General features: G+C 40.8%; 1 protein-coding gene across 3 annotated transcripts; it reads right to left on the bottom strand.

The window, feature by feature from the left end:
* Positions 1 to 28534: 28534 nt before the first annotated feature.
* Positions 28535 to 114294, bottom strand: msrab (methionine sulfoxide reductase Ab). Of its 3 annotated transcripts, XR_009655666.1 has the most exons (8): positions 114103 to 114294; positions 86802 to 86870; positions 81970 to 82089; positions 81329 to 81433; positions 51068 to 51174; positions 34863 to 35077; positions 32231 to 32260; positions 28535 to 30290 (listed from the first exon to the last, which is right to left on the bottom strand). XR_009655666.1 is itself a non-coding variant. In XM_060934755.1 (7 exons), exons 1-6 carry the CDS (start codon positions 114254 to 114256, stop codon positions 34904 to 34906), a joined length of 729 nt encoding a protein of 242 aa, XP_060790738.1. In that variant the 5' UTR covers positions 114257 to 114293; the 3' UTR covers positions 31076 to 32260; positions 34863 to 34903. The 3 variants fall into 3 exon arrangements, 2 of the variants coding, with proteins under 2 accessions (XP_060790738.1, XP_060790737.1); XM_060934755.1 differs by lacking the exon at positions 28535 to 30290 and having other exon boundaries at positions 31076 to 32260; positions 114103 to 114293; XM_060934754.1 differs by lacking the exons at positions 28535 to 30290; positions 32231 to 32260 and adding an exon at positions 32288 to 34173 and having other exon boundaries at positions 114103 to 114293.
* Between the last annotated feature and the right edge of the window lie 29885 nt (positions 114295 to 144179).

Genomic DNA, 144179 nt, shown 5'->3' with positions numbered 1-144179 from the left:
TTCTCTTACTTGCTCAGCTGATCCATGGCCTGTATTATTGTTACTTATGGTATATTACTAGTATATTATGACAGACATTATTGTTGAACATCATCTTCAGCCTGTACCATATGGTTGTGCTGGAAGTCTGCTTCGTGACTCTTCTAAATGTGTCTTGCGCTTGTAACTTAGATTAGATACAGACGAAGATTAGAGACCGAGATGCAGGTGAGCATGTGAATATGTTCGAGGCTGCTCGTATACATTTATATATATGTGCTGTGTGTGTTCATTTGGAGGAAACCGAATTCAATGTCTCTCCCATGCAGCTGCTCCCAAACACCCACTCTCTTCCTGCTGGAGTGTCTGTGCTGGTGTTTGTGTGTATGAATGTGTGTATGCATGCACATGGATATATGTGCCTTAATGCCTTAAACAAAATACCTAACATTATAGTACATGGTAATTTTTGGATCAAGTGACCACACAAGCCTTTCGTGAAAAAGAGGAAAGCTATAAATTAAAAGGGAATTTTATATTATATATATTTTATATTATATATATATTATATTATTTTTATTCCACAGCTTTGTTCAGTATTCAATTCTGATTGGTCAGTTACAGCATTCTAGTCTTTCTGTATTTCTGTATAAAAGATCTTTGATAACGAACACATCATTAGAGGAAGCAATAAAATTATTTTTTCATTAATATTTTGTGTCAAATGATTGAGTTCTTTAGTAAGTAGCTGCATAATAAGCAGGATGAATTTCATAATCGTGACTGGCTCGGTATATATTATCTCTTATATACACTATATACTGTATTATTCTATCCACATTCACAATCGCGCGCTCTGATTGGATACTACTAGGATATCAGCTTATATACCGTGAGTAGAGAAAAACAAAATGGCGGAGCATGTTGCTGAACCAACCGAGGATGAAATAAAAACTCTACTCGAAAACAAAACCCAAAAAAACCCAACCAAAAAACAAAAAAGCAGTAAAATATGGAATGAAAGTATTTGATGGTAAGAACACATCATTGTTTTATTTTTCAAGAATTATTATTATTATCGCATTTTTCACAAATTGCTCCTGTCATTTCGCCGGTTTGTTTACATTCTAAGCAGAAATGATTTTGTCGGATGTTTTGTATAAAGTTTTTATTTATCGAATTTGCAAAAAAAATAAAAATGCTCCTTTTCTCAAAATCCAGTGAATGTGGATAGAATAAAACAGTTATTCCACTCAATCTCATCGTACATGGATATAGACAACGAGGCGCGTATCAGCTCATGTACGATTCGATTTCATGAAATAACTGTTAAATAGTATATTAAGGAGATTTTATAGAATTTAGTTCATACACAGTCGCATCCAAAAATCAGTTTCCAAGCATGACAGTATTCCCTTTTTATTAAAAAACTCATACCATTTTGTTCAATTATATATTTTTTAAATTGATTAAACAATTATTCAGCTATAAAAAACATTATATTATTCAAAAAGTAAGTCATTTAAATAATCATTCTTCCACATTTTTAACCTCATGCCTATCTATCTACCACATGTAGTGTATGTACAATTCCCATGAACAAGAATTTTATCATTTCCCTGCACTGAGAAAGAACACAAAACAAAGGGCAAATCCTGAACTCCATCAACAAACCAATATGCCAAAAGCTTTTTTTTTTCCCAGATTCATGAATTCTTCAGTGATGCATATTTGTAAAGTAAGCCTGAATTACTTGTTGGCAACAATGATATGTCTTTTTCTGAATTTTTTTTGTCTGTTTCTTTTTTTTTTTAGAATTTTGTATAATTTATAGCTTTATTATTGTTATTTTTCAAGAATGTTTTTAAAATTATGTACAACCCCGATTCCAAAAAAGTTGGGACAAAGTACAAATTGTAAATAAAAACGGAATGCAATAATTTACAAATCTCAAAAACTGATATTGTATTCACAATAGAACATAGACAACATATCAAATGTCGAAAGTGAGACATTTTGAAATTTCATGCCAAATATTGGCTCATTTGAAATTTCATGACAGCAACACATCTCAAAAAAGTTGGGACAGGGGCAATAAGAGACTGGAAAAGTTAAAGGTACAAAAAAGGAACAGCTGGAGGACCAAATTGCAACTCATTAGGTCAATTGGCAATAGGTCATTAACATGACTGGGTATAAAAAGAGCATCTTGGAGTGGCAGCGGCTCTCAGAAGTAAAGATGGGAAGAGGATCACCAATCCCCCTAATTCTGCGCCGACAAATAGTGGAGCAATATCAGAAAGGAGTTTGACGGTGTAAAATTGCAAAGAGTTTGAACACATCATCATCTACAGTGCATAATATCATCAAAAGATTCAGAGAATCTGGAAGAATCTCTGTGCGTAAGGGTCAAGGCCGGAAAACCATACTGGGTGCCCGTGATCTCCGGGCCCTTAGACGGCACTGCATCACATACAGGCATGCTTCTGTATTGGAAATCACAAAATGGGCTCAGGAATATTTCCAGAGAACATTATCTGTGAACACAATTCACCGTGCCATCCGCCGTTGCCAGCTAAAACTCTATAGTTCAAAGAAGAAGTCGTATCTAAACATGATCCAGAAGCGCAGACGTCTTCTCTGGGCCAAGGCTCATTTAAAATGGACTGTGGCAAAGTGGAAAACTGTTCTGTGGTCAGACGAATCAAAATTTGAAGTTCTTTATGGAAATCAGGGACGCCGTGTCATTCGGACTAAAGAGGAGAAGGACGACCCAAGTTGTTATCAGCGCTCAGTTCAGAAGCCTGCATCTCTGATGGTATGTGGTTGCATTAGTGCGTGTGGCATGGGCAGCTTACACATCTGGAAAGACACCATCAATGCTGAAAGGTATATCCAGGTTCTAGAGCAACATATGCTCCCATCCAGATGACGTCTCTTTCAGGGAAGACCTTGCATTTTCCAACATGACAATGCCAAACCACATACTGCATCAATTACAGCATCATGGCTGCGTAGAAGAAGGGTCCGGGTACTGAACTGGCCAGCCTGCAGTCCAGATCTTTCACCCATAGAAAACATTTGGCGCATCATAAAATGGAAGATACGACAAAAAAGACCCAAGACAGTTGAGCAACTAGAATCCTACATTAGACAAGAATGGGTTAACATTCCTCTCCCTAAACTTGAGCAACTTGTCTCCTCAGTCCCCAGACGTTTACAGACTGTTGTAAAGAGAAAAGGGGATGTCTCACAGTGGGAAACATGGCCTTGTCCCAACTTTTTTGAGATGTGTTGTTGTCATGAAATTTAAAATCACCTAATTTTTCTCTTTAAATGATACATTTTCTCAGTTTAAACATTTGATATGTCATCTATGTTCTATTCTGAATAAAATATGGAATTTTGAAACTTCCACATCATTGCATTCCGTTTTTATTTACAATTTGTACTTTGTCCCAACTTTTTTGGAATCGGGGTTGTACATGTGTGTGTGTGTGTGTGTGTGTGTGTGTGTATCTCACGGGATCTTTTATAGTATTTTGTCAAGTGCTTTAGAGTGTTACATATAAATGCGCTTTATAAAGGAAATAAAATGTAATAAAATAAATGTGTGATTCTTGCTGTCAGAAATGAGAGTTTTCCCAGAGAAAAGTATTTATTGTGGAGAAAATAATAGCAACAATTTTTCTTTTTACTGTATTTCTACAACACAGTTCATCAGTTCAACTCCATAAGAGGAGCGTTGGTCATGTGGAGCTTAGAAACTGAAATGTCACCGAATATGAATTTTGCTTGTCTGAGTTTTACACACACCCCATAAAATTCTATTCTTTTTCGATAATATATTTATTTAACAAATGTTGTCTTTCAAAAAATACTAAGGAAAAGTGGCTTTAAAACATCATATTAGAAATAATAGGTTATGGTTGAGATTATTAAAAAAAAAAAAAATCCTAACTACAAATCTCAAAAATACAGATTTTATGTAAATTAGGTCAAAGGTGAAGTTTCCTGGATTCCCATGTGAAAGTAGAAGCTTGCAGAACGGCTGAACTCGGCGTTCAGGCAGTTGTTTGCTGAAAGATGGAGAAACAAAGGAAGATATGAACTGAACTGTATGTTCAGCTAAAGTTATCACATTGTACTGAAATAGCTAAATTCCGATGAACAATGACAAGCAAGCTACGTTTAGAGCAACCTAACGAGCTCTAACTTCACCTAAGGAGTTACACTGAACACATACTATACAACATTTACAGTACTCATCAAAAGTTTGTACACCCCTACTCTACTCATTTATAGGCTTTTCTGTATTTTGTATTTTCTACACTGTAGAACAAAACTGAAGACATCAATACTATGAAATAAGATTTGGAACATATATGGAATTATGTGATTAACAAAAAAAAGTGTTGGAAAAACAAAATATGCTTCATATTTTAGATTCTTTAAAGTATCTACCATCATTATCTTAACCAGCTTCACGAGGGAGTCATCTGGAATACTTTTCAATTAACAGCTGTGTCTCATCAAAAGTTAATTAGTGGACGAGATTCTTACCTTCTTTATGAGATCAAATAGTAAACAGTAAATTATAAAAATACAGCAAATAGCCGTATTCAACACCACAACTGTAGTAATCCATACAGTATTATATCAAGAACTGAACAAATAAGTAACGAGAAACGACATCCATCATTACTTTAAGACATGAAGAAGTGTCTTTTTTAATGAATAAAAATGAAAAAAAAAAACACTGAATTAGAAGACGTGTCTAAACTTTTGTCTGGTACTGTGCGTCACTAATAAAAACTAGCTATTGTAATCTCTTTGAAAGCATCTACTTTCCCCTTGGAATACTGGTTGCTTCACTTTTGACCGAATCAAATCTATATTTTTGAGATTTGAATTTTTTCAGATTTGTATTTCAGGTTTAGGTTTTGTTTTTTTAATCTCAAAACTACAAGCTGTAATTACGAACGATGGGTTTTAAAAGTAAATCCTATCCCCAGCACGTTCAACACAACTAGAGTTCAAGAAAAACCATGAGCAGAATGAACACACACTGTATTTATCAATAAACCACAGAAAATTAATTCTATTTAAATGTGACATGGATATAATTACAATTTGTGAAACTCAATTCATATTCAGCTTCCAAGCTCCTTATTGTAAGAATTTCTCTCATGTCTGTCTCTTCCGAGGATTTTGTTTCTGTTCGAGTGTAATGGTTGTAAGTTTTAATTTGCAATAAAAAAAAGAAATGTTTAAAATATTTATTGAAAATAATTTAACAGCTGAATTATAAGCTTTTGTTATAAGTACTTTTGGGTTTACAAGTTTTCTGATCTATGTAGGGAAAGGTGTCGAAGTTATACATTATGTTGTGGGAGACAGAAATTAAGTTAAAAAATGGTGAAACATTCCTTTTATCGTGACAATACTCTATTAAAAGTGTATAGGAGTGAAATATATGGTGTGACACTATACACTACAAAAACACACCAAAGAATAGGAAATTTAGATTTATTTTCAAATAAGAATTAGTCAACAAATTAATTTTAAAAAATCAATTTTTAAACAAATATTTACAAGCATGTTCTAATTCATGAACTAAAAATAGTTCTTGGTGGTGGACTCAGAGTTTGGGCTGAAGATACTGTACAGTGTGTGTTAATCTGAGTGGGTGTGAGCGTTTCACCAAAAGGCCACCTAACGCTAGTGTTGATTTTTTTGTAGAGGTGTAGTCTGTGCACCCTGTACCCAAACCGACCTGTCCCACATACACGCATCCCACATATACACAGATACACGCTAATACACACACACACACACACACACACACCCCACGCAATGCAGTTCGCCCACGCACCTCTGCAGCCTGCACCATGCAGCCCGCTGCAAAGTCTGTGTGTTTTTTGTGAGATTTGCGACTCAATCTTGTGTAACCACACATCAAAACAACATCTTGTTGTGCTGATATCTGGTTGTATTGTTCTCTCGGCACCAGAGTGTTCCACTTTGATATCTCTTAACAAAAAAAAGAGGGCAAAGGTGCAGCGAGTAAACCATACCGAGGCATCAGTGAAGACTCACCAACAATCCTCACACTCAGAATGTTCTGATTGAAAACACACTTTCTGTATTTACTGTTTTAACTCATCCTGTGTCTAAAACTCCCTTATAAAGGATTCAATCACGACAAAACACACCATCGAATGGCTTATTGCTTTTATAAAACAGCAACAAAAACAAAATGATAAAATCCAGGGTTCAATTAAATCATTTACTTTATTATTAATAACTTTCACAATAAACAATTCTTTCTCCAAGAAAAGTAGTCTGTTGACAGTAAGCTTTGGTTGCTAAGCAACATAATGTACAAAAATTAGAGCATTCTATGGAGAGAACAATGTTTTAAATGTTGGGCTCTGGGCAAGACTGCCAGTGTCAAGTCCATTACAACTCTGTGGCAGCGGGGGCGTAGTCAAGCGTTGGTCTGTGAATGGAGGGTGGAGTCAGGGAAGGTAAGTGGCAGAATCACTGCACCTGACGTGAATTAACCTGTGTTTGTGTGTCTCCCCCAGTGACCGCGCCCGATAAAAGGAGAGAGAGAGCAGAGAAAGGGAGCTCTCCCCAACCTGGACACTTGTGTGCGTGTGTGTGTGGGCGAGCGAAGTAAGCAGCTGAAAAGCGCAAATAAAAGTTTTTTGTAAGAACTCAGTTTTGGCCTGCCATGCTTCTGTGCTCCACCCACCTTCAACTATTTCTACAGTGGTGCCGAAACCCGGGACAGAGTACAGAAGAGAACAGTCTCATGGAGCCCTCCCCCTTCAAGGACCTGGTCCATGCCCTCGCCACGGCCCAACAGAGCCAGCACCAGGCGCTGGTCGCCCTCTGGAAGGAGCAGGAACAACGGTTCAAAGCCCTGGTGCTGGTGCAACAGGAAGATCGCCAGGCGTTCCGGCACCTACTCGCGTCGGTGGGGTCCACCATCACCACCGCCGCGGACCCTCCCCACCTCACCCTAACGAAGATGGGTCCGCAGGACGACCCCGAAGCCTTCCTCGCTCTTTTTGAGCAGGCAGCAGAGGCGTGGGGTTGGCTGGTGGAACAGCGCGCGGCGTGCCTCCTCCCCCTGCTAACAGGCGAGGCGCAGCTGGCCACGCTACAGCTCCCCACCGACAGCCGGCTGGTCTACGCCGACCTCCGCAGGGCCGTCCTCCAACTTGTGGGGCACACCCCAGATCAGCAATGGCAGCACTTCCGCACGCTGTGCCTGGAGGAGGTCGGCCGGCCATTCTCGTTTGGCCAGCAACTCCGGGACGCCTGCCGGTGGTGGCTGAGGGCTGACAACCGCAACGCCGAGGGAATCATCGATCTGGTGGAGCTGGAACATTTCATCGCCCGACTTCCAGAAGGAACAGTGGAGTGGGTCCAGTGCCATTGCCCGGCATCGCTGGATCAGGCCATCATGCTGGCGGAGGACCATATGGCGGCTGTTCTGACGGCAGGACAGCGTGTCTCCTCTTCTCCCCTCTTTTCTCTCTCTCTCTCCCCTTCTGTTCCTCGTTCTCGCCCCATTCCCCCACCGTGGAGGTGGGGGCCGGCTCCACCCCAGCCGGCCTGCCGCACCCGCGATGCCCTACCATTTCCTACTTCCTTGTCTGTGTCTTCCCCCCCTCAGATGAGTGAGCTCCGAAACACCGGTGCAGAGGGAGAGCCTGGGCCGGTATGCTGGCGCTGCGGGGAGCCGGGGCACCTCCAGCATCAGTGCTCGGTGATGGAGGTGTGCGCGGTGGTCCGGATCCTTGACGTGCCAGGGAACACCCTCGATCGGGCCGGCGCGTATTGCATACCGGTGAGTATCCAAGGGGATATGTATCAGGCTTTGTTGGACTCCAGCTGTAATCAGACCTCAATCCACCAAAGCCTGGTACAAGATGAGGCATTGGGGAGAGCACAATTGGTGAAGGTGTTCTGTGTGCACAGGGATGTTCACAACTACCCTTTAGTGTCGGTCCACATTCTATTTTGAGGGGAGAAATTTAGAGTAAAGGCGGCGGTTAATCCTCGCCTTACCCACTCGATAATTTTGGGGACTGATTGGCCGGGATTTATGGAATTAATGGCACATTTAGTGAAGAGTGGGGCCTGCCATAATTTAGCGGGGGGAGGGCCCAGTGTGGCATTGGCGGGAGCAGCTGTCACAGAGCTGTCTACGTCATCACTGCATCAGAGTGAGGAGCAGCAGGCTCCTCCTCTCTCTCTCAGGGAATCCCTCGCAGATTTCCCGTTGGAGCAGTTGCGAGACGAAACTCTGTGGCATGCGTTTGACCAAGTGAGAGTAATCAATGGTCAAACGCTCCAGCCAAACGCCACCCCATCCTTCCCCTATTTCTCCATTATTAAGGATAGGCTATACCGAGTGACGCAGGACACTCAGACTAAGGAACCGATAACACAGCTTTTAATCCCAAAGAGCCGCCGGGAATTTATATTCCCGGCGGCTCACTTTAATCCCATGGCTGGACACTTGGGGCAGGATAAGACACTAGCCCGAATAATGGCCCGGTTCTATTGGCCAGGGATTCGCGGCGATGTCCGTAGGTGGTGTACGGCATGCCGCGAATGCCAGTTAGTAAATCCCGCGGCCATTCCAAAAGCGCCTTTGCGCCCTCTGCCATTAATCAAGACCCCATTTGAAAGAATTGGGATGGATCTCGTCGGGCCATTAGATCGGTCAACACGAGGATATTGCTTTATTCTAGTTCTGGTGGACTATGCAATGCAATATCCGGAAGCAGTGCCTCTTTGCAATATCTCAGCACATAGTATTGCAGAAGCACTCTTCTGCGTCATCTCCCGAGTCAGAATCCCCAAAGAGATTCTGACTGATCAAGGCACTACGTTTATGTCACGCACACTGCGCGAACTGTACGGGTTACTGGGAATTAAGCTGATCCGCACCAGCGTTTATCACCCACAAATGGATGGCTTAGTTGAACAGTTCAATCACACCCTCAAGAACATAATTCAGAAATTTGTAAGCGGAGACACACGCAACTGGGATAAATGGCTCGAGGCCCTGTTATTCGCAGTGCGAGAGGTCCCAGGAACCTCCACGGGGTTCTCCCCATTCTAATTATTATACAGGCATAAGCTGCGTGGCATTCTAGATGTGCTGTGTGAAAATTGGGAGGAGGGACCTTCAACAAGTAAAAATGAAATTCAATATGTTATCGACCTGCGCGCCAAACTCCACACACTCACGCACCTGACCCAGGAGAATTTGCGGCAGGCCCAAGAACGTCAAGTCCGTCTGTATGACAGGGCCACACGCCTTAGGGAATTCACACCGGGAGATAAAGTACCCGTGTTGTTGCCCACATCGAGCTCCAAATTGATCGCCAGGTGGCAGGGAACCTTTAAGGTCACACGGCGAGTCGGGGACGTTGACTATGAGGTTAGGCGAACGGACAGGGATGGGGCGGTACAGATTTACCACCTCAATCTGTTAAAACTTTGGAATGAGGAGGTCCCCGTGGCGTTGGTGTCGGTGGTTTTAGAGAAGGCGGAGCTGGGGCTGGAGGTTCAAAAAGGAAAATTGACATCGCCCACCACTCTGGTCCCCTGTGGAGACCACCTCTCCCCGACCCAACTCACAGAGGTCGCCCAGTTCCAGACAGAATATGCTGACGTGTTCTTGCCCCTGCCCGGCCGCACCCACCTCATAGAACACCACATTGAGACGCCCCCGGGGGTAGTAGTGTGCAGCCGCCCTTACAGACTGACCGAACACAAAAAAGGTGGTTCGGGAAGAACTCGAGGCCATGCTCGAAATGGGCATCATTGAGGAGTCCCACAGTGACTGGAGCAGGCCGGTGGTCTTGGTTCCCAAGGCCAATGGGTCAGTCCAGTTCTGTGTGGACTACAGAAAAGTCAATGCGGTGTTTAAATTCGATGCGTACCCAATGCCTCGTACTGATGAGTTGCTCGATCGACTAGGCACGGATCATTTTTATTCGACACTGGATTTGACAAAGGGATATTGGCAGATCCCCTTGACTCCGCTATCCCAAGAGAAAACGGCCTTTTCCACACCGTTTGGCTTACACCAGTTCGTCACACTTCCTTTTGGGCTGTTTGGGGCGCCCGCTACGTTCCAGTGGCTAATGGATAGGGTCCTCCGCCCCCACGCCACCTACACGGCCGCATACTTGGATAACATCATTATTTATAGTAATGACTGGCCGCGGCACTTAGAACACCTAAGGGCCGTCCTTAGGTCACTGAGGGGAGCGGGTCTCACAGCCAACCCGAAGAAGTGTGCGATTGGGCGGGTGGAAGTATGGTATCTGGGCTTCCACTTGGGCAATGGGCAGGTGTGTCCCCAAATCAGTAAGACAGCAGTGATTGCAGCCTGCCCAAGGCCCAAGACCAAAAAGGGGGTGAGACAGTTCCTGGGGCTGGCTGGCTACTATCGTAGGTTTATACCTAATTATTCGGACGTCACCAGCCCGCTGACTGATCTCACTATAAAGGGGGCACCAGATCCGGTCCAGTGGATGGAGCAATGCCAGCGGGCTTTCTCTGAGGTAAAGGCTGCACTGTGTGGGGGGCCACTGTTACACTCCCCTGACTTTTCTCTCACCTTTGTTTTGTAGATGGACGCATCAGACAGAGGGCTGGGGGCTGTTCTGTCCCAGGAGGGGGAGGGGGAGGATCGTCCAGTGCTGTACATCAGCCGGAAGCTGTCGGTGCGCGATGGCAGGTATAGCACAATAGAAAAGGAATGCCTCGCCATCAAGTGAGTGGTCCTCGCCCTCTGCTACTACCTGCTGGGGCGCCCTTTCACCCTCTGTTCAGACCATGCGCCCCTGCAGTGGCTCCACCGCATGAAGGATGCCAACGCGCGGCTCACCCGTTGGTGTCTGGCACTCTAGCCATTTAAGTTCGAGGTGGTCCACAGGCCAGGGGTACAGATGGTTGTGGCAGATTTCCTCTACCGTCAAGGGGGGGGTCAGCTGCAGGATGGACAGCTCCCTGGCCTGAGTCAGGCAGTGGGGGTATGTGGCAGCGGGGGCGTGGTCAAGCGTCAGTCTGTGAATGGAGGGTGGAGTCAGGGAAGGGAAGTGGCAGAATCACTGCACCTGACATGAATTAACCTGTGTTTGTGTGTCTCCCCCAATGACCGCGCCCGATAAAAGGAGAGAGAGAGCAGAGAAAGGGAGCTCTCCCCAACCTGGACACTTGTGTGCGTGTGTGTGTGGGCGAGCAAAGTAAGCCGCTGAAAAGAGCAAATAAAAGTTTTTTGTAAGAACTCAGTTCTGGCCTGCCATGCTTCTGTGCTCCACCCACCTTCAACTATTTCTACAAACTCCAAAACCAGAGTTTTAAGGGGGTTAAGTTCAAGTCAAGATCGAGTCGTAATGAAAGCGAGACCGACTCAAGATCAAGTGCAAACAAAAACAAGACCGAGTCAAGATTGAGTTGTAATGAAAGCGAGACCAAGTCAAGATCGAGTCATAATGAAAGAGAGACCAAGTCAAGATCGAGTGCAAACGAAAGCGAGACCGAGTCAAGATCGAGTCGTAATGAAAGCGAGACCAAGTAAAGATCAAGTCGTAATGAAAGCGAGGCCATGTCAAGATCGAGTCGTAATGAAAGCGAGACCAAGTAAAGATCGAGTCGTAATGAAAGCGAGACCAAGTCAAGATTGAGTCGTAATGAAAGTGAGGCCATGTCAAGATCGAGTCATAATGAAAGCGAGACCAAGTAAAGATCGAGTCGTAATGAAAGCGAGGCCATGTCAAGGTCGAGTCGTAATGAAAGCGAGACCGAGTAAAGATCGAGTCGTAATGAAAGCGAGACCAAGTCAAGATTGAGTCATAATGAAAGTGAGGCCATGTCAAGATCGAGTCATAATGAAAGCGAGACCAAGTAAAGATCGAGTCGTAATGAAAGCGAGGCCATGTCAAGATCGAGTCATAACGAAAGCGAGACCAAGTAAAGATCGAGTCGTAATGAAAGCGAGACCAAGGCAAGATTGAGTTGTAATGAAAGCGAGGCCATGTCAAGATCGAGTCATAATGAAAGTGAGACCAAGTAAAGATCGAGTCGTAATGAAAGCGAGACCAAGTAAAGATCAAGTCATAATGAAAGCGAGGCCATGTCAAGATCGAGTCATAATGAAAGTGAGACCAAGTAAAGATCGAGTCGTAATGAAAGCGAGACCAAGTAAAGATCGAGTCGTAATGAAAGCGAGACCAAGTCAAGATTGAGTCGTAATGAAAGCGAGACAGAGTCAAGATCGAGTCGTAATGAAAGCGAGACCAAGTAAAGATCGAGTCGTAATGAAAGCGAGACCGAGTCAAGATCAAGTCGTAATGAAAGTGAGACCGAGTCAAGATCGAGTGCAAACGAAAGCGAGACCGAGTAAAGATTGAGTCGTAATGAAAGTGAGACCAAGTCAAGATCGAGTCGTAATGAAAGCGAGACCGAGTCAAGATCGAGTCATAATGAAAGCGAGACCAAGTAAAGATCGAGTCATAATGAAAGCGAGACCAAGTAAAGATCGAGTCGTAATGAAAGCGAGACCGAGTCAAGATCGAGTCGTAATGAAAGTGAGACCAAGTCAAGATCGAGTGCAAACGAAAGCGAGACCGAGTAAAGATCGAGTCGTAATGAAAGTGAGACCAAGTCAAGATCGAGTCGTAATGAAAGCGAGACCGAGTCAAGATCGAGTTGTAATGAAAGCGAGACCGAGTCAAGATTGAGTCGTAATGAAAGCGAGACCGAGTCAAGATCGAGTCGTAATGAAAGCGAGACCGAGTCAAGATCGAGTCGTAATGAAAGCGAGACCAAGTAAAGATCGAGTCGTAATGAAAGCGAGACCGAGTCAAGATCGAGTCGTAATGAAAGCAAGACCAAGTAAAGATCAAGTCATAATGAAAGCGAGACCGAGTCAAGATCGAGTCGTAATGAAAGCGAGACCAAGTCAAGATCGAGTGCAAACGAAAGCGAGACCGAGTAAAGATTCAGTCGTAATGAAAGCGAGACAGAGTCAAGATCGAGTCGTAATGAAAGCGAGACCGAGTCAAGATCGAGTCGTAATGAAAGCGAGACCGAGTAAAGATCGAGTCATAATGAAAGCGAGACCGAGTAAAGATCGAGTCATAATGAAAGCGAGACCGAGTAAAGATCGAGTCGTAATGAAAGCGAGACCGAGTAAAGATCGAGTCATAATGAAAGTGAGACCGAGTCAAGATCGAGTCGTAATGAAAGCGAGACCAAGTCAAGATCGAGTGCAAACGAAAGCGAGACCGAGTAAAGATTCAGTCGTAATGAAAGCGAGACAGAGTCAAGATCGAGTCGTAATGAAAGCGAGACCGAGTCAAGATCGAGTCGTAATGAAAGCGAGACCGAGTAAAGATCGAGTCGTAATGAAAGCGAGACCGAGTAAAGATCGAGTCATAATGAAAGCGAGACCGAGTAAAGATCGAGTCGTAATGAAAGCGAGACCGAGTAAAGATCGAGTCATAATGAAAGTGAGACCGAGTCAAGATCGAGTCGTAATGAAAGTGAGACTGAGTCAAGATCGAGTCAAAATGAAAGTGAGACCGAGTCAAGATCGAGTCGTAATGAAAGCGAGACCGAGTCAAGATCGAGTCGTAATGAAAGCGAGACCGAGTAAAGATCGAGTCATAATGAAAGCGAGACCGAGTAAAGATCGAGTCATAATGAAAGCGAGACCGAGTAAAGATCGAGTCGTAATGAAAGCGAGACCAAGTCAAGATCGAGTCATAATGAAAGCGAGACCGAGTCAAGATCGAGTCGTAATGAAAGCGAGACCAAGTCAAGATCGAGTGCAAACGAAAGCGAGACCGAGTAAAGATTCAGTCGTAATGAAAGCGAGACAGAGTCAAGATCGAGTCGTAATGAAAGCGAGACCGAGTCAAGATCGAGTCGTAATGAAAGCGAGACCGAGTAAAGATCGAGTCGTAATGAAAGCGAGACCGAGTAAAGATCGAGTCATAATGAAAGCGAGACCGAGTAAAGATCGAGTCGTAATGAAAGCGAGACCGAGTAAAGATCGAGTCATAATGAAAGTGAGACCGAGTCAAGATCGAGTCGTAATGAAAGCGAGACCGAGTCAAGATCGAGTTGTAATGAAAGCGAGACCGAGTCAAGATCGAGTCGTAATGAAAGCGAGACCGAGTCAAGATTGAGTCATAATGAAAGTGAGACCGAGTCAAGATCGAGTCGTAATGAAAGTGAGACCGAGTCAAGATCGAGTCGTAATGAAAGTGAGACCGAGTCAAGATCGAGTCGTAATGAAAGTGAGACTGAGTCAAGATCGAGTCAAAATGAAAGTGAGACCGAGTCAAGATCGAGTCGTAATGAAAGAGAGACCGAGTTAAGATCGAGTCGTAATGAAAGTGAGACCGAGTCAAGATCGAGTCGTAATGAAAGCGAGACCGAGTCAAGATCGAGTCGTAATGAAAGCGAGACCGAGTCAAGATCGAGTCGTAATGAAAGCGAGACCGAGTCAAGATCGAGTCGTAATGAAAGTGAGACCGAGTCAAGATCGAGTCGTAATGAAAGTGAGACTGAGTCAAGATCGAGTCAAAATGAAAGTGAGACCGAGTCAAGATCGAGTCGTAATGAAAGTGAGACCGAGTCAAGATCGAGTCGTAATGAAAGCGAGACCGAGTCAAGATCGAGTCGTAATGAAAGCGAGACCGAGTCAAGATTGAGTCGTAATGAAAGCGAGACCGAGTCAAGATCGAGTCGTAATGAAAGCGAGACCGAGTCAAGATCGAGTCGTAATGAAAGCGAGACCGAGTCAAGATCGAGTGCAAACGAAAGCGAGACCAAGTCAAGATCGAGTCGTAATGAAAGCGAGACCAAGTCAAGATCGAGTCCAAAAAGAGACATAAAACCATCAAAGTCAAGACTTTATTTCAACTGGTTTGGTTTATTTGTGTGTTGTGCCAGTGATTAGACTGTTTTCCAGAAGGAATTACTTCATCAAACTTTGTGCATGCATGCACACACACAAAAAAAAGACACAATGTAAACATGACTTTTACGAACTCTCAGACAGTCCAAGTACAAATGACAAGCCCACATTAATCAAGAAAATGTTTTGAGACTGGACTTGAGTCCTACAGCACTACTCGCTTGTAATCGTTTTATTGGTTTAAAACTTGACACATTCATATTTAATCACAGGTTTGCGTACATTTTGCAGCTGTTTAGAACGTCGCTCAGTCAATCAGATTTTATTCTGTCCACATTCACTGGATATGAGCAATTGTGCGCTCTGATTGGCTACTCTACTACTAGGATATCAGCTCATATCCCGCGAGTGGAGAAAAACAAAATGGCGGAGCGTGTTGCTGAACCAACTGAGGACGAAATAAAAACTCTACTCGAAAACAAAACCCCAAAAATACAAAAAAAAGCAACAAAATATGGAATGAAAGTATTTGATGGTAAGAACGTATCTTTTTTATTTTTCAAGAATTATTATTATTGCATTTTTCACAAATTGCTCCTGTCATTTCACCAGTTTGTTTACATTCTAAATGGAAATTATTTTGTTGGACATTTTGTATAAAGTTTTTATTTATCGAATTTTCAAAAAATAAAAATAAAAATGCTCTATTTTTCTAAATCCAATGAATGTGGATAGAATAAAACAGTTATTCCACTCAATCTCATCATACATGGATTATAGACAACTCGGGGCTACGCGCCATGTCAGCTATCAGCTTATGTACGACTCAATTTGGTGGAATAACTGTTAAACAGAACCTAAAATACCCATTTTATAATATATTTGACACAACAGTTAGTTCTGGTTCACTAATTTGATTTAGTGAGCGAGCCAGCTAGTTGACGTACTATATAGTGAGCATGGTTTCTTCAGGATCTATTTCCACTAGTGAAGCAAAAATAAACAGAACATTTAGCCATACGGTCTTAAAACTGTCACTTACTCGATATTCATTTCCTGTTTTTAGAGCTGTTGTATAAAAGCAATATCACACTCGAGGTCATGCTGCTGCACTGAATATCAGCACGGCTGTGATTAGCTACGGCTATGACTGATTAGCGATGACCGAATCACAGCTGTGCTGATACTCAAGTACGACAGCACTCCCTCTCGGGTGATATTACTTCATTGTACTACAGTGCTGCTGAATTATTAAATGAGAAAGTGTTGATGAACCTTCTCTATCAGCAGCTCGGACAATAGTTCTAGATATAATTCAAATCTCCGGTTTATGTTAATGTGCTTGGTCTAGTAGGTCATTGTTCATGTCGTTACAACTTGTACAGCAGACGCTCAACATAACGTAATATTGCGTTCCACTTGAGGAACTTGCAACTTGTAATTTCGAACCTCCAACCAGGAAAAGACAAAGAAAACGCCCCTCAACTTGAAATTCCTACTCATCAAATTCTCAACTACGAGTTCCTGCCCAGTTTATGGAGTGACGTTGAATCAACATGGCTGCTAAAAGCATCAACAAAAGTAAACAAAGTAGCACTTCTGACCTTGAAGTGAGTTATTAGATTAGATTCAACTGTCACTGTGCAGAGTACACGTACAAAGCCAGTGAAATGAAGAAGAAGCAGCAGCCTTTATTTGTCACATGTTGCTACACAAGCACAGTGAAATTCCTCCTCTGCATTTAACCCATCTGAAGCAGTGAACACACAAGTGAGCAATGAGCACACACACTTCTACCCAGAGCAGTGGGCAGCGATGCTACAGCGCCCAGGGAGCAGGTGGGGGTTCGGCGCCTTGCTCAAGGACACTTCAGCCATGATACGGAGAAGAGAGAGGTGACGCTGTTCATTCACTCAACTCACATTTTTCCTGCCGATCCCTGGAATCAAACCAGCGACCCTTTGGGCCCAAGGGTGCTTCTCTAACCTTCAGGCCATGGCTGCCCCCATGGCCTGAAGGTCATGGGGTCATGCTAAATGCAGTTAGCATCTAACCATAAATGCAAAATACAGTATTATATACAGATAAGTCCAAGTATTTGCTTTAGATCAGTCAACATACACACATTTTTGTTTGTTAAATCTATGATCTTGACTAAACGGGTTGCTGTTTGAGGAGGGAAATATACATCACTCATAACAGCTGGCTAGTTTGTTGCTAACAAAAGATGAACATAGTGGAGTCCGTGATTTTTCCACTTTGTGAATTAACATTACGTAGTGAGTCAAATGCAGCACAAGGTTTTGATCTGGTGACTTTTTTTGTTTTATGGAAGGAGTCTCCAGTGTCAGATATGTACAGTAATGCCCAGTATAACTGTATTTCTTTGCCTTAAAGGAGAACTGAAGCCATTTTTAAACTTGCTTTATTTCTTAATTAACATGTTATTCAATTATGTTTTCAGTTTTAGTAACCTTATATCGTGACTCGTATTGGCAACTAAATGCAATTAAATATTACACTTATCGGCCTATTCGGTTTTTAGCCGTGTTGAATTTAGTTCGTTTGGTCCACGGCAGGCGTCGCTTATCCGCGCGGTCTTCACGAGACTTGTGCGAGACTTCGAAACGTGAAGTGTCAGCCAGGTGTCAGTGCCGCCATTTTGAAAACTGTTTTCCAAACGAAATATTGCACAAAAACTAGTTTAAATGACGATTACTGCCTACTTTTATCAAACTTTCCTGATTGCCATCAAAACAAACAAAACTTCTGGCTTGATTACGTCAGCATTCGAAAGAGGGCGTGCGCGTCTTTTGACAACGTTGGCAGATGTTGGTCACTTTGATTTCCGCTGTACGTTTTACTTCCGTCCTACGATGTCTCGCACAGGTCTCAGCGAATCTTGTTTACAGCCGTTGCTTTGACATATGGACTGATATATTACAGAGCTTATTTCAAGCACTCGTGACTTGCTATAGCAGCGACAAAATAGCGATCAAAATGCATTCCTATATTTAATAAAAGGAGATAAATAGAATTTTGATAATAAAAAATTGCCTGGGCGGCACGGTGGTGTAGTGGTTAGCGCTGTCGCCTCACAGCAAGAAGGTCCGGGTTCGAGCCCCGTGGCCGGCGAGGGCCTTTCTGTGTGGAGTTTGCATGTTCTCCCCGTGTCCGCGTGGGTTTCCTCCGGGTGCTCCGGTTTCCCCCACAGTCCAAAGACATGCAGGTTAGGTTAACTGGTGACTCTAAATTGAGCGTAGGTGTGAATGTGAGTGTGAATGGTTGTCTGTGTCTATGTGTCAGCCCTGTGATGACCTGGCGACTTGTCCAGGGTGTACCCCGCCTTTCGCCCATAGTCAGCTGGGATAGGCTCCAGCTCGCCCGCAACCCTGTAGAACAGGATAAAGCGGCTACAGATAATGAGATGAGATGAGAAATACATCGATGCCAGGATTTTAACCGATGTTGCAAAATCTGTTCCTTTCCAGGACAACGCTCTAGAACGCTCAGGCACAGAAGATTACCCTGTGACTTGAAGTTATGTAACATGGCACTTACATAGTGAGTACACTATGGTGCCACATCACGACTGTGGAATCACTACCTGAGGCTGGCATGCCAATTACATTCTTAAACACGCTCGAACTCGGTTAAACATACACACATACAGACAGGTGCCTCTGTCGGCTTCAACCAAAGTATGCTTGAGCCAAAAAAGCATGCTGTGTCTTTTTTTTACTAAAAAAATTGTTAGCATTTGCAAATTGTTGTGGTATTGGAGGATTACACGACCGTTCAAAAGTTTGGGGTCACCCAGACAATTTTGTGTTTTCCATGAAAAGTCACACTTTTATTTCCCACCATAAGTTGTAAAATGAATAGAAAATATAGTCGAGACATTTTTCTGGCCATTTTGAGCATTTAATCGACCCCACAAATGTGATGCTCCAGAAACTCAATCTGCTCAAAGGAAGGTCAGTTTTATAGCTTCTCTAAAGAGCTCAACTGTTTTCAGCTGTGCTAACATGATTGTACAAGGGTTTTCTAATCATCCATTAGCCTTCTGAGGCAATGAGCAAACACATTGTACCATTAGAACACTGGAGTGAGAGTTGCTGGAAATGGGCCTCTATACACCTATGGAGATATTGCACCAAAAACCAGACATTTGCAGCTAGAATAGTCATTTACCACATTAGCAATGTATAGAGTGGATTTCTGATTAGTTTAAAGTGATCTTCATTGAAAAGAACAGTGCTTTTCTTTCAAAAATAAGGACATTTCAAAGTGACCCCAAACTTTTGAACGGTAGTGTATATCAACTTTGGGTGGTGACTGTTATCCCGTTCACACTCACACTGAAAACGGTAGATCTTCTGCTATTATGCTGTCATGGTGTTGTGTGGGGATGGGAGCAAAACAAAAAGTCGAGATGTTAATCTATCCCATGGTGACGTAGTAACGTTTACGGAAATCTTCTGTCACGGCTCCAGTGGGAATCGTAACCATCAAATTTACATTTTGCGATGGTTGTGACATTGCTGGTGGTGATGAAAACAATGCAACATTGCAACTCATTCTGCCTCAATGTAAAGCAACCGACAGCAAACTCAAAACAAAACAAAAGAAAACATTAGCAGATATAAGCAAAAATGTTGTAAATAGCCTTTGCTTGAACAAAACAAATGATCAGAAACAGTAAGAGAGCTCTCTCAACTGAGATGTGATGCAGCTCGGCTGGCACCATGTTGCTACGGTAACTAGCTAAGGCTTTTCACAACAATGGGCTTGCCGTCTCATGAATTATACGTCGTATCCGGTCTCGCATGGTTTACGGAGGTTCACACTCTGTAGCATTTCTGTTAAATATGGTCAGGTGGGAACAGACAATAAATGTTAATTTTCTGTTACAGAGGACTGAGTAGAAATGAAAATTTATCATCTGTTCCATGTTGTTTTTACCTTATATATAACAGATTTTGTATTTGAAAGGAGCTAGAAACTCGACTTCATGTTGGGCTGCATCCCACATTTTTTTTCTAGAACACCACCCCAAATGGAGTGGTTTTCCCTTACATATCATCTCATCTCATTATCTCTAGCCGCTTTATCCTGTTCTACAGGGTTGCAGGCAAGCTGGAGCCTATCCCAGCTGACTACGGGCGAAAGGCGGGGTACACCCTGGACAAGTCGCCAGGTCATCACAGGGCTGACACATAGACACAGACAACCATTCACACTCACACCTACGCTCAATTTAGAGTCACCAGTTAACCTAACCTGCATGTCTTTGGACTGTGGGGGAAACCGGAGCACCCGGAGGAAACCCACGCGGACACGGGGAGAACATGCAAACTCCGCACAGAAAGGCCCTCGCCGGCCACGGGGCTCGAACCTGGACCTTCTTGCTGTGAGGCGACAGCGCTAACCACTACACCACCGTGCCGCCCTCATATACCGTGAGGAGAGAAAAGCAAAATGGTGGAGTGTGTTGCTGAACCAACCGAGGACAAAATAAAAACTCTACTCAGAAACAAACCCCCCTCCCAAAAAAAAGTGCAACAAAATATGGAATGAAAGTATTTGATGGTAAGAACGTATCTTTTTTATTTTTCAAGAATTATTATTATTGCATTTTTCACAAATTGCTCCTGTCATTTCGCCGGTTTGTTTACATTCTAATCGTAAATGATTTTGTCGGACGTTTTGTATAAAGTTTTTATTTATTGAATTTTCCAAAAAAAATGCTCTGTTTCTCAAAATCCAGTGAATGTGGATAGAATAAAACAGTTATTCCACTCAATCTCGGTGCTATGCGCCTCGTCACCCATCAGCTCATGTACAACTCAATTTCGTGGAATAACCGCTAAATATCAGCTCTTCATAGCCGTGACAATGAAACTTTTTCAGTTTGTTCTTCTGGTAGAAACCCTAAAGGTTCTATGCAGAGTTTCCCTGGTAAGACGGCTCCAAGTAGAACTTCTGTATGAACTGTGCAAAAATAAAGAAATTGAACTTGCAAAATCGAGTACCTTAAATTAATGTTAGTCTTTAGTGCTAAAACTAGTGTTGGAAATGCTGTCATCACACACACACACACACACACACACACACACACACACACACACACACACACACACATTATGCAATCGGCTAATATGTTAATTAAGCTAACATGAAGGCTGATGTTATGATAAAGCCCAGATACTACAGGACGTAAAGTAAAACTGATTACATCGAGTCATTCAACAGTAACACAACAGAAAACCAGCCATTCAGGTCAACACGTTTATAGATCATAATCTAACCGACAGAAATGTAACTTGATATGTTTCTGACATTTGGAACCTGTGATCTAACCAGGGTACGGCTCCTGTGAGCTCCGGTATCTGATTAACTTAACACGGTACTGTCAGTAGGAAACGGACTCGTGCTTTACACCAGGGTGTGTACAGGTCTGTATAAGGTTCAGTAACCTTATCAGGGTGTAGTACACCTTCTGGTAGAAAAGCAAAGTAAGTAAGAGAGAGAGTGTGTGTGTGTGTGTGTGTGTGTGTGTGTGTGATGGCCAGATAAGCCTGCCAATAAACAACTGAAGCTGATTATATACGAAAACTAGATTTACATGTGACAAAAAGTCTGAGTGTGCATATTGTCATGATTCCTCGTGCTGTGCTGGTGGTAAGAGCTCACACACGTGCCCACACACACACACACACACACACACACACACACACACACACACACACACACACAGCTTTCTCTGTGTTGCCCACTGAAGCTACTGTTTTCTGGACAGCACATCTGCGAACTGTGGGCGGTGGGTAGCACCAGTTGGTCTCTCCACCTCCTTTCTTCTCTATCTCTCTTTCTCTCATAAGTGTTTCCTTTTAGGGCCATTTGACCTCCACTTTAATAGAGTCAGCACCACCCCTCCCCTCCTTAATCTTTCTCACACACACTCATTCCTCTGCTTGGGTAAGCTGGAGTGTGTCATCATGTCCGGTTGCACTGCATGCTTGTCTCTCTCTCTCTCTCTCTCTCTCTCTCTCTCTCTCTCTCTCGCACCTGTGATAGAGAGACAGGAAACACAGAAATAACTGCTGACTGTCTTCATCCCATGCCGCATGCGTCAGTGTGTGTGTGCAGCGATGGGAGAGACACTTGCACCTGGACAGTTTGGCTCTGTCACACTCACTGCCTTCACGCTGTGACACCCAGCCACCAATGCCATTAGAGAAAGAGAGGAACGGGGATGGAGAAGGAGAGAGAGAGAGTGAAAAATGATAAAGAGAGCAGTAGGAATAAGGAAGGAGGGCAACAGAGATGGAAAGACACAATGCAATCTCTTTGCACAGGGAAAAAAAACTGGCTTGGCCAAAACACTTACAGAATCAGTGAATATATGATTATTATTTTATCTTTTCATTATTTTGAAAGGCATGAGCTTAAATATTTAATTACACTAGAAACAGTGAAGCCAAGCATCATTCGATCTGAACTAGCTAACAAACATTTTCGGTAACAAAAACACCTCTCTTTTTGACAGGACGATGTCACGTTACAAATCCTAATTTAAACGTGGACCCTGGGAGAACTCTGTGCCTCGGATGAGGACCTGTATCCGAACGTAGGAGTTTTCTGAAGGGTGTGATGTCATGACATTATTTACGACGCAATACAATGCAACAATAGCAAGAGTACCAACAATGCACAAGTGTCAAGTTCTGAATAACATTTGGTTTTTATCAGCATGCAGCAGAAAACAGAACTTTCCGGACTTTCCATTGTACACTAAGGAGATGTAAGAAAGTACCAATACTGAAAATTTCTGGAATGCATTCAATTTTATAGAAAATGTACAAAGACGTGCTACAAAGTTCATCCTTAATCATCCAGCTGATGTTTCTTATAAAGAAAGAGTCTTTCCCTTGAACTTGCTGCCTTTTGAATATCGCAGAGACGAAAACGATGCAATTCTGCTTTTCAAATTTAAAACTGCCATGATGCATATTAACTGTGAGGAGTGTTTCAAACCTGCCACTTCTCACGATAACACTCCGAGTCAAAACTCAAATAACTTCTGTCTCATCAACCACAAGAAACAAAATTACTTTAGATTTTCTTTTTTTATCCTCGAGCTGTAAACTTATGGAACGATCTGCCGTCTTCATGCAAAAGTAGTATAACTTTAAGTTTATCGAATCCTGACTTACTGCAGTTTCTGAAAGACAAACAACAGAATTATCAACCTCCTGAATCCTACTGTTATCATTATACTTTTTTTAAGCACTTGATTACATATTTCAAAGTATTTTTAACAGTTATTCCCCAAAATCGAGTCGTACATGAGCTGATGGGTGACGAGGCGCGTAGCACCGAGTTGTCTGTAATCCATGCACGACGAGATTGAGCGGAATAACTGTTTTATTCTAACCACATTCACTGGGTTTTGAGAAACAAAGCATTTTTATTTTTTGCAAATTTGATAAATAAAAACTTTATACAAAACGTCTGACAAAATCATTTCCACTTAGAATGTAAACAAACCGGAGAAATGACAGGAGCAATTTGTGAAAAATGCGATAATATATAGATTGAGGCGCTGCCTAAAAGCGGAGCTCCCATCTGTTTCTGGGTTGTAGAATGTTCTTATATCATAGCCAGTCTCTTTTGTTTTAGCTTTTGATTTTGGACCCGGAAGTCAATTTTCCTTACAAGTGACGTCACACTTAACAGCTCTCATAGAATCATCTACCAGGTAGTTGTCAAAATAATTTTCTCACTTTGTGATTGGTCGATAGTCTTTCTTTTTCACTTTCCTGTCTTCTAAGCTTTTCTTGTTCTGTTAAAATTCATTTTCTTTTTCCTTTGTTCTTCTCTGCCATCATTTCCAGATGTATAATTCCATATACTTTTAAACTGGAAGTTCTCATCTCATCTCATTATCTGTAGCCGCTTTATCCTGTTCTACAGGGTCGCAGGCGAGCTGGAGCCTATCCCAGCTGACTACGGGTGAAAGGCGGGGTACACCCTGGACAAGTCGCCAGGTCATCACAGGGCTGACACATAGACACAGACAACCATTCACACTCACATTCACACCTACGCTCAATTTAGAGTCACCAGTTAACCTAACCTGCATGTCTTTGGACTGTGGGGGAAACCGGAGCACCCGGAGGAAACCCACGCGGACACGGGGAGAACATGCAAACTCCACACAGAAAGGCCCTCGCCGGCCACTGGGCTTGAACCCAGGACCTTCTTGCTGTGAGGCGACAGCGCTAACCACTACACCACCGTGCCGCCTAAACTGGAAGTTGTTATTATTTATTTCGGCCCGCGCGAGCGGAGCACCATACCTAAGGAAAAATGGTAAACCCATCGAGTCCACTAACCGGCCATTTGCTCCCGGCCGTTCGAAATTTACAAACACTGACAAAGTTGGTTGTTTTTTGCAGACACTTTGCAATGATTTGCTAGCTTTGAATTCCCTGGTCTTAACTTGGACCAACACAGAACGACTATTCTTGATCCTTTTCGTTTGCAAACTTTTCGAAAGCAAAACTGGGCTTCCTGTGGTGGTACACGGACACGGACAAACCACAAAAAATCGACTCGATGGGTTTACCATTTTTTCTTAGGTATGGTGCTCTGCTGGGAGCTCTGCTAATAATACTTCTTGAAAAATAACTTTAAAAAATATATGTTCTGACCATCAAACACTTTTATTCCATATGTTGTTGCTTTTTTATTTTTTGGGGGGTTTTGTTTTCAAGTAGAGTTTTTATTTCGTCCTCAATTGGTTCAGCAACACGCTCCGCCATTTTGTTTTTCCTCTACTTACGGTACAGTATATGAGCTGATATCCTAGTAGTAGAGTAGCCAATCAGAGCGCGCAATTGCTCATATCCAGTGAATGTGGAGAGAATAATATACAATTATTCCACTCAGTCTCGTCATACATGGCTCATAGTTAACTCGATGCTACACTCCTCGTCGGCTATCAGCTCATGTATGACTCGATTTTGTGGAATAACTGTTAAATAGATTTCCACAGGCCTGTTATATTCTTCCACATAACACTCATTGCAGCATTATCTTATTATTAATATTATTTTTCTGTGTTTTTGCATTTTGATATTTATGTTTTTTTAATATATACTGTATATTTTTCCCTTTTTAGCATAAGGGACAATTTTCAGTTAAGTTGCGAGCCCTGTTATTGTCCCTTGCCACCATGTTTATTGTTTTGTATTTAATTCTGTTTTTTTTTTTCATTTATTTTAATTATTGTAATTATTTATCTTTTTGTGGTGAACCGCAATAAACTAAACACTCAATCAATCAGTCAAATGTTCTGCATTACTTCTAGCTTCACCCAAACGTCCCAGTTTGATACACCTGGTACCCGGAACCACACGGATCAAACAAACTCTTAAATGAACTGGAACTGAGCAGATACTGGATCACTGGCTCCAAACAGCAGACGGTATGGCTCTCTAAACTTCGAATAGAGAGGTGACGATGACATTGATGAGGACAACATCATCAACAACAACTAATGGATGCAGCATAATTGCTCGAATATACAGAGCAGCTAAACTACAGAAACATCTTCCAGAAAACAGACTTTTCCTTTTTCAATCACAAGTGGGTGTCTAATCTAGAAACAGTCCACACTTTTCCACCACAAACGATTGGGTCCTTGGCTGGCGTTTTAGTTCCAGCAGTGAAATATTGGTGTGGAATGGAGAACCGAGAAGGTCAGAGGATTGGGGTCATTTGATCACCATGACAACTGGAGATTATTTAGTGGCATTAAAATATGACTTTGACGATGCTGATGTTTTGAACATTGATGTTCAACAAAGAAGTACGTAAAATACTGGCGATTGTATGAAACCAATTAGCAGATGCACTGCTAATACTAAACCTAACCAAGGTTACACTGAACGAATACAAACTTCAAATAAATACATTCACAATCCCTCACTGTCTGACTACTGTACTGTATATCCCTGTGCTGTCCGTAAATGCGAAAGGATTTGACTTCGCTTTTAAAGCTGAAAAGTACAACATCCAGAGATATTATTTACTCATTTATTTTTACACTTTTCACCAAGAAACCGTCATCCAATTATGTAATGGTTCCATTTCCAATCTGGTAAAAATGCAGAGCGCTACGACGTCAGTGGAAAAGAGCAAAATATAAAAGACTAGCGGAAAGTCTTTGAAGTATTTCAAAGTATTCAAAGCGTCAAACTAAAATATACCGCAGACTATAAAAAGATTCGAAGCATCTAAGCTTTAATATCGATGCAAAGTGGAAAAGTTATTTATCTGTGAGAGAGAAACAAAGACAGCAAGAATATTACGAGATGAAACCTGAACTTATAAAGCAGATACACATGCAAGTCAAGCATACACAGGCAAATGAGGAATGCGAGCTATCTGATATCTCAGTGATACAAAAATAACCTCAGAGAGAGAGAGAGAGAGAGAGAGAGAGAGAGAGAGAGCACCTGCAGTGTGGTCCACACCTACACACAGGTGTCAGGAAGAGACAGACACAAAGAAAAGAAAGAAAAGAGAAAAAATAGAGTGAGGGAAATCAGACTGCGGTCGACAAAACAGCTTTTTCTAGATTTGACTCCACCTGTGTGTGTTTGTTTAGCTGTACAGTAACGTAATAGTAATGTCATATACAGTACTTGTGAGACTAATGAAGGTGAAAGTGCATGTTAATAAGGCTGCATACGAGAAATCTGAACACACACACACACAGTGTGTGTGTGCGTGCATGCCTGTGTGTGCATTTGCTCATGTAAGGAGGAACTCTGGGCCTAAAACTGAATGTTTTAGTCAAGATCTCAGGAGCTTTCCACCCTGGACTTTTCTCTATACAAAAAGGCGTGTGTGAGAACGTGTTAAAACATACAAAGCTAATTTCTGCAGACGAGCCTAATTCTTCCTGAGGTGTGAGTGCATACATCTGACGTGTGTGTGAGTGTGTAAAGGTGTGGGTGTATGTATACATGCACATGCTATTTCCCAGAAATCTGTCTGCTCTGGCAGGTGCTATGTGAAACATGTAGTGTGTGCAAGAAGGTGTGTGAGATTATACAGACTCAGAGATGACAGATAAAGTGATGTCATCATCTTCATCACCAGCGTTACTGAAGAGGAAAAAGGAGCTCGAGTTTGAGAGCATGCCGTATCTGACTGGCTGCACGGTGGACAACACGGTGATGATCGTTCCGATTATCCAAACGTCAAAACAAAAAACAGTGGACAATAGCGAGTAGTATTAGCAACAAGCTAGCCAGCTAATGTTCGTGATAACGGCAATGTTAATGATTACCTTCACAAAACAGTGATTATTACAGTCAAATATTATACATTTACAGTAACCAAGTGCTGTATCTGTAGATTAATTGATCAAAAGCTAATACTACTATAAAATATTTTAAATGTTAAGAAGGAAGGATTTACACTGTTCACAGGGTGAGCGGCCATGTTGATCTGACGTCACTCCTCAAATGTGTAGTGAAGAGGACGACATCAAACTGACAAGTTGAAATTATAAGAGGAGCATTTTCAGTGAATATCAGACGCTCGCTGGCCGTGCTGTGAAAATTGTGCATGCAGACACTCAAAGTTTCCAAATCTGTCACTGCTTAACTCTTGAATATTTTCTATCATGAATACTCTCATTAAAAAGCTTATAATTTCTGCTTTCCAAAGAAATGTATCTGGTTAAAATCTGTTCAGTACTTTGGGAGTAACGGCAGGTTGAATTCGGTACAACAGAGTAAAAAGTCTGCTGGTGCTTTTCTTTTTGAGTCACAGGAAAGTGCTCAGGCTCTCTCTCTCTCTCTCTCTCTCTCCTGATCGGTTTCCCACTGGATTACTCATCAATATCAATCAAATCACTTTTATTTATAGGGATGTTCTCTCGCTCTCACTGTTTCTGATGAAGGATTCAGCAAAATTTTCCCTCTGCTAGTTTTGATGTTCTGATTCACGGGAGACTTTGAAGTGAGTTTTCAGAGCTTTACCTACTTATTTATTCAAATCAAACTGATTCCTGTAAGTAAATAAATAACTACTTTAGAATAGTTTTGAAAGCTGTAATCATTTATATTCTTTCATATAAACACTAGTCGGCCCTACTGAGAAACACAAAGGCTGACAGAACACAAAGAGGGGATTTGAAATAATCTTTTATTACTTTATTTTGATAGAGAATGGTAGATGTGAGACATTCAGTGTTTATTTATGCAGATTTTATAATTAACATTGATTTCTCCTTCTTTGTGATGTATAAATGAGAGTTAAGATCAGTTTTATATTGCACAAATAAATCAATTTTGTGAAACTTTGAAGAAGAGAGTGTACCGATTTAACATTGTTGCCTAATTAGCATAATTAATACTAATTAAATGCTAATTTGCATACGTTTTTTTTTACTAATTTTTCAAACTTTGTATTCAGTATACAACCATCTATGTGCTGCCAATTTCCATGTAAGTATCTTGAAAATGAATACTAATGAAATACTAATTTGCATAAGTGGTTTTTACTAATTTTTTTAACTTTGTATTTAGTATACGACCATCTATATTTCCATATAAATATCTTAAAAAATAAAGTTATAAAGAAAAAAACATTTGATCTCGTTGGTTAATGAGGCCCATTTTGGACCATGTGATCCTCATACAGAATATTACGGCAATTTTCTAAAAATTAAGCTGTTTTTTCAATCTTTGATTTGTAACATCTCAAGAACGGATAAACATATTTTAATTCTGTAAAAAGTATGCTGTTCTGCATTCAATTCTGAATTCAATGAGAACAGTTTCAAGCAATTTGGATTGAATTTTCACCTGATCTGCCTATTTATAGTTTGTAGGAAGGGAATTACAAGTTGCAACTTCATCTCAAATGCAGAGTTAGAGCTGGAGTCTGAGCAGCAGAGAATGTTTGAGCTAACTGACTTTACATTTCATTCAAAACGTTTGTACACATTTATTAGAAAGGCTCACGTGAAATGAACATTTAGACTGAAAATGCAAGGCATGAAAAGAAGATAAGCTGTGTAAATAAATTTGGACTGGGTGAAAAAGAAAAGCATACTGCACCCAGCCACTAGAGGGCGTCATATTTAGCCTTTCACTTTCCAAAAAAACAACCCTGTAAATATTCTGCTTTAACCAAGTATCAGACATGATTTTCATATTGTTTTCATATTTAACCCACATATTACTGAAGTTTTATTCATGACAGTGCTTAAATTTCTGCACTACTTTTTTTTCTTCTTTGCTGCAAATACAGTTCTGTGAGAAAGTCTTAGGCACATGTAAAGAAACGCTGTAGACCAAAAATGGCTTAAAAAATGAAATGAAATGTTTCAAAAGTGTTTAAAAAAACAAAACAAAAACAAGCAACAACAACCTATAAACAGTAATCAGTGAGCCATAATAAATTAAAGTCAGTATTTGGTGTGAGACGAAATTCCCTTTGCTTAAAAAATATCCGTCTGAGGTCCAGTGAGGTCAGTTTTATGCGGAAATGATCTGTAGGTTTTCCTGAGCATCTTACAGAACCAGCCACAGTTCTTCTGGACACTTTGACTGTCACACTCACTTCTTCATTTTACACCAAAACCCAGCAGCCTTCATTATGCTTTCTTTTTTCATCTGAAAAGTGTCTCTTATGGAATATGCTGCTCAGATACAAACTTTTTTTTCCCTCTATAACATTTAATTTTGTGCAGGAAAAAAATGAACGTTTGGACTCTAAAATGTTTTTGTACTGACTTGATAATGTAGAAGTCATAAAATATAAATCTATAACAAAGTTTGTATGAAAAAAATTAGGGCGCCTAAGGGTTTTGCACAGTAGTGTGTGTGTGTGTGTGTGTGTGTGTGTGTGTGTGTGTGTGTGTGTGTGTGTAAATATTCGGCCTTGTCCCATTTGGCATTTGCTGAAATGGGTGCACCAATCAGTAATTAAATAACGACATTCAATACATACAAATATGACCTACATGTACGTATACAGTAGGTGCAACTAACAAAATGGCCAATGGGTTAAAATACAAGGATGGCAGGGCGACTCATTATCTACTGTGTGTGTATTATTGAGCAGATAATAATACAGTTTAATCAAAGGCAGCAGTCACTCTGGGGTCTGGAATACAGTGGGAGTGGGGTGTGTGTGTGTGTGTGTGTGAGAGAGAGAGAGAGAGAGAGAGAGAGAGAGAGAGAGAGAGAGAGAGAGAGCGAGATGATTTCCTAAATCATGCAAAGCCTGTAGAGTTGAGAGCTACCGCCATCTAGTGGTCAGAAAAGACACAAAAAGACATACAAGAGAGATCATTTTTTGAACAATATATATCATTTTAAATTTAAAGGAACAGTCCACCATATTTCCATAATGAAATATGCTCTTATCTGAATTGAGACGAGCTGCTCCGTACCTCTCCGAGCTTTGCGCAACCTCCCAGTCAGTCAGACGCGCTGTCACTCCTGTTAGCAATGTAGCTAGGCTCAGCATGGCCAACGGTATTTTTTGGGGCTGTAGTTAGATGCGACCAAACTCTTCCGCGTTTTTCCTGTTTACATAGGTTTATATGAGCAGTGATATGAAACAAGTTCAGTTACACAAATTGAAACGTGGCGATTTTCTATGCTATGGAAAGTGCGCACTATAATGAGAGGCGTACTAACACCTTCTGCGCGCTTCGACAGCGCATTGATATCTGAGCTCCGTATCAATGCGCTGCCGAAGTGCGCAGAAGGTGTTAGTACGCCTGTCATTATAGTGCGCACTTTCCATAGCATAGAAAATCGCCACGTTTCAATTTGTGTAACTGAACTTGTTTCATATCACTGGTCATATAAACCTATGTAAACAGGAAAAACGCGGAAGAGTTTGGTCGCATCTAACTACAGCCCCAAAAAATACCATTGGCCATACTGAACCTAGCTACATTGCTAACAGGAGTGACAGCGCGTCTGACTGCGTCTGACTGACTGGGAGGTCGCGCAAAGCTCGGACAGGTACGGAGCAGCTCGTCTCAATTCAGATAAGAGCATATTTCATTATGGAAGTACGGTGGACTGTTCCTTTAAAGAAAACCTTATACGCTGACAGATATATTGTTTTGGAAGCATTAGACAACATTTTGAAGCTGCACATGCTAAACTTTCAAGGCACGCTGTCATTGTGTGTGCATTCACTGCTTCAGATGGGTTAAATGCAGAGAGGAAATTTCACAAGTGTGCGATGAATAAAGTTGTGCTTTCTTTTTTCTTTCTTTTTTCTATTTCTCTGCATGCTAAAATCTTCACAACACAGTCAATCACACACCAACAGCATCAGGTCTATTATTCTGCGTAAGGCATGAATTTATTTATTTATTGCAAAGAGAAAAAAGGCAAATTTGAAGCTGTTCTGAGTGTTTAACACAATCTCACCACAGAAATGTCACCACATTTTCCAATAAAATGCATTCCTTTTGAAATAATCATCAGCGTGGGATACTTAATTGAGATTAACTTAAACCTTTTAGTTCGCCATGGAGCACACAGCCTCTTCATTTTCTAACAGGAAATCAATTCCCCTTAGATCTCTAAAGTATTTCTTTAACACTGAACAGCGATTTTCAAGCTAATCTCGAGCTACTGCATATGTAGTGCACATATGATGACCACAGGCAAGAATTTTGAAATGTTTCCCTGTACTGAGAAAAGAACAGAACACTGGCTAATGCAAAAAAAAAAAAAAAAGACGAAATGGAAGCGGTAGTTGTTGGGAAAGTCAGCAAATGTTTACACGACATCTTTTCAAAAGAAAAGAACTAATGGTTCTGCGGTTACCGGTATGATGGAACACAGATACAGTACCGTAAAGCCTGAAGTGTAAACTGCTGGATTTATTTTATTTGTTCATTGTTGAATAACTTGATAAAGCTAAATTTGAGCACTTTTGATAAGACAGAAGCATTACAATAGTATTACTGAATTCACATTATAAAGTCACACATTACAAACATATACTGGTGGAATTCAACAACTGCCCTGAGACCATCATCAGTGAATTGAGCATAAAACCCATTGGATGTCGATACAACTAAATTTTCAAACAGTCAAAAATGATGAAAAATTGGGTTTGCACCAAAATTGGATTTTTCTGCCAATAATATACAGTGTTCTCCACAATTATTGGCACCCCTTGCAAAGATAAGTAAAAATGGTTGGGGGGGTAATCCACCTTTTGGTGAAGAAGTCGCTTCATTGGACACTGAAAAACATGAGAAAAATCCAAGCATTAATTGAAATAAATTTATTAAGAGAAAAACAAAGCCTTCATCAAGAAATAATTATTTTAAACATAAACACTTGTGCTGGGGTGGCAAGGTGGTTAACGCAATCACTTCACAGCAAGAAGGTTCTGGGTTCAAGTCCCAAAGTTCAAGGGGCATTTCTACCACAGTTATGAAGGTCAACACTCCTCTCCCTCATTTGGTTTGCATGTTCTCTCTCATCTTTCTCTTATCTTTCCCATGTTGATGTTGAAGGAATTTGGCCTCTCGATTTGTCACCTCATATTTGTTCCCCAGTTAATCAGGAAGTCATGGATTACAGCTTGAAAAGTTCCTACATACGCCAATCAACTCAAAAACAAAGATCACAATTTAAATGGGAAACCTGCTTCAGTTACATTGTGCTCACTATTATTTCTGGGGTGCCAATATTTGTGGCATGTGTAGTTTTGTTGAAAATAATTATTTCTCACTGAATAAATTTATTTCAACTAGAGGTTGGATATTTCTTCCATTTTTTTTTCCCAATGTGAGATGAAGCGACTTCACCAAAAGATGGATTTTTTAAAAACCCTTTTGACTGAATCTTTACAAGGGGTGCCAATAATTGTGGAAAGCACTGTACTCTGACATCTCTTCTGTTGCTTTCTAACTCTGTTCGGTTTGCTGTGTAAATGCACCATGGGGAGTCGGAGGGAAACAGGATTTCAGTGTGCTGTATTCAGGTCTACAGACGGATGAACAGTAAGGGTGTTTTCACACCTGGTCCCCTTTAAAGGAACCAGACTCAGTCCTCTTTAAGTGGACCAAAAAGTGGACCAACAGAAAAAGAACTCAGTTCTTTTTGTGTTCACACTGTGAATTTATTACAAAGAGGACTGGGTTCTCTTTCTGGTCCAGTTGAGCTTTGATGGGGCCTCAGTCCTCTTTCTGTTCACACCAGGTCCTCTAGAGCCCTCAGACCCCCAGTGCACGGAATTCTGGGTAATTTTCTCTTGAATCAAAATGTCTGCTGCCATGCTTGCCCTGCTGTATTCTTTGATCAAAATAGTGCGGATTAAGGAAAATAAATTTTATATATATATATAAAACTATATTTATAATATAGTTATATTATTGTGGCCGACTCATCAGTCAGTAAGTTCAGAGAACTGTAAAGCGGCTGTAGTAAGTTCCAAAAGGAAGTTGAGTTTCCCTGCTACAGTCACGTGACCAACTACGGCAAACGAAGGAGTTTAAACTACAGTGAAAAAGGCGAAGTGAACCCGGTGCGCTTTTTGTTCACAATGCACAGATTAGGCGAACCGTACTGAGACCACCTCCCTCAGTTTGGTTCGCTTTAAAGGGGTCTGGGTACGGTTGGAGTGTTCACATATGCGCAAAAAATGCTGAGTCATGGATCTGAGTTCGGTTAGATGGTTAAAAGGGAACAAGTGTGAAAACACCCTAAAACTCTCCCGAGTCGAGTCTTGGTGTTTAAGGAGCCAGTTTAACTGATACCTTAAACCCTCCAAGTGCGATTTCTTCACAACTGAATATTTTGAATGGTTATGTGGCAGAGTGAAATCACCACGACGACTGACTGAATGATTGAGTGATTATTTCTGAACAGATGAAGACAAGACTCGAGTTTAAAAGCCTTTGACCTCGTGTGCTGAGATGGAGACTGACGTGCAGAACGCTGATAATCAGAGGGAGAAACTATTTCCCACTAGAAACTTGTAATTCTTTAAACTTGGGCAGGAATTTTAGAAGTAAATTAGATTATAAGTGTTTCAGTATGCACAGCATTTTAAAATGGATTGGAATTAAATGTTTATGTGCAGTTTTCTTTCTCTCTCTCTTTCTCGCTCTCTCTCTTTCCACTTTTGGGGTCAAGCAGGGGTACATCCTGAGAGAGAGAGAGAGAGAGAGAGAGAGAGAGAGAGAGACAGACAGACAGACAGACAGACAGAGAGAGCAAAAGAGAGAGAGAGAGACATTGATTTCAAATGCATTGCATGTAAAAATATATTTATTCATACAGCAGACGTCCCGTGTGTTTTATATTTTACTCTTGATCAGTCTGTATAATCACACATTCCTCTCAGCCGTTACGGAGGATGGATCCCTAACTTAGTACCGACCCCAAATTCTGTGAATATTTAAATGGGCAAATGAAAATATATTTTGAATTCAATAACACCCCAGAGATTTCTCCCTGTGTACTGTGGGAAACTCTGAGCAGATCTGAGGGTCTGTATTATTTCCTATTTGGGGCAGAAGAACAAAGTGAATAAAGTTAAGCTTCTAAAGCTGGAAAAACGAACTCCTCAGTTGGAGGAGGAGAGTGCGCGTCACCCCTCATTGGACAAATATCAACACGTCTTGGAGTTGAAGCTTCAGTATAATCCGATCGTTTCAGTCAAGATTTCAAAATCATTTCTTTATTTAAAGCAGAAAGGCTTTGAATTTAGCGAGAAACCCCAAAAACTGCGCAAATGAGAAGATAACCGCACAGTTCATAAACTCAAGCCGGAGGGAGTATAAAGGACTCACACACTCACTATCTCTCTCACTCCATCATGACTGTGTAAATACCTGAGCGAGAAAAGCAGACGTGATCCCCAGTGGCCTCGGAGTTAAAGCTCATCCTTGTTGGAGCAGAGAGGGAAGGTGACCCCGGTGCCCTTTAACCCGCAGTAACCATCAGGCACCTTGTGCAGGTACTGCTGATGATAATCCTCAGCGTAGTAGAAGACAGTGTCCTGTCTGATTTCTGTGGTGATTTCACCCAGACCTTTCTGCTTCAGAACCTGAGAGAGAGAGAGAGAGAGAGAGAGAGAGAGAGAGAGAGAACCCCAAGACATAAACTAAATAAAGAAATCTAACACTTTATTTTATAGAAAAGCAACTCTCTATAATTTGTCATTTGCAAATCTATAGTAATCCTGATATCATCTGTATCCTCTATACAATGTTTGTATACACACACACACACACACACACACACACACACACAGAGGTATATTTCAGGATATTAGACTGAGATTTGTTTTTAGCTCAGGTCGGATGAGTTTATGCAATCACACGTCGTTCGTCTGTCCACAATTTACAAAATTCACTCCTCCTCCTACAGGATTGATCGGATTTTGATCAAACTCACACACAATGTTCCCCAGGTGGGTGTGCATAAAAGTTGTCAAGACGGTGACGCCACTTGTCATATTTACAATTTTATGGGCAACCTGAAAATTGTTTGGTGAGTCGTCACATTAAACGCTACTCTTTGTAAACTGCTGTGACGTTTTCACTGAAACTCACCCAGAAGACTCTGAAGACATTCCAACAAGAATTGTTCACCAGGTGGCGCCACCTGCCACGGATGAGGCTACAAAGGGGTCACGTGCAATTTCACAAAAATTGCTACTCTTTCTACAGGAGTGATCAGATTTTGATCAAAAACTCATATGGAATGTTTACCACGTTGGTCTCTATAAAAGTTGTCCAGACGGTGGCACCACCTGTCATATTTACGATTTTATGGGCGTTTGAAATTTTTGGGTGACTCATGATACCAAACACTACTGTTTGTAAACTGCTGGGACGTTTTCTGGGACTGAAACTCACCCAGAAGACTCTAAAGACATATTCCAACAAGAATATCACCAGGTGGCGCCACCTGCCATGGATGCAGCTACACAGGGGTCACATGCAATTTCACAAAAATTTTTACTCCTCCTACAGGAGTGATCGGATTTCAAACTCGCACACAACAACAGTGGCTGGTATGAGCTCCAGCCTCAATGAGGCTATTTTCGGACCTACAACCACATGACCCAATAATAACTAGATAGAACTCGACGCCAACGGCGTCGATGGGGACGCCTCCACCCGGTAGACTACACGCCTTATTAAGTTGTGATTTGGGGATGGACGTTTGACCTCACAGTAATCGTGACCTGGTGAAATTACTTGTATCAGCCTTGGAGACATTGTGTTCACAAGGTTTTCGGATAGACATTTGACCTCACAGTGACCTTGACCTTAGACCTTTTGATCTCAAAATCTAATCAGTTCATGTTTGTCCCAAAGTGCACAAATGGTGAAAGTTCGGTGAAATTCCTTTCATTAGCCTTTGAGATATCGCGTTCACAAGGTTTTGGGACGGACGCACGGACAGATGGACAACCCGAAAACACGATGCCTCCTGCACCTTATGGTGGCGGAGGCATAAAAAAATTGCTAAGCAAATCATCTACACTATGGACCAAATTGAGCTGAAGTTGACCACGTAGCTCACTGCCATAATTCTCAAAACAGGGAACGTGAAGCAGAGTCATGGCTCTGTTATAACCTCCGCCAAGGAGGTTATGTTTTCGGTAGCGTTTGTTTGTTGGTTGGTTTGTCTGTTAGCAACATTATGGAAAAAGTGATGAACGGATTGCTCTGAAATTTTTTCCAGAGGTGTGACTGGGCACAAGTAACAATCCATTAAATTTTGGCGGTGATCCGGATCACCTTCTGGATCCCGGATTTTTTTTAAAGGATTCTTGGCGGAGGTCTGCGCTCTCCCAGTGCTTTTCTAGTTATTTTTTAATTTCAGTTTTAACTTAATGCCAGTCAGTTCAGGGTTGTCGGTTTCAGCCAGCAACGTTCACATCAGTGCATCATTCCTCATCATCAGCGCCCATTTACTTTATATAATATTAATGCTTCAAGCGTTATTACACACCAGCTACCTGTAATTACATACTCTATAGTTATATATCCACATCATGAATCATTCTGACATGACTTTATCGAACCACTATTATCTGTAGTTTGGATACAGCAACTAAAATAGAACATATGCAGCAAATATTACACATAATTGCTACATTATTAAATATTTTTGGCGCATTGCGGCACCAACTGCTGCTGTACAAACCTGGCAGCTTTCCCACAACTTACTTTAGAGTTCAAAATGCAGAGTACATCTAATTCCATGTAATTACTACATACCTGGTGATTATATATTCTGTTCTTAATGCACTGTAAGAGACAGTGCTGCATGCATATTTAATAATAATAATAATAATAATAATAATAATAATAATCTTTATTAACGGCCCTGTGTCATATTTGTTCATGTCATATAAACATTACACATATATTCTCTGCATCAGCAAAGAATTGGCAAGCTTGTAAAGAAATCACTAATATCCATAAAGCCATAAAGGAAAGGATTTACAAAAAACCCCGCAAACTGCAAGAAAGGAAAAATTACAAAGAGAAAACGGCACGATAAACAAACAGACAGAAATAAAACTGACATCAATAGAACAAACGTGACTTGGGGTGACGTGTCACTCTTTACTCTAAAGCTGAACAAGTTTATACTCTCTGGGGTGTGCGTGTGTGTTTGCTCAAAGGTACAGAGTGCAATCTGAACTCTTAAAAAGCATAAAATGTGTAGAGCACTAGCTCCCTCAAGGGGTCACATCAAACGATGTCCACCGGGAGTGCTTAGTCTGCAGAGGGAGCAACATCACGCCAGCTTCAAACACTCAGTGCAGCTTTGAAAACCAAACACACACACGCTAATACATACTATATAATACGTGGTGTGAGACGACCCTTTGCTTTAAAAAAAATAAAATATCCGTCTCAGGTCCAGTGAGGTCAGTTTTATGCGGAAATGATCTGTAGGTTTTCCTGAGCATCTTACAGAACCAGCCACAGTTCTTCTGGACACTTTGACTGTCACACTCACTTCTTCATTTTACACCAAAACCCAGCAGCCTTCATTATGCTTTCTTTTTTCATCTGAAAAGTGTCTCTTATGGAATATGCTGCTCAGATACAAACTTATTTGTCCTGTAACATTTAATTTTCTGCTGGAAAACGAACGTTTGAACTCTAAAATGTTTTTGTGATGTTCTGACTCGATAATGTAGACGTCATAAAATAGAAATCTATAACAAAGTTTGTGTGAAAAAAAATACAGGGCCTAAGATTTCTGCACAGTACTCTCAGTACTAAACAGAGAGCAGCTTTTAAGAAGAGAAGAGCAGAAGTGGGGCGGCACGGTGGTGTAGTGGTTAGCGCTGTCGCCTCACAGCAAGAAGGTCCTGGGTTCGAGCCCCGGGGCCGGCGAGGGCCTTTCTGTGTGGAGTTTGCATGTTCTCCCCGTGTCCGCGTGGGTTTCCTCCGGGTGCTCCGGTTTCCCCCACAGTCCAAAGACATGCAGGTTAGGTTAACTGGTGACTCTAAATTGAGCGTAGGTGTGAATGTGAGTGTGAATGGTTGTCTGTGTCTATGTGTCAGCCCTGTGATGACCTGGCGACTTGTCCAGGGTGAACCCCGCCTTTCGCCCGTAGTCAGCTGGGATAGGCTCCAGCTTGCCTGCGACCCTGTAGAACAGGATAAAGCGGCTACAGATAATGAGATGAGATGAGATGAGAAGAGCAGAAGTGCTTCTAAAGTAGAAGGACTGATGGATGTTTTAAAAAAATAAAATGATCTTCAATGTTCCTGAGTACCCTGTAGTTCCACACATTTCCACTAGGTGTCAGTGTGGACATCTACTGGTATTGGACAACAAAAGAGTGCAGAAGTGTCCAAATCTGAATGCCATAAGACTAATAAATCTACAGAGCATTATTCAGATATGGACATCAATTTTACATAAGAGGAAAAACAACCAGACTGCGGCTGTTATCCTGGAAAAGACTGTCTCAGTACAGAAATAAAAGCCCAAGTTAAATATTATAAGCTGTAAATTTTATTTATATACAGGACGAGGCTGTAAACAAGCAAACTGTCAGAATGTAATGAAATTTTATTAAACAGACTCGAAAAACATTTCATTTTTATCCAAACTCCCAGGTGTCTAATATAATCTATAATCTGTCCCAGGTCTGGAGGAGACAAAGCACGTCACTGCACAGTTTAGAGCTGATTCAACTCGAAACAAGCTGAATCAAATGCCTGGGTGCGGAGTGAGTGCTGGAGCAGGAGAGGGTTTAGTGTCGAGTTTTGAGTTCCTGGTTGAAGAATTTAGCAAAACGGTGAGTACTGTGTGTGAGGTGTGCGGTGTTGAATGTTTGTGCATCCATGAACAGCAAGACTCGACAAAATGATTCAGTTTGCAAGAACTCTCTGTGTGACTCTGTGTATATATGATGGGCTAAATGATTCAGCTCGTGGTGAGCACTTATATAACAACTAGAGCACATGATTCAGTTAGCAAGGGCTATTTATATATGAATATTAAACTAAATAATGCACTTATTGGTGACTCTGTAGAGGAAAATGAAATAATTTGCAGAGTAGCAACTGATTATTTGAATATTAGACTACAATGATTCAATTAGTAATGATTCCTTGAACATGGATTTCACTGTATATTTAAATACTGTAATGAATGATTCATGTTCCATATGAAGATCAGAATAAATGATTCAGTTAATGGTGAATCTCTGTACAGGGACCAGAGTACAAGATTCATTTAGGAAGGATTCGGTGTAAAAACAATAATACTGGACAAAATGAATCAATTACTAGTGACTCGTATACTATATGAAGACCAGACTAAGTGATTCAGTTTGCAGGGGCTCTCAGGAGTAGTGAGACCGGACCCAAATTATGTGGTTTGTGCAAATTTTCTAGATATCAATTTTGGACACATGCAGATGCTGGAACTGATCATAGCTTCCCCTTTTCTAGCCAAAACACCCCCACCACACACACCAGATTGTTTTGAGCATCCTTCTTATCAGCACAAACACACACACACACACACATCCCACACGCATCCCACACAGGCAGACACACAAACTCAGGTGTGCAATCCAAGCACCGACACACAGAGAAGCACATAAGCACACACTTGTGTATCCACACACACCTGGACTTTTTTTTTTTTATATATCAAAAAAAAAAAAAAATCACATTCTCTACTCTTTCCTCCTCCCTATTAACATAAAGCATTTATCAAGTGTGCCTCAACACACGAATCATTTCTACACACATTAAAACCATGACACTGGGCCAAAAAACAAAGAAACCTCAACGAAATTGGTCCTGTCCAACCCTCAAAGCAAAAAAAAAAAAAAAAAAAAAAAAAGGAAAAAATTAATTGGAGGTCAAACCTCCATCACCAATGAATCACCCCCCGACAAGTAGAGCTTCACTGCGGAAAACCGATCTCATGATCTTTCTTGTCTGCTCAATCTCTCTCCCCGTCTCTCGCTTCTGAATAAAATCCCTTTGATGTTTTGCAAATTTCTACATTTCATTAGTCCTCTTCTCTCTGGCCTTTAAATAAGCTTTTCTGCCCTTTACTCTCCTTCGCTCCCTCACTCTCTCTTTTAAATGATGAAGCTTGAAGAGATAAAGAAGAGCTCGTTATGGGTTAATAATTTATTTATCTAAATCTCCGTGTGTGTGTGTGTGTGTGTGCGCATTATCAAACTCAAGGCTGTCTGAGGAACAGCAGCACTAAAGATCTAAAGTACCAAATCATCCTCTTTCACCAGCATGAATACATTTCCCTGTTCCTGTCTGTCTGCGAGTGTCACTTCTACCCTCACCACAAGTGTCCCTCAATCCCACAATGATGGACTTGTGATTCTGATCAAAAAAGATGAGGGCGAGGGGGTGGGCTGGGGCGGGCAAGAGAGGAAACGGGAGAGACTGGACAGATGAATGTAAAGTGTGCAGATGCCGGTTTCTCATGATCAGCGCTCGGATGATGGGAACGATCTGAAAATGTAAAAACTCGTGCCAGGGTTTTGAAACAAGTCCATTTTGAAATTTGTGCTTTTCCGAGGCGCTCTCGCTGGGTTACGCTGAAAAGAAACTTTTCACAACAGTCAAAGGTTTTAATTTTACATGACATTACATTACATATAAAAGCAAAGTGAGTGCGCTAGAAGTGATGGGACGTATCAATAGTTTATTTCCAGCAAGCGCTTTTTGGATTTACTCTTTTTTATAGCAGAATCACAAACAGATTTCTATTATAATTATTATTATCTCTTAGTACACACAGTAATTTATACTGGAGTTCTTACACTATAGTGCTCTCCCTCAAGTCACTTTGACCTCAGACCGAGAGCAGTTTTCGCACAAAGTTGGCAGTGGCGAGCAAAACTGTCTTTTGTAGAGTGGGTACATGAGGCTTAATGCCCTTTTTATCAAGGTTGGCATTCCAGTTCTTTGATACAGAGCCCAACGCACCCATCACTATAGGGACTACTGTAGTCTCCATATCCCACATCCTGGCAATGTCTAACCTCAGATCGGCATCGCTGTCAATTTTCTCGATCTCCTTCTTGGCGATATCGTGATCTCCAGGGATGGCTACATCTACAAACTAACACCTACTTCTTACTTTGTCAACCACCATGATATCAGGACGTCTATGTTCAATGATGCAGTCCGTTTGGATGTTAAAATCCCACAGAATCTTTACCTCTTCATTCTGTACTACAGATATTATTATTATTATTATTATTAACCATCATCAATATTCTATCTACATTCACTAGCAATGAGCAATCGTGCGCTCTGATTGGCTACTCTACTACTAGGATATCAGCTTATATACCGTGAGTAGAGAAAAACAAAATGGCGGAGCGTGTTGCTGAACCAACTGAGGACGAAATAAAAACTCTACTCGAAAACAAAACCCAAAAAATACAAAAAAAGCAACAAAATATGGAATAAAAGTATTTGATGGTAAGAAAATTTTTTTTAAATTATTATTTTTAAAGAATTATTATTATTGCATTTTTCACAAATTGCTCCTGTCATTTCGCCGGTTTGTTTACATTCTAAGCGGAAATGATTTTGTCTGACATTTTGTATAAAGTTTTTATTTATCGAATTTGCAAAAAATTAAAAATAAAAATGCTCTGTTTCTCAAAATCCAGTGAATGTGGATAGAATAAAACAGTTATTCCACTCAATCTTGTCGTACATGGATTACAGACAACTCAGTGCTATGCGCCTCGTCACGTATCAGCTCATGTACGACTCGATTTTGTCGAATAACTTAACTATTATTATTCCCTGTGTAGTGAACATACTTTCTAAAGTGAACGTGAAGCCATTACACATTCAGCTCTTGGTGAAAATGACAGATTTTTAATTGGATCTAATCTACTTTAATACACATTCCTCTCCGTAAACAAAGACGAATCTGAAACGTTAAATCTACGTTGTCTCTTTGCTTAAGTAAGTGACATTAACCTTCATTTACATGACTTAAACCACAGCACTGTTGAATTCTCACATCTCAACCTGGAAGAATTTTCTAGAAGCAGCTTTGTTGATTCATTTCCTATAACAATTTTATTGATGTTAATTTTATTAACATCTTCGCTATAATAGTTTATTGTTTCTATAGTAACAACTTACACAGGCGGACATGCCGTATCATCAAAATCTAACAAACTAGACATGTACTTCTGTGAAAGTTTTTGTAAGATGATGTTTATTTTACAGGGATGGAAGGAGTCTCCAGTGTCAGCGTGTTCTCACAGTGCTGCTGTGGTTTGAAATTTACACTTTTATGAGAAATTTCTGAGAAATATGAGAATGCTCATGAAGGAACGGCTGTTTATAACGGATAACGTTGACTACTTTCCTGTAACAGAATGCCCCTTCTTCATGTTTTTATTCCTTACATAATGTAACACTCCTCTTAATGCTCACTGTCTCGGATAAATAAAATGATAAGCTCATTAATATTCAAGTGCCTTCTAATATGAAACATTTCAAGTGATGGAAATGTGAACATCAATGAAAAACAGCCGTAATATAATTCATATTAATTCTCTTTCTTTGTATCATGTGTAACGTTATTTTATATTGATACCGAACACTTTCCTCTCCATCCTTTTCTTTCACCTTCCCTCCCTCCTCCCCATCCCGCTCTCTTCCATTTAGTAGCAAGGACACCAACCGTGTGACACCGAGTCCGAGTCACATGATTTAAGATTCAGCCTGCGAGATCTGATTGCGTCCGTGAAACTGCAGCTGCCTCCCTCCCTTGAGCATGACCTCTGACCTTTGCTCCACCCAAAGCCAATGTCACAAAGCATGGTCGTCGCCTTGGCAACCTCCCCGCACCATCTGAACTAATACATTTAGGTCTCACTGAGTGTGACCTCGGGAGCAGCAGGTCACTGTGGCAATCAGAAAAAAAAAACGCCGTGGCTCCACACCTCCAAAGAAAACGATGGGTGATCGTTAGTGGGTGTCGGTTACTGCGTCGGTTAAAGGTTTTCTTTCGGATAAAAGTTAAATTCGTCTGATTGGAATTTCTCTTTCTCCCGGCTTGCTTACTTTCATTTGCAAAACAAGAAACGATTTAAGTGTAAGGAAATTACTGTGTAACTGAGAAAGGGATTAAAGATTATGGAGAGGGCGCATCGATGTGATCTAACCAACACAGAGCTCATAACGCTGCACACATCTCCTGTGTTTCTACAGTAAACACACAAAGATACGAGTCAACTACCAAAAACTTTTTCTTTCGATTACGTTCATTATGTCTTATATTAAATATAGTTAGTTTTTTTTTTTTTTTTTTCTTTTTTATCAGACATCTAATTTATTGGGTTTGTTTACCTGACATGTTTCGACGTACAACTTCCGTCTTCCTCAGAGTGTCACCGGATGTTAATTGGTGACGCATCTTTTATCAGCTGCTGTTTCTGAAGGCCTGCATCCCAAAGACAGAATACATCCGGACAACAGATGCAACACCATATATGAGATTCCATGTAAATTATGCAATAAAACTTATATTGGGGAGACAGGAAGGAGTTTCAGCACAAGAAAACATGAACATAAGAAAGAGTGCGAAAAGGAGACAGCTACAAGACAAACCCGAACAATAAAAGAAAAGGCACAACAGGAAAATTATAAGTCAGCTATAACAGATCACTGTAAAAGGGAAAATCACATTATGGACTGGGGGAATGCCAGAGTCATCCGCACAGAAGATAACAAACATCAGCGCTGGATCAGGGAGGCCATGGAGATCCGTAAGCGAAGCCCGAGGACCATCAACCGGGATGAGGGAGCATACATGCTCTCCCACACCTGGAGTGCCATCTTGCAGGGGACAAACAGACAGTAGAAGGCGTGACCGACCTGTCAAACCAGACAGGAAGGCCACGCCTTCAGAAACAGCAGCTGATAAAAGATGCGTCACCAATTAACATCCGGTGACACTCTGAGGAAGACGGAAGTTGTACGTCGAAACATGTCAGGTAAACAAACCCAATAAATTAGATGTCTGATAAAAAAGAAAAAAAAAAAAAAAAACTAACTACTACCAAAAACTGTTCAACAAAAACATGTATCTAAACTCCCAAAAATCATTTCCTGCCCAAACATCCTGTTTACGTCCGGTTTCAGTCTAATATTTTACATTAAACAAGTAAAAATGCATTATTAAATCCATTTCTTGGCATCTTTAACAGTGTGGAATCAAGCAGGGGATGAAATATGATTAATTTGTAGGCATTCACCCAATTCACAATTCAATTCACAATCTTTTTGGAAAAAAATTTAAAATGAAGACAATTTTATGACCAAAAGAAAAAAAACAAACAACCCCCCCCAACATTTACTTTCCTATTCTTTTTCAACTCAAATATTCCTTTTGTTAAAGTTACTGACTGCAAAGTCAACTAAAATTTTCAAAAATATTTATTGTGCAGGCGGCACGGTGGTGTAGTGGTTAGCGCTGTCGCCTCACAGCAAGAAGGTCCGGGTTCGAGCCCCGTGGCCGGCGAGGGCCTTTCTGTGCGGAGTTTGCATGTTCTCCCCGTGTCCGCGTGGGTTTCCTCCGGGTGCTCCGGTTTCCCCCACAGTCCAAAGACATGCAGGTTAGGTTAACTGGTGACTCTAAATTGAGCGTAGGTGTGAATGTGAGTGTGAATGGTTGTCTGTGTCTATGTGTCAGCCCTGTGATGACCTGGCGACTTGTCCAGGGTGAACCCCGCCTTTCGCCCGTAGTCAGCTGGGATAGGCTCCAGCTTGCCTGCGACCCTGTAGAAGGATAAAGCGGCTAGAGATAATGAGAGATAATGAGATTTATTGTGCATGGCATTATCCTCTGTCTCGCACGTGGACGAATAGGATGTGATCATTTCTGATGTCCTGAGGGTCTCTTTTCTCCGTTTTGGGACCGGTTTCCTCCCTCTTGAGGTAAACAGTACAGCTCTACGGAAACAGGAAACGGCTGAACGTGAGGAGCTTTAACTAATTAGCATAACTATGGAACTGTGTCACGCCAAGATGGCGACGCCACCAGGAAAACATTGTGACTCTGCATCGACCTCAGAGAGTTTTGAGTCACAGGGATGTAATCTGTGGTTGATGTTTGCGAATAGATCCGTGAAACAAAAGACAAATATTTATACCTTTTCTCTGTTCCTGCTTTTGTGTTCTCGTTTCTTTCTCTGAAAGATCAAAACATTAGGTGTAGAACTCCATATTCGCTACCGTGGAGTCGAGCTCATGGGTTCTAAGGCTAAGATAGCTAAGCGCTAGCTAGGATTATTTAGTGATCTGTCCAGAACAATGACACGTCATCTCTCTAACCTTGCTCTTTCTTGCAGTTGCACTCATGAGGCAGGCTTTCCTTTTCTTTCCCGCTGGAGGGAGAGCCGATGTTCGCCCACGCTGACTTGTTTTGGTTAAAAGTAGTTTGGTTGAAACACGCCCCATGGTGGTCACGTGATATTGTTGCTCGCTTTCTTCGGCGATCTCCGGAATTGTAAAATGCAGAATGATTTTTATCTCAGCAAAACATTTACACACAGGATACACGGTGTTTGTGCGCAGCAGTGAAACATCTCGAAACTCCAACAGCAACAGAAATAGAACATTTTACCCAGAATTAAACTTTGCAGTCAGAACCTTTAAATAATAATCATTAAAAAAAAACCTTTTATTTCATTTTCTTAATAATCAGCAATAATAATTTACCCACATTTGTAAAGGCTGGAGTAAAATATACTAATAGCCTGTTAACTAAAATATTCCTTTTATTAAAAATGAAAAACATGAATAACACATGGGTCTTTTCTTAAGAAACTTTTTTGAACATTATAAAGTTACAAAAAACCATGGTTAAGCAAAGGATTTCTCAAATCAATAGACCCCTTCGCAGTAAACGTCATTCATACGTAAGCGGAAATTGCGCGCGCAGCCTGGACCCAAAAAAGACTCAGCGATGCCTAGTTGTTGTGTTGTCGGGTGTCAGAATCGTAGCAGTGATGGGGTTAAAATGTACAGAATTCCAGCAGGATCTCACCCATTCCAGAAAAATCGCCGACGTCTATGACTACAAGCCATCAAACGTGTAGACTGGGATGAAAGCACCATCAAAAATGCGCGGGTTTGCAGCGCCCACTTCATCACAGGTAAGATCAGGCTATTTATTAAATCTTTCTTTTTTATTCTTTCTAGTCTTCGTTTATTGATGTAGCAAAATACTTTGGTAACGTTTGTCTGATTAGCTGGGTCATAGTTACACAATGTAATGAATATTGTTAGCATGTTAACTTAGCTTTGCATGCAATTGTGTTTGTAGGAGAGGTCTCGCTTGACTCAAGCAGTCCAGATTTTGTGCCATCATTATTTGTGTCTGCCGAAAATCACAATTTTAAAGCAAGGATGGAAAGGTAAAATTGTGTGCCCTCACTCTAAATGCCAACTTACGTTGACTGCTCTAACCTAGCTCCCGCCCCGTTCAGTTTCATTTCTGCTCTCTGCCTCTCGCTTTTTACGCAGCTCTGATTTCTCTTAGCTGCACTCTTTACACTATCATTCCTTTCATGCCATCCCCTCCTGCAAATTGCTGTTTAGTGTTGGTATTTGCTGTTGTAGCTAAAGCCACATTGCCATCACATCACTGGCATAATTTGATTAAAACAAAATGAATATGAATGTCCTATTGTTAATCAAGTTGTACATGCCCGCACATAACATAATCATATGCGTCTAAAGACTTGTAGGCATGAAGTTTTCGTGGGTGTACACTGAAGTCTTGTCAATAAGGTACGAGTATATATCTGGCCATTGTATACCAGGGAACTTACTAACATCGTCCGTCCACTCTTTAATTAAATGCGGATCCGGTAGGCGATGTCCACTTGTTAGAGTTAACTTATTTATGTAGCATTCTCGATCTTGTAACGACAATTGTTTTGCATAATCTGACAGCTCATAATGCCGGGCTATGGGCAGCGCCATTGTTTCTGAGTCCAGGCTGCGCGCGCATCCTAGCAACGGTCGGTTTGTTTACAAACATGCGAAGGGGTCTATAAACAGGAAACAACAACTATATAAAATATATCTAAAAATTCCAACGCCTTTGAACCAACACCAATATAAAAAATATCGAAACAAACTCAACCACATGTTGAGAATTGCAAAAAAGGAATATTTTCACAAGAGGTTTACGGAAGCAAGTCTTGATATAAAGCAAACATGGGGAGTTATCAATGAAGTACTAAATCGTAAAAAAATGACAAATGCAGGCCCACAAGAAATAAAAATCGGAGATAAAATCATCAGTGATAATGTTGAAATGTGTAACGAGTTTAACAAATTCTTTGTTGATATTGGTACTAATCTAGCAAATAAAATTTCAAGAATGCAAAAAGATCCTATAAGTTACGTTAAGGCCCCTAGAAATTGTTCCCTGTCACTTTTTGAACCACCTTCGAACACAGAAGTAGAGGACATAGTTTTAAATTTGAAAGACTCTGCTGCTGGATATGATGAAATTAAATCTAAAGCCCTAAAGATGGCCCTTCCCCACATCCTCACTCCTCTCACCCATATTCTTACATTGTCTTTACAAAGTGGTGAGGTTCCCACTGGGACAAGTAATTCCTATCTTTAAAGGTGGAGACCCAACATCATTTAACAACTACCGACCAATCTCGGTCTTGCCCAGTATGTCAAAACTGTACGAAAAGCTTGTCTATAATCGACTGATTAAATATCTCAACACTAATAATATCCTATACAAACACCAATAAATACGGTTTCTGCAAGGGTGTATCCACTTCTCTTGCCCTAATACAACTAGTAGACAGAATATCTACAGCCATTGACAAAAACAAATATATAATAGGAATATTTTTAGATTTATCAAAAGCTTTTGATACAGTAAACCATACCGTACTCCTCCGGAAATTAGCTGCTTATGGTGTGACTGGCATTGCATTAAACTGGTTTCGAAATTACCTGAATAATAGAAAACAATATGTGACTCTGAACGGAACCAAATCTACCTACAAAGAAATTCAATGTGGAGTACCACAGGGGTCAATTTTGGGTCCTTTACTATTCTTGATTTACATCAATGATCTAGCAGAAGCCTCCTCAACACTGTATTTTATACTAGGGCTGGGTATCACCAGATACCTCACGATACGATCCTATGGCAATATTTTGCCCACGATAACGATAATATCACGGTACAGCGATTCTGCGATAATCGATATATTGCAAGAAATTTCAACCACATCACAATATCTGTGTCACTGAAGAAAATCAGAATTTATTGACCACTGTAAAATTACATTTCACATACATAACTACACACTCTTGCCAGACATATATTTGTCTCTATTCCACTGCTGGCAAAACCAAGAGTTGCTTCACTACAACATACAGAAAATTCCCATTTCTGTGCTAGTATTCTCAACTTTTCTGTAAGCATGGACACATCCGTGCTGCTTAACAAGCAGAATCAAATTGTTTTATGAAAACTTAAAACTTGCACTGCAGACTGCACATACATTTCAGTGCTAACACTAATATCAATTTGTTCTTTGTAAACTTGAGAGCATATACCTGAGAACATTTAACTTGTGCTTATTTTGCAGGAACAACACACTGTCTGAAACACATTGAAAAGTGCAGTGGGCATCTTAACTGGAGCATCTTAATTTAATTGGAGCGAAACAGGTTTTGCAGAGTGCATTCTCTTTGTCCGGCTCACTGTTTTTTTTCTCCTTTCCTTTGGAATCCAAAGTGCCTTCAAACATCTGCCTTAAAGTTCGGCGGCGTCTCTAGGTTTATGTTAACAGCCATGCTTGCCTGTTTTTTTTCCTCACTGCAACCGCCGGGGAATAAAGAGAAGACGAAGAGTGCCATGCAGTGAGGTAGCGGCACAGCGACACCTCGCGGAGCGGAGGTGCGGAAGTCGTACTGGATTTACAACCCGTCTGAAACATGATTTTATTATTTGAAAAAATATCGATATTCAAATTTTGAGTATCGATATTGAATCGGAAGACAAAGTATCGCGATATATCGCCGTATCGATATTTTTGCACACCCCTATTTTATACTGTTTGCCAATGACACCGACATATTCCTTTCTCATAAAAACCTTGATTCTCTGATACAACTGGCTAATCAAGACTTGAGTAAAGTAGCAACATGGTTTGAAGCAAATAAATTATCAATAAATACTAAAAAGACAAATTTCCTTATTTTCTGTAGTAGAAATAAAAGCTATGATATCAATAAGGCCAAAATATTCTTAAAGAATGTTCCTATTACGCAAGAGAGACAGACTAAATTTTTGGGGGTAGTAATAGATGAGAAATTAAATTGGAAAGCCCATGTCTCTGCCATAAGTAAAAGGGTTGCTAAAACAATTGGTATTATTGGGAAAATCAAATACGTTATCCCTCAAAAGACTCATAATTATATACAACAGCCTCATTTACCCATACTTGACTGACTGTAACATTGTCTGGGGATGCGCCTACCGTACAACTCTACACCCTCTTATAACCCTCCAAAAGAAATTCGTAAGAATAGCAACTGCTTCTGACTTTCGATCACACTCGGCTCCTTTGTTTCAAAAATTAAAAATACTAAATATCCATGATATCAATAAATTACAAATTAGTATTTTTCCATTTAACTTCCTGGCAAACAATTTCCCCAATATATTTGACAATTTCTTAAATTCTAATTCACTTGTACATAATTATTACACCCGACAAAGGAATCAGCTCCATATTCCTCTCTTCCGCACATCATTAGCACAGTCCTCCGTAAAATACAAATGTGTCACAATATGGAACAGTCTTCAGACAAATATACGAACAACCTCCTCTTTTCTGATGTTTAAAAGTGCCCTGAAAAGCCATCTCATAAGCCATCCTAGTCCCTTCTAATAGCCTCGTATGATCAGTTCTTATTTTGATTTATATTATTAAGTATTTAATTATCCTTATTGTATTGTTATCACTCTCCATGTATTATATTATTTGTATTATTTTATCTATAATCACGATTATTGGTAATTAAGACTATAATCGATTTTAAGTAAGTACAGAGGAGGAGGGCCTAGTATAAGCGATAAACGCTTTTTCTCTCCTCCTGCACCTGTTTTTTTTAAATTGTTTATTGTATTATGTTCTTTCTTGTTGTGCAAATAAACAAACAAACAAAGCAAAAAACAAACAAACATTTGTACTCCCTCCATTTGTGTCTCTTTTTTAATCTTTCAGCGGTCTGTAAAAAGAGAGATCAGGTTTCTTGTTAAATCTATTTGTACACAATCACGAAGCAGCTCTTTCCCTTTCTAGATCTGTTTTTTTTTTGTGATAACTGTGTAGAGACTTTCATGCATAATCAGGCATACAGAAAAAAAATGTAAGTCAAATGTGAAAACTGTTTAAAAAAAATAAAATCAGCATTTATGTGAAACTTAAATAGTTGCGCACGTGTGTGTGTGTGTGTGTGTGTGTGTGTGTGTGTACCTGCTGGTAAGCATTTTTACTCCTCATGGCTTGCTCCTGCTGTTCAGGACTGTATGTGTAGATAGCAGAACGATACTGTGTACCTTTATCATTCCCCTGAGCCATACCTGTACACACACACACACACACACACACACACACACACACACACACACACACACACACAGATCAGATGTGCAGAAGAGTGATGTCCCTCAAAACCCCATTAACTGGGTTGACCTTCAGTACTGACTGAACAATAACAGGACGTTATCGTCACTTCACTTTCACTCTTCACTCATGTACTCTTTCCTCTCTCCTACTCCTCTTTTACCTCTCTCTCTCTCTCTTTTTCTCTTTCAGTGTTGGATGGCAGCCATGTTGCCTCCAGCTCCTTCTGGATCTCTTTTCATCAGAAGCCACAACGCTGCACTGTCATTGGCTGATTCTGTGTTTGACCCCGAGGGATTGTCACTGACCTTCCCATCCAAGCCCGAGTTCGGTGAGCTCGACATGGCGACCGAATGCACCAGGCTAACCGGCTTATAAACACACACGCGCGCGCGCTCCATGTTCATTGTATAGGTTCACTTGAATAATGGTGTTATTTGTATAGCGCTTCGAACAAGAGACATTTTCACAAAGCAGATTTACAGACATCAGGATGTCGAGGCGACGGCAGCAAGAAAAACTCCCCGACACGACGCGAGGATGAAAAAGATACAAATCAAAGGCTGAAAATGAAAAGTGGAAAAATAAGAAAGAAAAGGTCCATGATTTTTGATCCACCAGCATCTCACAATAACCGGCAAATTACAGACACACACTCAATGATCTTAATGACAAGAACAGAGATTCACCGATATTTCTCCAGTTTGTATTTTCTACACTGTGGAACAATATTGAAGACATCACAACTATGAAATAACATATATGGAATTATGGGGTAAACAAAAAAAGTGTTAAAAAACCAAAATGTTTCATATTTTAGATTCTTCAGCGTATCCAGCGTTTACCTTGACACTTCACACACTATTGGCATTCTCTTAACCAGCTTCATGAGGGAGTCACCTGGAATACTTTTCAATTAACAGCTGTGTCTCGTCAAAAGGTCATTAAGAAGGCAAGAAACTCGTCCACTAATGCAGTAGAAATCAAACAGTAAATAGTAAATAATAAAAATACAAATAATAAAATGGCCCTATTCCATCCACAACTGTTGTAATCCATATTATGTCAAGAACCGAACAACTAAGTAAAGAGAAACGACATCCATCATTACTTTAAGACATGAAGAAGGGTCTTTTAATTAATAAACAAAGAAAAAACACTGAATTAGATGGCGTGTCCAAACTTTTGACTGGTACTGTATAAGGTAGGACCTTTTCACTGACACACACCTGCACATGAATGTCCTTTTTGCAGGATGTCTGGGCAAAACTCATGAATATTCATGAGGAAAGTTCTACCTGATTGGCTGGTGAATGCCTTAGGCTACATCCACACGACAACGGCAACAAGATTTTATTTTAAAAAAATATCGCGTCCACATGGGCAACGGATCAGTAAAATATCAGGTACATATGGCAACGCAACGCTTGCTGAAAACAATGCAATACACATGCCACACCTCTAGGGGCGCTGTAAGACGGTCCCATCGGAGACACCAGAACAATAGAAGAAGTAGACGCATGCGCATAAACCCCTTCTTCTACCCGGTGTGAAGCACTGTCAGGAACAAACACACAACAACAAGAAGATGGCTGCGACTACACGAGGAAATCGTGCCTTCTGTGTGTACAAATTAGTTTTATTAGTGTGCATAGTTTTATATAACTTAATTTTCTTATTGTGTGTGAACATTTTGAAAAGCATTTTTATATAATTTATATAACTTTTTATATTGTGTGTGAACATTTTGAAAAGCAGTCTTATCCAATAAAAAAAAAGAAATTCAAGAAATGGTTCAGTTACTTGTTTATTTAAAAGAAAAGCTGTATACAAAAGTGAATGCAACGCAGTGGTTCATACAAAACAGCGAGAGTGCTGCTTGTTCTAGTCATGTGGTTGTGACGTCATCGTAAACAAATCCGTTCTACTCATCCAGACGACTTCGCAATGGCGCCGTTGCCAGATTTTTCCACTCTGGAACCCGTTCTCAAAAAATATCGTTTTGGGGCACCCAAAACGCCAGTGCCGTGTGGACGCCAGGCTGAAACGATAAACAATTTTTATCAGATTCACCTGAATCCGTTGCCGTGTGGACAGGGCCTTAATGTTTCATCACGCTGTTTTCACTTTGAGACCCAATCTCAGAGAGCAGAATACAGAAGGTTAGGGTTAAAGTTTGGGGTTCGGGCTGATAGCTTTTATCTAGTAGCTAGAAACAAATGAGGTCACACTTTCCTCATGAATATTTATAAGTTTGCCTCTGCCACCCTGCAAAAAAGGTGCACACTCACTAAACTGTTCCATTATGTGTTCTCCAAATGCGAAGAAGGAGATTTGCTGAGCCTTTGAAGGAACAGATTTGAAAGGACCCAAGCTACCAACCTATCAAGGAAGTGTTCTTGAATTTGAAAAATACCCAGTGTAGAACAGGATAAAGCGGCTAGAGATAACGAGACCCAGTGAATGTGTGTGTGCTGTGAATCGTAGTTCAAGGCAGCCATGTCTGTTGGCTGTGTCGCAGTCTGGAAACTTGAGTCCGTCTCTGATTCTGACTTGGACCTGCCATTAGATACAACCAGTTTATGTTGGATTGTTTACAAAAATACATTTTAAAGATTCCGTACAAAAGTCTATCATCAAATTTGCTGCTTCCCATCAGAATTATAAAAATAATACTTTTTTAAAAATACGCACACTATCTCAGAACAAGAGCGCTCTGAGAGCGCAATATCCCCTGCTGGCAACGATGCCATAACTCTGGTAAAATGCGAGTGACTTGAACGAAATTGCAATCTGCGTATTACCGACACATAACAAAGAATCCGGTCAAGTTTCATGAAATTCCTCCAAAAATTGTGAGAGGAGTTGATTTCAGAAGGTGAGTACCCTTCCCGGGACGGACGGACATCGCCACGACATAATCCCCCTTCAGGCCTTTCGGGATAAAACTTGTGAGGGAAGTTGATTTCAGAAAGCGAGCACACCTTGATGAAATTGCCAAAGTACAAGTTTGTTAATAATCAAGGGCATAACTCTGGTAAAATTTGCCCAAATTAAACGAAATTTCAATTTGTGCATAACTGTCATATAACAAAGCCTTCTGCCAAGTTTGGTGAAATTCCTCCACAGATTGTGAGAGGAGTTGATTTCAGAAGGAAAACACACACTCATGAAACTGTGAAAGTACAAGGTTGTTAATCAAGGGTCAAAACTCTGGTAAAATGCGACCAAATTGAACAAAATAGCAATATGCGTATTAACAATATATAACAAAGAATCCTACCAAGTTTGGTGAAATTCTTCCAGAAAGCGTGAGAGGAGTTGATTTCAGAAGGAAAACACACTCTCATGAAACTGTCAAAGTATAATTTTGTTAATCAAGGGCTGTAACTCTGGTAAAATGTGACCGAATTGAACAAAATTACAATATGCATAGTAATAACATATAACAAAGAATCCCACCAAGTTTCGTGAAATTCCTCCCAAAATTGTGAGAAGAGTTGATTTCAGAAGGTGAGCACCCTTCCTGGGATGGACAGATATTGCCACAACATAATCCCCTTTCGGGCCTTTTGGCCAGCGGGGGATAAAAAACCATACGTCTTAAAAATGGAGTATCCATCCATCCATTATCTGTAGCTGCTTATCCTGTCTTACAGGGTTGTGGGCAAGCTGGAGCCTATCCCAGCTGACTATGGGTGAGAGGCGGGGTACACCCTGGACAAGTCGCCAGATCATCGCAGGGCTGACACACAGATACCCTGTCCACACTAGGGATTTTGTACCGATATGATACTACTTTTGTACCGCAACACCTGTCCACACTAGCAACTATACCGGTACTGTAGCGGTATAACTGTATCAGTACGAAACCCACAAATGTATGGGTTTCGTACTGGTACAGTATCGGTACTGTAGCGCTTCGCTGTAGTGTGGACAGATGAAGCGGCTCTGTATCGATACAAATATAATGCGCAATGAACCATTCCTACTTCTTCTGGGTTATTCATACAATACAATACAATACAATACGCACGTGCTTTCCAGCTGTAAATAAAACGTCAAAATGGCTCAAAACGACCGTGGAGCTACATGGAGCAAAGACGAAGTTATGTGTTTGTTGGAGAACGGAGATTCGTTTTCTTTGTTTCTTTCTCAACTGCCTCGCGCGTTTTATACGATTTGACTGAATAAATGACCACCAGAAATACAGACTGTACACTGACAACAAAAAGCACACACACGTTGTTTCATCCGCCATATTCTCGGAAGGAAGTTACTCGGTAACCACGGAAACACTTCGCACACGCGCATTTCAACTACCGTGAAAGAAAACCGCAAACATTTCTCGCTAGTGTGGACAGATGCACTAAACTGTACCGGTATACTTTGTATCAATACAGTTATACCACTATCGTACCGGTGTATATGTGAACACAGCTACAGACAACCATTCACACTCACATTCACACCTACGGCCAATTTAGAGTCACCAGTTAACCTAACCTGCATGTCTTTGCACTGTGGGGGATAAAAAAAAACATACGTCTTAAAAATGGAGTAACTGATTTTAATTGATACAATTCACACTTTGGCAGCTGTTAATATTAAAACGAGACCGTCAATGATGGTGTCGCTCACTCCAGCCCCGTCTAGTCCAGAAGGAACGATCTAAAGTGGGCCACCTTGTGCAATAAATGTTACAAGCTATATACACTATATACAAGCTATATATAGAAGCGATATCCACCCTAGGCATACCGACCACAGGCGATTGCTCTAAGACAACGAGGGAGGCTCAGCCTCCTCTAAAAATGACGAACATCGTGTAGGATGAATTGCGCTAGGCTTATGTTATAGCCGACCTTATAACATTGCTATTTCAGATACAGAATCATATAAATATATGTGCTCAACCCACTACAGTGCGAAATCATTCCCTTATAACTTTCCCCAGTTCGCTCAATGTGTGCGTGAGTTTTTCCCCCTCGTGACAGCGCGATGCAGCCCAGCCTCAGTGGACTTCAATGGCATTTGGGAGCTATGTGCTTTCAATATCAAAATGCAAGACGGTTATTGGACAAATACTGCGAAAACGCCCGCCCACGGACCCCCAGCCTCACAGTGGGAGGGACATGGCAAAGCTTTCCGTGAGGAGACTGGTGATTGGTGAAAGCGGCCGGATATTTTCTTTGATTGACAGCTCATTTCAAATATAGACAGGCAGCGATGAATCTCAGTTTAGTCCCATGCGGAATCGGAAGTGCTGTGGTGTATTGTAAGAGATCAGCTTACATTTCGATTTCATTCATTACATACGGTTTCTACCAGCTTTTTTAGTTTGTATATATTTTCATTGTAAATAAAGTGTAAATATAGTGTTGTCAAGTTTGCTATCTTAGTTCCAGAAATGTCGTTTATTTGAGTGACTGAACTTGAACTTGAGGGGGCTAGTCAGCTAGCAAGAAAGCTGCGCACGGATGCCAAGCATTGCTGATTTAATTTTGGCGAAGCCATTTGCCAGTCTTCCTTTCGAGGAAAAAATTAAAATTAAAGAGCAGGGTAGACCAACGCCTCAAATTGACTTGGTGAAAAAGGTAGGGAATAATACTCGTTCCTTTCAGCTCTCCTGGTATGAGAAAGTGAATTGGCTAACAGCAAGTGACCCACATCAACAACAGTAAATAGGCTACTTTAGTAATATGTCATGGATGGACCAAAAATATAGAATCTATTTAAAATGTTTATGCTGAGTATATTATATTGGAATATATATTTTTCTGGATATGAATTAAACACAGCTACAATTTGGAAAACATTTTTAAACAAAAACACAGCCGAGAACATTTCACACTACAGACCTGGATTAAAAGTGAAGGGTTATCAAAATTGTCAGTAAAACATTTCTCAGTCAAAATAAGTAAAATATAGGGAAAGTGTCATTGAATGAAATGTGTGGCCCCCAGCTCTATGTTTGGCTCCCCAAGGTCAGTGCTTGTGCCTATTCCAGAACACTCTGCTGTTACTGCTGAGGTTCCTGACAAAGAGCTGCTTTCAATAATGATCAATTTTTAAACAACATGCCACAATTTTAAAATATAAAATGTTAAAATATACCCCCCCCCAACACCACCATCATGTATATTGGACAGTAGGCTAATGGGCCAAAAAGAACCTGTTATTTCACAGTTTGTGACCCTGCCAACAATCAGCCAGATCAGAGGCAAGAGTATGGGCAAAATTGATGTGTTTTTTCTTTTTTCTTTTAAAATCTGGAAATATCGTAACCGACCAGCCTCCCCTGTTTGAAAGACTACCAGCCGCCACTGATACCGACCTATATTACCAGAAAGAATCCAAAACAGCAAGGAATTGACCGAGAAGAAGCGATTTTTGTTGAACTGCTCATTAAGGCTTAATTAGTCCATAACTTCATTAATAATTGTAATGAAGCAAATCTGGGTAGAAGTTCTATGCACCCTAGGTACCCCTACCTTCATGCCAGAAAGAATCAAAATCAGTGAAGAATTGAGGGAGAAGTAATGATTTGTGTGAAATGGACGACAGACGACGCATGATGGCATAAACTCATCGCCTGTCGGCTGGATGAGCGAATAATTATTGGGAAGTCTATTGTGAAACAGTAGTGTGGTTGGTGGAGCAGGAGAACAGCTTCAGACTCTCTGAATGAAGTTCTGTAGAAAGGTTACCGCTGAGCAGACGTGCAATTTGAGAGAAACTGGTCAATCTGAGAGGGAAAAAAAGGTTTCTGAAAGGCCTCCTGTGCATGTGGGGTTGTTTGAACATGGACAGCATTACTGTGCAAGTTTTTGAGTTCAAGGACACTGTGTTATAAAGTCTGAAAATCTTTTCCTCTCTCAAATGTGACACTAAATTAAACATATATTTAAAAAAAACTAAATACAAAACTACAAATACATCACCAACATCCAGCCAATAAGGAGAATATGACCTGCTCGGTTCCATTTCAAAATAAGTTCTTGCTTTCTTCCTATAAACTTAGCTTTTTTTTTTGGTGTCGCCCTCTAGTGGTGGCCCAGTACTGAAATCAGAAAGCCTGTAAATGACTTTAAAATGGAAAGGACATCATTTTAATGCAGTTTTTGCACATCAGTGTCACAAGCATGTATCTAGAATGAAATTTGCTGACTGATGAGTGACACAGTGATGTTTCATGTCGTGATCACAGTCTCCTTCACCACCACACACACACACACACACACCACGTTCACGCAGGGCTTTTTTCAGCCTCCATCAAAGATTTCAGTTATTATATATGAGATCCGCCCTGTACAGGCTGAATAATTCACACAACTCATTTCTCAGCACACACACCACACACACGGAGTGTGCCAGAGTGCACATGAACACTCCGTTAATAAATGATACTTTATTAATATCCCCTACTCCTAAAAACTTACACAAGCACACACACACACAGTCCGATTCTCCATTGTCAAGTGATAGCAGTGTATCTGCAGGCCTGTGTACGAAACAGCTGTAAACACGATTTAATTCCCATCTCAGTGGCAGCTATGATGAAGCCAGAAGTGAACGGGTAAAGTTGAATCTAATACCTGCACTCTGGAGAAGCGTTCAAATACTAAAAATCTTCTTGCGAGGTTTTGTAAATAATTATATCATGCTTAATAACCATCTGTATGTCAGCGTATGCCGTTTAGTTTCTTGTTTCCTTTCATGACATCTGTGTGTGTGTGTGTGTGTGTGTGTGTGTGTGTGTGTGTGTGTGTGTGTGTGTGTGTGTGTGTGCTGTTAAACAAAAAAAACACAAGTTCATGCCTGTGATCCTTTTCAAATCGTGTGTGCAAATTTTAATATATTTCTGATGTCCTTATATTTGTGTCTATTCAATGGATGTGTATTTTAATTCATATCCCTGCATATATATGTATATGTGTGTGTGTGTGTGTGTGTCCTGCAGGTGCAGTGTTGCAGAGTGTGTGCGTGTGAGAGCATGAAGCTAAGAGGGAGCACTGCAGAGTGGAAGCTATTTTTATTCCCCTTACATAACACACACACACACACACACACACACACACACTCTCTCTCTCTCTCTCTCACACACACATACATGCTCACTTCATCACACTTCAAGACATGGACAAAAGTGCTGATGGCACTGCATATACATCACTCGTAAAGATGGAGAGGGCTGCGAGAGAGAGTGTGTGTGTGTGTGTGTGTGTGTGTGTGTGTGAGAGAATGAGTGTGTGTGTGTATGTGTGAGTGAGAGTGTGTCTGTCTTTAGACTAAATCCCTGTCACTGGTTTTGTTGTCACAGTGTCTCACGCTAACACACTCTGATTAGACCCCAGTAACTCATGGTGTTGTATTTATATCAGTGTCTCCCGTTTCTGTCTGTCTCTCATTCTCTCTCACACCAAACTGATGTCTAAAATAATTTAAACTCTTGATTTAAATTATTACCAAATAATAATAATAATAATTTATTAAATAACTTAAGTATCTTGCTCAATGTTTTTTCTTTATATTTATGAATTAAAAGACACTTCTTCATGTCTTAAAGTAATGATGGATGTCGTTTCTCTTTACTTAGTTGTTCGGTTCTTGACATAATATGGATTACAACAGTTGTGGTGTAGAATAGGGATATTTACTGTATCTTTATTATTTATTATTCGCTGTTTGATCTCAAATGCATTAAGAAGGCCAGAAACTCGTCCACTAATTAACTTCCAGGTGACTCCCTCATGAAGCTGGTTAAGATAACGCCAGTAGCGTGCAATGCGTCATCAGGGTAAACGCTGGATACGCTGAAGAATCTAAAACATCAAACATATTTTGTTTTTTAAACACTTTTTTGTTTGCCAAATAATTCCATATATGTTCCAGCTGTTATTTCATAGTTTTTATGATTTCAGTTTTGTTCTCCAATATTGAAAATACGGGGGGGGGGATGACACACACTATAAATGAGTAGGGGTGCACAAACTTTTGACTGGTACTGTATATGATCCAAAATTTAGGTTGGGAAACAGCTAAGGGTCAAAAACACGAGAATAGAAGAGTGAGGCATGAAACCAATGATGGATACACAACGGAGACTTGAGAGCCATGAGGCGCAGAATGATGAGGACCTAAATAAGAAAACTAATCAAAGTGAAATTGTAAAGCAGTGTCCACCGCGGGAGTAACGAGGCCATGGTGAAGGTTGCTGAGAAATGGAGACTGGTGCTATACACACCGATCAGCCATAATATTAAAATACTGACAGGTAAAGAAGTGAATAACACTGATTATCTCATTACAGTGGCACCTGTCGAGGGGCGGGGTTTATTAGACAGCAAGAGAACAGTCAGTTCTTGAAGTTGATGCGTTGGAAGCAGGAAAAATGGACGAGCGTAAGGATCTGAGCGACTTTAACAAATTGTGATGGCGAGATGACCGGGTCTGAGCATCTCCAAAATGGCACATCCTGTGGGGTGTTCCCGGTATGCAGTGGTTCGTACCGAACAGAAGTGGTCCAAGGATCCAAAGGACAACCGGTGAACCGGCGACAGGGTCATGGGTGTCGAAGGCTCGTTGATTCGCATGGGGCACGAAGGCTAGAACATATGGTCCAATCCCACAGAAGTAGCACAAACTGCTGGAAAAGTGAATGCTGGCTAAAACAGAAAGGTATCAGTGTTAAGTTTTTCAGTAGTTTGTGCTCCACTACAGCGCCATTTACACACAGATTTCTCTGAATTTCCTGAAACGTTTCACAATATTATGTAATGTAGATTTTGAAAAACCTAAAATCTCTGCAACCTTATGTCGAGAAACATTCTTTTTGAATTGACTAAAAATTCTCTCACGAATTTTGGCACAAAGCAGTGAGCCACGCCCACCCTTGCTTGCAAAGACTGAGGCCCTGTCCACACGGCAACGGATTCAGGTGAATCTGATAAAATTGTTTATCGTTCCGGCCTGGCGTCCACACGGCACCGGCGTTTTGGGTGCCCCAAAACGAAATCTTTTGAGAACGGGTTCCAGAGTGGAAAAATCTGGCAACGGCGCCGTTGCGAAGTCGTCTGGATGAGTAGAACGGATTTGTTTATGATGACGTCACAACCACATGACTAGAACAAGCAGCACTCTCGCGCGCATCATTTGTAACAACAGAAATTGAAATTGTTTACACATTAACCTGACTGACCTGCCAGACAGACAATTTACACCTGCTTTGATGAACAGAAAGTCCAGCCTTCCACACAAAGCAGCAGTTACCTGACTATAATGGAGACAGAGGGGAAAAGGGTCAGAAGACCCTCAACAGACTGCTTTGTATGAACCACTGCATTGCATTCACTTTTGTATACAGCTTTTCTTTTAAATAAACAAGTAACTGAACCATTTCTTGAATTTCTTTTTTTATTGGATAAGACTGCTTTTCAAAATGTTCACACACAATAAGAAATTAAGTTATATAAGAAAAAGGGTGTTTCAGATGGACAGAGATACGAACGGACGGACGGACAGAGGTAAACCAGCACTCCCCCACCCCCACCCCGCAGAGTGGGGGTATAATAATAATAATAATAACAACAACAACACTGGAAATGAATCATCCTAATATCCAGTACAGACGCATATCCTGTGTACACAGACACCCACACAGTCTACATGAATACATCCATCTAATTATATTATATACACATGCACTGTATTTCAGGCTACATTTACATTAGACCGTATCTGTCTCATTTTCTTCGCAGATGCACTGTCCGTTTACATTAAACCGCCTGGAAACACCGGGAAACGGGAATCCGCCAGCGTCCACGTATTCAATCCAGATCGTGTCTGATCCGGTGCTGTGTAAACATTGAGAATACGCGGATACGCTGTGCTGAGCTCTAGCTGGCGTCGTCATTGGACAACGTCACTGTGACATCCACCTTCCTGATTCACTGGCATTGGTCATGTGACGCGACTGCTGAAAAACGGCACGGACTTCCGCCTTGTATCACCTTTCATTAAAGAGTATAAAAGTATGAAAATACTGCAAATACTGATGCAAATACTGCCCATTGTGTAGTTATGATAGTCTTTAGGCTTGCCATCCTTCCACTCGCAAGTGTTAAGTGATATGCGCTGGGATCACACACACAGCGGCTCAGTCCCGAAAACACTGCTAGTGTGCTCCACTCGCGCGCTCTGTGAGCTGCGCAGGGCCGGAGTGCGCACCCTCCAGAGGGCACTCGCTGTTCAGGGCGGAGTGATTTGGAGCGCAGGATGCCTGCGGAGCCGAGCGTATCCGTGTATTGGTATTGTTGTGTGCACACAAATCGTGTATTGGTGTTGCTGTGTGCACACTAATCGTTTTAAAAACGTTAATCTGATGATCCGCTGATACGGTCTAATGTAAACATGGGCTAAGTTATTCCACGAAATCGAGTCGTACCACATTCACAGGATTTTGAGAAACAGAGCATTCTTATTGTTATTTTTTGCAAATTCGATAAATAAAAACTTTATACAAAATGTCCAACAAAATCATTTCCACTTAGAATGTAAACAAACCAGCGAAATGACAGGAGCAATTTGTGAAAAATGCGATAATAATAATTCTTAAAAAATAATTTTAAAAAAGATATATGTTCTTACCATCAAATGCCTTTATTCCATGTTTTGTTGCTTTTTTTTTTTTGTATTTTTCGGGGTTTTGTTTTCGAGTAGAGTTTTTATTTCGTCTTCGGTTGGTTCAGCAAGATGCTCCGCCATTTTGTTTTTTCTCTACTCACGGTATATGAGCTGATATCCTCGTAGTAGAGTAGCCAATCAGAACACACGATTGCTCATATCGAGTGAATGTGGATAGAATAAATACAGACGTATGTACACATGTATGTTTATATATTAGAGATGGCAACATGATGCTGTTTCTTTTCTGATCTCGATAATGATACTTGAACCTTAAAGCAGATACGCAGAGCCATGGCCTCACTTTCGTTTATAAATGCCTTGAGACCTCAAGAGCGGCACAGGAATCGTTTTAAGCATTAACAATAAATCTAATATAGTAATTTTCACGGTTAAAGTGATTTATGTAGGTAGCGGTCTGAGTGAATGACCTTGATGTCTGTAACGTCACAAGAGGAATTCTATCGGTCTCATCGCCATTTCCGCTATACTAAAACACAGAGCTGACGGCAACTCCGATCCTCCATTTTGAGCTAATTTATCGCCATGCCACGTAGATGTGTTGCTGGCCGGTGCAGGAACATGACAGAAGGTGGATTTACGTTGCATTCATGGCCCAAGAATGTTCAAACTGCAAAGATTTGGACGCGTTTTGTGAGAAGTTCACGGGCACATTGGGCGCCTACGAAGTGGTCTCTCCTCTGCTCTGCACATTTTACTGAAGACTCGTACGAGACCTCTGATCTGTTGAGGAGTGTTGGCTATAAACCCGTACTGAAAGAGGGTGCAGCACCAACATTTAAAGAAAAAGAAAACAAAAAAAGGAAAGTATTTATTTTGTTTTATTTTTTTAAAAGGAAAGTGAGTTAAGTTGCACCAGTTCTCCCGGAGTGAGCCGAGGGTTGTTGGTAAAACCCGGGATGGGACATATCGCTCAGGCAGTGACCTCCTCGCGGTTGTTGCTAAAACTGGTGACATCCCGTTCCGTCCCGGGTTTTAGTAATTGCCTGAGAATTTGCAAAAAATAAAAATGCTCCGTTTCTCAAAATCCAGTGAATGTGGATAGAATAAAACAGTTATTCCACTCAATCTCATCGTACATGGATTATAGTGCTATCAGCTCATGTATGACTCGATTTCGTGGAATAACTGTTCATTATTTTCCAGTGTATAAACATACTAGTGCATCTCAAAAAATTTGAATATTGTGGAAAGAGTTCAATATTTTCCATCAGTTATTTAAGAAAGTGAAAATGTTATATATTATAGACTCATTACACATAAACTAAAATGTTTCAAGCATTTTTCTATTTTAATTTTAATCAGTATGGCATACAGTACAAAAACATAAAAAAAACCATCTCAAAATATTAGAATATTTCATCTCAAGTTTGAGTAAAACAGTATGAACACAGTGTATCTCTCAGTCTAGTTCAGTACACACAACCACAATCATGGGGAAGACTGCTGACTTGACTGTTGTCCAGAAGATGATCACTGATGCCCTCCACAAGGAGGGGTAAGCCACAAAAGGTCACTGCTGAAAAGGGTGGCTGGAAAAGGTGCACAAGCAACAGGGATGGCCGCAGTCTTGAGAGGATTGTCAAGAAAAGTTGATTCAAGAACTTGGGAGAGCTTCACAAGGAGTGGACTGAGGCTGGTGTCAGTGTATCAAGACCCATCACGAACAGACATCTTCAAGAAAGGGGATACGACTTTCGCATTCCTAATATCAAGCTACTCCTGAGCCAGAGACAATGTCAGAAGTGTCTTATCTGGGCTCAGGAGAGAAAGAAATGGACTGTTGCTCAGTGGTCCAAAGTCCTCTTTTCAGATGAAAGTACATTTTGCATTTAATTTGGAAATCACGGTTCTAGAGTCTGGAGGAAGAGTGGAGAGGCACAGAATCCAAGGTGTTTGAAGCCCAGTGTGAAGTTTCCACAGGCTGTGATGATTTGGGGTGCCATGTCATCTGCTGGTGTTGGTCCACTGTATTTTACCAAGTCCAAAGTCAACACAGCCATCTACCAGGAGATTTTAGAGCACTTCATGCTTCCATCTGCTGACGAGCTTTTTGGAGATGCTGATTTCCTTTTCCAGCAGGACTTAGCACCTACCCACAGTGCCAAAACTATGACCAAATGGTTTGCTGACCCTGATATTACTGTGTTTGATTGGCCAGCCAACTTGCCTGACCTGAACCCCATAGAGAATCTACGGGGTATTGTCAAGAGGAAGATGAGAAACACCCGACCCAAAAATACAGATACGCTGAAGGCCATTATCAAAGCAACCTGGGCTTCAATAACACCTCAGCAGTGCCACAGACTGATCACCTCCATGCCACACCGCATTGATACAGTAATTCATGGTAAAGGAGCCCCAACCAAGTATTGAGTGTATAAATGAATATACTTTTCAGAAGTTGGACATTTCTGTATTGTAAATCCTTTTTTTGATTGATCTTAGGGAATATTCTAATAATTTGAGATACTGGATTTCTGATTTTCATGAGCTATAAGCCATAATCATCAAAATTAAAATGAAAAAGGCTTTAAATATTTCACTTCACATGTAATGAATATAGAATATATGAAAGTTTACCTTTTTGAATTAAATTATGAGAAAAAGGAACTTTTTCATGGTATGCTAATTTTTTGAGATGCACTAGTGTATACATAGTAATCCATGATCTATAATTACATTAGTTATAAATTCTATCCATCTCTCTACTGACCTCATGACCTTCAGTGTGAGAAATACAGAAGTAACCGTCGCTATCGGACATTAGAGTTTCTATAATGTAGTAATAGATGCTGATTCAGTGACCGCACCACCCACACCACCCTTCCTTCCTGCTCCACCCTCATTCTCTCGGACTTCCTCCATCTTTGGCTGAAACAGTTGCTCTAATACTCCATCACTTCCTCCTACTCTCTTTGTCTTGTTCTTTGATTGAATGCATTACTTTGCCACTTAAACACACACACACACACACACACACACACACACACACACACACACCATATCCAATCTCCATAAATTAGCTCCGACTGCCTCTCCGAGCTTGAGTGATTGACGCGCCGTAATGACTCCGCCTTTTTCAGCCCTGCTGTAGGGGGAGGGACAAAGGTCGAGGGTCACCCCTCATGAGGCACGTGCCGACTGCAAGCTGCACCCCGCCAAAATGAAGGTGGGGGGTTCTTATTTTAGAAACAGGGCGTCCCTTTTTTGTTGTCTCACTCGACGGGGGGTTGCGCTGATAGACAATACGCTGTAACTGAACTCACTGAACTGAAATGAAAAACGACTTCCACAGAAAAATGAGCGAGATTCAGAAAAACACCATTAAGCCACAAATTATACCTGCAAAATATAAATATGTGCATGATACGACACTGAGGTTCTGCTTAGACTGCACATTACATACGATACATTAATAACAGACTGCCGAACACTTAATACGACATGATTAAAGATTATATTTTGACCCAAAATAAACTTACTGCAGTCCATATAATGTATACAATTTTTTTTTTTCAATCTAGGACTTAGAATCAAGATTAGCTTTCTATATTTGTACTCGTATTGCAGAGGTCTCTAACATGCAAATGAGCTCCTAAAATACCACATTTTAATTAGTTTTGTGGGTGTTTTGATAAGCCACGGTACTGTTATGATTAAGAAAAAAAGGACTAATTAATCATGCTACATGTTAGTTTTCATATTTTAAAAGGCCTACTGCAAAAGCAATATCTCACTGCGGGAAGTCTTTATTCGGGATTTCGTATATAAACAAGAGAAAATACTAACACCTAATCAGATCTCGGTGATTTTAGGGTCACTGAAAGCATAGAACTGGGAAACAGATTGCAGGACGGCAGTTAGAAAGCGCGGATATCTGAAACCACACACAGTACCGAACGCGGCTGGTCCATAGTTATTATTAATGTGATATTAACGCTGTATTAAACAAAGCTGACGCCAGATCAGGAGGCTTTAATAATATTTACAGTTTGATGAAGACTAAAGTTGTGTTTGGATGGGACTAGTTTTACGTGGCGACGTGGAGCAATGCAAGTAATTCTGGATGTTTTAATCTTTCTTGGATTTTAAATCCCATCCAAATCAGTCACGCTGGTATGATCCTGTTATATCCTCTGGGGGGGAAAAAAAAAAAAGATTGTTGTGAGGAACGAAAGCAAGTACAGTATTGTCAAAAGAGAAAAAAAATATAGATGTTTACACTTAACATCCACTTTAACAGGAACTTGTTCTTGTTTCTAAGATCCCTGTTCTTGGCTGCAGGAGCGGAACCCAATGTTGCATGCTGAGATCCTTTTCTGCTCACCACGGTTGTAAAGAGTGATTATATGAGTGAGTTACTATATCCTTCCTGGCAAAAAAAAAATCTCGAACCATGAATCGGTCCATTTTCCTCCGAGCTCTATCAACAAGGCGTTTGTTTCCACCCAGAAAACGGTCGCTCGTTCGCTCACTCACTCACTGCGTTTTTTGTTTTTCGCACCAATCTGTGTAAACTCTACAGACTGTGTGTGAAAACCCCAGGAGATCAGCAGTTTCTGAAATACTCAAACCAAAAATACTCATCGAACTCAAACCATCACCCATACCACAGAGAAAGAAAGTCACACTTTACTGAGAGATCACAATTTTTTCCATTCTGACGTTTGAACATTGTGAACATTAACTGAAGCTCGTGGTTTGTATCTGTGTGATTTGACGCGTCGTGCTGCTGTCGAGAGATCGGCTGATTACAGAAGCGCAGGTGGATGTGTGGGTGTTCCTAATAAAGTGGCCAACGAGTCTAAATAGATATGTTAGAGAAGCGATGCTTCTGGGGGATTTAGGAAGGTCACTGAGCTCCTGGGTAAAAGATAAAAGCCGACAGACGTGTAATGATCACGTGACCTACTAATGATCAAGTGCAGCTTGTGTCCTATGGAGTATTCAGGCGACTTTTAGTGTCACAATCAGTACTGAAGTCAGCAGGTGCACTGATGTGAAGGACAAACTTCTTTTTTTTCCTTTAAAAAAAAAAATTCTTGTTCTTTTATGAAAATTAATGCAATTGTTTTTATTCATATCTAAACACCTCGTTGTGTATGTGCAGCTGTGGAAAATAATATTAACCAATAAATCTTCTCCCTTTGTCCCACCTCAATTATTGTCGAGTGAGTACGCTGATGTGTTTCGCACTGAAACAGTGTGCCACGTTACAGAGAAAACCGCGTTATGATTTCAGGTTAACGTTATATTTAACCTTTTAAATAATCTACGATATGTACGGTACAGACTTGCATTCCTTGTTACTTTTCCGATTATCTTCAAGAGCCAAGAGGCTTAGGGATTAAAGTGTCGTCAAATGCAACTGACCCCAGACCAGCAGTTACACAGCTGTAATAACATGCATGGATTGAATGTGACTGTTTCCAGACCAGTTGTTATAATGCTTTCATATTAAAGCTCTTAAGAACAAATCTGACTCCAGATCAGCAGTTTGAAATGAGCGATGCTTCCTTTTTAACAAATAAAGCTGTCTTTGGGTAAGCAGTTCGACTCCGAGGTAGATACGCACACCATGCACTCCATTTTCTTCTCCACAACCCAAACACTGTCTCTCTCTCTCTCTCTCTCTCTCATGCAAGTCTCTCTGTAAATACTGCATGACCTAAAAAGAAGAGACGCAAAGAAAGCTAAGTATTGGGGAAAGATACTGTGCTTTCACTGTGCCTTTTTTCCAACAGAGGCTGAAAGAATGATGGAGAGGGGGAGGGAAGAGATGCACAGAGTGACTAAGTGATAAAAGGGGAACGCAGGGATGAGCAGGCCGCCTCGGGGATCGGACGATCCTGGAACGACAGAACTGCTGTGGCAGACTGGGGAGGGGTAACGAGGAGAGCAAAGAAAAAAGGGGAGGAGAGGGGGAGAGACAAGAAGAGAGGAGAAAGATAAGATGTTCTTATCTTCGTCTGACCAAGTGCCAGACTTTTGGGGTCCAGTGGGAGCGGGGAGGGGGCGGGGGGCTGGGGGTAGTTCCCTTCTAAGTAGATAAGTAATAATCTGCTGAAACAGTCATGCGAGGGTGTGTTGCTTGTGTGTGCAGCTTTGCACTTATCCATATTTTGCTACGGGCAACAAAAATGCTACACCTTCCCTTTCTCTCTCTCTCTCTCTCTCCGCCCACAAGTCTTTTCGTTTCCTGTACTATTTGTCACATATCCATAGTCTATGACATGAGAATCCATGCATGTCCTAAACATATGGCAGGTGTCTGTGTGTGTGTGTGTGTGTGTGTGTGTGTGTGTGTGTGTGTGTGTGTGTGTCATGCATGGCCTAGAGGCACTGCCAGAGCAAGTGTTGCTGGGTATGAGATTGGGGTTACGAAGGAGACTGTGCTGGGAGAGTATGATTGGCTGGCAATGTTGCTATCCGAGCCGTGATTGGATGCTTTGCCAGTCACGCCGCTGAGAGCAGAACCCTTTGAACTGGGAGACAGCGACTGAATACTCAGGTCTTGTAAGGCAATGAGAAGAAACACACACACACACACACACACACACACCCGTGAGCCTTTTCCATTTCAAAGCAGGTTAAATGCAATGTAGTGACTAATGCATCACATGTTTAAAAAAAAGCCAAACACACACACACACGGTGCAATGAGTGTATGCAGACGGACGAAACCCGAGTTACGCATGCATGGCGAAACAGCCTACAGAGACGTTTCCACATCCCTGCACTACAATCGGCCAATCGCAAAACAGCGCACATGAGGCTCTTGGTCGGTTCTAATGAAGGCGCTCCGATTACCAGTGAAACATCTTCAACCTAAATCAATATTAGCAGATATTTAATGACCTGAATGACCTTCAGAGCCAGGAACTACATCTCTTTTAACGAGTCACATCTCAGAAGCCTGACTAGACAGAATTTTCTGCACGCTCGTGATTTTCAAACGGTGCAGAAACAGAACTCCTGGAGCATAACTCCAAGCAACTTTCTGCAGGCTTTATTTTTCCCTCTAGGATATGCCGGAATAATGAATAATTGATAAGTGTGGGTGGCTTTATCTAATCAAAGAGCACCAAGTGCATGCAACTCGAGTCGATGGTACACTATAGTACTGTTTCATGTTTAAAATTTGAGTGCAGACCTGCCTGGCATGTTTTAATGCCCTTACAGAACCTACATTATATCTTCGCTGAGGTCTCACCAGGGAAATATCTGCAGCCACTCTGTGCTGAACTGCTTACGCTGGGTGTAACACGTGTAAGCTTCAAAAGGTTCAAAGGCTGATCGTCATTGCCTCTGTTGCCGTTTTGGTCCCTCTGCTCTGTAATAAAGCTTACACTTTTCATGAAGTTAATCTCACCAATCGGATAACGGGCAGCCCATTGTGGAGGGTCTACATAGCGCTCGCTTGCTGGTCCTCTTTCAAACAAAACTGTGTTGAGAAACGTCATCTGTGTTGTTTTGCCGTTTTTATCATCTACACCGATGCTCAAAGTAATGTTTACATGAAACTCAATGTTTACCGATTCAAATAGGTGCTAGGGTATGATAGGGTGATAGGGCACTTTAGAACCCTTTTTTGTTTCCGTTTCCGGTTGAGAGTACGTCGTGCGCGTTCTGGCTGCCGCTTCTCACCTGAGCTTTTTTGTTTTATTTTATTTCTTTTTCTATTTTTTTTTCTGTGTGTTTGTGTAGTTTGATGTTTGTTTGAGTGTTTTCTCCACCGGTTGTGGTGTAGCTCCGGACCTAGTTTTGGGCGTCGGTTCCCTCCAGGCCTTGGTTCGCCGTGGGTGATGCCTGCGCTCCCAGCTATGGACTGCAGTGAGCTCGTTGCTCATTTTCATCATGGTTGTCCAGTGCTCTGCGCTTTAACGCTTGGCGTGATGTTCCGAGCGATGTTGCTCGGTGGTGTTGCGGCGGCTGTGCAGGCGGTTTGGGACACACCAGCGCTTTGCATGGCGGAGCTTCTCTGCTCGCTTTGTGGATCCATGGTGTGGTGTTCGAGCGATGTTGCTGACGGCGTCGCGGCGGCGGTGCTGGAGATATGGGACTTGTTTTTGTGCGCCTTTTGGTGGGACTGTGGCTGCTACACCACGGGAATTACATCTTGACCCCTACTTGGTGGACTTTTTACTTTTTATTTATTTATTTTTCCTTATTATATATATATTTTTTTCCTTTCTTTGTCTACTATTGTAAAGTGTCCTTGGGTTTCTTGAAAGGCGCTATATAAATTTAACTTCCTCTTCTTCTTCTTCTTCTTATTATTATATAAGGGTGTAGGTTGTCTTGACTACAACCAAGACCAAGTCAAGACCAAGACCAGAGTGTATCAAGACCAAGACAAGACTAAGACTCTGAGTCCAGATACCAACCAAGCAAAGTATTATTTTTGCGGACCACATCGAGCAAAATAAACTGTCCGTAGTTCAGTAATTGGAGTTTCTAAAACACGAACCGTTGAGGCTTCTGTAGCAGATCCTCTGTATATCCAATTACATGCATTATGTAAATTATTTAGCTGAAGGAAGATCATAAGATCATAAAGAAAGGAATTTTCAAGACTTTTTATTCCATTTACCCTTCCTGGTCTGATGAGAGAACTTGACGACGTGACTTGTTTAAAAAAAAGTCTATGATAAAGACGTCTAGACAGAGAAATATTTATTTGCCTGCATTAAGTTCAGAGCAGAGATCTCTGTTCAGAGTCCTCTTAAGTGATCTTATTTATAGCCATGAATTAATCATTAATCATCATGTTAGTTGTTTATCTAGATGTTTGTGAGCAAGGAATTTAATTTAGCTGGGCCTATGAGAGTAATGTCAAGTCAAGTGGCTTTATTGTCATTTCATGCATATGCAGCCGCTATAGTACGCAACGAAACGAAACGCTGTTCCTCCAGAACCATGGTGCGACATAAAACGACGCAGGACTATATGAGACTACGCAGAACTACACAGGACTACATAAGTGGCATCAGTCCAGTCTCTGGGTATTGAGGAGTCGGAAGGCTTGGGGAGAAGTCTGGCCGTTAGGGCCCTGAGTACTTTGGTACCTTTTGCCAGATGGCAGGAGAGTGAAGGGTTTGTGTGATGGCTGCGTGGGGATCATCCACAATGCTACTGATGCAGCGTGTGGTAGAAACATGTGATGTGGGCACCATTTTGGATCTGGAGTGGCCACTGTGTGCTACTGCTGTGCCGCCATCTTGGATTGTTTATAGAAAATTAATGTTTACATGAAACTCAATGTTTACTGATCCAAATAGGTGCCAGGGTATGATTTGATATTCATGTAAGTGTTTTAGTCAAGACAACCTACACTGAGACCAAGTCAAGACCAAGACCAGAGTGTATCAAGACTGAGACAAGACTAAAGGGGTGTTCACACGGCAACTTTTACTCCGGTGTAGCACCGGGGCTGCCCCGGTAGAGCGTTCACACGGTACAAAGTTATACCGGTGTAGCCCTTGAAAGCTGCTTAAACCGGTGCAAATCTAACCCTGCTCGGGAGGTGGTTTAAGAAATTTACTCCGGAGTAAATGCTAGTTTGCGGGGCAGCACCGATATAAAATGGGACGTCTGAACGCTACAGGGGTAGACTCGCTACGCGCGAGGAGAGTTGACGGGCATTGCATAATTTGCATCCTGGTATTTTGCGCTTCCAAAATGGCGAATATCAATAACAGAACTGCGTGTCTTCCAGTGTTGCCAGATTGGGCGGTTTTAAGTGCATTTTGGCGGATTTGAACATGTTTTGGGCTGGAAAACATCAGCAGTATCTGGCAACACTGGTGTCTTCATCCACGTTGTTTTCCCAGCGCTTGGTGATGCCATGACAACCGGGAAAAGGAAGTACATTTCCACGCATGCGCATATTTCATTTCCACATTATTACTATCGTATAGTAGCCTGGCAAGCCAGACTAAATGTGAATATTTAGTCTGGTCTCGCTCGTAGACATTTCCGAAGGGTGTGGGAGGAACAACCCGCTGTCTTTCAAACTGTCTCTGTGCGTATAGGCCAACGCTCTGATCAATCAGCGCAACAGTGACTGTGACATAGTCAGAGCGACAGAAAGCAGTGGGGGAGGCCTTGAAATAAATAATTTTTCAAAATGCGTATTAATTAATAAACAGGTTCTAGATATTAAGAAGTTTGGAGATAATGACCACAAGTTTGGAGTCTGTACCACATACTTAACATACACTCATTTTTTTTCAAGTGTTTTTCAAGGGTTTGCTTAAACTGTTTTTGAGAGTTTTTATTTTGTGGTGTTTGGTGAAATAATTTCCCTTAAATTTAAAATAACGGGAAAATAAGAAACAATCAAAAAGTAATGTTTCAAAGCTGTTTATTAATTCTTCATACTGCACAAACTAGCCCCATCCTTTTGGCTACGAGCGGAGCCAGCTGGTAGATCAGACTTTTGCCATAGCCGGTCGGCAAAACAGCGAAAACGTCCTTCTTGAAAAGGAATGAGCGGAGAGCCTCTTCCTGCTCATGTTTCAACCAAAACTCCAAGTCTAATTCTTCTAAAACTGATTCCAAAGCGGAGTCAAACGCGCGCTGTTCACTAGCCGTAGCCATCTTTCCTGTTGTGCTTTCTCCAGCGTCGCGCAGCTTTGTCGTCACTCCTGCAAAAGCCCGCCCAAAGAATCCAAACAAAAACCTTGCGTTGTGATTGGCGGGCACGATTTGATGCCCGGTCTGTTTTGTTTATACGGTGCGAGGCTAGACCCATTCGCTAGGCAAAAATATTTTTGGCCGCTAGGCGGGTGGGTCTAGTTTACTAGGCTAATCGTATAGCACGGTCGCAAAAACTGCCGTGTGAACGCAAGTGGGGCTGCACCAGTGCTAACACGCTTCTCTCTAGTAAGCAGGGTTGTGATGTGTGAACGCTCCACAAAATTTACACCGGTGTAAGATATATCGCAACAAAATACATCGGTGCAGCATCGATGCAAATATGTGCCGTGTGAACACCCCTTTAGACTCTGACGGGTTGAGGCAGGGCGAGACCGAGCCAAGACCAGCACCAGATCAGTGTGTGTGTGTGAATGAGAGAGAGAGAGAGAGAGAGAGAGAGAGAGAGAGAGAGAGAGAAGGGGTGGGGGAGGGGCGACAGCCATTAACAGTAATGAAAATTGCGAATTCACAAGGAGTCATGCTATTGGTCGCATTTGAAGCAAGAAATTTTTACATCCAATCACAGTAACGATGTTAACAAATAAATCAGACAATGCACAGGCAATTTAGTGAAATCCCCACAGATGGAGTCTTGACCGGTTTTGAAATAAAATTCCGAGTCTCCATGTCCGAGACGGAGAAAAGGCCGAGTAAAAATGCGATCGATTCCGTGACGAGACCCGAGACCTTCAAAAAGTGTTCCTGAAACCAGTCTCGAGTCCTATAACACTAATGAATGTAGGTCTATTTCAGTGCACAATGAAATTAAAATACGTGAGCCTTGGCAAGTGATTACCATGGAATACTACTGTAGATAATAACTGCAGTGGAAATACAAAACGGACGGATCTCTCGAGACTAATAAGCTTGTAACCGTGAGCTGACACTAATATTTACGACTCTGGGAAGCGTAAGGGGTTTACTGGAAAGAGTTTTGACTCTGCAGCCTGATTCCAAACATTTGTATGCTTGAGGTTTTTTTTTTTTCCCATCTGTGACCATCAAAAATAAAATTTCTTTTTCCAAAGCACAGAGGTGGGACGTAACAAGCTGGCAGGATAACTCCCCAGTTACTGCACTCGAGTCTGTTTTTTAAGTGTCTGTACTTCACTTGAATTTTTCTTCCACTGAATATTTTACTTACTGCATAAACACTCCACTTTCTTTCTACTCACTAAAGTTTCAGTAACTTGTAAAATAAGGCTCTTTTTTTTTTTTAATCAAATCTAAATTCGCATTGCCGGCAGTAAGTCAGACCTGTTCCCAGTGCATGTTGGACTCCGGCAGGGCTGCCCTTTGTCACCGGTTCTGTTCATAATTTTTATGGACAGAATTTCTAGGCGCAGCCAGGGGCCGGAAGGAATCCTGTTTGGGAACCACAGGATTTCATCTCTGCTTTTTGCGGATGATGTTGTCCTGTTGGCTTCTTCAAACCAGGACCTTCAGCATGCACTGGGGCGGTTTGCAGTCGAGTGTGAAGCGGCTGGGATGAGAATCAGCACCTCCAAGTCCGAGGCCATGGTTCTCGACCGGAAAAGGGTGGCTTGCCCTCTCCAGGTTGGTGGAGAAGTCCTGCCTCAAGTGGAGGAGTTTAAGTATCTCGGGATCTTGTTCACGAGTGAGGGAAGGATGGAGCGTGAGATCGACAGGCGGATCGGTGCAGCCTCCGCAGTGATGCGGTCGCTTTACCGGTCCGTCGTGGTGAAGAAGGAGCTGAGCCAAAAGGCGAAGCTCTCAATTTACCGGTCGATCTACGTTCCGACTCTCACCTATGGTCATGAGCTTTGGGTAATGACAGAAAGAACAAGATCGCGGATACAAGCGGCTGAAATGAGTTTCCTTCGCAGGGTGGCTGGGCGCTCCCTTAGAGATAGGGTGAGAAGCACAGTCACTCGGGAGGAGCTCGGAGTAGAGCCGCTGCTCCTCCACATCGAGAGGAACCAGCTGAGGTGGCTCGGGCATCTTTTTCGGATGCCTCCTGGACGCCTCCCTGGGGAGGTGTTCCAGGCATGTCCCCCCGGGAGGAGGCCCCGGGGAAGACCCAGGACACGCTGGAGGGACTATGTCTCTCGGCTGGCCTGGGAACGCCTCGGTGTTCTTCCCGAGGAGCTGGCCGAGGTGTCTGGGGAAAGGGAAGTTTGGGCTTCCATGCTTAGACTGCTGCCTCCGCGACCCGGTCCTGGATAAGCGGAAGAAGACGAGACGAGACGAGACGAGACAAATCTAAATTCCTTCCTAATATATCTAAACTTTAAGAGATGTGACAGCAAGAAGGGGACCGAACAGAAATCAGTGTAATCTCTCTGCTTACTGTGTATTTGTCACAGCAGTGTGTATTGTGACAGCCAGCTATTAATAGACGTATCAGACGCTCGCTGGCCACAGTGTGAAAATTGTCCATGCAGACGTTCATCAAAGTTTCCAAATCTGTCGTTGCTTAACTCTTGAACATTTTCTATTGTGAATACTCTCATCAAAAATCATATAAGCTCTGCTTTCCAAGGAAATGTATCTGTTAAGATCTGTTCAGTGCTTTGGGAGTAACGGCAGGTTGAAGTCGGTACAACAGAGTAAAAACTCTGCTCGCGGGACGTTGGGAAACTGCCGGTGATTTTCTTTTTGAGTCATGGGAAAGCAGTCAGGCTCTCTCCCTCCTGATCGGTTTCCCACTGGATTACTCGTCAATATCACTCAGATCACTTTTATAAGGATGTTCTCTCGCTCTCACTGTTTCTGATGAAGGACTCAGCAACATTTTCCCTCTGCTAGTTTTGATGTTCTGATTCACGGGAGACTCTGAAGTGAGTTTTCAGAGCTTTACCTACTTATTTTTTTTAAATAAAACTGATTCATGTAAATAAATAACTATTTTAGAATATAACTGGAGTTGTTTTGATGAAAAATATTGAGATCTTAGTGGTCGGAATGAGATTTAAAAAAAAAAGTCAGAAATGCAAGTGTCAATTTCAGTGGAGTTAATGTGAATTGTTTATTGGATGTGGATCAATTCAATTCAATTCAATGCCTTTATTGTCATTATACGTCAAGTACAACGAAATTATGCTGCTACTCCAACTCGGTACTCAATACCATCAATAAATAATAAAATAATAAAATAAATAGAACCATAAAACATGAAAAACAACATGAAAATCAGACAGTTTTTTTCGAGGTTCGCCTTGAAAGCTGTGAATATTAATCAAAATAATCATTTATATTATTTTATATAAACACTAGTCGGCCCTACTGAGAAATACAAAGGCCTACAGTGCACAAAGAGGGGATTAGAAATAATCTTTTATTACTTTTTTATTGAGTGTACCGATTTAACGGTTTCCCTAATTAGCATAATTCATACTAATGAAATACTAATTTGCATAAGTGTTTTTTTACTAATTTTTTAACTTTGTATTTAGTATACGACCATCTATATTTCCATATAAATATCTTGAAAAATAAAGCTATAAAGAAAAAACATTTGATCTCGTTGGTTAATAAGGCCCATTTTGGACCATGTGATCCTCATACAGAATATCACGGCAGTTTTCTAAAAATGAAGCCGTTTTTTCAATCTTTGATTTGTAACATCTCAAGAACGGATAAACATATTTTAATTCTGTAAAAAGTATGTTGTTCTGCATTCAATTCTGAATTCAATGACACCAGCTTCAAGCAATTTAGATTGAGTTTTCACCTGATCTGCCTATTGTTAATATTCGCCAATACCTGCGAGATTAGGAATAAAGCTCTTTCTAGTTAGCCTCAGCTTTAGTTGTTCTCTCATGTTCCTTGGTTACTTGGTGAAAGAAACTAAAATCAGTGTAATATATTAGGCAGATGTCCTCTTTTGTGAACTGTTTTTTGGACATTTACTTTCATACTTTACTTTGAACTTTTACCAGAAGCTTTAATTACAGGATTAACTGAACTTGGACTTGAGTAAATAACTGGGGTGCTTTTATCACCTCTCGACAGCAGAGAAGTTTGAGAGATGAGACAGCAGAGCGAGATTAACACAGAGAAGGAGGAGTGAAATAAAGTGTGAGAGAGTTAGAAGGCTTGCCCTGAGGGTCTGGAACATCCAGAACTTTCCTGATTGAGACCTACACAGATCCCAGTTTGTGTTTCCATTGCACCGTGACCATGAAAAACACCACACAAGACATTTCATTACTTGACCGAGGAGGTTAAGATTGAATTCGTTACTTCATATTGCTTCTGCTTTGCTGTGGGAATATGATATTAACAAGAATGTAGTTTTTAAACCAGTTGCACTTGCAATTTCACACTTCAAGCCTTTTCTTGCTGCTGCTGTGAACAGCTTGGTATTCCACGAGAAGTGTATAAATAAAATGTGCTCCTGTGACCTTTTTTTTTTTTTTGACACACCAAAAAGTCTTTGGTGTAAAATAAGCTTTGGTAATCACTTGTAAGATAAGGGTTGGTCTTTAAAAGGTTGATAGGAGTCTATTAACCTTGTGTTTGAATGATCATTGACTTTGAGTAAGATGATGTTTCCTGGAATTACAGCCGAGGAGCCTCACAGAAGGTTCCTGCAGGGGAAATTCACCCATATTTGACTAAAGTAAATTTCGTATTGATTATAAAGTACTATTATTGACCTTTAAAGCACTGAATGGTCTCGCACCACAGTACCTGAGTGAACTTCTGGTCCTCTACGACCAGCCACGCCTACTTAGATCAAAAGGTGCAGGCTATCTGCTGGTACCTCGTATAGTGAAGGCTACATCAGGGGGCGGAGCCTTTTCTTACAAAGCCCCACAGTTATAGAACAACCTTCCAAGTAGTGTTCGGGAATCAGACACAGTCTCAGTGTTTAAGTCTCGGCTGAAAACGTATCTGTTTAGTTAAGCCCTGTGTTAATGGTGTTTATGAGGTAAAGGTGTAGATCTGGAGGATCCTCAGACAGAGTGTTTTGGTAAACTGGGATGTATGGATGCTGTCAGTCCCCACTCGCTTGCTCACTCGAGTTTGTTGACGGTGTAGTGGCTGCTGCTTTATGTCCCGGGGCTCCCTCATGCCTGTGTTACCTTCTGGCTCTCCCCTTTTAGTTATGCTGTCATAGTTAGTTGCCGGAGTCCCTGCTTGTACTCAGTGCAATATGGATACTGTTCCTACTTATTCAGGTGACACTGGGCATACCTAACAACCTGTGTTTTCTCTCTCTTCTCCCCCCCCCAAATCTGTCCCTCTGAGTTACATGTCGGTCCTGGGATCGAGATGCTGAACCTCTTCTGCTCCTCGGACCTGCCTGATCCATCCTGGTGCCCTGTGTCTGGTTGGAGTCTCGTCGCATCGCTCCTGTGGAGGGCGGCCCCATGTGGACAGTTGGGGGTCGCGCCTGGAGGACGCTCTGGACTCTTACAGTGGCGCTTTTGTGGCTGGGGACTGCAGTTGACTTGCTGACTTTGGGACTGCGGTTGTCGTGAATGGTTTTGCACTCGGGTTTCCGTCGGTGGGGGGTTTATAGCATCAACGAAGCTGACTTTGTTAGGACTGTTAATGTTATAGTTATGCTGTCTGTTGTTGCCCAGATGAGGATGGGTTCCCTTTTGAGTCTGGTTCCTCTCGAGGTTTCTTCCTCATGTCGTCTGAGGGAGTTTTTCCTTGCCACCGTCGCCACAGGCTTGCTCGTTGGGGATAGATTAGGGATAAAATTAGCTCATATTTTAAGTCGTTCAAATTCTGTAAAGCTGCTTTACGACAATGTTTATTGTTAAAAGTGCTATACAAATAAACTTGACTTGTCTTAAAGTTTCACTGAACCCAGAGGTGTTAACACTGCGGGGAAAAAAATTCTAGCAGTTAGTTTTTTTGTGTGTGTGTGTGTGTGTGTTTGTACACCAAAAAAACCTTAGCACATATTCGTAGACAATTTTGCTGCCTCACAAAACGGCCACCTTGGACTCCATTCCTCAGCAACCTTCTACATGGCTTCGTTACTCCCATCACGGACACCTTTTTACAATTTCACTTTGATTAGTTTTCTTATTTAGGTCCTCATCCTTCTGTGCCCCATGACTCTCAAGTCTCCGTTGTGTATCCATCATTGGTTCCATGCCTCATTCTTCCATTCTCATGCTTTTGACTCTCATCTGTTTACCAACCTAAATTTTAGATCATATACAGTACCAGTCAAAAGTTTTTACAACCCTATTCATTCATAGGTTTTTCTGTATATTTTCTACATTGTAGAACAAAACTGAAAACATCAAAACTATGAAATAACATCTGGAACATATATGGAATTATGTGGTAAACAAAAGAAAAAAGTGTTTAAAAAACCTAAATGTTTCATATTTTAGATTCTTCAAAGCATCCAGTGTTTCCCTTGATGACGCTTTGCACACTATTGGCATTCTCTTAACCAGCTTCATGAGGGAGTCACCTGGAATACTTTTCAATTAACAGGTGTGCCTCGTTAAAAATTAACCAGAACATCAAGGACGTAGGAGCTCATTTGTCCTGCCATCAAAACAACCCTGACGACCAAAACATCAAACAGAACTGAAATGTGATGATGTGAGAGACAGAGGACAAACTGTTTACAACAGGAACATCAACAAAGGACTAACTTTTGTTCCCCGAAGGAAAAGATCGACCCAAAACATCCATCAGAACTGAATTCGGATGATAAATGAGAGAAGAGATACAATTCTAGTCAGAAGAAAATGTGTTAAGTGACCTAATGACTAATTTGTTCACAAAAAATTGACAATACAATGACCGAGTGTTGTACAGAAGGCCGAGTTCTTTCAAATGAAACAATCAGAACTGAAATCCAGTGAGAATTGAAGGAGGGAGGAGACATGATTTAACTGGAAATAAACAAAGTTGTAAACAAATTGTTTACAACAGGAAAATCAACAAACAAACAACCAAGTTTTGTTCTTCAAGCGAAGATCGACCCAAAACATCGACCAGAACTGAGAGAGGAGATACAATTCTAGTCAGAAGCCTGGAAAATTCATTAATTTGGCCTAATTAGTAACTCGTTAGCAAAAAACTGACAAAACAACGACCAAGTTTTGTGTGGAGTGATGAGTTCTTTCAAACAAAACAATCAGAATGGAAATCCGTGGAGAACCGACGGAGCAGATGCGATTTAACTGAATTGTGGACGACGGACAGATGATGGACACAACGCCATGGTAACAGCTCATCGGCCTTATGGACAGAGGAGCTAAACATGGGGCGAGCAGGAGCGAATATCATGAAACTGGAAAAGTGTGTGAGTGAGTGTGAGTATAGTTTGGATGCTGTAGACAGAGAACCAAAAAACGCAGATTTGATTTTATGACTTTTGTGATACAGAGCGTTTTTGTTTGAAAGTGGCAGTTTTCAAGGGCTGCTTCACTCATCACTCTTCATCACTTATTGGGTCTCAGCTGCAAGATGTGTGCGTGCGCACACACACACACACACACACACAGTCATATGGCTTCTTTCACTGCAGATGGAAGATGCTAAATGCACCCAGTGGGCATGAATACCCATGATAACGCATACCCGTAGTGTATTTCATATCTCCAAACTCGGACACATTAACACAATCTCTCGTCTGCTTCTACCTCCTGAGACCCTTCCCAAAGCACACGCCCCTCTCATGAGACTGTTTTGCACACACATGCTCTATCCAGGGGACATGTTCAGGTGAGTGCACATGTGTGTGTTTGTTACCCTGAGTGGGGTCATGGCTCTCCCAGAACACTTTCAGCAGTTTCTCCAGGCTCACGTCTTTAGGAAAGTAAACCACTCGCACCACCTCTGCTTGACCAGTCAGACCTATAGACCAGGTCACATGTGACTTTCTCACATTTTACATCTTCACAGGAAACATTTTTCAACCTAATGTGTATAATCTGTGGAGGATGTGATGACACACTGCAAAAAAAGACAGCAAACATCACAGTCTCTCTCACACACACACACACACACACACACACACACACACACACACACTGTATCTGCCTGCAACTAGGTCATGGGGTGGAAGGGGGGAAAGAAGAGATGGGGGGGTTCACTGCAGAAAACTGCTAGGATGACAGGAGAGAGACAAGGACAAAGACAGAAAGGGTGACAAAGAGAGAGAGAGAGAGAGAGAGAGAGAGAGAGAAATGCCATGAATAAGCAACTCACATGATTCACACTCTGATTTCTCAGCCTGCACACATATATATATATATATATATATATATATATATATATATATATATATATATATATATACCGTATATGTGTGTGTGTGTGTGTGCACGCTGTGTGTGAGAGAGAGATTGTGCATGCGCGTTAAGTGGTGGGGTTATCTTGTCCTGTCTTACCTGTACACACCTCTTTGTAGGTGGGGTTGGGGGTGAATCCACCTGCGTAACCCACCTGAGTAGAGAACACACCAGGAACATTCCAGAGGCGTCTCTCTGCACCCCAAAAACAGCCCATACCTGTGAACACACACACACACACTCCAGTGTAACGCATGCCGTACAGTGTACACTACCCCGGTGAAAATCTTTCAAGGTTCTTTTCAAGGTCTTCTAGGATCTTTAGAATTCTTGACAAGACCTACAAGAACCTTAAAAAACAAAAACCACATTAAATTCCAAATAAAACAATTCTTTACTGATGCCATCATAACACAACATATCATGAACACAAAGTTATGTTGAACATTCAGGAAAAAGCAAACATATGGCAACATAACAATATCCTCATCAACCTGAAAAGGATCCTTTTAAGATCTTTGAGGGATCCTTGTTAAATCTTTGAGGATCTTGGAGGAACTTTGCAAAGATCTTGTGAAGATCTTGACAAAGATCCTGATCAAATCCTCAAGGATCCCAGCAAAGATCTTAACAGGATCCTTCTAAGGATCCTCGTAATATCTTTGAAAGATCCTTGCTGAATCCCTGAGGATCTTAAAGGATCCTTGTGGGGATCATTATGAGGATCTGTGAAAGATCCTTAAAAGATCTTTGTCAAGCCCTTGAGGATCTTTACAAATTATTTTGCATATGAAGATCTTTGAAGATCTTTCTAAGATCCTTTAAGGATCTTTGGCTAGTCTTTGACAATCCTCATGGATCCTGAAAGATCCTGCAAGGTTTGTCAGCAGGGTCGTTTGCAACTTGTCTGTGCTTTGCTGATGCTACAGACAGAAACTGAAATACCTACGTACAAACAAACCAATCAAAGAATTCTATCAAAATTATGAAATATTATTTAATCATTCCTTTTTGTTTATGTGTATCTCCCATATTGTTTCAAAATGTTTCATAGATCATTTCTTCAGAGGCCAAGCAGTAAAGCTGCCGAGGCACCCTCTGTATTCCTACCTTTTGTTATTAAATTATTCATCATCATCTCCTCCTTCTGACGAGGATGTCTATGGCAGCCCACTGAACCATATGGTAAAAAGTTTTGAAGTTTGGCACACTCACATTATTCATTTAACCAAGTTTCATGTTTGAACCTTGAGTGCTCTAACGCAACCAAGGGGTCAAAGCTGGAAGTGAATTTGTGTGTAACTTTTGAACCGTATGCCCGATTTTCAAAACAGTGAGGTACTACTGGATTCCACATCGCATAAGCTGAGTACATCATTCCCTGTGGCGTCAATTCCCATAAACTTTGCTATCAGTGTTTACAGCCAGCCGGGATCAGGACACTTCAACCAATGACCATTTCAGCCAATAGTTAAGACATTTTGTCCAAAGCCTTTTTCATACGCACTATCAGTTATTTTATATGTGGCGACAATATGTGCGACAAGATCAAGAAAAAAAACAGAAACTAAGAACAGGAACCAGGATCGGGAAGCCAGGGAATCTACACCACAGCAGAATAAGGCTTGATAATGTGCGCCGATGTGATACTTCGCACTGAACATGTGTTTTCTCACTCTTTATACAGGCACGCTGATGACTCTTGATCATGTGCAGGTGAGCCTCATTAATAGTGCGCGTGCGGGAGTCCGCTTGGCGCACACGCAGTCCGGAGCGCGTCTGAGAGTCCTTCAGGTGCGTGCGCCAAAGCGCGCAGGACTGACATCCACATAATAGTTGGGGCCCCAAAAAAGGATATCTGGCAAGTGTGAGTACAGATTTTCTATGTAATTTGGTCTAATAAAAACAATCTCTCCCCACAAGCGTCCCCAGCCGAATGCGTCACAAGTTGTCACTCGCCGATTCCCATCATTTCCGGTTGCGTTTTCATTTTGCAATGGCGGCCCCCAACACGCGCGAGGAAGGAGTTGTTGTCGCATATTTCTTGGATTTTGCATGAATACTAGGTGGGAACCCATCGTTTTGAACACGCTCGGTGAGAAAGGCGAGTCTGGGGCGATCTTTACTCGCCATTAGATTTCACAACTTGCATTTTGCAAATGGCAGCTGGTTAAACTACACGCTGCAAAAATGTGTTTGTGTCGGTCAAATTCCACTGAGAATTCCTCCTTTTTTCAAACAAACAAATACCTGAAATATAAAATAATTGATAGTGCATATGAAAAAGGCTTTGGATGAAATGTCTTAACTATTGGATGAAATGACCTGTATCCTTTTAACCTCAACAGATCACATTGCCATGGTGATTCTGCTCTGCCCAGCATGGCTCCCTCATCGCTGCTTGCAGCTATAGTTTGTAATGTTATTGTTCTAAGTAGGTATAAATAAATAAATAAATTCCAGGGCTGAACGAGGGAGTACTATTCTGGGCGGGGGGGGGACACACACGACCTCTCTGATGGTTTCTTGGCCAGTGAACACTGATGGACCGGTTCACTGACTGACTCGTTCTTTACTCCTGTTTATTTTCCCTGTGCTCTTTGTCCTATTTTCACTGACATCATTCTAAAACACTTACTGATATGTTTAAGTATTAAAATCATGTTTGGAAATCAAAGAAACTAAAACCATACTTTTAAAATCAGTGTGTGTCAACTCTGAAATAAAAAAATGAAAAATTTGCAACGGGCGGCACGGTGGTGTAGTGGTTAGCGCTGTCGCCTCACAGCAAGAAGGTCCGGGTTCGAGCCCCGTGGCCGGCGAGGGCCTTTCTGTGCGGAGTTTGCATGTTCTCCCCGTGTCTGCGTGGGTTTCCTCCGGGTGCTCCGGTTTCCCCCACAGTCCAAAGACATGCAGGTTAGGTTAACTGGTGACTCTAAATTGAGCGTAGGTGTGAATGTGAGTGTGAATGGTTGTCTGTGTCTATGTGTCAGCCCTGTGATGACCTGGCGACTTGTCCAGGGTGAACCCCGCCTTTCGCCCGTAGTCAGCTGGGATAGGCTCCAGCTCGCCTGCGACCCTGTAGAACAGGATAAAGCGGCTAGAGATAATGAGATGAGATGAAAAATTTGCAACCACAATTTAAAAAAAAAAAAGTGAAAATACTGTACAAATTGAGTGTTAATGAATTACTGAATAACATACAATTAACTAATTTATTGAAAATTGCATACATATTCATATGATTACTTAATTCATAGGATAATTAACAGTTATTCCACGAAATTGAGTCGTACGAGTGGACAGCTGATGAGGCGCATAGCCGAGTTGTCTATAATCCATGTACGATGAGATTGAGTGGAATAACTGTTTTATTCTATCCACATTCACTGGATTTTGAGAAACAGAGCATTTTTATTTTTTGCAAATTCGATAAATAAAAACTTTGTACAAAAATTCTGAAAAAATCATTTCTGCTTAGAATGTAAACAAACTGGCAGAATGACAGGAACAATTTGTGAAAAATGCGATAATAATAATTCTTGGGGGGAAAAAGTTCTTACCATCAAATACTTTCTTTCCATATTTTGTTGCTTTTTTTATTTTTTGGGGTTTTATTTTCGAGTAGAGTTTTTATTTCATCCTCAGTTGGTTCAGCAACACGCTCCACCATTTTGTTTTTCTCTACTCACAGTATATAAGCTGATATCCTAGTAGTAGAGTAGCCAATCAGAGCGCACCATTGCTCATATCCGGTGAATGCAGACAGAATAAATTTTTTTTCGAGGTGTGGTTTCCATCAAATCCTGAGCTCTGATTGGTTGGCGAGTGGGTCTGTATCCTACGATACGGACCCCAGTTATGGACCTCTGGCGACTCGCTCGTTCACAACAATAACAAACATAGTAGAATTTTTTGTCAACATTTATCTTTTTTTATAAGATTTATTCATAAGATTATCAAAAATCTTATAAAGTTTTGCCAGCATTTCTCAGGAGAACAGCATTAATTTTACAGCATGGATAGCGATAACGACAGTGTTCACAGTGAAAGCGAGTTTTACTACCCTGAGGAAGAAGAAATAAAAGAAAACATTTCAGGAGAAAGCTAAAAACCTGTAATTTGCTAACGCCGAGCAAAAACATGGCTGAATCCTGAATGACTCCTATTTGTATAAATAGGGGACTACATAGGCGGCAAAATGTAGTTTTTTTCCTGCCATGGAAGTGCACTTGTATACCGAGGAGGAAGCCATTTGCATTACAGCCGTGAATGAGGATTCAAAATGGCGGCTCGGCTCGGTTTTCCCTTTCGGGCGCTCTCGTTTTCTGTTAGAATTTGGTAAAGAAAAAAATATATATATTATTTACCAGCTTAAGGTTGGTCCATATGGTGAAATACCGTGACCTCGGCCTTAAATACTGACCTCGGCCCAGAGTGACCTCGGCCTCGCTCAGTACTTTCAAGACCTCGGTCACGGTATTTCACGATACGGACCTCCCAACTGGTAAATAACATATATGTATTTATTCCTCAGAATTAAAACTTTTATATGAAATAGAATTCATATTCAATCAATCAATAAATAAAAGAGAATAAATGTTAATTATGAACTGCGGTATACGAGGGTAAGTGGAAAAGCTCTAAGACAAATTGAAAAAAATCTATTTATGAAAATAATAAAGCTATTTCTCTACATATCCTCCATTTGAGTCTAAACACTTCTGCAAGCGGTGTTTCCATCGGAGAATTCCTTCTTTGTAGAATTCTGGGCAATGTCTTTCACACCTTTTGAAATTATAACATCTGTCTGAGAACTTTTTGGCTTACCCTCATATGTAACATGTAGGGAAGTGATTTTTTTTTTAAATCATCGTTGAGTTTCAGTGTAGGCTGTGTGCAGTGTGTGGTAGTGTGATGTTTCAACACACCAAACATGATCATGTCTGTCCCATCAGGAAACGGCTCCACTGTGGGCTTCCCTGTGGCTGCATGCTTCGCTAGAGAGAGACAGAGAGAGAGAGACAGAGAGAGAGAGAGAAGGTTCTGGTTGAAGAGAGACTAAAAAAAAAGAACCACTGCTGGTTATGGACCATCAAATTTGGTTTGGTTCCATGACCCAAAAATACTGCTGGTCCAAAACCAATAACCAGCAACATCAGGATTGGGGTCATTTTGTTACTATGACGACACTCAAGAAACTCAATTAATATTGACAGGACAAGGATTTTTTAAGATCACGCAAGTTCACTGTTTAACATTTAGATTATTAAAAGTTAAAAGCAAAAGTTTGTACACCCTTTAGACAAAACACTTAATCCTCAGGGTTCCCACAGGTCATGGGATTTCTGGAACATCATGGAATTTTAAAAGGTCTATTCCAGACATGGAAAGTCAGGGGATTTGATCATTTCTGGGACCCAAGTCATGGAATATCATGGGATTTTGTTTGTAGTATGTTTACATTTTAATTGCCATTTCTCAAAATGTAATATTTTCCATACAGTATTTTTGTTTATCAGGTTATTTCACAAGGTTTAAAGCTAGACGGCCTTTCGATTTCATAAAATCGGTGAAATTTAGTTCCGTCTGAAATGTGGTGATTGTGATATCTGTTTATTTCTGTCATATCTCACAAAATATAAGGCCATTCTGTGGCTGGGAAGTTATTTAATTTGAGGGGATTAAAGCAAATAATGTGCATGAAATCACTCGCTTGGCGCAGTCAAGCAGACAGAGGAAATCCGTGTGCGCATGCGCAGGTTTACCTTCTTCTTCTTCTTTTGGGTTTTATGGCAGCTGGCATCCACAGTGTTGCATTACTGCCATCTACAGGTTTCCCTTTGAACGTGCACTGATAGTTCCATCATTCTGTCGCTAAACAAACAGCTGATCACTGAGCGCCGATATTTATTAGTTTGGTCCTGCATTTCCTTTCCTTCGTATATAACATAACGTCTTTTCTTCTCGCTTTCTTTCCGTTACTGTAGTCACTCTTTCACGTTTCATTCCCACACTCACGTCCTCCATTTTTCTCTCCTGTTTCAAATTTGTATCCCACAAGGCCTTGCATGTACGGGGAAAGCCCACCACGTGATGTATGATGTAGTATCTTGAATTGGGTCATGGTGAAGCAGGAAAAAATAGCAGAGAATTTAGAGCTACATGGCCTTAAATTCATTAATTGTTCTGTTGAAAAAAAAACCCTAAAAATTGGAAGTCTGTGATTTGAATTCAGTAGCTTTCGGTCCACTAAACAAAAATAATTGGATGTCGGGAAAATTCTTTTTATAACGTACACTTGAAAAATCCGAAAGGCAGTCTAGCTTTAAGTCACGAATACTTTAAGTTTTGTACGGAAAACATTTCTGAATGAACAAGTAAAAAACCTTGCAAATTGACTGGTTTAAAATACTGTGGCTGGTTTTTTTGTGTCTGTTCAGCACACAGGCAGTCTGTCTTTCCTGTTTGTTGTAGGTGATGCAAATAAAGCCGCCAGTGTTGTAAGAGGGCAGTTGTTCAGCAGAGAGGCCAGAATTACGAAGTGATTAAGATTGCTTTAACTTGTCAGCTCAGTGATGTTGCTAAAGTCTGGAATCCAAGGCAAAATGTACTAAAAACCAGATTTAAAAATCATCACCCCAATTATAGCAACATCACTTCAGAGAAACGGTTTGAATTTTAAGAAATGAAAGTTCAGTTTTTTGCTGACATAATTCTGTTACTGACTTTTCTTTCCTCGTAAAAGATTTTGCATTCAGAGTTAAACATGGCCAATTTTTTATGCTTTTTTAGGATCAAAAGACCCCATACAGTGTGAAATTTTTATTGAATACCATTATCTTGAGCACTGCAACTAAAAATGTGACCACATTTTGCTGTGAATGTGATTCCGTTACCAGAGAGATACCCAAATATGATCTCAAAACTAGAATTACAACTTTTTGTTATTTTTACACAATACACTGACTTTTACACCGATTACCAGTCTAGTCTTATGAAAATGACTTCATAAAATCCCGGGTTTTGTGCATGTGATCTGCTCAAATAGGTTGTAAAGTTCACCGATAAATAAACAAGAGTGCTCTGAGAGCACAGTATCCCCCGCTGGCAACTCGGCCATAACTCTGGTAGAATGCAACTGAATTGAACGAAATTGAAATATGCGTATTACTGACATATAACAAAGAATCCTGTCAAGTTTTGTGAAATTCCTCCAAAAGTCGTGAGGGAAGTTGATTTCAGAAAGCAAACACACCTTGATGAAATTGCCAAAGTACAAGTTTGTTAATAATCAAGGGCATAACTCTGGGAAAATTTGTTCAAATTAAACGAAATTTCAATACGCGTGTAACTGTCATATAACAATACCTTTTGCCAAGTTTGGTGAAATTCCTCCACAGACTGTGACAGGAGTTGATTTCAGAAGGAAAACACACACTCATGAAATTGTCAACGTATAATTCTGTTCATCAAGGGCTGTAACTCTGGTAAAATGTGACCGAATTGAACGAAATCGCAATATGGGCAGTGCCGACATACAATAAAGAATCATGCCAAGTTTCATGAAATTCCTCCAAAAATTGTGAGAGGAGTTGATTTCAGAAGGTGAGTACCCTTCCCGGGACGGACATCGCCACGACATAATCCCCCTTCGGGCCTTTCGGCCCGCGGGGGATAAAAATTGGTTCAAAAAAGAAATTTTTGTGTCTGAATTCTGTTCCAAAAATCACTAAAAGCTGGTCCGCCATTAGACTGCAGCGATTTATTGGTCAGCGGCGCTGCATGTGTGATGTCATCTGTGCCACTGCCTCCTTTTGTAAAACTCTCGACACAACTTTACGACAACAAGGATGAAGAAGAAATGACTCACAGTCAGTGTGTTTCGGTTTGCTTTTAGATCAGTCCGATCAGATCTCTCGTCTATCTCAGTATTACATTTTGGCGACACAGAAACTACCCGAGAACGTTATTGATCCAACTCAGGACAACTAATCAATTCAAGCAACCAGCTAAACACAAGCTCGGCACTTCCTGTGCGGCGGTGAGCTCTTTGGGACGGCGTTTCTGACTTCTATTTCCAGATCGTAGAACTGCTCCGTGTACCAGACGTCTCTCAAATCCTTCTGTGTGAATCTGCCTCGCAAATTTATCCTTTTCAAAACGTATGGAGCAGACACCAAACCGTCCTGTCAGCTTGACGTTACCTCTCTTTGTCCGTACAAATCAAACCCATTCATTCTGTAATCGCCCTGCCGACTTTGGGATATAATGAATCGAAATTCCGCCTTTTTTGTTTTTTTAATTAGCTACACTTGAAAAGCCTTGAATGACACACCTCTTAGAAGGCATGCTTTGGTTTTAGTTTTGTTTTGGGATTTAAAAAAAAATCATTAAAAACGTGCTACACTTTGCAAAGCAGACGAAGCCAGAAACGCCGCGAACTTTCAAGCGTTGCGTGTATGACGTCACTTCCTTTGAATTAACAATAACTCACCAGGAACGCATTCGTGTCATGGCGAACTTAAACTTGACTGGCTAAACAGAACATGTTCCTGGTCTCGTATTAAAATATAATTTAGACAGTAAACTATTTAAGATGTCTAGTTTTCCAGGGGTGATGTCATTTTTGTAAGATGAGCACTTTAATGCAGTGGAAACGTGAGCCGGGTCTTAAGAAGGTTTGCAGGACAAGCATATATGTAGGTAGTTGGGTCAGCGTGCGTGTGTGTGTGTAAGGGATAGCACTGGGAGGATTAGCGCAGATTTGCTCAGTCTGGTCAAGCTAAGCAGGATCAGAGCTTGGGCCTCCACACTGAGAGACACTTAACAGATTACAATAAAAAAAAAAGACACACACAGGCTACACTTCCTATTTTAGAGGAACTTCATTCATCACTTTCACTGCAACAACAACCACACACACACACACACACACACACACACACGAAAGAGGCAGCCGACTACAGAAGCCAGACCCTGACTTTGCTACAGAGGGAATATCAGTGGGAGAAGAAACTGAGATGGTTAAACAGGATATTTACAGGGTGGTTGGGTCGACTTTGCCAGCTGGGCCATGCTGGAACTACACAAAAAAATGGCACCGATGTGGCACGGATTAAGGCTAAGGAGACTGAAGTGATTTGTAGCCTAAAGCTACAGACTGCTTACTGGCTTACACATTCCACAATACTATGAACACATGGATAACCCCCACCTACCCACACATTCACCCACACACACTAGTGTCCAATCCCTTGTGTTCAATAAGCCCTTTCTCAAGCAATACTGATCTAAAAACGGAGCACATCCCTATTCACAAGATAAACACACACACACAATCACGTTATACCACACACAAGCGCAGCATGACATGAACAATATCACTGCGATAATGTTGTCACAAACTATAATAATCTAAAACAAACTGATGAATCTCTGATTAATTACAGTTAAAAGTCTGTCTGGATTCATTCGCTCAAAATTAACAGACTTGTCACGTGTCATGATTTGTTAACACACCGAACAAAAACGTTAGCTTAAACCTCTTAGCTTGCAAAACACAATAACACATCACTGGTCTATAACTATAAGATGCTCATTTGCATATTGCAGGCTTCTTTGATATGAACTTGTGAATAGGAAAAGCTCATACCGTCATAACAAACTCATTTTTATACGAATGAAGTGGTCGATGCAGTTAAGGGCCGCGAACAGTCTATTTTAGGGGTGTCACGGTATGAAAATTTAACATGACGGTTATTGTGACCAAAATTATCGCGGTGTACGGTATTATCACGGTTATTTGAGTGGGCGTGGCTCAGGTTGAGTGGGCGTGGTTCAGGTTTTCAAGTTTGGATCAAAGTTTAACATTATTGACAGTCGGATACAACTGTTGTATTTTCCCTCGACCCGAAGTCATACGTTACTTCGTGTGTTTCACTGATCCATTTTCACCGTCTTGTGGCGAATGAAAGTTTAGCTGTGTAACTTAGCTTAGAATGGTGATGTTTACCTCAGAATAGCGCTAACCACAGCTAGTGCTAGATGCATTTTAAAACTGCTAGCAGTGGCCGTCTTTCGACAATAAAGATTATCATCAAGGTCTAACATTATTGACAGTCGGAAATAGTTGTTTCATCTTCCCTCGTCAAAAGTCAAAAGTTAATTTGCGCATTTCAGCTAAAACATACACGTTAACCTACAGATGTACAGAATGTACAGATGCTGATGATGGTCTCGCAGATGAGTCATTAGATTTGATGTATTGCTGCCTTTCGCTGACACCTTTTTTCTGCACACTCTACATGCAGGAGCACCGTCATCAACAAGTTGTCCCTCCGAATTTTTGAAATATCCAAAATATTTCCACACTTCCGATTTTATCCGCTTGGAAGGCGGATAGATGTCTTCATCTTGATGACCACCACAGTCTCCTCCTTCCGCCATGCTTGAACTTCGGACAGTGAGTGAGTGAACTTGAGTGGCGTCGGCGGGAAAACTCGCACGAAAGTTCAAAGTCTCGCGAAAATGGAAGCTATCGCGGTTTTGACACTCAGAAGGTTATGGTCACCGTCAAAATATTTTAGCGCGGTAACCGTGTACACCGGTAATCGTGACAGCCCTAGTCTACTTAAAGTGATACAATGAGGGAAGAAGCCTTCTGTTTGTAATTCATTTAAAAACACTTTGAAAGACTTGCGATGTAGAAGAAAAGATGCTAGTATTATAAAGTGATAAAACCAGAACATCAAGGGCATCAAACAGAACTGAAATGTGATGATGTGAGAGAGAGAGGACCAACCTCCACGACAAACTGTTTACAACAAGAACATCAACAAAGGGCTAACTTTTGTTCTCCGAGCGAAGATCGACCCAAATCATCGCTCAGAACTGAATTCACATGATAAACGAGAGAGGAGATACAATTCTAGTCAGAAGAAATGGTGTTAAGTGACCTAATTACTAATTTGTTAGCAAAAATTGACAATACAATGACCGAGTGTTGTACAGAAGGTCAAGTTCTTTCAAATAAAACAAGAGTACTTTGAGAGCACAATATGCCCCACTGGCAACTCGGCCATAACTCTGGTAAAATGCGACTGAATTGAACAAAATTTCAATATGCGTGTTCGACATATAACAAAGAATCCGGTCAAGTTTTGTGAAATTCCTCCAAAAATTGTGAGAGGAGTTCATTTCAGAAGGTGAGTACCCTTTCCCAGGATGGACGGACAGACATCGCCATGACATAATCCCCCTTCAGGCCTTTCGGCCAGCGGGGGATAAAAATTGTGAGGGAGGTTGATTTCAGAAGCAAGCACACCTTGATAAAACTTTGTACTTTCAAAGTACAAGTTTGTTAATAATCAAGAGCATAACTCTGGTAAAATTTGCCCAAATTAAATGAAATTTCAATATGCATATTACTGTCATATAACAAAGCCTTCTGCCAAGTTTGGTGAAATTCCTGTAAAAAGTGTGAGAGGAGTTGATTTCAGAAGGAAAACACACTCATGAAATTGTGAAAGTACAAGGTTATTAATCAAGGGTCACAACTCTGGTAAAATGTGACCGAATTGAATGAAATTACAATATGTGTACTACCGACATATAACTATGCCTTATGCCAAGTTTGGTGAAATTCCTCCAAAAAGCATGAGAGGAGTTGATTTCAGAAGGAAAACACACTCTCATGAAATTAGCAAAGTATAATTTTGTTAATCAAAGGCTGTAACTCTGGTAAAATGTGACCCAATTGAACGAAATTGCAGTATGTGTATTACTGACATTTAACAAAGAATCCTGTCAAGTTTGGTGAAATTCCTCCAAAAATTGTGAGAGGACTTGATTTCAGAAGGGGAGCACCCTTCCTGGGACAGACGGACTGATGGAGGGACATTGCCACGACATAATCCCCCTTTGGACCTTTCGGCCAGTGGGGGAGAACAATCAGAACTGAAATCCATTGAGAACTGAGGGAGGGAGGAGACACAATTTAACTGGAAATAAACAAATTGTTTATTATAAAAAAGTTTTGTTCCTCGAGGGAAGCTCAACGCAAAACATCAACCAGAACTGAAATCGGATGAGAAATGAGAGAGAAGACACAATTCTAGTGAGAGGCCTGGAAAATTCATTAATTTGGCCTAATTAGTAACTCGTTAGAAAAAAATATGACAAAACAACGACCAACTTTTCTGCAGAGTGAGGAGTTCTTTCAAACAAAACAATCGGAATGGAAATCTGTGGAGAACTGATGGAGGAGATACCATTTAACTGAATTATGGATGATGGACGGATAACGGACACGACGCCATGGCAACGGCTCATCGGCCTTAAGGTCAGATGTAAAACACACTACAGGCTATTTTGTTCCTAAATTGGCTGAAATATTGAGCAAATTAACCCTTCCGATGATCAGTGATGTCGAATTCTCAACTCTGATTGGTCAGAAGGTGTTGATTAATTTTACACAACAGCAGCTCTGATAATCGTGTCGGATGTTCTACACAATCTAAAACTCATAAACAAATGAAAAATCTGCTATTTAACAATGAAAACTTGTTTGTCAGCAGATGTGTATTTCACACTTTAGGAGGAAACTCCAGCATCAGTGCTTTGTAAAGGTCAGCCTCTAACTTTAAGTTTTCCACCCTGGGAAAGTCTTCATTCCAGGGTTTTTGGGCTTTCTGGTTTCTCTGTAACGACAAGCTGTGTTTCTGTCTTAAAGAGAGAAACAAATGTAAATATAAATGGTTAAAAAACATGGTATGATTTGTTGTAATTGTCAAACTGTTGTGGTATCAGAGGAAGAAAGCACATCAGGACTTGCTGTCATTGGAAAATAATCAACATTTACAGAGGTAATAGTAACACTATTTCATACTTCCACTCAAGTACAGTGGTGCTTGAAAGTTTGTAAACCCTTTAGAATTTTCTATATTTCTGCATAAATATGACCTAAAACATCATCAGATTTTCACACAAGTCCTAAAAGTAGATAAAGAGAACCCAGTTAAACAAATGAGACAAAAATATTATACTTGGTCATTTATTTATTGAGGAAAATGATCCAATATTACATATCTGTGAGTGGCAAAAGTATGTGAACCTTTGCTTTCAGTATCTGGTGTGACCCCCTTGTGCAGCAATAACTGCAACTAAACGTTTGCGGTAACTGTTGATCAGTCCTGCACACCGGCTTGGAGGAATTTTAGCCCGTTCCTCCGTACAGAACAGCTTCAACTCTGGGATGTTGGTGGGTTTCCTCACATGAACTGATCGCTTCAGGTCCTTCCACAACATTTCGATTGGATTAAGGTCAGGACTTTGACTTGGCCATTCCAAAACATTAACTTTATTCTTCTTTAACCATTCTTTTGTAGAATGACTTGTGTGCTTAGGGTCATTGTCTTGCTGCATGACCCACCTTCTCTTGAGATTCAGTTCATAGACAGATGTCCTGACATTTTCCTTTAGAATTTGCTGGTATAATTCAGAATTCATTGTTCCATCAATGATGGTAAGCCGTCCTGGCCCAGATGCAGCAAAACAGGCCCAAACCATGACACTACCACCACCATGTTTCACAGATGGGATAAGGTTCTTATGTTGGAATGCAGTGTTTTCCTTTCTCCAAACATAACGCTTCTCTTTGAAACCAAAAGGTTCTATTTTGGTCTCATCCATCCACAAAACATGTTTCCAACTTTCTGGCTTGTCCACGTGATCTTTAGCAAACTGCAAATGAGCAGCAATGTTGTTTTTGAAGAGCAGTGGCTTTCTCCTTGCAACCCTGCCATGCACACCATTGTTGTTCAGTGTTCTCCTGATGGTGGACTCATGAACATTAACATTAGCCAATGTGAGAGGGGCCTTCAGTTGCTTAGAAGTTACCCTGGGGTCCTTTGTGACCTTGCCGACTATTACACGCCTTGCTCTTGAAGTGATCTTTGTTGGTTGACCACTCCTGGGGAGGGTAACGATGGTCTTGAATTTCCTCCATTTGTACACAATCTGTCTGACTGTGGATTGGTGGAGTCCAAACTCTTTAGAGATGGTTTTGCAACCTTTTCCAGCCTGATGAGCATCAACAACGCTTTTTCTGAGGTCCTCAGAAATCTCCTTTGTTCATGCCATAATACACTTCCACAAATGTGTGTTGTGAAGATCAGACTTTGATAGATCCCTGTTCTTTAAATAAAACAGGGTGCCCACTCACACCTGATTGTCGTCCCATTGATTGAAAACACCTGACTCTAATTTCACCTTCAAATTAACTGCTAATCCTAGAGGTTCACATACTTTTGCCACTCACAGATATGTAATATTGGATCATATTCCTCAATACATAAATGACCAAGTATAATATTTTTGTCTCATTTGTTTAACTGGGTTCTCTTTATCTACTTTTAGGACTTGTGTGAAAATCTGATGATGTTTTAGGTCATATTTATGCAGCAATATAGAAAATTCTAAAGGGTTCACAAACTTTCAAGCACCACTGTAAATGTAAAAAAAAAAATCATTTAAATAATATCGGCTGGTGTTGAGTGGTCTATCAGATGTATTCCATTCAGCAAGCACGATACTGAACAAGTCGAAGACGAGTCGCTGAATGGAATAAATCTGATATACCATGAAAAAAGCCAGACATTATTATTATTATTATTATTATTATTATTATTATAATACATACATACACATTCCTTTCGGGTGTTCAATGCGTCTTTCTCTTTCAAAATTCTCTCAAAATCTTCTGTATTTAACAAAGCAAACCTGGCGGCCATGTTTGTTTACAAATTGTCACAGTCGCTCATTAGTGTGGAAATTTTACGTCTCCGACGTGTGACGTCATGTTGTCTTGACACCCGTGCAATATCGTAAACCATATTCAACGCTCATTCTCCACTGGGTAGAGTGACGTAATACACGTAGGACAAACGATATGCTAACAATATTGCATGCTATCGAACCAAATGAATGAAACCCGCTAGAAGGGAATAGAACATGTTTTTATTCCACTGAAAAAGTGTCCTGTATGTATATATAACAATATACAATATTAGATCATTTTCATTTCAAGGACAGACATGGATTTAGTGGCGGCTCCTATTTTATTAAGCAACTCATACTGACGACCCGTAATCAAACTCTCATCCTCAAAATGTTTATGCATCACGTTTATGTTAATGTAAGCAGGCTCTAATACCAGACCAGGGATGCTAATTTCAGAACTTCAGCAGATTGAACCTCTTTACGCTTCTTTTGCTTTCCCATAATGCCTTTGTCTTACGCTTCATTTATCTCGCAAGCATTCTCGCTCTCTTTCATACAAACACTTCTCACTAAATCTCCTCCTCCCTTCACATTCCCATAATGCCCCTCTCTCCCTCTCTCTCTCTCTCTACACACGTTGTCTTCCATACTGGGTTTTGTTTTCCTCTCATGGAGTTTTGGCGGCAGTCCAGGCGATGCCATTCGGTCTCCTTTCACCACGAGCTTAGAGTCGGTGCCAACGCCTTTACTCAGACCATAACACCTCACCACCAAACACTGCCAATACCCAGAACGAAAGAGCGAAAGAAAACAGAAACAGGGTGGGAGAGGCTGACAAAAGAAGGGGACGGCGCAATTTGAAGACGGGAGTTCTCTTTTTTCCGGACAAACTTTAAAAATACAACAGAAGAAATCGACCCATGTTTGAATTTTTTTTTAAATTTCAAACAGGAAATCTACGTTGGGATAAATAAGGACTGGAGCTATTTTGCTCGATGTCATGCACTAATCCAAGGGACTCTAAAGGACTCCACCTTTTTACCATGTACCAAGGACTTACAAAGACAGAATGGTCATAAAAATACAAAGGAGGCTACATTCTGTTGGACTAACGTTGCACACAGCTATGTTTACGCCTGGCAGCCACCATGTTGGTGTTGAACACATGCCACATTGTCAATCTACAGTCAGTGAGAAATGCCAACACACTGCGGACTAGCAGAGGTATAAGGTGGGCATATGGCTGTGCTCTGATTGGCTGGATCGCTACCGCAGGTGGAAATTTGGCTACGTTCACATTGTCCAGATCCTGCACAGCGCCGTGTGTCTGTTGGAATCTTCCGGAACATTCTGGCACTGCTGGGTTTGTGAAGAGGTGAATTTAAATAGCTGAGGATAGTAATAATGGTGAGGAACTTGCAGATTTGGGTAAACACAACCACCAAATCTCAGAAGAGAAACTGTAACAATCATGGGGAGGGAGAAGAGTACAACAACAAACCCCTCCATCTCAACTCAGAATATTAACCACTCAATCAACAGCTCGTGAGTCCAGATAGACTTGGACTGCTTTCTGCCTCATCCACCATTTTTTGCTGCTTGAATGCTATATTGTCAATGTACACAACAGACTGCTGACTATACCTATAAACTGAGCATATGGTAGCGCTCTGATTGGTTGGCATCCTCAAAACCTGCAACCAACAGCCGACAACACACGCAAGCCAATACCAATTAAAAAACATTCACCAACACTCATTACCGAAATAGCACATAACTGGTCCAATAACTTTCATGAACAGAAAATCTTCTTCCTGTTATTCAAAATTTGCCACAGATCAGGTTGGGAACGGCCTAACCAGAAAGTCAAGGGCGTGGTCGCTCATCTGCCCTGCCGTCGAAACAACTCCGACGACCAAAACAAACAGAACTGAAATGTGACGATGTAAGAGAGGACCGACCTCCACGACAAAATGTTTACAACAGGAAAATCAACAAAGGACTAAATTTTGTTCCCCGAGAGAAGCTCGACCCAAAACATCGCTCAGAACTGAATTCGCATGATAAATGAGAGGAGACACAACTCTAGTCCGAAGAAAAGGTGTTAAGGTGACCAAAAAATTGACAATACAATGACCAGGTGTTGTACAGAAGGTCGAATTCGTTCAAATAAAACAATCAGAACTGAAATCCAGTGAGAAGTGATGGAGGGAGGAGACACGATTTAACTGGAAATAAACAAAATTGTAAACAAATTGTTTACAACAGGAAAATCAACAAACAAACGACCAAGTTTTGTTCCTCAAGGGAAGATCAACCCAAAACATCAACCAGAACTGGAATCGGATGAGAAAATCAGAGAGGAGATACAATTCTAGTGAGAGGCCTGGAAAATTCGTTCATTTGACCTAATTAGTAACTCGTTAGCAAAAAAATTGACAAAAAACAACGACCAAAGTTATTTGTGCGGCGTGATGAGTTCTTTCAAACAAAACAATCGGAACGTAAATCCATGGAGAACCGACGGAGGAGATACGATTTAACTGAATTGTGGACGACAGACGGACAATGGACACAACGCCATGGCAACAGCTCATCGGCCTGAAGATCCGATGAGCTAAATATTTAGCATGTCTACATGGTGCACTTGATAAAATGAGGTACTCATTTGCATAATCAAGTGCTGCTTTAGATAACGACAGTTTGTCGATACGACTGCACTCGCCCTGAACTTCCTGAGACTCATCATACCTTCACATGCTAAGTGTTAGCTCAAAGACAAACTGAACTGCAAATTCTAAACACTTGATTTTATCCACCAGAATTTGATAGGCTGATAAAATGTGAGCTCTGGACACATCAACGATGCTGATGCTGCTGATGATGGTGGTGCTGAGGATTGGCTTGAACTTTTTTATTCCAGCATTGCATGTCATAGCGAAAACAATGATTTTGAACCAACGGCAGCCAGCCTGCTACTACAACAGGACACCTCTGTAAGCCTGTGCTAATCTTCCTCTGATTAACTGGATTCTGAAACTGTGCCCCCCCACCGCAGGACGAAGCCACTCAGCACGGACATGCGGTGATCTATCCAGCTGCCCAGGATCCCTGCGGTTACCCACAATTTACTCCACCATGAAGCGAACAGCATCCGAGTCTGCTCAGTCCACACACCACATGTTCTCTTCGCACCTGTATCCAGGCAACCCTTTCCGGTTGCCATGGCGAGAACCCCCTCCCTCGCCAATCACCCCACCCCGCCAACACAAACATCCTCAGCTAAGATGGAGGCATGCAGGTCTGGAGGAACTGCAGCAGAATTCTGATGGGCCTGAGTCTTACGCTCAGTTACACCCATCCATAAAACATGCACGGCTTCTTAAACGAAGAACACTGAAGGGATGTGACCTTCTGTTGTTCTGCTTTACCACAGTATCGCACAAAACTAATCACTCTCCAATCACAGGCAGAGCCCTTCTTAGATAAAATCTTATCGGATTTCCAACCGTGACACAGTCCAGGTTAAATGATAAATATAACCGTGTGCTGAGAAGAGCTGAACTTCTTGAGTTTTATGCTACAATATCTAGTGCCTTCCACAATTATTGGCACCCCTTGTAAAGACACGTAAAAATTGTTAGAAAAATAAATAAATAAAAATCCACCGTTTGGTGAAGTCGCATCATCTCACACTGAAAAAATGAGAAAAAGCCAACCTTTAATAGAAATAACCTTATTTTGGAGAAAAAAAAATCCTCATCAAGAAATATTTTCAACAAAAACACGTGCCACTATTATTGGCACCCCTGGAAATTATAGTGAACACAATGTAACTGAAGCATCAGTCAAAATATGTAGTTTTTCATCAAAACTTTTTTAAAATTTAATTTATTTAACTTGTGCTAAATTTAATTGTAATAAATAACTAATCTACTAGTTTGAATTATGTAGAGTGAGTGTGTATGAGAACAATTCATGTAGCATTAACATAATCCAATTATGCTTAAAAATGTTTGCACAGACAGGAAGAAATGACAATCATATTAAATTAATATGATTAAATCATACGTGGCACAACGGCACAGCAGGTAACACTGCCGTCACACGATGCTTCAATCCCGAGTTCGGGTGAGGGGATGGAGTTCTGTTTTATTCCAGGTTTCTGAAAACAGATGCGGAATTAACTTACAGAAACACTGATATTCAGATGGACAATTATTCGCAGAAGGCGAAGTGAATATCGGACAAAGTCGAGGTTATTAATTAACAGTTATTCCACGAAATGGAGTCGTACATGAGCTGATGGGCAACGAGGCGCGTAGCACCGAGTTGTCTATAATCTATGTACAACAAGATTGAGTGGAATAACTGTTTTATTCTATCCACATTCACTGGATTTTGAGAAATGGAGCATTTTTAGTTTTATTTTTGCAAATTCGATAAATAAAATTTTATACAAAATCATTTCTGCTTAGAATGTAAACAAACCGGTGAACTGACAGGAGCAATTTGTGAAAAATGCGATAATTCTTGAAAAATAAAAAGAGGCATTCTAGTCCATCAAATACTCTCATTCCATTTATTATTTTGTTGCTTTTTTTTGTATTTTTGGGGGTTTTGTTTTCAAGTAGAGTTTTTATTTCGTCCTCGGTTGGTTCAGCAACACGCTCCGCCATTTTGTTTTTCTCTACTCACGGTATATGAGCTGATATCCTAGTAGTAGAGTAGCCAATCAGAGCGCACGATTGCTCATGTACAGTGAATCAAACTTGGATTGATGTGGATATGTGGATAAAATAATCACCGATATTTGCTGAGTCTGAGGTGGATAATTGTTTTCATATAAATACACAGGTGATTATTTAAAAAAAACTCATTAAAAAAATTTATTTCGAACTTCAAAAGCGGCATGCAAATGTAATTACTTTGTGGCGCAGATTTGTGTCACTGATCTACGCTGAGTCACATAAAATCCTTTGTTTTGAAATCAATAAAATTAATTCCAACTCCACCTTCCCCTTGAATAGTTTTAGACCAAACTTCGGAGCATCTTTAGTGCTTTTAGGAACAGCACTTTCTTTCATCATTCGTAATTCTTCCTCACTTACAGTGACGACGCGATTGGCCGCCATTCTTCCAAGTTGCTCAAGGTGATTATCAAGAAATAGTCTGAATTTCTCGACCAATCAGCATGCGCTATTTTCTGTGATCACCTCCATATTTATACTAATTATAAATATACAAATTACAGAATGATGTTCATTTATCCATTAGATTCTGCTTTAAAATGTGTTACTTGACTCTACTGGACTGGATTATTTCACCGATCAGGGGAATGAATGAGCAGGATGTGTTATGTTCTGCTACGCACCAAAAGCAAATTCGAGAGAGAAAGTCAAGTCGTCAGCATCTGATTCATTTAACACACCATTTCAATTATGTCCTTATATTCCATGGGATTGTTGTCTTTGTTGGTTATGGAAGCTTGGCGCTGATTGAACTCTCCATCAGCTCGACTCACGGTAACCCAAATACAACCAGGACATCAGCCTTTTTTTTTTTTCTTAATTTGGTTCCAGTTGTAGAAACCACAACTTGCCTTTATTATGATTCAACATGAAGGTACTACATGCGTTAATTATTCATACCTGGAATGACAAACACAGACATCCTGTACAAAAAGGCACCGAGCCAGCTTCATTTTCTGATAAGGTTCTTTGTCATTACAGCCTTTATACAGTTAGACAGCGCTTCTGGTCTTCATCATTGTTTGCTCGAGCAGCATCAAGGCAAAGAACATAAACTGACTCAATAAGGTCATCAGAAAGACCGGTGCATTTTTGGAGCTCAGCCTTGAGACGCTGAAGACAGTTATGGAGAGAAGATTGCAGGCCAAGCTCTGAGCCATCATAAGCAATTCCTCCGACCCACTCCATGAGACAATCGATGTCCAGCGGAGCATGCTCTAAATTAAACCGATCCTGCAGTACGGAGAGCTTTTATAGGTCTTTCTGTCTGGTCGTTTCGCCATGCATCCATTTGCTTTGGAATAATCGGCATGTTTGCACTCGTACTAGACATGACTGTTATATGTGTACAGGGTTGTATGTGGAAAGATTTACACTGTCTGGATGGGTCCATGTTGCCTTTTGGCTTGTTGAAGGTTTACCGAACACCCATCTTGTTCAATTAACAGTTATTCCACGAAATCGAGTCGTACATGAGCTGATAGCCGACGAGGTGCGTAGCCCCGAGTTGTCTATAATCCATGTACGATGAGATTGAGTGGAATAACTGTTATTCGATCCACATTCACTGGATTTTGATAAACAAAGCATTTTCATTTTTTGCAAATTTGATAAATAAAAAACTTTATACAAAAAGTCCGACAAAATCATTTCTGCTTAGAATGTAAACAAACCGGCGAAATGACAGGAGCAATTTGTGAAAAATGCGATAATAATAATAATAATAATAATAATAATTCTTGAAAAATAAAAAAGGATACGTTTTTACCATCAAATACTTTTATTCCATATTTTGTTGCTGTTTGTATTTTTTGGGGTTTTGTTTTCGAGTAGAGTTTTTATTTCGTCCTCGGTTGGTTCAGCAACACGCTCCGCCATTTTGTTTTTCTCTACTCACGGTATACGAACTGATATCCTAGTAGTAGAGTAGCCAATCAGTGCATGCGATTGCTCATATCCAGTGAATGTGGACAGAATAATTTCTCTTATATTTCTGCATCTATGAAAATGGGGAGATGTTATTTTGTGACACCAGTAATCCTCCGATAGGTTTTGAGAGAAAGAATTTTGATTACCGCTTTAATATGACTTTTTTTTTTAAATCTTACAGTTATCCTCCTAGGGATCAACAAAGCATTACTCAAAAAAGCAACTGGACCACTAAATCTAGGACTACAATGTAGAAGCAGCTCTGGATAAGGGTTTGAATCTCAGCACCAATATACAGTGAAACCTCGATATTAAGACCACCATTGGGACCAGGTCGAAGTGGTCTTAATATTGAGTTGGCAAGGGGCGTCGTGGCTCAGGCGCCATACCATAAATCCGGGGACCCGGGTTAGATTCCGACCCGAGGTCATTTCCCGATCCCTCCCCGTCTCTCTCTCCCACTCATTTCCTGTCTCTACACTGTCCTATCCAATAAAGGTGAAAAAAGCCCAAAAAAATATCTTTAAAAAAAAAAAATATTGAGTTGGCAAGATATACTGACAGTTGCTGAGCTGTTGCATAGCAACGTGCATGCATGATGTTCTTAATACTGTTGTATTACATGTAATAAATTTATGAACTAGTTTATTGTATTTCATTGATAAATTATTAAATCAACAAGCTAAATTTAAACAAAAGTATAGCATGTGTGTGGTTTGTGTGTCTAGCAAGTACAAATGTACATGTAATACAACATGCAAAAAACAATATAACTTTTTCATTTAAACTTTTAATAAACTTGTAATAGAATTAATCATAATTAAAACCATAACATTTTTAAATGTAAACCATACAGCAAACTTACACAAGTCATTGAAACAAGAAATTGAAATCTCGTTCTGAATACTCTTTCATAATTAGGCCACACCAATTTAATTAGTTGGTTCTCGGAATCGCCGCTTGAAAAAAATGCAAAATGAAAAAAAAAAAATCGAAATCAAACTCCCGTCAACTGAAAAGGTCACGTGATGTGAGGTCACGTGACGCTGAAAACCAATCAAATCGCCCCTTTCACTTTCGATAAAGACTTGTGGGAGAAACCTGCCTGTGGAGGGGAGTCCTGCAAAGCCTGTGTTTGTGACTGTGAGGATATTCAGCGAACAGAAGCGTAAAATCTTTGACAGGTGTGTTGACATTCTGTTTACTGGTTTGCTTGTATTGTTCGGTCTATTTCCACCGCTAATTTTACCATCAGAGCATTTTTTTAATTTTATTTCACCCGCTCGCTTCATATTTTTCCTGAAAAAATCCGAGAACCAACTAATTAAACTGGTGTGGCCTTATGACACTTTTAACAACTTGAACTTTTTCTATTTAATTCGATCTACTAAAGCTCACTTCACACCTCGTTGCATAGATTACCTGCGTTTTGCCAATTCCAAACTTTTCTGCTAGCTGACGCTGACTTTTACCCGCACTTTCGTTTATCAGATCAATTTTTTCTTTCAAAGACAACTCATTACGTTTTCTACTCATTGTCGTACAAGTCGATCTTAATTTTGCGGCATGACGTAAACCGGATGTCGTGAAAGCTCTTGTGCCCCGTGTTTTGGCACGACGGGGGGCGCCCGTATTTTCGAGGTTTAATTACATTGATTTTCGACGGGTGGGACCGAAATTAATGGTCGTAATATGCAATATTGAGGTGGTCGCATTATTGAAGGCCGCGACCAATGAAATATATACGCAAGCAATCGGGACCACGAAAAACTGTTCGTAATTTTGAGGTGGTCGTAATTTTGAAGTGGACGTAACATGAGGTTTCACTGTACACTCACCGGCCACTTTATTAGGAACTTGTTCTTGATTCTGAGATCCCTGTTCTTGGCTGCAGAATGTGTTCTTCTGTTCTGCTGTTTCATGCTGAGATGCTTTTCTGCTCACCACGGTTGTAAAGAGTGATTATATGAGTTACTATATCCTTCCTGGCAAAAAAAGCTCAAACCAATCTAGCCATGTTCCTCTGACCCTCTCTTATCAACAAGGCGTTTGTTTCCACCCACAGAACTGTCGCTCACTCACTCGATGCTTGTTTTTTGTTTTTGGCACCATTCTGTGTAAACTCTAGAGACTGTTGTGTGTGAAAACACCAAGAGATCAGCAGTTTTTGAAATACTCAAACCTTCATGCTCCATCTGGCTCAAACCAACACCCATACCACAGTGAAAGAAAGAAAGAAAGTCACACTTCACTGTGAGATCACAATTTTTTCCCATTCTGATGTTCGAACATTAACTGAAACTTTTGATTTGTATCTGCGTGATTTGTTGCATCGTGCTGCTGTTGAGGGATCGACTGATTAGAGAACTGCAGAAAAACAGCAGGTGGATGGAAGGGTGTTCCTAATAAAGTGGCCACTGTGAGTCTGTACGAATGACACTGTCAGCACCCTAACCTTTTGCATGTTATCCCTGCCTCGTTTTAGCTGAGCAAAACTTTAGCTGCAACTAGCATAACTGACAGCGAAGTTAATTATGCGCATCAATACAGATGATGGAAAATAAGCAAGTAGTTAAATCCATGACGAGGCTGACTTTACGCCGTCGTCTTTATCCTCTCCTGATGATCCTCTCTCTGCTGATGAAGCATTGTCTTTACAACCTCGACAAAAAGGACAAAAGGTCTCTGGCCATCATTTCAGCTCTGTGATACTCCGTCAAGACTTCGTTTCACGGTAATTTTTAATTTTTTTTTGTAACACTAGTGCACATTATCCCGAAGAATGAAAATTAATCCAAATAAAAACTGATGTACATCTGTCTAATCCTGTCCATTGCAAACAAGATGTAGCGACTGAAAAGGATTTAGGCTATGACAAGCCACGAAATCGTTCTGCACGCACAACCTCAGGTGCTGCGTTATTATGTGGCGCTTTGTTTAAAGACCTTGACCACTGCGAACAAATCTGCACTCCTGTTCTGGAGCTCGAAAACCCATGAAGCATATGGGTTCTCCAGAATCTGACTGTAATAACTAGCCATAAAAAGAACAGCAGGTACTGCCTCCATCAGACCCCAGAGCTCCTGCCACACCCCCCCACCCCCCATGGGAGGTGGAGGCCCGGAACCTTCCGCCATGCTGTGACAATGAGCTGCTTCGACAGACGGAGCAGGAATTTACGACGTGGGTGGAGCCTTCATGCGCAAAATGCACAGATGGTCCTCTAATAGTGCCATGGTACTAAAACTCCCACAATGCATCGCTCAGCTCCAAAAAACAACATGGAAGGATGAAAAAACAGGAGCAATGATCATGAACGACACATGGAGAAGCTTAGTGACTTAATCATTATCAGGTGTCACATATTATATATTATATTAGTTAATCAAATAAGCTGGAGGGCAACAGAAACATCGTAACATAAAATAATGAAGAATTATGAATAAATATCAACTCTCTCTCTCTCTCTCTCTCTCTCTCTCTATTTTCCCCCCCTCAGGTAAAATATACCGGACAAAGTCAGATTGTAGTGCATGCGCCGTGTGCCAGTGCATCTTTTAAAATGAGTCTCAGTGATCTCTGAGAAAAACAACGTGTTCATGCCTGGATTTTTTTATATCAATTCTACAACTCATGCTCCGAGTTTCAGGCCTGTTTTAACTCTCTCTCTCTCTCTCTCTCTCTCAGTGACTTGCCTTTACAAAATCAATTCATTTTCTACCAGTTCAAAGACATGCAGTTAGGTTGACGTGGGGCAGCCTTGGGCTGAGGTGCCCTTGAGCGAGGTACCGAACCCCTGACTGCTCCCCGGGCGCTCTGGTGTGGCTGCCCACTGCTCTGGGTGTGTGCGTGTGTTCACTGCTTCAGATGGGTTAAATGCAGAAGCTGAATTTCAGTGTGCTTGTGACAAATAAAAGTTTCTTCTTCTTCTTCGCTTTTCTACCAACAAGTAACGAGACCGTCAAGGACGGCGTAGCTCACTCCGGCCCCGTCTAATCCAGAAGGAACGATCTAAAGTGGGCCACCTTGCACAATAAATGTTGCAAGCTAGATACACTATATACAAGCTATATATAGAAGCGATATCCACCCTAGGAATACCGACCTATTTACCAGAAAGAATCCAAAACGGCGAAGAACTGACCGAGAAGAAGCGACTTGTGTTGAACTTTAAGACATTAAGGCTTAATTAGTCCATAACTTCATTAATAACTGTAAACAAGCAAATCTGGGTACAAGTTCTGTGCACCCTAGGTACCCCTACCTTCATGCCAGAAAGAATCAAAATCGGTGAAGAATTGAGGGAGAAGAAGTGATTTGTGTGGAAACTGCTTGTTAGGAATTAATTAATTACTTCATATCCTTATTATTAATTGCAATTATGCAAATCTGGGTAGAAGCTATATGCACCCCAGGGAAACCTATTTTCCTGCCAAAAAGAATAAAAATTGGTGAAGAATTGAGAGAGAAAAGCGATTTTCGTGAAATGTGGACGACAATGGACTACAGACGACGGACAACACATGATGTCATAAACTCGTCACCTGTCGGCTGGATGAGCTAATGATTACAAAGGTCACAGTGACGAGAGTAAAACCATCCGCACCATCTTGGTAATGTGTGACTGTACACCTTTCTGGCCACGAGCTTCAGAATGTTGAAGTTTGCAAACTGATTGGCTCTCACCACTTCTTACCAATGGGAAAACAACCCTTTGAACATTGTATCACAATCAGATTTTTAAAGAAAAAAGAGTCACTTTATTGAAGTCCTAAGGTCCTGGTCACACTCCAGCTTGCGATGGGTTTGCGAATAATATTTGGCGATGAAAAACTGGTTGTATCGCCACCAATTGTGAGATGCAGGGCAAATGTTCTCCGAGCTTCACGAGTTGTTTCTTGGTGTGCCTCCGCCTCGTGAGTGGCCAAAGACGTCACGAAAAATTTCAATGTATGCATGTTTTCATCGGCAAACTAAGCAGCAAAAACTCGCAGATGGGTTCGGGAATACTTCCCGAAGCTTGGGGAAGCATCGCCACCAAATGCCTCATTTTCATCGAGAACCCATCGCAGAGCATTGCGAGCTGTCGTGTGACCATAGCCTAACGTCCACACAATCCAAGGTTGAGAAGTTATTAAAGAATTTTCAGTAAAGCAGACCAGTGAGTAAATAAAATAATTTTGCATGTTTGTCAATCGGCTCCTGGAAAAGGTCTATTTTTGGTCCTCAGACATGTCTGTCAGATTATCTCTTCTTGTGAAAGAAGGCAGCGTACATATAGAGAGCGTGCATGTGACGTCACGAGGTCACGTGATATTTGTTTATCTGCCATCTTGGACGGCATGGCCGCGCATAGAACTTAGACGAACCCGTTCTAATTATCAAGTGTGTGGGAGTAGATCTTTCGAGAATGGTTATATCTTCTTCAGCATTTGGTTGTACCAATAGACAGGGCCAAAAGGAGGGCGTGTCATTTTATAGATTCCCCACAGACGAGGAGAAACGCGCAAAATGGGTGTCCGCTGTGCGAAGAGAAAACTGGAACCCCAGTTCTACCAGCCGAATTTGTAGTGAACACTTCATATCAGGTAGGTGTAATCTTCTAATTCAATACTCCGAGTACATCTGTTAAGTTGATTTTCGGACTGAATGATAACTGCATACTTAGAAACTAGACAGTACAGCGTTTGTGGCCGTCAGTCCGCTTGATCTCTAACATACATATTTACAACCCTGTCATTATCTGGAACTGCGTTTAGATTTCGAACATTCTTACGATAAAACGTCCTGCATAGTCTCTTTATGATAAACGTCTTAATGCCACTTACCCGTGAGGTTATCAAGTAGACATTCTTCTTCGGAACCTTCCAGAGGTATAGTTGGGATACCTCTGGAAGGTTGATATTCCAGGCTCTTGTAAGCTTTGAGGGCTTTGCCAGTGTAACACAATTCACGATTAACAAGAAAATTGTAAATGTCGTGGTAGGCCAGATCGGGCAAATCGCCGGCACCGCAGCTCCGAATTTCCCTGAACAAGGATTGCGGCAAGTTGTACAGATCTGCAATCCCCAACCTGGAACACTTTTCCACGTAACGCTGCCTCACGTCACCTTCAAGATGCTGAACAAATTTAGACAAATTATCGCGCGATGTAGATGGGGTATTTTCCGAATTTTCTTGGGGATTACTGCCTGAATCCATTACGCTCGCGCAAGGTAAACAATCCTGAAGCCGTCCAATATGGCGGAGTAAACACGGACGGGTCACGTGACTGCACATCCTCTATAGGACACTAACGTGCAAATTACCAAAATGTTGTATATTGTTTTGTATAGAGGTTTTCGACGTGACGTCACAGGTGACGTGACGCCCCGGTGTCCGCCATTTTGAAGGTCAAGCTAGCTAATGTCAACAACAGTAGCTAGTATGTTACTGTAGCAATGTTTACGTTCAGTCATTTGGATGACTGTTAAAACCTTTCAGTCTCAAGTTTTTCCTTTACTGGATTTACTAGTTTACTGAGCTAGCGTGCTCGGGCAGACTGGGAGCGAGCGTGCTAGCTCAGTAAACTAGTAAATCCAGTAAAGGAAAAACTTGAGACTGAAAGGTTTTAACAGTCATCCAAATGACTGAACGTAAACATTGCTACAGTAACATACCAGCTATGATGTTGTTGACATTAGCTAGTGCTAACAGCTAGCTGCTAGCACACTGCTACAACACAGACACCGACCCTAATAATACAGTTCTTGGTCATTGCCTGGTAACAGCAAATTTATAACGGGCCATGTCTCAACAGACTAAGAAGTTATTTCAATGACATTTAATAACATTTTGTTTATCCTGAGGACCGAAAGTAAATGAAAATGTGAACAAACCTTAGCTGTAATAAGATGGCGACCACCGGCTCCAGGGACGACCCGCTGATGTAGGCATGTTACCCAGCCTGGTTTTTAACGACATAGGTATACAGATCATGTGGGCCGAAGTCAGGTAAAGACGAGGGCTTCGTGTACTTCCGTACGTCAGTGAACAATCCTGGTGGAAGCAGGTAAACGTCGTTCTCTAAGCCTGCTAACCTCAATTTTTGCAAATCCCTCTCCGTCTGCTCGCCCTGTAAATGCCCTACGTCGCTGGATAGTGAAGGTGTTTTCTGCATCTCGCTCCTTTTCCTTTTATGTTTTTTCCCTGGTATTTCCCACACGCCTGACTGCAGGTCAGGAAGATCACCCACGCTGCAGCGCTGCAAAGCCAGAAAAAGATAGCCTGGTAACGTGTACGGATCACGTACACCAGCATCATTGATTTTCTGGTGATATCGCTTCTTACTCGCGTCATCTAGGCCGGATAAAATACTCGACAATGAGACTTCGTCATGATCAACAGTGTATCGCTACTGGTAGTCGCCATATTTGTGACCGTCAAAATGGCGCCGGCTACTTGTTGACATGGCAACGGTTATGTGGGTCGAAAACCTCTATAGATGAAAAACGGGTCATAAGAATCCCAAAATGTGTTGTTTTTAAGAGTTTTGTGAATTTTTCTTTTTTTTAATTGCACTGGGAAAGTGCAAGTCGACAGTTACTGGTTCAATAAATGAACCCTTTTATCTAATAGTCTTCCTTTGATCTGACAAAATAATGCGACTCTAATAAAGACCGTATCCGGGACTCGCCCAAGAACACAGGTAAGGGCAAAGAACAATCCACAAGAGCAGTGAAAGACAGGGAAGCTCAATCCTAACGTCTCCTACTACAGCAGAAAGACTCAACAAATAATTAAATAATGTTAACGTTAAGCAGAAAAACCCAAATGTGTGAAACATTTCGGATCAGGTTAATAACCGTGTCCGAGTTTTATTAAAGCTGCTGTTAGATTCAAGCTCACACTGTTTATACACTACTTCTTTATCTTACTGGTCATTAAGGTTTGGATTAAATCCATTTAATTCATGTGACTAGTCAATTAGGCTGATAATTTTAGTAGATAACAATAACTGCAATAACTATAACAATTAAGATATTCCTGAAAGGGACTGATTTCCTATCTGCAGTGTATTCACAAGTGTACCCTGTTCCACGTGTTGTCCCTGGATGGACTCCGGATCCACCACAATCTGGAACGGGATAAAGGTCTTACTCAAGAATGAATTAATGGACTTTGCCAATACTTAATCTTCATCGAAACAAATATCTCATCATCATCATCATCTTCTTTTTACATCATTTTCCCACTTGTCTATGGCATTAAGAGACCTGTCCAAGAGCAACAGTGGCGGCAGCTCGGCAGTGCTGGATCTCGAACCTCTGACCCTGGAGCCTTAATTTGTCATTATGCTTCACAAAAGCCGAGGAGGCTCTTACCCTATTTTGATAACTCTGACATTCCTCTCTGACAAGAACTGAATGTATCTCTTGCAAAAAGATTTTTTTTGTTAAAATCTTACCAAATAAAGTGTCAGGTAATAAACCATGATTGAGGAGAAGTAGGATTTCGTGCGCATTTTAGTTTTTCGCCCAGCATTATGCATTAATATTTTTACACAATAAAATATACCATATATAATGCATTTACTGGATACTGGAAATGTATTGTGAAAGCATGTTGTGTAGAAGTTGTTCACAAAGTTGCTACAATTATCGACAGTCCATAATTATCAGCACCTTTTCAGATTGACCAATAATAAAACAATTTTACAAAGGTGAGTTTCGGTTCCAACAGTTATTATTGGTTAATTAATCAGCTGGAAGACACCCCGCCCTTTGATCTTGTTGTCTGATGACAGCTCGTTACCTGAGATGGAATTTTTTTTAGCACGATCAGCAGTTTTTCGGAAAGCCTGGACGTTATCATCGCAGGTCAGCATGGCGGGAAGATCATGGACATGTTTTTACTGATCAAATTCACCGATATTTCATGATCTCCTCATCGAAACCTATTTTGTTTCTGACTCTTTCATTTGACAGTTGCCATTTTGTATCTAAACGCACGTTTGAGAATCACGTGAGGTGTCGATAATAGTGATCACTTTCACTGGTGTCCACCATTATCGACACCCTGTGGGATTAAGCGACATTTACAACTGTTATGGATCGATCTTTGTGTAACAAGTAGATGAAGTACTTTAAAAAAATAAAAGTGCTGTGATTTATAATAATTTTTTTCTGATTGATAACAGAATGGAATGTTTATAGAGTATTTGGAATCTGATTGCAATAAATATTATTAGACCAGAATTAAATTCCCAGCATATGAAAAATTACATGCTTGAAATATTCAGATTTTTCTATTCCATTCAGATTTTTTTTTTTTTGCAGTTTGTTGTAAATATCTACCACATATTACAATATCAGGAGACATTTTATATTTTGGTACGAGGAATGAGATGCGAAGTTTGACCTGGATTTCCATGTGGTTACAAGGTCGATTCCCTGCTGACATTTATTGGGAAACAACAAAACTGGAAATTAATACAAACAACAACGAATAATTAACAAAATGTCTCATCTCATTATCTGTAGCCGCTTTATCCTGTTCTACAGGGTTGCAGGCAAGCTGGATCCTATCCCAGCTGACTACGGGCGAAAGGCGGGGTACACCCTGGACAAGTCGCCAGGTCATCACAGGGCTGACACATAGACACAGACAACCATTCACACTCACATTCACACCTACGCTCAATTTAGAGTCACCAGTTAACCTAACCTGCATGTCTTTGGACTGTGGGGGAAACCGGAGCACCCGGAGGAAACCCACGCGGACACGGGGAGAACATGCAAACTCCACACAGAAAAGCCCTCGCCAGCCACAGGGCTCGAACCCGGACCTTCTTGCTGTGAGGCGACAGTGCTAACCACTACACCACTGTGCCACCCCATGAACAAAATGTGATCTACGAAAATACTTAGAAAGTGGAACAGAAAGATTTTCTGATGCAGGTTAAACATTATCAGTTCATTTGTTTACAAACATTAGAATTCTTCCGGGCGGCACGGTGGTGTAGTGGTTCGCACTGTCGCCTCACAGCAAGAAGGTCCGGGTTCGAGCCCCGGGGCCGGCGAGGGCCTTTCTGTGTGGAGTTTGCATGTTCTCCCCGTGTCCGCGTGGGTTTCCTCCGGGTGCTCCGGTTTCCCCCACAGTCCAAAGACATGCAGGTTAGGTTAACTGGTGACTCTAAATTGAGCGTAGGTGTGAATGTGAGTGTGAATGGTTGTCTGTGTCTATGTGTCGGCCCTGTGATGACCTGGCGACTTGTCCAGGGTGTACCCCGCCTTTCACCCGTAGTCAGCTGGGATAGGATCCAGCTCGCCTGCGACCCTGTAGAACAGGATAAAGCAGCTACAGATAATGAGATGAGATGAGATTAAATAATCATCTGGGTGTCGATAATTGTGGAACGGTGTCACGTGATCTGATAGCCTCAGTAATCAAGAATCAACTTTTTTTCCCCAGTGGAAGTTTGAGTAATTATTCAGCCACAGTTTATGTATTGAAAGTCTTTTCTACTTTTGCAACGACCAAAAGATCGTTAAGGTGTCGATAATTGTAGCCGCCGCTCTAGTCAGAAGGGAATTTACACATTATTACACATAATAATAACAATAATAACGCATTAATTAAACATTAATTCATGTTTAAATGTTTTAAGAATTGCTGGCTAAATCAGAAATTGTGTTTTTAACTTGATATACAGTATAACGAGCTGTTCTGTTCTGTTTGTTTGTTTGTTTGTTTGTTTGTTTGTTTGTTTTGTGGCACCAGAATACTTTACCTGCCACAACCATTTTCTCCTCTCTGCCTTTAAGAGCTTGTTCTTTTGTGGGCAAAACCGACTTGCTTCCCATGTTTAAATTCGCCAAAGAGCTCCTCAGAATAAAAACTGCAGAAAGAAATTTGCATGGACTTTTACCGAAATAAACAAACATGTCTTCCGGGTTTGTCTCGGTGAAGCTGTGGCTGCGTTCCAAATTAAGTCACCCTCCCTGCACAAGGGCACTACTACATCCGCCGGAAGCTACTTGAGCACGCGCCCTATCTAGTGCACTCTGTAAGTAATAGAGATATTCATAGCTCGAGTTCAACCGCTGTTCAAAGCGTGGCATGATGGGAAAAGAGTGGAAAGATGAATATTCATGAGGCTGAGAGAGAGAGAGAGAGAGAGAGAGAGAGAGAGAGACGCAGAGAGCTGCATATTAAACAGGCAGAGGTTAATGCGACTTTGACACAAAAAGCCTCCCGTGCAGTATGAGCAGCTATGAAATTAAATTAAAATAAATAGCCACATTAAGAAAGCCGTTCTGAATGCAAATGAGCTTGCAGACCACCCCCACTTCCCCTCCCCCTTCCCCTCCCCCTCTGTAGGCTGCACACGTTAACAGTTTGATTCATACAGATGCAATTAATCATTTTTATTTATCTACATGTAAATATTTGCATTCCTTTCCTCATGTGTATCAGGATGCAGTCAGACTGTCCGGTGTGCCCTGTGCACGATAACGGCTCGCACCAAACTCCGCAAAATTTCAGTAAAGGCAAACCAAGTGCAGAATTTGGTGTAACGCTCACTACAGCTCTGCTAAAACACTCAATATACATGCACAAGTGTGTGAATTAATGATAATTACAATATTAGAATATTCATCGACTTGTGAAGAGGCAAAATGAGCTTTTAGGCCTCTGTACGTCATGCTTACATCTCGGTGTGTGTGGGTGTGTGTGTGTGTGTGTGTGTGTGTGTTGTAATTTTGGCATAATTAAGCTACAAATTATTACCAGAGAGCACTATGGGACGAGGAAGTGATTGTGGTTTCTAAAATGTTACATACTTAGCTATGAATTGAAATGTACGTTATTGTGAGTGTGTGATGTGCTGAAATGTAAACAAGGTTTATACAGATGCTGAGTGGAAATGAGCAGAAATCTACTTCCTGATACAGGTCTCAGCAAAATGTCCAGCTCGACATGTCCACAACCACAGAGAAAGACTGGAAACTAGCAGTGTTGTAGTTGAGTCCCTAAACCTCGAGTCCGGTCAAGTCCCCAGTGTTCAAGTCCAAGTCATTAAAAATATTTCAAGTCAAGTCCGAGAACAAAACTCCAACTGCACCATTTGATGTTGGCTGTTTCAGTGCCATTAACATTAGTTTGTTCCTGAACAGGTGAATGTGCTTCTCTTTATCAGGGAGTGTGAAGTATTCTGTCAGAGATGGTTGGGAGACGGATGTAAGTGCAGCAGGTGTGTTAATTAATACAAGTGAAGATGGTAAACAATCCAGAATGGCAGGCAAAATCGTAAAACGGTGAAACAGGCGATCGGTCGAGCGAGACACAAACAGGCTATCGTAGACTCAGCAGAATCAAAGACGAGAAACAGGAAATCAGGGATCAGGAAACCAAACAAGGAAATAAGGCTTGGTAATGTGTCAGCAACGCAACTCAATACTTCGCAAAGTAAGTGTGTTTTCACAGTTTTTATATCGGCACGCTGATTGTGCTTTAATCCTGTGCAGGTGCAAGTTGTTTATGGCGCATGAGAGAGTCCGCTTGGTGCACGTGCTGTCTGGAGCGCGCCTAAGAGTCTATCTGATGCATGCACCAAGGTGTGCAGGTGTGACACTCTTGCACGAAATTAGTATAAAACTTAATGTAGATATAAATATCTTATGCAAAATTATTATGGCATGTTACAAAAAGTAAAGAAAAAATCCAAGTCCTCGTCTCCAATTTACGAGTCCGAATGCAGTTAATGCACAAGTCCAAGTCATCAGTGCTCAAGTCCAAGCAGGGCTCTACACTAACTTTTTTTTTTTCAGGAGCACACGTGCTCCTAAGTTAAAAATTTTAGGAGCACAGGGAAAAAAATGGGGGCACAAGCACAAGTAGGTTTTCATTTTAAAGGTTTATTGCAGTGCAAAGCTTAGACACACCAATACATAAAATGTAAAATTCAATTGAGAATGAATGAATGAACAAATGAATGAATGAACAAACAAATGAATAATGAACAACTGAATGAACGAACAAACAGTAGCTAAACAGAGAGCAGAGCTCAGCAGAGCTAACAACATCATCAAGGACAGCTCCCACCCTGGCTCGGAGTTCTTTGACTTGCTGCCTTCAGGCAGGCGTTACAGGTGCATCAAAGCAAGGACCAACAGACTCAAAAACAGTTTTTTCCCACAGGCCATAACCACCTTGAACAATTAGCCTTTTTCACATTTCGTCACTTGCAGGGGAACTCGCATCCGTTTTCAGCCTTTTGAATGGAAGAAGAGGTATACGGCGGCAACATATGTTAACAAAACTGTGTCATTCACAGATAAGATTGATAATAATATTGCACATTGTTGTTTATCATTACGTATTGTTAGCGACCATTCCAGTCACCTATCTGCCTTGTTTTGGAAAGGAAGTTTACTGACTTTCTATGGTTGCTACTTGTTAGCCAGCAGATTAGCATGCCGCCTCTTCTTCCATTCAAAAGGCTGAAAACGGATGTGAGGTTCTTCTGCAAGTGACGTAATGTGAAAAAGGTTAATTACATGCACTGACTGATGCCACTTCTGGCAGGTGCAACAATGCACCAACAAGGACCTAAAAGGACAATATTCTCACACTTACCTGATACAGTGCAATACTTATTACAGTGCAACCTCACACAGCAACTTTTTAGTTTTTATAGCGTTTGTATATTCTCATCTCATCTCATTATCTGTAGCTGCTTTATCCTGTTCTACAGGGTCGCAGGCAAGCTGGAGCCTATCCCAGCTGACTATGGGCGAAAGGCGGGGTACACCCTGGACAAGTCGCCAGGTCATCACAGGGCTGACACATAGACACAGACAACCATTCACACTCACATTCACACCTACGCTCAATTTAGAGTCACCAGTTAACCTAACCTGCATGTCTTTGGACTGTGGGGGAAACCGGAGCACCCGGAGGAAACCCACGCGGACACGGGGAGAACATGCAAACTCCACACAGAAAGGCCCTCGCCGGCCACGGGGCTCGAACCCGGACCTTCTTGCTGTGAGGCGACAGCGCTAACCACTACACCACCGTGCCGCCCGCTTTTGTATATTTTATATTTATATTTCTACACTTTTACATTCATACCCAATACAATGCAATACCAAATACAGTGCAATATCCTGAGTTTTGTAGCTGAACTGAGTTTCTATAACTAATGTGCAATTAACATCTATAACTCAACACGCCCAGTTGTTTATATATTCTTTGTTTTTCTGCTGCGTTGTGACATGCACCATTTGTATATACTGTATATTATTTGTTTTTCTGCTGTGTTGTATGTTCCCATCTAAATGTTTGCACTGGGGTGTGTGCTTTCCATCTCATTATATAATTTTCCCGCACCTTCTCCCATCGTTCTAGCTTTCTTCACTACACTTTCTTCCTCGTCCGTTCTTTTATTCTTGTTTCCACCATCATTGCTTTTAAAAAACGCCGTTATTCTCTGCATAGCGAATATATTTCTCAGCTCGGTCCGAACCAGCTCTCAGTTATCTCTCAGTTGAATGATCTGATGAATCCCTAAAAAGCACTTTTCCCACCTAATGCCACACCCACAACATACAACCGTGGGAAAAAGGGGCAATCACAGAAAGATGAGTAGAAAACGGGAAATGTTACGGGGGATATTTATTGTGATAGTAGGCTATTGTAGCGTCAGCACAAAAGCACCAGACTCGACTTTAACTGAAAGTGTTATTCAGTAGCCTAAACTTATTCAAGCTACAGACCGAGAAGAATAAAAATGCTGAAATCTCATGTCCCGGTAAAACGCACTAGCATGGCAGAACGGCAAAAAAATTTAACTTTTTCACTCCCCCCCCCGGCTACCGTGGGAACCACCGCAGTGCAAGACAGAGGCAATGCACGCAACTACAGACAGGGAGCAAGGCGCAGGCAGAACACACACACACACAACACTGAACACACACACTTACAACAATACAGGCCGTTACTCGTTACACTATATTAGGTCGGCTATCCAGCGCTGGATTTACATACTTTGCAGTTTAACGTTTGATACATTTTAGAATGTTAAACTCGTCGCGTCTGTGCTCAGTGCTTTCCTAAATTGTCGGCCGCAAGAAGCCCTCGCAGGAATGCGCGTGTTTTTTTTTCGTCGTTCGCAATGCCGAAAAATTCGCTCACAAATGCGAGTGAAATGTGCGCACTGTAGAGCCCTGAGTCCAAGTCGAGTCATGAGTCTTTAAAGTTAGGGCACGAGTCGGACTCGAGTACTACAAGCCTGGAAACTAGCCATAACTAGCCGACTGTGTTCTACACACTTCAGCGGTGGAGTAAAGTCTGATGATCTAAGTCACGAAGCCGAGAACTCCTCTGTCTTTGTGTTTAGTCATAAAAAGTGCGAAAAAACCAAAAAACAAGGAATTGAAAAGGACAACTTTATTGAAGGATCAAATCCCAAAACAAAGCGCAAACGATGCAGTGTCAGTAAGCTGGCATGTCCTTCCCCTTTTAGTGTTTCTGTAGGGAGATCAATTGTAGTGTTTGACCCTGTAGTCCGAACAGCTTCCTCTAACAGCCCAAAGATTGTCATAATCCGGTAGCATATAAGTTCAAATCAGAGTGAAGGAAATCAAAATCAACTTCAACTTACAAAATAAATCTGACACTCCTGCTGTGTTTACAGGACTTACTTGACCGAGTGAATTCCTTGCTTGTGTTCTCATGCACGAAGCGTATTTTCTTACAGCAAAAACCATTTCACTGTGGTGGCATGGTGGTGTAGTGGTTACCTCACAGCAAGAAGGTTCTGGGTTCAAGCCCAGCAGCTGGTAATGGCCTTTCTGTGTGGAGTTTGCATGTTCTCCCCCGTGTCTGCGTGGGTTTCCTCCGGGTGCTCTGGTTTCCCCCACAGTCCAAAGACATGCGGTTAGGTTAATATGGGACGGCTTTGGGCTGAGGTGCCCTTGAGCGAGGCACCGAATTCCCAACTGCTCCCTGGGCGCTGTTAGCATGGCTGCCCACTGCTCTGGGTATGTGTGTGTGCTCATTGCTCACGTGTGTGTGCATATGTGTGTTCACTGCTTCAGATGGGTTAAATGCAGAGAGGAATTTCACAAATGTGTGATGAATAAAGTTGTTCTTCTTCTTCTATGATCAGTGTTGATCTTTCCTTTCTCTTCTGCCAACCTTTTACCTTCTGCAGGTCAGTAATTGTTGGAACAACCGTGTTGACAGACGAAGAAGGCTGCTGACTCACTGTCACCTGAAGTAGAGATGTTCAAAGCGTTCGATACGATATTTACAAGCGCTTTTTTTACCAACTGATTTTTCAGAGTCCACAGAAAAGGCTTTGCAGATTTCTTTAAGCTTTGGTTTCGTTTGTTTTGACACTTCTTTGACGGTTTTAGGGAGATTTAAATTCAAAAGAGTACTGTTAGTGTGCGACATCATGTTGTTTTAGTTTGTTTATATTTTGGTTACCCCCCAAGGCGCAAAGCATTATGGGTAATGTGAAAGTAGTCGATTAGAAAAGACCAATTTTGCTTCTTTTCTCCAGTCTTTGTGTGGAAAACATGGTCACCGTGGTGTGCACGCATTTCTGATTAGCAGTAAAAAGTGCAAAACAATTTTTTTAAAAATTACCTGGTACATGCCGTTATTCATTCCATAATCCTCCTGATCCTGAGCTTTGCTATATATTTTACAATAGATATCATAGATGCAATGTCCGCACCATGCTTGCAGAAATTGATTAGATTTAATTCCATGCGTAGATTTGCTTTATCCTGCTGCAGCCTTGTTTCAAAATTGGGCATAAAAATAATGGCAACCCTGTTGATAACTAACCAGTTTTACACTGCGTTCACAGCATTATAAAGCTTAAGTATTAAAAAAAAAGTAACAGAAATTTATAAATGGAACTTTTATTGTGATGTTTCTTTTTTTTAACATTTGATGTTATTATTGTAACGCAGCCCATTAAGCCGAACTCCAGAACATTATTTCTCTCATAATGGTTCATTTCCTTCTGTGAATCTTTTATGAAACTGCAGAAAAGTAAGAGTGGACTTATACCATACATTATTTATGCACATTAATTATTTTCTGTAAAAATGAATAGCCTTCAGACACAAAAAAGACACATCTTGTCTTTGACCTATATTAAAATGCCTGCAGTAAAATCCAGACCTATATTCAAGAGCAGAAAATGTCATGACGACAGCAAACTCCAATCATGATTTATAAAAACGAGCTGATTATATGTAGCTTTAAAGTCAAAGTATATCAGGAAATCAAATTTTATGCTCTTTTTTTAACAATAGCTTTTACTCCAGTCATACCTACATTTCTGATCAGGATGACAAAAAGAGGCGGTGGACTGTTTGGTGTTTTAGTGTAATTGTCACAGTGGTGGTCTCACTTGAGTGAGGACTTTAATTAAAATTATAAATCATGTATCTTTCCCACACAATCCTCCTTCATTCTGTTTCACTCATTTGGTCTCTTTTTCTCAAACACTAAACCATCGAAAGCCTCCAAACCATCAACAAATGTGTTTACAGAGCATTTCCTTAGGGTCAAAATCATTTTTTCTCTTAATACTTGCCAGTAGCCTGATTAGGATGAGATAGGTTTAAAGAAGACGTAGTGTCTTTTTTTTTTCTCAGGGAGATCAAATATAGTCCATGACTCAAAAAACAAAAGACGATCAAATACATAAACACTTCACATACAAATATATAGTGAATATACAATGATGTCTCGTGTCGCAACAAAGCTTTTCACTCATCTAATATTCTGCCTTTTCACTTTATGTTAAATAACTATAAATATCTGAACAAAAGATGTTGCACTCGCTCACTCATCCAGGATCCACTCATAACACAGTCTCCTTAAAGAAGAACAGAAGGCAATTTTGTTACTGCTATAGCAAGTTATGAGTGTTTGAAATATGCTCTGTAATATATCAGTCCAGGCGGCACGGTGGTGTAGTGGTTAGCGCTGTCGCCTCACAGCAAGAAGGTCCGGGTTCGAGCCCCGTGGCTGGCGAGGGCCTTTCTGTGCGGAGTTTGCATGTTCTCCCCGTGTCCGCATGGGTTTCCTCCGGGTGCTCCGGTTTCCCCCACAGTCCAAAGACATGCAGGTTAAGTTAACCGGTGACTCTAAATTGAGCGTAGGTGTGAATGTGAGTGTGAATGGTTGTCTGTGTCTATGTGTCAGCCCTGTGATGACCTGGCGACTTGTCCAGGGTGAACCCCGCCTTTCGCCCGTAGTCAGCTGGGATAGGATCCAGCTCGCCTGCGACCCTGTAGAACAGGATAAAGCGGCTACAGATAATGAGATGAGATGAGATATATCAGTTCATATGTCAAAGCAATGGCCGTAAATGAGATTCATTGAGACCTGTGCGAGACATCGTAGGATGTACCTGTAGGTCGTTCGGTCCACGGCAGGCGTCGCTTATCCGCGCGATCTTCACGAGACTTGTGCGAGACTTCGAAACGTGAAGTGTCAGCCAGGTGTCAGTGCCGCCATTTTGAAAACTGTTTTCATGCAATATTTCGTTTGGAAAACAGTTTTCAAAATGGCGGCACTGACACCTGGCTGACACTTCACGTTTCGAAGTCTCGCACAAGTCTCGTGAAGATCGCGCGGATAAGCGACGCCTGCCGTGGACCAAACGAACTAAATTCAACACGGCTAAAAACCGAATAGGCCGATAAGTATAATATTTAATTGCAATTCGTTGCCAATACGAGTCACGATATAAGGTTACTAAAACCCAAAACGTAATTGAATAACACGTTAATTAAGAAATAAAGCAAGTTTAAAAATGACTTCAGTTCCCCTTTAACAACCCAGTAAAGATGGCAATTCAGTCAGGGAGTTAAAGCAAGTCTGGTCTCTGTGGGCTAATATACCGGACCCATTTTGACCACAACCCCTTGAATTTCTCTGATTGCATTTTTAGAGAAAAAGTTAGTCTCTCCATGATGCAAATTTCATGGACAATTTTTATTTTCATAGACAATCATCTAATGTTGGGGGATCTGGTCATAACCACTTCCTAGTGAGGGCTTTCTCCCCTCTGACAAGTAGTATTCTCATTAAATATTTGCAGTGTCTTTGTCTGAAAACATAAAAGTAAAATGCAATTTTAAAGCAGCAGTTTGACAATGAGGACAATTAAAATTTAAAAAAAAAAAACAGTATGTTGTACATTTTATCCATTTACAGTTCCATTTTATATCAACAAAACAAGTTAGTTCACATGATGATCTGGCGACTTGTCCAGGGTGAACCCTGCCTCTCACCCATAGTCAGCTGGGATAGGCTCCAGCTTGCCCGCGACCCTGCACAGAATAAGCAGTGACTTACATTATAGCAGCTATAAACAGTCATTCCCTCACCATTCTCACTGGTTTCTCTCTCTTGGAGTTTATATTAAAAAAAGATACAAAAAACCCAGTTTGACATCCATCCATCCATCTGTTATCCGTCACCACTTATCCTGTGCAGGGTCGCAGGCGAGCTGGAGCCTATCCCAGCTGACTATGGGTGAGAGGCGGGGTTCACCCTGGACAAGTCACTAGATCATCACGGGGCTGATACATAAAGACAAACAACCATCCACACTCACATTCACACCTACGGTCAATTTAGAGCCACCAATCCTAACCTGCATGTCTTTGGACTGTGGGGGAAACCAGAGCACCCGGAGGAAACCCACACGGACACGGGGAGAACATGCAAACTCCACACAGAAAGGCCCCCATCAGCTACTGGGCTCGAACCCAGAACCTTCTTGCTGTGTGCTAACTATTACACCACCGTCCCGCCCCAGTTTATCATGTTATCAAGAAATGACAAAGTGCAAAGGTAGGGGTAAAGACCTGAAGGTTAGAGAAGCAGCCTTGGGCCTAAAGGGTCACCAGTTTGATTCCTGGGACTGGCAGGAAAGATGTGAAGGAGTTGAGTGAATGAACAGCACTTTCCCTCCCATGGCTAAAGTGTCCTTGAGCAAGGCACCGAACCCCCAACTGCTCCCCGGGCACTGTAGCATAGCTGCCCACTGCTCTGTGTGTGTGTGTGTGTGTGTGTGTGTGTGTGTGTGTGTGTGTGTGTGTGTGTGTGTGTGTGTGTGTGTGTGGTCATTGCTCACTTGCGTGTTCACTGCTTCATATGGGTTAAATGCAGAGGAGGAATTTCACTGTGCTTGTGTACATGTGATAAATAAAGGCTTCTTCTTCTTCAGAGTCCTGTCCTGGAGATTTTCCCGTCACTGCAGACTCCTTCCATAAATACACAGTACTGTGCAAAAGTTTTAGCCCCCATTTTTTTCATACAAACTTTGTTATAGGTTTCTATTTTATGACTTCTACATTATCGAGTCAAAACATTACCAAAACATTTTAGAGTTCCAAACATTCATCTCATCTCATCTCATTATCTGTAGCCGCTTTATCCTGTTCTACAGGGTCGCAGGCAAGCTGGATCCTATCCCAGCTGACTACGGGCGAAAGGCGGGGTACACCCTGGACAAGTCGCCAGGTCATCACAGGGCTGACACATAGACACAGACAACCATTCACACTCACATTCACACCTACGCTCAATTTAGAGTCACCAGTTAACCTAACCTGCATGTCTTTGGACTGTGGGGGAAACCGGAGCACCCGGAGGAAACCCACGCGGACACGGGGAGAACATGCAAACTCCACACAGAAAGGCCCTCGCCGACCCCAGGGCTCGAACCCAGACCTTCTTGCTGTGAGGTGACAGCGCTAACCACTACACCACCGTGCCGCCCCCAAACATTCATGTGTGTTTTTTTTCAGCACAAAATTAAATGTTACAGGACAAAAAAAATGTTTGTATCTGAGCAGTATATTCCATAAGAGCGCACTTTTCAGATGAAACCATAATGAAGGCTGCTGGGTTTTGGTGTAAAATGAAGAAGTGAGTGTGACAGTCAAAGTGTCCAGAAGAACTGTGGCTGGTTCTGTAAGATGCTCAGTAAAACTATTTCCTTATAAAACTGCACTCATTGGACCTGAGACGGATTTTTTTTTTAAATCAAAGGGTCGTCTCACACCAAATATTGACTATGTTTTGTTTATTATGGCTTACTGATTACTGTTTATGGTATTTTAGGTTAATATGGGACGGCTTTGGGCTGAGGTGCCCTTGAGCGAGGCACCGAACTCCCAACTGCTCCCCGGGCGCTGTTAGCATGGCTGCCCACTGCTCTGGGTGTGTGTGTGTGTGTGTGTGTGTGCTCATTGCTCACGTGTGTGTGCATGTGTGTGTTCACTGCTTCAGATGGGTTAAATGCAGAGAGGAATTTCACAAGTGTGTGATGAATAAAGTTGTTCTTCTTCTTTTCTTTTAATGTTGAAACATTTCATTTCATTTCATTATTTTTAAGCCATTTTTAGTCGACAGCATTTCTTTACATGTGCCTCAGACTTTCGCACCAGACTGTACGTGACATAAAGATCTCCTTACAGAATAATTAGGCATCGTTCTTGGTTAAAGGAACAACCCTGATTTATTATTAGGCTTGGATTATATGGAGTTTAAGCTGTTACTATAGAAACGACATATTAGAAGGAGTGCATTACGATGTATAACCATGCACGCTGTCAGAGTCGTGCTGTTATCGGAAATAAATCAGCTCCTTCTGACCAAACAGGTTGAGAAGTCAGTTGTACTGTGGTACAAATATATATCATGTGGTTGTAATGACAGAAATTTATAATTTATAAGTGGACCATAAGGTCATCAGGTAAGAGCCCAGTCCTGCAGAGCACTAACCCCTCCTCCCCATTAGCTCATTAGCTTGTTAGCTCGTTAGCAGGGAGCTTGTTAGCTTGAGAAGATGGAACCTCAGCTTTATAGCCCACTATTTGCCCCATTTGTATCTCCGGTTTGAAATCCCAAGATCTGGGTAAGCCACACTTAACCTACATACATTGGACAGATTATTATTACCCATAATCCCGTGTAGCTGCTGCTGCTTCTTCTCTCTCGATCTCTCCAGATATGGACATCCTCTTGTCTTTTCTCTGTCTTCTTGAAATGACCTTTTGGTGTCTCAAGATTTGTTCTGACAGTTTCACACACACACACACACACACACACACACACACACACACACACACACACACACACACACACACACACACACGTCTTGAAAACAGCTGTCTATTCTACACAGAATATACACTCTTAAATTCTTCTGGTCCCTCTAGAATACTCCATCCTCACACACACACACACACACACACACACACACACACACACACACACACACACACACACACACCCTTCCCCCACTGCCTCTTCTTGTCCTCATGGCCACCTGGAATGATTTCCCCCTCTCTCCCCTCTCTGCTCTGTACAGATCCAGGTTGGGACACTTGCCTGGGGATTACAGTAAATCTGTGCCGGGGCTCTTCCTCCCTCATCATCATCCTTGGTGATGGAAAGAGGCTTTAACTAAAACCTGTTTAGGGCAGGATCTTCCACAGCCTGAGAGAGAGAGAGAGACAGACAGACAGAGAGACAGATGCTCCTCGACGTGAAAAGGAAGACGAATTTAATAAATTAATGAATGAATGAATTAATAGAAAGAAGAGCAAAGAAAAGGTGCAGTGAATACATGAATAAATAAATAAATAAATAAATAAATAAAGAACTAAGAAAGAATGAATTTATGGCTAAATACACACACACGAGTGTGTGTGTGTGTGTGTGTGTGTGTGTGTGTGTGTGTGTGTGTGTGTGTGTGTGTGAGAGAGAGAGAGAGAGAATAAATAAATCCAGAAAAAAAACAAAAAGAAAGAAAGAGAAAGAAAGAAAGAAAGAAAGAAAGAAAGAAAGAAAGAAAGAGGCAGAGAATAAATAAAGAAAACAGAAAAAAATGATTTATGTATCAATAAAAATATGTATCAACAAACAAACACAATTCAAAAGAATATGAGAGAGAAAGGAAAAAAGAAAAGGTGTTGAGAAATAAGAAAGAAAGAAAGAAAGAAAGAAAGAAAGAAAGAAAGAAGAGGAGGAAATAAGAAAAAGTATTTATGTATAAATAAAAATGTGCATAAATAAATAAGTAAATAAATAATAAAAAGAATATCAGAGAGAGATGAAGAACAAAAAGGTTTAGAGAAGGAAGAAAGAAAGAAAGAAAGAAAGAAAGAAAGAAAGAAAGAAAGAAAGAAAGAAAGAAAGAAAGAAAAAGAATTTATGTGCAGTACAAATAAAAATCTGCGTAAAAACATACTGGAAAACAAAAACTCATCATAAAATAAGAGACAGAGAAAGAGAGAGAGAGAGAGAGAGAATATGCTGTGAATAAATGAAGAAAAAATGTATTTATGTATAAATAAAGATGTAAAAAAATAGTACACAAAAAATAAAAAGAAAGTCAGAGAGAGAGAGAGAGAAAGAGAGAGAGAGAGAGAGAGAGAGAGAGAGAGAGAGAGAGAGAGAGAGAGCTAGCTCTAATTCATTTGAATGAAATGAAATCTAATCAAAATATGAATGAGTGGAGGTGAGAAATAAATAAATAAATAAATAAATAAATAAGATATACCTAAAGATTAAGATCAAGAGTTTATAAATTGTTCATATCAAGTTTTATCTATCTATCTATCTATCTATCTATCTATCTATCTATCTATCTATCTATCTATCTATCTATCTATCTATCTATCTATCTATCTATCTATCTATCTATCTATCTATCTATCTATCTATCTATCTATCTATCTATCTATCTATCTATCTATCTATCTATCTATCTATCTATCTATCTATCTATCTATCTATCTATCTATGCTTCCCATGGAGACCTGTCCTAAGGAGAGAGTGCTGCTTGCCGTAAGGTTATGAAGCTGTAATCAGACAGGAGAAGCAGGTTTACTCAGAACTACACGCTTCCTTTCAGCTGTATCTCACAGGGTTCTGTAAAAGAGCTGGGCAGAAAGCTTGTGGTGTGTTTTATCCATTAGCATGATGAAGCGACGAGATGTGAAACCCCCCCCCCCCCACACACACACACACAGTGGTTAATGCAGCAGAGGGACTGAACAGCACAGATCTTTACATCTCAGCATTACAGCAGTGTAATAAGGCTCACGACAGCGTGCTGAACTTCCAACAAGCTTCATTAGTTTACAATCGAGCCATCGAGAGAAACGGAGGGATCAGATGACTGAGATCGAGACTTGCTCTGAAAAGAAGGTCCTTTAGTGAAGAAACCCAGAACATGAGGCCATCAGAGGATTGGACAGTGGTGGAGAAGCGAAGCGGAGAGCTGTTACCACCTCAAAGTTGATTACTTTCCCATAACAGCATGTCCCAGAGTTTGATTGGTCTTGTTTCACAGTAATTTGCCAACATTAAGACTTTTCTAAGGATTAAAGAAGGTCACATCATACTTTTTATCAGTTTAATGTCGTAGAAGGTCCACGAGACAAGTTCCTGTTAACACTTATATTATAACAGTGAAAAAAAGTCAGTAAGACAGAAGAAATGCAGCGTGTTACTGAGAAATTGAGAAAGAAAAGTTTTACTCCTGACACTGGAGACTCCTTCCATGAATTTTAATAAACCACTGCTTCAGGGGAAAAAATGAAATCAATTTTTTAAAAAAAATCTAAATAATGAACACAGAGAGTTAATTTCAGGTATTTCACCATGCAGTGTGTGTGTGTGTGTGTGTGTGTGTGTGTGTGTGAAATAAAAAGACAAACTGATATGAATGTATTTCAGGTTAAAAGGTTTAGGAATGTACGGTTGCGTGTGTGTGTTTGTGTGTGGGGGGAGGGAACAAAAGAAGGCGAGAAAGAAAGGATGGAAAAGGAGGAGGGAGAAAAAGAGGAGGAGTCAAAATGGAGTGGGAAAGAGGGAGATCATTGATGAAAATGAATTGCTGCTGTCCAGATCCTGACACCAGTCAATCAAGGTCAGGCTTTCCCCATGTGCTTTTTACACACACACACACACACACACACACACACACACACACACACACACACACACACACACACACACTTCCTTTCAAAAATTAAACCTGGTTCCCTTTATGCTGTCACTCTAAAGAACCATTTTAAAAGTGATGTGAATATTTTATGTACATTATTAGATCAACTTGAAGTAGTTGAATCACACACACACACACACACACACACACACACACACACACACACACGTATGAATTAAGATGTTTTGCACATTCAGCCAAAATTAATACATAAAAAATCAGTATAAACAAATAGCAGACAAGACATTTTAGTAAAAGTAAAAGTAATGAAAAGTAACTAATAAAATATCAGGGAGAAAAAAGCTGATTGAAATGGATGTAATTTAAAATCTCTTGATTTAAAACAACAACAACAACAACAACAACAACAAAAATCTTCGTATCTGGCCTGGGTCTGACTTACATTATTACATAAGTCCCATAATTATATACAATATATAGAGGATTTTACATGGTGGCGCAAAGATATTAAGTTTATCTTCGAGTGGTGAATGTATTTCTCACGAGTGAGTGAAGTGAACGAGTGACATATTTTTAATATGAGAAGATACTTCATATCTTCACACCACCGTGTAATGTTATTTATATTATATGGACACATCCAACAAAAAAACCCCACAAGTTAATCAAAAGAATTTTAATTTTGAACCGGTTCGCCATTTTGACAAATCAGTGGAAAAACACTGGGAGTGATGTCATCGGAGTGAAATATCGGGAATTATTATCCATACAGGAGACTTTTTTGATGGAATAAAAATGTGTTCTATTCCCTTCTAGCGGGTTTCATTCATTTGGTTGATAGCATGCAATATTGTTAGCATATTGCTTATCCTATGTGTATTACGTCACTCTACCCAATGGAGAATGAGCGTTGAATATGGTTTACGATATTGCATGGTTGTCAAGACAACATGACATCACATGTTGGAGATGTAAAACTTCCGTGCTAGCGAGTGACTGTGACAATTTGTAAACAAACATGGCTGCCAGGTTTGCTTCGCTTTTCTAAATACGAAAGATTTTGAGAGAAATTTGAAAAAGACGTTGAACACCCAAAAGGAATGTGCATGTATACTACTACTACTACTACTAATAATAATAATAATGTTGGCTGGCTTTTTTCATGGTCTATCAGATATATTCCATTCAGCTACTCATCTTCAACTCATTCAGTATCATGCTCAGTGAATGGAATATATCTGATAGACCACTAAACAACAGCCAATATTATTTAAATATGTCACTCAGATCTGCGATGTATTTCATCTGAAAAATGTGAGTTTTTCATCACGTGAAGATAAACTTCATATCTTCAAGCCAAAATGTGATTTTTCTCTCTCTTTTTATTATATTGACACATCCACAAACAAAAAGTCCCCAAATTTATTAAAACAATTCATCGATTTCCTCACGAGTGACAGATCGAGATTTATGTCAAGGTTTTGGTTCTCCATGTATGAAAAATACGAGTGGTGTATTTCCCAGTAAAACACTCATGTCCATATAATATATGACTACATTTACTGCAGGATAATAATGTCAATAATAATAATGACTATTATTTAGTTATTTACAGTCAGAGAACTTTAGTGTGTACCATTTCCTTGGAAGGTGCATGTGGAGTCCCTTTAATTAGCTTTTAGCCTTTATGAACATGAAATTATTTTTAACACCACATGATATTCACATTACATACAACCCCGATTCCAAAAAAGTTGGGACAAAGTACAAATTGTAAATAAAAACGGAATGCAATGATGTGGAAGCTTCAAAATTCCATATTTTATTCAGAATAGAACATAGATGACATATCAAATGTTTAAACTGAGAAAATGTATCATTTAAAGAGAAAAATTAGGTGATTTTAAATTTCATGACAACAACACATCTCAAAAAAGTTGGGACAAGGCCATGTTTCCCACTGTGAGACATCCCCTTTTCTCTTTACAACAGTCTGTAAATGTCTGGGGACTGAGGAGACAAGTTGCTCAAGTTTAGGGATAGGAATGTTAACCCAATCTTGTCTAATGTAGGATTCTAGTTGCTCAACTGTCTTAGGTCTTTTTTGTCGTATCTTCCGTTTTATGATGCGCCAAATGTTTTCTATGGGTGAAAGATCTGGACTGCAGGCTGGCCAGTTCAGTACCCGGACCCTTCTTCTACACAGCCATGATGCTGTAATTGATGCAGTATGTGGTTTGGCATTGTCATGTTGGAAAATGCAAGGTCTTCCCTGAAAGAGACGTCGTCTGGATGGGAGCATATGTTGCTCTAGAACCTGGATATACCTTTCAGCATTGATGGTGTCTTTCCAGATGTGTAAGCTGCCCATGCCACACACACTAATGCAACCCCATACCATCAGAGATGCAGGCTTCTGAACTGAGCGCTGATAACAACTTGGGTCGTCCTTCTCCTCTTTAGTCCGAATGACACGGCGTCCCTGATTTCCATAAAGAACTTCAAATTTTGATTCATCTGACCACAGAACAGTTTTCCACTTTGCCACAGTCCATTTTAAATGAGCCTTGGCCCAGAGAAGACGTCTGCGCTTCTGGACCATGTTTAGATACGGCTTCTTCTTTGAACTATAGAGTTTTAGCTGGCAACGGCGGATGGCACGGTGAATTGTGTTCACAGATAATGTTCTCTGGAAATATTCCTGAGCCCATTTTGTGATTTCCAATACAGAAGCATGCCTGTATGTGATGCAGTGCCGTCTAAGGGCCCGAAGATCACGGGCACCCAGTATGGTTTTCTGGCCTTGACCCTTATGCACAGAGATTCTTCCAGATTCTCTGAATCTTTTGATGATATTATGCACTGTAGATGATGATATGTTCAAACTCTTTGCAATTTTACACTGTCGAACTCCTTTCTGATATTGCTCCACTATTTGTCGGCGCAGAATTAGGGGGATTGGTGATCCTCTTCCCATCTTTACTTCTGAGAGCCGCTGCCACTCCAAGATGCTCTTTTTATACCCAGTCATGTTAATGACCTATTGCCAATTGACCTCATGAGTTGCAATTTGGTCCTCCAGCTGTTCCTTTTTTGTACCTTTAACTTTTCCAGCCTCTTATTGCCCCTGTCCCAACTTTTTTGAGATGTGTTGCTGTCATGAAATTTCAAATGAGCCAATATTTGGCATAAAATTTCAAAATGTCTCACTTTTGACATTTGATATGTTGTCTACGTTCTATTGTGAATACAATATCAGTTTTTGAGATTTGTAAATTATTGCATTCCGTTTTTATTTACAATTTGTACTTTGTCCCAACTTTTTTGGAATTGGGGTTGTACTAAAGGTACAGAAACCTGTACACTTGATCAGCAACAAGGAAAAGGGCGCTTTAATATCTTTATTTTTGTGAGTGTGAGTTTAAGAAGAAAAAAAAATGCCTTAAAATCACACCTGCACTGTCAGAAACAGGGATACAGGAGGAGTTCATTTCTGTTCCCCAAGGTACAATCTACGCTAATGTACCCCTTAGGGCTCATTACTGGACCTCGAGATAACTGCGTGTACATTTTTAAGCCAAAAAGGTACATAAATGTTCCCAAAGCAGTATATAAAGAGTACAAATACCAAAGTACTTTAGTGGTTCCTGCCCCAGTGAGAAGCCGTTGTAGCCCTAATGGCACAATAACGTACTTTATTTTCTGATAGTGTCCATCTGCATCCCTCCTGGAGTTTTTCACATCCCTGCCAATTATTTGTTAAATACAAGGCATGATAGTAACAAAGTCATAAACAGTGTGTGTGTAAGTGCATACGGTCGGCTGCATTAACACGGCTGATTATTAAAAATTACCATCTCACCCTCTCTCTGCTTAACTAGGCCGCAAAATTGATTCGGCTTTTCTCCGGTGTGTGTGACAATCACACTGACGTGGTGTTATTATGAGGAGTGTGACTAGTATCGCATTTATTAATCAGGAAACGAGTCTTGCACAGTTTAAAGGGATACTCAAGGTTTTTTTAATAAATAATTTAATCTCTTCAGTTTCTGTAGTTTATGTGTGTTATTACCCCAAGGATTTCAAGGTGTTTCTCATAGATGAGCTCAGAATGACCTGATTACTTACTCAAAACTCATTCATAATGGAAGCCTAAGAAAGTTAGCTGTTTGAATTTGTCACTAGATATTTCAAATACATAATTGTATATACATGTGGCAGCCTGGCTTTCAAAACAAAACAAAACAAAACAAAATAACATATACATATCCAGTGAGCAGCGTTTCTGCAGCAGGAAATGCCTTGTCGATGAAAGAAGTCGAGGGTAACTCAAATAACCACTCTTTACAACTGTGCTGAGCAGAAAAGCATTTCAGAACATTCCGAACCTTGAAATCAAGGCAAGTCAAATAGGTTTATTGTAATTTCAAGCATTTAAAGCTGCACTGTAAAAAATGTCCGTAGAATTAACAGTGAATTTATGTAAAATCATGACATAAAAAAACTGTAAATACAAAAACAATGAAGCAGTGTGTAATTTACATCAATATACTGTAAAACTCCTCACCAAATACCACTGTTAATTTAACAGTAAGAATATGTTGAATTGATCATATTTTTTTGTAGAATTTACAAATTGTTGTAGTTTAAACACAGACAAACTGTAAGACTAAAACAGAATGTGATAGTTAAAATTACATCATTGCCCTGTTAAAAAAATAAAAACATGCCCACCATCGTGGCTCAGTCGACTAAGGCGTCATACCATGAATCCGGGGACCCGGGTTTGATTCTGACCTGAGGTCATTTCCAGATCCCTCCCCGTCTCTCTTTCCAGCTCATTTCCTGTCTCTGCACTGTCCTATCCAATAAAGGTAAAAAAATTCTAAAAAAAAAAATATCTGTCTAGTAGATCATTGCTTGTAACCATCATTTTGAATCATTGTTTATTGTACAATGAATATCCGTAAAATTAACAGTTATGTATTGATTATTGTACATTGAATACCTGTAAAATTGAACATTTTCAAACTGTTGTTTTTACAAGTGTTGATATACCTTACCGTAAAGCCATATACACTGTCACTGTATTTTTTACGGTGAAAAAATGGCAACCACAGCTGCCAGTTTTTCACTGTAAATTTGACAAGATTTTTTTTTACAGTGTGGTACTGTACACAGTGAAATGAAACAATGTTCCTCTAGGACTACGGTGCTACAGGAAACAACACAGAAAGAAATCAGTAAAGTGAACATGTGCAAACATCGCAAGACAGTACAATAATTATGAAAACAGAGCAATGGGTACGGTAAAGGACAGGGTAGCGCCAACCAATACACAGTTCTTGTGTGAATAAAGTTAACAATATAATAATAAAATGCTGTAAATGTAAACATATCATACTAGTTAGCAGAGACAAACTGTCAGGGCCTTCTAGTCCTTCAGAGAAGCCCAAACATATCAGCATTTCAAATCTTGTATTTAATTTCTTTCATTCGTTTATAATTTCATTATAATTATCCTCTTCTAATTCTAATTCTAATTCTAATTTGGCCTCATTTTCTATCAAATTTGCTTCAAAGGGTTACTGTCCTGAAAACATTAAAATCGAGTTATCCAATGAGATTGTTTTGTTTGTTGTCTCGAGGCTGAGAAGAGTTCAGAGCTGCTCACTCATTGGTTCGGACTTCATTGCCCGGACAGAAGGCCATGGCAGTGTATGTTTATGTAGGAAGTGACAGATGAAGACAGATTAACCAATCAGATTTTGATTTATAGTGGGAGGGAACAAAAATCTATCGCTCTCGTCCTTCTCAAAGGCCAGCGCTAGCTTAATTGCAAGTCGGCGCCATCAGCGCAGCAGTGAAGTCACCGTCCAGCTGGTGTAGCATTCATCAGTAGTGTTAGCGAATGCTAATAAAGCGGTCAAGCCCATCCTATCAAGAGCTACAGGCTAACAACCAAGAAACTAAGATTTCTGTCTCCAGACTCTTCTTCCACGCTGCATGCTCGCTACAGTATTTTTCACTCAGACTTACGTATTCATTTCCCTTTGGAATTTACTGAGTTACTTATAAAATCAACATCGACAGCTACACACAACGGAGTGACCTGGCAGCCTGCCGCTAATCCCTTACAAAATCCTTTACCCTGTTGCTTTTTTGGTGTCTGGCTAAGTTTTGGCTGAGCTCAAGTCCCAGCTCTAATAGTAACGGTTCAGAACTGCTAGTTAGCACTAAAAATACAGGTAGTCAAGACGGTATTTTGTTTCCAGTGTTTTAGCACCAAGTTAAAAAAGAAACATGCAAAAATTGCAAAGGGTACCGAGTCATCTGATGGCTTGGGGGAAAAAACAGCTACACAGTCCAGCTTCGGTACTTTTTGACAGACGTCAGGAAGGTGAAGAGTTTGTGTGAGGGGTGCATGGGGTCATCCACAATGCTGATGAGTTTGCGGATGCAACAGCTTCTTCTTTCGGCTTCTTTCCTGTTAGAGGTCGCCACACTGGATTCCGCATATTTGATTTTACACCAGATGTCCTTCCTGACGCAACCCTCTACAATCTATCCAGACTTGGGACCAGCACTAAGTACACACTGCCTTGTGCAACCCCAGTGTCTGGATATTTTACCTAACCTGCATGTCTTTGAACTGTGAGGGAAACCGAAGCACCCGGAGGAAACCCACGAGGAGAACATGCAAACTCCATGCAGAAAGGCCTCCATCAGCTGTGAGGCTCAAACCTGGAACCTTCTTACTGTCAGGCAACAGCACTAACCATTACACCACCATGCTGCCCACTTTGCGAATGCAACATATGGTGTAAATGTCTGTAACTGAAAGAAGGGCGACCCCCGACAATCTTCTCAGCTATCCTCACTATCCACTGCAGGGTCTTGCAATCCGAGATGGCCCAATTTCCAAACCAGGCAGTGATGCAGCTGATCAGGATGCTCTCGATTCTGGAAATCTCAATTCGCCTTGAGGCAGGTGGATTATAACAGCAGAAGACCACATCAGGTTCCAATCCTGCCATGAACCTGAGGCACCAAAACAGCGAGCACCGAAACTGGACAATTGAAGAATGGAAAGACATCACTGGGTCTTTTTCCAGTCTTCAAATGCTTCAAATGTTTCCAGAATTCATCCACAGAGCTATCTGGCGGGGTTTTCCCAGCCCGAGACGCAGTTAATGCGAATCGAAAACTACAAAACTACAAATGTCACAGTCTGAAAATAAATGTCTGTAAAATGAAGGGAAATAAATGCTGTAGGATGATGCAGATATTAGATAAAGTTTTTGATGCGTTGCATTTTTGTGGGCCCTGTGATAGATTGGCAACTTGCTCAGGATGTACCCCACCTCTCGCCCGAAGTCAGATGGCGATTGGCTCCAGCTTCTCTGTGACCCTGATGGATAAGTGGGATAAATAATGGCTGGCTGGATGGATGGATTTCTGTGGTGCCCCTGCATGCGGGTCAACGTTTCCGTAACTATGGTGTATTCTTCTCTGAAAATGTCGTTTGATCTCTGAAAGGACGAATTATAAATATTGTTGACCGAAGATTTCCTGAAAACGTTTTACAAAAATGGCCCAGCATCTGCTCTTCGTCTTCATGGTCCTGTAGGAACACATCACACATATGGTACAGATACAGGGGATAGAAATTAGGTTGAAAAACCCTGGAATCTTCCTTTAAATGTTAAATGCAGCACTTACTCAAAACAAATCCATGCTGATTAAACACTTCAGTACTCCAACACACACACAGCTGTCATTCTTTTTACACGGTGCATATATAATTCATATACATACAGTATCTTCAGCTCATCACATGCACATCACACTAGCACATTCAGATGAAAACTGCATGCCACGACTCAAACCGTCTTCCTTCATCATTTTTTAAGGAGAAGTACATTTTTGAATAGTCCTCAATATGACATGCAGACTTGACAAAAAAAAAAAATTCAGATTGTTTATTGGAGATAAATTATGCACGGGCTTCTGATGTGAAGTTCAGTAGGATCCTACATGGTTAAATAAATGAAAAATTAACTTGCCATATTCATCATTTTCATTTTGTTAACCACGGTTTCTTCCGCTTTGGTTGAAGCCATAAGGAAGCTCACATCCCTGCACATGCACAAAAATGGGACGAGAGCAGAAGTGGGTCATGGAGAGATTTGTTTCAGAGAGGCAGTGGAAACTGGGTTGTTGCATGTGGGGGTGGAGGGTGGGGTGGAGAGAGGGATTTGGGGAGAGAAAGAGCAAGCGAGGGGATTTTGAGAGAACTGATGTGCTGTTGCTGGGTTGCTATCAAAGTAAAAGTGAGACAAAGAAGCCGAGAACATAAGAGAGAGAGAGAGAGAGAGAGAGAGAGAGAGAAAGAATAAGTGCATGAAAAGAGAGAAAGGGAGACAGTGGAAGAGAATCGTGTTTACAGTCTGTTTAGGAATTAAATTTCTTCTGTTTTTAATTAATGAGCTTTGACACGATGAAATAGTAAAAGAGCAGCCTTGAGAAAAAGAAAAAGGATTCAAAAGAATGACAAGATACCACCACTTATAGTCTTGTGTCTCTCTCTCTCTCTCTCTCTCTCTCTTTCACACACACACACACACACACACACACACACACACACCACCAGTCACGCCATATCTCTGTGAACGTGGTCACACTAATGAAATCGAGAGCGATATTTGGGTCGTTGAAGCCGACCAGTGAGTGACCCCGAGGGAGACGAGAGTATCGATCAGGCCGAAATCAACTCTGACTCTACACTCTGCACTCACGCACACACACACACACACGCTGGAAAACTCACTATTACAGATGGGTGATATACTCGTGCATATGATATAATTTGTGCTGTGATCTCTTCCGAGACAGTTTGGTTTAGGTTTCTCAGACCTACTGCTGAAACAGAGTATGACAATGTGTTATATTGCAACACTCGGCCATTTTGGTTTTGAGATAGACCTAGATTTTGGTTGAAAGAAGGTTAACTAAAAATACCATTTTGGACATGTGTTAACATTTGATTTCTTATGATGAAGGTTCAAACTTTCTCTGTGTCCAAATCCATCTACTACGGAAGCCCATTGCTGCCATTCCAGAAAAAAAAAATCCCCATTGGTATCTTGTTATTTTTATTCCAAAACATTATTATTAGGTAAATATATAGCATACATGGTTACCAACTGAATCTTCCTTGGGAAATACTAGAGTAATTATGCTCGCTAATGTACTAAAGTACTATTATTTTAATCAATTGTTCTTGTCTTCGTCAAGTGTTATTTAAATACTTGTAGAAATAAAACATACGTTTTACTCCTTACATTTTCATTTTGACTTGTAAAGTAGTTGTTACAAATCTCAAACGTGGAATTTTCTTTCTTTTGCTGGTGTTGGGAGTTCATACGGGCTGCAACGTCTCACTTGTTTGCCACTTAAAAAAAAGAAAAGAAATATCTGCCTTCAAAGAAAATGAGCTAACTTTAAGCGAGGTAAAGTAGTTGGTTTTGTAAATTGGCTTGTTAAATTAGTGAGCTAGTTAACATTTGTATAAGCTTGTGAGTTGAATTTGGGAAATTGGCTTGTTTAATTAGTTAGGGGGGGCGACACGGTGGTGTAGTAGTTCACTTCATAGCAAGAAGGTTCTGGGTTCGAGCCCCGTGGCCGGCGAGGGCCTTTCTGTGCGGAGTTTGCATGTTCTCCCCGTGTCTGCGTGGGTTTCCTCCGGGTGCTCCGGTTTCCCCCACAGTCCAAAGACATGCAGGTTAGGTTAACTGGTGACTCTAAATTGAGCGTAGGTGTGAATGTGAGTGTGAATGGTTGTCTGTGTCTATGTGTCAGCCCTGTGATGACCTGGCGACTTGTCCAGGGTGAACCCCGCCTTTCACCCGTAGTCAGCTGGGATAGGATCCAGCTTGCCTGCGACCCTGCACAGGATAAGCGCTTACAGATAATGGATGGATGGATAATTAGCTAGGTAGCTAATTTGTTTAAGTGTTCATTAAAAAAAAAGTTATTAAACACTGATTAACCAGAAAGCCAAACCATGGGTTTGTCAGAATTCGGATATTTTCCTTAAGACTAGCTCGTCATGCAGGGTCAGGCATGATGAACTTGGTTATCAATTATGCAAGGAAAAATGTTTACTTTTACTCTTGAATGCTTGAGGATGCATAATTGTAAATACTTTTTGACTTTCACTCAAGTACATTTTGCCTCCCAAAAGCAGCAAGAGCATCAATACTTCGTTTTATTTTCGATGTGAGCCAGCATCTCTTGATGGTGACAGTGGCATGATAGTTGGTGGCGTGTCTTGGGCATTCAGGGCGTCAGAATAAAGTTGAAGTCCAGGTAACTTTATGGTAACGAGCTGTGACGTGGTTTGGCAGAAACCAATCGGAATTTAGAAATGCTCCGCTCTAAAGAATACCACAGAACACAGTCATGTAAATTGTGGTTCTGTTCAAACCATTCCCACGTATAATGGAGGAGAAATTAATAATTGGAGTGGTGGGTTTCACCATTATTTACGGTCAATAAATAAATAGTGAATAAACTGCATGTTGAAATTGGACTTAGCACTTCGCATCAGTGCAAAAGTCGCACCACACAAATAGTTTTTAATGAGCGAAGTCATGTCATTAGTTTATTTTCTTACTAAACGTAATCCTAATTGTTCATTACTTTCCTGCACTGATCGATTTCTTAACTTCACATTTAAAAGATTTCATGAGGTTAACTTGTAGTCAGTCGGCACAAATTAACAAGTACCGGTTGATGTGTGTTTGCTCTGCAGCCCGTTTAAATATACTTTGTAAGACGAAGCATCCCGAACAAATGAATGAGCCGCCGATTTTATCCACATCACAGAGCTTCCATGATCTACGACAGCATCATTGGCAGGACAGCCAGAGCGAACTCTGACGCTCTCGACATGTTTGGTATGAACGTAGCATAATATTTTGATAAACTACCCATAATTTACTTCAGCAAAGTGTCTCTGTACTTTTCACACACCTGATTCTGACAAATGACAAAGTTGACGATGACAAGTTTCCATCACAATGTGATGTTAATGTCAGTGCAGTGTGGACGCTATTATCAATACGGGGATATTTTCTTGGAATGAAAACATTTTCTCTTATAATGCTGACATGTTTTCCTCAGAATAACAATGTTTTCTCAGAATTGCACTGTGCGATAGTCAGAGGCAGGATGCATGAGCGTGAGTATTTGTTCAGAGTGAGTTTTATTAAAGGAAACCATTCGAAGAATCATTAGAAATGTTCATATTGTAGATCAGTGAACAGGGAGGTAGCATCAAATAAAGACAATCTAGAATTCAAAAACAAAATCCAGGAATAAATAACAGGAAACACAGGATTAAAGCTGTCCTGCCTTTCAGATTTTTCAAGTGTAGGTCATAAAAAGAATTTTCCCGACACCCAATCATTTTTGTTTAGTGACTGAAACTACTGAATTCAAATCACAGATTTCCAATTTTATTAGGTTTTTTAAAATAGAACAATTAATGAATTTATCTCCACGTGGCCCTAAATTCTCTGCTATTTTTTCCTGCTTCACCATGACCCAATTCAAGATACTACATCATACATCACGTGGTGGGCTTTCCCCATTCACACAATGCAAGGCATTGTGGGATACAAATTAGAAACAGGAGAGAAAAATGGAGCACGTGAGTGTGTGACTGAAACGTGAAAGAGCGACTACAGTAACGGAAAGTGAGAAGAAAAGACGTTATGTTATATACGAAAGAAAGGAAACGCAGGACCAAACTAATAAATATGGGCGCTCAGCGAGCACCTCGGTGTGATCAGCTGTTCGTTTAGCGACAGAATGATGGAACTGTCAGTGCACGCTCAAAGAGAAACCTGTAGATGGCAGTAATGCGACACTGTGGATGCCAGCTGCTGTAAAACCCAAAAGAAGAAGAAGGTAAACCTGCGCATGCGCACACGGACTTCCTCTGTCTGCTTGACTGCGCCAAGCGAGCGATTTCATGCACATTATTTGCTTTAATCCCTCGAATGGCCTGATATTTTGTGAGATATGACAGAAATAAACATATCCCGATGACCACATTTCAGAGGGAAATAAATTTCACCGATTTTATGAAATCGAAAGGCCGTCTACTTTTAAGAAACAAAGCCTAGACCTTAACCAGGCAAACGCATGGCAAGACTTCGCAACAAGACAAAGACACAACAGGGTATAAATAAAGAAACTGATTAAGAGCAAAATGGAGAGCAGGTGAACACAACTGGGAAATGAAGCAATGACAAGACGGGGCAGAGACAAAACTAGAATCACAGCAAAACCAAAACACGAACTCAAAACACAAGAAGAGAACAGCGCTTGTAGTGTTTTGGACTGAGAACTTCTGGGAATTCATAATGGAAATGACCAGTAGAACTATTTTCTCAGTAGCATTGTTAGCATCGTTGCGAAGGTTTGCTTTTGTCAGCAGTAAATAGGAGCAAAATACCTAATAAATTAGATTAGACACTCCACCAGTGATGGGTGATACAGTCATAAAATACTGTTACTGTGATATGAAATACATGTTGTGAAGCTTATTTTCAAGGAAATTCTTTTCAGACTGCAACCACCAGCCAGTACAGATTATTTATATATATATATATATATATATATATATATATATATATATATATATATATATATATATATATACACACACACACACACACACACACACACACACACACACTCACTCACCGGCCACTTTAATAGGAACATGTTGATTCTGAGATCCCTGTTCTTGGCTGCAGGAGTGGAACCCAATGTGCTCGTCTGTTTTCTGTTGCATGCTGAGATGCTTTTCTGCTCACCACGGTTGTAAAAAGTGATTATATGAGTTACTATATCCTTCCTGGCAAAAAAATCTCGAACCATGAATCTGTCCATTTTCCTCTGACCCTCTCTTATCAACACGCGTTTGTTTCCACCCACAGAACTGTCGCTCACTCACTCAGTGTTTTTTGTTTTTTGCACCATTCTGTGTAAACTCTAGAGACTGTTGTGTGTGAAAACCCCAGGAGATCAGCAGCTTCTGAAATACTCAAACCAATCCATCTGGATCAAACCAACACCCATACCACAGTGAAAGAAAGAAAGTCACACTTCACTGTGAGATCACAATTTTTTCCCATTCTGATGTTTGAACATTAAGTGAAGCTCTTGATTTGTATCTGCATGATTTTATGTCGAGGGTATTGGCTGATTAGAGAACTGCAGAAAACAGAACAGCAGGTGGGTATGTGGGTGTTCCTAATAAAGTGGCCACGTATATTAGCATTCCTTTTGTGTGCATTTTATGCTTTTTAGTCAGTACCACTTGAACAAATATCATTACAAAGCCCGTGATGTAAAAATGACATGCAGTACCACTTTATTTATTTATTTACAGCAAAACTCCACTTCTCTTGGATGATATATTCATAAAAATGTAATAATTGTGATATAAATTGTCTTGTTGTGACGTGTCGCTGAAAACCATTTTGGATATTGCAGTGTCTAACAGTGCAAATTTCCGATATTGATCATACATGTCTAAATGATCAAATTTATATGGTGAAGTTTGTTCTCATGTGTTTATTATTCATGATTTTTTAAAAATTGCTTAATTATTATCTTTACTTTGAACTTTTCAGACAGATGCAGCAGCTTTTATCAGTGAGGACGGGACTGGGGTGGATTTGTAATGGTATAAATGCAAATTGTGTTACAATGAACAACACACACACACACACACACACATACACACACGTACATAACACCCTGAATAATACTAACCCTAAACCCCGAAACCTTAATCCTAAATAGCTAACCCGCTTTAACGATACACTCCTTATAAAAATGCCTCTCTGTATCGGTTCATTAGGCTTTTTAATTTCCTACGAGGGAAAAACTCAGCTGTAGTTTTCTACCGAGAACCTTTAAGGATTCACTCAGAGTTACAACCACAGAACATGAACGCTTTCTTGATTTCACACTGGAACAACATCAAATCACTCCCCAAACCTTCACCAAATCTTTCCTCAATATCAGAACTGTCCCGTAGGGGCAACTAATTACACAGAACGGACCTCGTACACAAAGCGTGTGGGTGGGTGTGTTGGCAATCATACACAGGTTGTGTGTTTTGTACCAACCTCAAACACAGAACCTACAAAAAGGAGCACATTGAAAAAGAGACACACAGAAAAACATAGAACACAGATATTATACATAAATAAGAGCACAACACAACACAACACACACACACACACACACGTGCCCTGATTTTTAGTGTTTATCTTAATAATTAACATTTAATTACGCAGGAAAATGGAAAGTCAGAATGCAAATGAAATACAAATAGATGAAGATGGGTTGCATGCACACAGGATCTTATCATATGTGAAATTTGGACTGTGTAGCAGCGTACGTGGAATAGAAACATCCCAAATTGCAAGGCTGGGGATTTTTTTTTTCAATATACAAAAATATATTAACGCTTTCATGCACACTTATGGACGGTCAATTTTAATTTAATACTCTTTTTTTATGTTTTAAGCGAAATATAAGATATAAATCAACTCTAAAGCACTTGTGAGCATTACTGTAAACCAATAAACATCTGTAGCTTGATAGACTGTTTGTTGTTTTCAATCTTTATTAACTTTATAGATTAAAAAAACAGAATGTAAAGAAAGGTTTTTTGTTTTTTTTTTAAATTCCAGACCCCACTGATCACCTTAGATTTGTAAAACACTAAGGCTTTTTTTTCCTTGTTTAGATTTGTTATTTTTTGGAAGACAATTTTGTATGTTTAGAAATTATTATTTTTTAAATGTTTGTCTTCAACATATTTTAAGAACTGAATGATGATTTTTCCCCCCCTAGTATGCTGGATTAAATTTATGGGTTAATCTGAACACCCTTATGGGTTTTATTGGCTCCTCTTGCATATTTCTTTGTGAGTTATTGCTTTCTGTTTTCAATCTCAAAATAATAATAACTCTTGCATGATTTTGTATTATGATTTTTTATGTGCAAAAAGATAGATAGATAGATAGATAGATAGATAGATAGATAGATAGATAGATAGATAGATAGATAGATACCTTTTTTCACTCATTGACCATCCATTTATTTTTTACTATCAGTGATACTTGGACAGAATTCAAATTTGTGCATCATGCAGTTACATGTAAAAAAAGAGACAAAAATATAAATAAAAGAAGCTTGATATACATATTCATCATTTATGCATGAAGGAGTTAATTCATATTAATATGATATAATAGGATTCCATTCATTCCACTTGTGCTCCTTTTTGGTCTTCATTTCAATTCCAGCATCAAAGGTTTCAAATTCATGAAATCTATTGAAATAAAAATGACATTAAAACCTTACAAAAAGTAAAAAAAAAAAAATTAAGATTGAAAACAAAAAATACATATTTGTCTTTGATGCTAATACAAAATTACAAGTTCAAACTTTGATATAATGTTTAGAATAAATTTGATTTATATTTTAGTATCTTCTTTCTATTTCCAGTCTTATATACATGTAATAAGAATAAAGCGAAAATGATTTTTTTTTAAATTTACAATTAATAAATTCTGCCTGTAAAAATGCCTGAGTCAGTTAACAGAGTCTATGATGTGCTTTATATTTTCATCACCACTGATTTCAGTAAATAATCACATATCAGTTGCAACTTTTAATTTGATTGCAATGTAATTTGTCATAGCATATAAATTTTATGTTTCTGTTGGAACGAGATCGCA

Source organism: Neoarius graeffei, chromosome 11, assembly GCF_027579695.1.
Source record: "Neoarius graeffei isolate fNeoGra1 chromosome 11, fNeoGra1.pri, whole genome shotgun sequence".
Lineage (NCBI taxonomy): Eukaryota > Metazoa > Chordata > Actinopteri > Siluriformes > Ariidae > Neoarius > Neoarius graeffei.
The sequence above is the reverse complement of the archived record's forward strand: the minus strand, read 5'-3'. Positions and strand labels throughout refer to the sequence as shown.

Excerpts from the sequence above, each read along its gene's own strand:
- msrab (XM_060934755.1), bottom strand. The coding sequence starts at position 114,256 with ATGTTTGTTTATTTCGGTAAAAGTCCATGCAAATTTCTTTCTGCAGTT. Across the intron at positions 82,090-86,801 it reads GACAGACATGATCATGTTTG|GTATGGGCTGTTTTTGGGGT; the intron begins GTGTGTTGAAAC and ends GTGTGTTCACAG. Across the intron at positions 51,175-81,328 it reads GAGCCATGACCCCACTCAGG|GTATGGCTCAGGGGAATGAT; the intron begins GTAACAAACACA and ends GTGTGTGTACAG.